This window comes from Simochromis diagramma, unplaced genomic scaffold (assembly GCF_900408965.1).
Source record: "Simochromis diagramma unplaced genomic scaffold, fSimDia1.1 OVJJ01000361.1, whole genome shotgun sequence".
In the NCBI taxonomy this organism is placed as follows: Eukaryota; Metazoa; Chordata; class Actinopteri; order Cichliformes; family Cichlidae; genus Simochromis; species Simochromis diagramma.
In genome coordinates, this window is record NW_024386860.1 from 15,092,339 (window position 1) to 15,236,517 (window position 144,179).

The window sequence follows — 144,179 nt, forward strand, 5'->3', positions numbered from 1 at the left end:
GTAATAAAGGAACATAGTACCCTGTCAGTATGAGATAAGCAGTTCATCGGTTAATGCACGTTTTTCCTTCCTGCTGGAGTAATGATCCAAGTCAATTCTAAATTTGTATGACTGAACGTGTTAATGAATCCCAGGTTTTCTACAGACACTTTAAGGATAGATTTGGGGGAATGTTTTAGGCCGATTATGAGTGTATGCCAACCTCTCCACACTGAACTAAAGAACTGAACTAACTGTGACCTCTGAAAACAGACTGAAGCTCAGTAATATTTCACAGTAATATTTCTGTGCTTGATCTGAATTAATTTGTCAAAGGTATTTATGTAATTTTTTTAAATATTGCTTCCATATACTAAACATAATGAACTTTTCAGTCAACTAGTACTCTGCAATACAAGTAGAGATGTACAATTATCCCCACAGTACTGATTATGCTTCGTCTATTACAGTTTTTTCTGATTGCTTACAGTTTTTTCTGAATGCTTAAACCCTAACTGTGATTCCTGTAGCACAATCTCTAAAACTATTCAGACTTATAGCAAAACCACTCACTGAGTTTGCAAAACTAAAAGCACAAAAACTGCTTTGCACTAAGTTTGCAATTTTGTAACACACACTTTGCAAAACTGTAGGCACAATTCAATGCACAACACTCAATTACCAAATTTCCAACACACTCCTAGCACAAAAAATGTGCTTACAGTTTTTTCTGATTGCTTAAGCACATTTTTTGTAACTATTGGCTAATTTTGCAAAACTCTTCACACAAATAAAAAAACCTGTCACCCAATAATCAAAACATTGTAGTTCTCTTGCAAAAGCAAACACAGCTAGATTAACTCTTCACACCTTCGTAAAAATGGTGTTTCCGTATCAAACAGTACACACAAGCCATCATCTACTAAGCACACAATGCGCCAACTGCACACTGATGGTATGAATACAAAACACATCTGGCTTTTGCTTTCTCTGTGCACAAGGTAGGCTATGTCAGTTTGAGCTCATACTTCTGTCATAGATCCATAAGCATAGAGGGATCCAAACTTCAAGTACTGGTGTTTATTCAAACACATCAAAACAAACACAAGTGTGTATTACCAAGTATAGGATTATTTGCAATCGCCATAATGACTATATGGGTTACTTGGTCTGCAGTGAACATGCTTCCTCTGCCCCAGCATCTGGTCATCTAGCAATTCTGTAAAGTAACAATTTCAGTATTTTTACATCAATGGTATTGGTGTGTTTCTCATTGGCATATGGCAGTGCTACAAATCTTTGTGCGAAGTGACTGTACTAACCGATTCTCATTTCAAGATGTCCTTATGGTACTTGCTACAGTGTAGCGGCTCGAGTTAGGCTGGACCCGTTGGCCAGCTACCCTCAGGGTCATTCCACGGTTGATTACATGGTCCACTATTGTAGCTCTGATGTCATCAGCAATTCTATTTCTTACTCTTCCTACCCTTCCTCTCCCCCCTCCTCATCTTCCTCTCCCCCCTCCTCGTCTTCCTCTTGCTCCTCCTTGTCCTTGTCGTCCTCTTCATCCTACTTCTTCACCTCCACGTCCTCTTCCTCGGCCTCCTCTACTTCTCACTCTTTCTGCTCCCTCCATTGTACTCCGCACACACAGCTTACCTGTATTATAGTGCTTAGGCTGATTGCAAAGTGAACTAATTATCTAAAAAAGTTTTCACATGTGAAAGTGTGCCAGACAGTTGGCAAATTAGTGTTAATGATAGCCATACATGTGTATAGTTTTGCTAGGAGTGTGTTGGAAATTTGGTAATTGAGTGTTGTGCAGTGAATTGTGCCTACAGTTTTGCAAAGTGTGTGTTACAAAATTGCAAACTGAGTGCAAAGCAGTTTTTGTGCTTTTAGTTTTGCAAACTCAGTGAGTGGTTTTGCTATAAGTCTGAATAGTTTTAGAGATTGTGCTACAGGAATCACAGTTAGGGTTTAAGCATTCAGAAAAAACTGTAAAGGAAAATTCTGCAGTGTTGTGGTCTTATTGGTCAGTTATCGTATCCCTTGAAAGTTCAAGGTGGGAAAGAGCACTGAATTATTACTTGATGAACTAGAATTTAACAAATACCTCACAGCAAGAAAAGTTATGAATGAACACAGAAAATCTTAGACTTGCAAAAGTGTGATGGAAATTTTTACTTTTGAATAAATGCATATCAATGAATGAGCCTGAGGACATAACATCATTAATAAAATGAGTAAAAATGAGTGTGGGGCTTGTTTGTTTTTTCTTAATTTGTTTTTTAAATGTTTGTTTGATTGGATGAGGTTTTTTCTCTGTGTGTGTTTACATTCAAAGCTCCTTTAAGGTATCATTCAAATCCAAAGGTTTGCACAAGGCCAGCTCAGATGTAAGAAAAAAGAAAGCTACAACATTCAAATTAGCTTCTACATAAAATCGCCATATATCTAAGCTCTCTTAAGCATATTTCTCTCTCAAGAATTTAGATGTTGTGCATTTACTGTAATATAAAGATTAAACCTGGAGTTTCCTTGTAAAAATATGTGCTTACATTGAGTTTTCCTCATTGTTAAAACATGGTAGGCATTAAATTGTTTGTGATTCAGGTCATTACGCAGGTACCTGAGCACTGGCAAAACATTCAAGCAACTCGAAAGCTTCAAACCTGCATTAATGATTCATTCAAATGTTTGGACCACGAAATATCAGTGGTTGAATGTAGCAATAAGAAAAATTCTGGTAGTTTAGGATAATCAGCTGCACGATCAAACTGTCTGGCCCTGACACACTGCGTTATCTCGTTACATATATTAAATTATTGTAAATGTCTACACAATACCTCATAATAAACAACATATTGATACAATAAAACAATTTAATCTTTAAATTATACCTAAAAACCCACTCAGTTACTTTGCTAAAGTACAGGTTGTTTGCACCTCATGTATATTTCTATCATGCTGCTTTCTATGTCCATTCAACTGTATTTTCAATGAAAATATTGTACTTTGTGTTCAAGCGTATTTATTTTTAAAACTTTAAGTTTCAGATTTGAAACTACTCAAGCTTAAAAATCCAAATTTGGCAGCCTGAACTCTCTTTACCAGCTTTCTTTAGTTTTCTTTAAGTAGTCTTTCGGAATAGTTCTCCAGGCTTCTTGAAGGACATTCAAAGTTTTTCTTTGAATGTTGGATGTCTTTTCTCCATTAAGATGACCCCCACACTGCTTTAAGAATGGATTCTTGGGTGCCAGTTTATCTCACTAGGTTGATCAGGCGATCACATGCCGCAATGCTAAATGTACCAGCCTGGATTTGAGTCTGACCCAAGGCCCTTTGCTGTGTGTTATCCCCGACTCCATGCTTTCCTGTCTAATCTTCACTGTGTGTTATCCCCGACTCCATGCTTTCCTGTCTAATCTTCACTGTGTGTTATCCAACAAAATCATGAAAAACTGCCTCTTAAAACATGGGTTCTTGACAGCCACACTTCCACAGACTCCATTTTTGATGAGGATTCACTGGACTGTAGATCAATTAAAGGGCATCTCTAAGGTCCTATGTCGTCTTGATGTAGTGGTTTGCCCCCTTGTGGCTCTAATGTGAAGTTTAAGTTATGAGTCGATGTGGGGTTTAATTAAAAAATTACAATCTTATTTTTTTCTTTGCAACATTCTCTGCTACTTTATGGACCCTTACCTTTATGAATCTAGTGCTTGAGTTCTGAAGCTGCCCTTCAGGCCAGACTTTTTCAGTCAGGGGTGAAGTCTACAATATTTCATTGCTTAATTACTGTCTCCGTTCCTACCTGAGGCACTTTGGCAGCAGTTCCTTTTAGGATAAATAACATTTTGTTTTTCAAGAGTGATGTTTCCATGTTTAAATAGAGACACCATGTGCACATTGCTCCATCTAGTGGTAGATAACAACCATTACACCCCCAAAATTTCTGGACATGTACAGTATAAAACCTTTTTTTTTTTTTTTAATTTAAAAAAAAAAAAAAAAAAAAAAAACAACACACACACACACACACAAATTATTCTTCCATTGTTTTTATTTATACTATATCATATTTATATTCTATATTCCTCAGATATTTATATTTATTTACAGGTGGCAGTGCTGCCAGTAGAAGAAACATTTTAACAAAATGGCTGACAAAAACAAATTCAAATTGAGTGCTGGGCTGAAAACAGTTTGCCTTTTTCCACCAAACAGGTGGAAAAAGGCAAAAACATTTGTGTGCTGAAAGCATACATATATTTAAAAAAAAAAAAAAAAAAAAAAAAAAAAAAAAAAAATTCCCCCTCTCCCAAAAGTGCAAATGTAGTGTTTTTGCTTCAAATAGCCTTATTGACTTTGCCCAGAAATCACTGGAAGGTGAACCAGCAGTTGGCATGGACATGAGTATGAAAACCAAATTTAAACACAAAGCATATAACTGTAGATTTAGCGAGTCAATTAACTGAACAGATGCTTTCGGGGGGATAATAGTAGTTTTGCATTAATACAGCCATGCATTAGCAGCAATCTTCACACAATTTTCAATATTTTTCTGATAGCTTGTTTTCTTCAACAAACATGTAGCAGTCAAAAAAATGTGTGTAAGGTACAGTATATGTCATATATATAATCTCTCACATTCACCCGCTCATTAGAGAATACACTTTGGAATTAAATGGCTTTTGGAGGAAACATGTTAAAAAATAATCAATATCATGGACTAATTCGTTTCTATTCTATATTCTCATTAAGCCAGTTAAATACTCTTCGTGCTTTTAAAAATAGAAAACTGCATCGAACTGCAAAACTATAAACCTCTGACACACGAGCACTTGCGTGTGTTTGTGTGCAACAAGCGTAAGCTACGTCGTCTATAAATACAGTACATTTTTAATTGTTCTCTTTTCAACAAAAATAGAATAAAAAAAAAACCAGTTTCATACATTCTAGAAACAAACACACAACTGGGTTGGTCAGTTTGCAGGGAAAGGGGGCCTGAGAGGGCACGGTAAGAGGCAGGTCCAGGTGAAGGTGTGTGTGGAGGAAGTGGAAGTTACACGAGTACCCGCTCAGGAAGCTTTTTAAGGGTGCACTTTGAACGAGAGTAGTTCCTCTGAGTGCATGTTGTTGAGCGAGCGCAGTTCAGGAAGTTTGAGCAGCAGCTTGGTGAATGTGGTGGCCGACTCGTCGCCGTGGTTCTGCATCACCAGGTTTCTCAGTGCTCGGATAAGTTTGTCCTGCAGAGCCTCCACTGATATTAGGTCCTGGATCCCTGAGCGGTCTGAGCCAGAACAAAGAGAGAGAGAGGGCATTATTACTGGAGAACTCCTTCCGTTGTGATAATACTGCTAGTTGTGCCGTTAAACTGTTGTCCATATATGTATGGTGTATGTTACTCACCAGCTGAGACGAGCACCACAGCGGTGAAGAGGCTCATTTCGTCTGCACTGAGCCGCAGCGCCGCCAACTTCTCGCTGAACTCGCACATGGAGTTGAGGAGCTCGCCGGCACCCAATGAGCGTAGTGTGTCAAGGCTGTAGCGTTTGCCACTCAGGAAGGTCACCGTCCGCTCGGCGATGTTGAACAGAGAGGCAAATCGAACCATCAGCACCTGGAAACAAAGACGGGAATTAATTATTTAGACCATGACAAAGACTTTGATCAAGCCAACGGAAATATACGAATAACTGCATTTCTCACTTTATAATGTAATAAATGCCTAATAGTCTCATCCCACTTTAAACCTTTGGCACCATACTTAAGAGCAGGGTCATTTCACTGCATACTGTAGTTGGTATATGACCAAGAATCTGCAACTTTGCACTGTATCAATTTTTTCTTTAAATTAATTGAGGTTCAGCTCCTCGAAGAATCTGACAAGAATTTACTGGTACACAGTTGAAACAGAAGATTCGATAAGCCTCTTTCATTTCTATCCCAACTGTTATCAGAACAAATATTTGCCTGTGCACACAGCAGGCAGATTGCTCACTGTGGCTCCTGTGTTCCTGGTATTAACGAGCCTGCAGTGTCTGACTTCAAAGCGAGGACAAAATAACACGAGTGTTTGTGTTCAGTCTGTTTGCCTTCTTACCTCAAAGGTTCCAGCCTTCAGCAGGCCGACTTGATCGTGCTCGGGTAGGTCGCGGAAGCCCGGGATCCCTTTGGCAAACTCGACCACTTCTCGCACGGCTGGTGTGAAGCTCATGGAGAACTCCTCCCAGACCTCCTGGCTGGGCTTGCTGGGGTCCACGTAAGGTGAGGTGTTCATCGGGCACAGCTGGAAAAACAAACAAGAAAGATGTCAGTGTGATGAAAATTAATCCAGCTTTTCTTTTCATTGGACTCTGAAGATTTTCAAAGAGGGAGAAATGAAATCACTCACCAAGTGTGCCCTGTTATTCACACAGCTGTTTGGTCCATTATAACCATGTGAGGCAGGTTGTGTGTGGAGCTCTGTCTGTTGTCTTTGGCTGTCTACTGACTGTTCACAGCTAGGGGTGCTGTTGAGCTGCTGCTGGCAACCTCCCCTCTCCTCCCTGTAGGCCGGGTTGGTGACGTGTTGGCCGCTGCTGTAAGGACAGTTCTGGTAATCTCTCACCGCCACGCTGTTGTTCCAGCAGTTCCACCTATCCTGCTGCTCCTCCAATCGTCTTTCACACCCCATCTCCACGGAGACTGTGGCTGGTGAGGTCTGACCTTGCATTGGTGATCTCTGCTGGGTGAACGCTAAGGCATCTTGGTGCTGCCTGTTCAGTGTGACAAGTGCCTCGTCCTCACCGCTGTCCGATGAGCAGGATGAGCTTGAGGTGGTGTCCATAGAAACCACTGACTCTGAGTCCTGAGGGCACTGCGGGGAGGACGGATTGGAACACGACGGCGAATCGGAAGCAGAGGAGGAAGAGGATGGAAAGGAGTTGGAGTCACTTGTCATGGCCTCCATTGGCAGCGGGGGGCTCTGGTGTCCTTGGAGCATGCTGTGCAACTGGCTATTGTTGCTCATCATGTTGTTCATGGCGTTCTGCATCTCAAGCAGCATCCTCTGTTTTTCTCTTTTTGGGATACGGCCAAATCTAACAGCTGAGAGAGAACCAGTCATTAAGTTTACTAAGCTTTTAGCGTAAACATAAATCACAGGGTGTTTTTTGCTTTCTGAATGTAAATAAATCTTAACTCTCACCATCTCTAGACATCCCAACAGCCAGGCACTTCTTAAAGCGACACTGTTGACAGCGGTTGCGGTTTATCCTCATGATGGTGCAGTTCTCCATCTTTAGACACTTCTTATATTGGATGTTCTGCTGGATGCTCCTCCTGAAGAAGCCCTAAAAACAATTTCCCAAGATCCCCCAGTGTTGAGCATGAGCCATGTGCACAAGAGGATGTGAATTTAATTTTAAATGAATGCTTCTAGGGATGCGTCTCACCTTGCATCCTTCGCAAGCGTGGACACCGTAGTGGAAGCCTGACGCCACATCCCCGCACACTTTGCACAGCAGCACCATGCCGTTGATTTCTTTAAAGAAAAAGATGAACAGGGGTTCACCACATGTGACACATAAATAAGTGTGCTGATCATAAAATGAAGGCTTTAGTGCTTACTTGTGATGCTGCTCTTTGAAGACGCAGATGAGCGGCCGGCCTTTTCACCGCCGTGTCCGCGCGGGCTGCCATTCTTGGCTGGTGGAGCAATATCCACTACCATGCCTACGGCCCTGCTAGGCAGCGAGGGGCGGGAAGGAGTTGGTGACATCGACAGGTAGCCGCTGCTGGAGCTGCTGCTCATGCAGGACTCTGGGCTGGGGGCAGACCCGGAGGAAATATAGGCAATTACACCTCCTGCAGACAGAAAGAAAGAGGACAAGAGGGTCACTTTAAAATCAGGGAAAGACTCTTTACTTATATACTTGCTCCATCCGAAAACCATGAATTTAGTCTTTCTCAACATAGAAATTCAGACGCAACTTACTGCTGTTGTTCTAATACACACATGGGCAAAATATGGCCTGGAAAAATCAACAAGAAGCAACATTATCCTTAGGATTCTCGAGGCAAAATGGCTTTAATGTACTGCTGTTTAAATTCATTCCAATACAATGGCTTTCTTCACTGGCCTGTGCAGAGATGCATATAAAAGAACTGGCTAATGTAAATGTTCATACGGCATTTGAGGTGGATTTTGCTTTCAGCATTATTTTCACTGTAACCTACAACTTTTGCTTACGTTGCCTGTCAGAATAGCCTTTGGGGGGGGGGTGGTGTTCCACCCTAATTCTAACACAGAAGTGAACCAGTGCAAACACACAAGGTAAACACTGCTATCTGTGGACCTGTGACAGCCCGTTTCCATGTAAACCTGATACCAAGAATTATGGTGCATTGCAGCCATATCAGCAGATCCAGATATTTGTCTTTCTGACATACAAAACATCAAGCGTGCCAACTCTTATTGTGAAACAGAAACGGTAACGGGAATAAAACAATAACACAAACATCTACAGTAGAAACAGGTGCCTCTGACACGCCCAGGCAGCACAGCAGTCCAGCATGTGCTGTTCCTGGTTGGCTTATTCAACACTGTGATGACCTGTTTTATCACCTCCAATGCTTGCTGGTTGGATAACACTGTTACATAACAAGCCTGGGTCTCTGTGCCATGGGAGCGTGCTCCAATGACTTAACGACTAGACGGGTCAGTGAAGCACCAGAGCAAGGCAACACGTGTAGGAGGCAAGTAACACAAAGGGGAAAACATCCACCTTGTGTTACGTAATGACATGTTCAGCAAGAAAATCTCAGCGGGCTGGCCCCGTGTTTTAGCCCCGCAGTTTTTATGCCAACAGATCCACAGACAGGTCTGCTTAAAGTGTTCATGAAAGTCCTTCAAATTTCAAATAACCTGTTAATTCCCTCAGGGCAAACGCCAATTTGTTGAAGTGAATGAATGGGAAGTAGGGTGGTGCAGATGTTAAATGCCAAACATGCTTTGTAAGATCAAGTTCAAAAACACGGTTTACTGAGAAAACTGCCTCTGCGGGTCTTCTGTAAAAGCTCTAGAGACCCTTCAGTTTGGAAGCCCATGGCCTTTTATGCCACTAACTTTAAAAGTTTTAAAGTATAAAACTAGTCGCTAGTTAAGAGCCAATATTGTATAATTCTGTGTAACTTCTACTTCTTACTTCATGTACCTTATAAATATACTTTGAAGCTGTGTGTTGTAGTACTGAGTATGACTGGTGGCAGATATTCAAAACGTTTACAAAAAAAAACAACAAAAAAAACAAAAAAAAACAACTTGTGTGTTGTGCTACTTCTCACACAGCACCGTCTGCGCTAAGTCATTCTGGGTCACACCAGTGCCATCCCGTCTATAAACTCCTCGAAACGCCCCTGCCAAACATACTTGGGAAATTTCCACGAATATAACGTGTACGTGTGAAGAGTCGGGGTTTACTGGAATACCTGCGTGAAAACTAAACTGTTTTTCTTCATTAACCCTTTCTTTAAAAAGCCCCTTGGTGCCAGAGGCCGCGACAGACGATTACCTAACCCGAGCCATGACTGCTCTCTTTCACGGCCCTCCCACACGTGGACCTGTCATGAATTTCTGTGAAAGCGAAACGCCAAGAAGACAGGAAAAAAAAAATCTGGGTCAGCTCGCTGCTGTTTCTCCCCGGCTCACGTGTACCCAGCAAGAGAGCCTCGCGCCAGGAGAGCCGCATTCGGAGTGGATTATGCAACACCCTACGTCATGGGCTTCGTCCCGACCAATCGGAGTAGAGCACCGCCGAAGCGTGCGCCCAAGAAGGGAACGCCCCTCGACCAATCAGAGCAGTGTTCCCTGCGAGCGTGTACACAGAGGCACATGGCCAGGATACGCTGTCCATGTGAGAGGGCTCGGGGAAGTGGAACACTGTTGTTGTGTCAAATGTAAACGACGCAGCGCCTCAGTGGCACTCCTAACCTCGTTTTAAAACACGGTAATACAGCGAAAATACGTCTATTAGCACACTTTAAAACCTGCGACAACTTAACGTAACACAAGTCTATAGAAAAAACACGATGGTGTTCAAACGTTAAGTCTGATTACTGCGTTAAAATACTGTCCACTCGCTAGGACGCCATTCATTCACGTCCTGCTGTTTAAAACACTTTAAATTCCTTATTATTCACTAAATAAGTGCATGACACACAGGTACACACAAGTACAAGTCAATGTCACGCATACCTTTAATGGGAAGCCCATCCACAACCGTCAAAAGCCCATATAAATAAACTTTTTTGTAATAAATATATTAAAAGCAGCTGACACCGTTAATCAAAAACACAGCAGCAGTAGTAGTAGCAGCAGTAGCGTCTCTGCACAGCGCATGCAATGGATGTGACAGGCTTAAATATCTATTACTTTAACTATTAAAGAAAAACAAACTTACCAGGCTTGGCTGTCCCAATGTCCTCAGGCATCTCTGATCAATGAATTAAGAAAATTACAAAAAAAAAAAGTCCAACAGATATCTGACTAAATTCGCACAGTCTATCAGGATTTATTCTGCCACTTCACAGATCAACGACTGGTACTGAACTCTGATAGTCAAAGACAGTGCACGAACTCACATCGACCTTCTATTTCGGAAAAATTCTGCAGGTCCAACTCGGTGAGTCATGAAGGCGCGTCTGAAAAAGAGCAGGTCGAGTATAGGCAGCTGAATAGGGAGGAACTCCCCCCTCTTTTTTTCGCCGTGTTTGTGACTGCTGGTTCGTGGAGAGAACTAAATGTTCTCAATAGTGGGCTCGCCCATGTGACCCATTTGTCAGCCACGCCCCTCCGCCAGGGCTGCTCGAGCCACTTTAACCCAGTGACACACTTTCAGGACACTGGTGGGGGCGGAGCCAAGCGCCTCGTCGACGTAACAGAGGACTGGATAACAGCGGTCACGTTGCAAAGCACAACGTGAAGTGGAGAAGCCCCAAAAAGCTCTGCAGTTCCCGCTGCGGCTGCAGGCGAACCGTTGAGTTATTCAAGTTTGATTGAATAACGCCTCTCCTTCCCCTCACAGCCCACCAGACATGCAGGGCCCCGTGTTTCTGTCCACGGACGCCAACTGCCGAGTTTTTCTAGTCAGTCACCACGACTTTGAAATTGCTTCCTGTCGCCAGCGTGTTTTCTAGACCATTCCGTGGACAGGCGTCACCATGAAAACCAACAAAACAAGCTTTGGAAAAAAGTGGCCACTGTTGCGTCCTAACCCTAATAATTAACGATGTATTTAAAATAAGACAACTATAAGTGTAAACATCTGTCCCTCACATGATTCCAGCTGTGATATCTGCAGTTTATAAATGTGGAATACTTTTTTTTTCTTTTATAACTGTTTCGCTAACTGTTTAAACATGGGCTGAGGTTTAAACTTTAAAGCTGTAGTTGTAAAGTGTAATTGATAGAAATAAACAAATGTTAGTTACAATTTAACTACAATTAGACAAAAAAAAAGGTTACAATAAAGTATGTACAGGAAGTTCTATAAGAGGAAAAAAAACTGTAAAAGGAAAGAAGTTTCCTTAACTGTCTCTAAATGTTAATATTTTTGCATAGTTCAGTTGTTTAACACTCAGAAAGAAGGTAATCTTTTTAGAAATGTATATTTTTGTAAAACATGGCTTAAGCAAGCACAGGTGCAGCGGTTTGTGTTGTCACCTCACAGTGAGAAGGTTCTTTATTTAAGCTTCCTTGTTGGAGTTTGCTCTTCTCCCTCTATCTGCATCGGTCAGGTTCTCAAATTTATCACTACTGCAGAACCTTGTGAAGTGAATGTATGACTGTCTCCATCTTGGACTGGTGTCTAGTGGATTGTACCTTCCGCTTGCCCTGAGAGGTGTGCTGCAACCTTATCAATGAGGAAAGCAAGGGACAAAATTAACCTGCCCTGGGTCCTGGGGTTCAGGGGTGAGCGTCTGCTGTTCAGGCCTAAGCCCACAGAGCTAAGCCAGCCCACCACCCTGAACAGGCCTGTAGAGGTTGGATTGATTGGTTGTCATTGAAGGAGGCCCTGGCAGCTCAATCCCTGTTTGCAAAAGATTGCTAAAAGAATATGGTGGTTAATTTGAGCTGCTTCCTTGTCACAAGGAGTCTCAGGCAGATAGCTCTTCATGTTTTGATTTTTTTTTTTAACTCTACATTTTCTTCCTGACACAACATGCAGCTGAACTAGCAAAATTTTTTGCAAAGTAACTGTGTAAACCACTAAAATATGGAGCTATGGTAGTAATGTGGAGTGTAAACACAGTATATCGATTAGCACAAGGATAATGCCCCCATGAGGCAGTGTGTTATGCTGTAATTGTATCTCATTTGTTCATTATGCTAATGCACTAGTAATGCATTAGCTGATACACTGTCAGTGTGTATATGTGCTGCTTTCATAGCTCTGACGGTGTGTATACACTCAGTTGTTCTGAAGACTTTTCTCTATCGAGTAAACCTTTCATGAGCTCCAAGTCCACCATATATTTAGCTCAGCATTTCTTATGATGAGGCCCACACAGAAGCATATATGCAAAAAGTGACATCGTCAACAGCAGTGGGGATTCAGAGCAGGGCTGACCACTTCTTGATCCTCCCTTTGCCACGTCCCCATGTAAAGCACCCTGGAAATACCTCTGATTATGGCGCTGGACTCATGCTCACTTTGTAAACGCCTGTAATTCAATCACTGTGTTCTTGCACCAATCTACTTGTCAGTGAACCCAGCTGGTCTCTGTGGTTTTTTTGCAGTAGTCTTGGAGTAGCTATTGCAAATTACCTGGGGAAAATGCTCGCTATGAACCAGGATTATTTTTCCTTTTAATTTTTAGTAAAGTGTGAAATAACTTTTTAGATGGAAATGGTTTTGAAATTATATGTAACTTTTTTAAATTGACATGCGTATTTGTGCAGAGAAAAAATAACTGCAGAGGAAATTAGACAAATGATGTTGAAGATGGACCTGATGGTGGGTGAAAAAAGAGATGATGGAGTGAAGGAGGACTTGGAGAGAGTTGTTGAGAGAGAGGGGGGCAGATGATAGTGGCAACCCCCTGAACAAGATTTATTATAATATTGTGAAGACAGGTGGTCAAATCAATGAGCAATGTTTACTTACATTCAAACTGAACTCAATCATATATGTGCTTCAGTAATTTACAAACTTCTAATAACACAAACTCAACATTGTAATCGAACTGATCAGTTTTTGCATATTTGGCAACTATTAACAAAACTCTTCGAGGACTGTGTCCTTGATATTCATTATTCATTTCAACGGCATGCAATAAAACCATGTTTAATATGCTTACCATATCATAAATGACTTGTAGCATTGAATGCTACACTGACACGATATCTACAATGAGATTGAGTGAGATGAATGATTAACATTTATACTATACAGTAACATTTATAGCTAGCTCAATGGATTTAGTGTTGCCTGAATTTGGAATTTGTTGTTTGAGCATGTACAAATCCAGCTGTTTTGGAAATTATAACTTTGATTCACTGGTTTCTTGACAAAAAGCCAGTTTATATGAAGTTGTCATGATTTAAATTTTTTTCGTGCAAACACATGCACAGTGACTGTGTGACTAAGTGCTCATTGACCAGATTTGTCTGTCTGCCCAGCGTTCAGGCATCCTTGGAATGATTCTCACTCTGCAGGTCGCCAATGCTCCACACCCCATCACCCCAGTATTTTAAAGAAGACTGACACACATTTTGTTAACAGCTGAGTGCATAACAAGAGCCTAAAACTACAAATGAATTAAATAAAATCATAATAAAATTAAATAATAAATGCTGAACACATATTGGATTTCCAGTTTCTTATAAGTTCCCTGCTTTGATTTAGTGCATTTACAACATTTAAACAATTGACAGCTCGCCCTCTTGTTACTCATGCATGTATTTAATCTTTTTTTTTCCTGCTCATACTGCAACCATGATGATCAGCACTGTTCTTTTTTTCCAAAGTGATGCTGACCCAGTGCAGAAAAATCTGGAACATGGCATCCCCGGTGGTGACCTGGGTTTGACCTGACCTCTGTGATCTACATACTTGACACTCACCTAAAACCCACATCAGAGACCTTCTATATTTGGTAAAAGCCAGCAGCAGTTTCATCTTTAGTTAACTGTCAAAGCTTCTGCACGTTGGCAGAACAAACCACTTTTACCTTTCAGTGCTGTGCAGAAGTCTTCAGCCACTCATTTTCTTTATATTTTACTAGGAAAATGGGAAATAGATTCAGTGATTTGTTGAAAAACATCCAAACATCCAATATATAAAGCAAAAGCAGAGTTTATTCAGTTCTAGTGAGCTTGAAAATCAATATTTCGTATGACTGCCTTTATTTTTAAAGATTGCCTGAACTCTCTGAGGAAGTGTTCTCATAATTTAAGTAGTCTTCAGGAATAGTTCTTGAAGGACCTCTCTGGATGTTTGGGATCACTGTCATGCTGGAAAAATTAAGGCATTAAAAATTAAGCTGTTGCCAATCAGATCCATGGCAGATCAAAATCTGATGGTACTTTTCTGTGTTCATTTGACAAAATCCCAACACCACAGGCTGAAATGCAGCCGAAAATGTGGGCTAGATGAATCATCTGAAGGGCTAAATGCATCTTTCAGTTCTGCATCAGGTAATTTTTGGATGTCTTCCTGTTATTTGAAGGACTTTAAATCATTGTTCATCTGGTATAGACTGTTTTAAGGTTTTTAGGACTTGTTCAGTTTCCAGTGACTTTTTTTAAAGACACACTGCTCATCATGCTGAAGTTTTCAGCTAATGGCTTTAATACCATTTTATGTCTGTCTTCTTTGGGATTTTTCATAGATTCAACTAAATAAATGGGGAAAATCGTGTTTTTGAGACAGGCTGCTAACAAAGGTTCTAAAGCTAATTCTTTGTTGTCTGACACAACATGGTTCATTTGAGTTAGGTGCTTTTTTTATGCTTGACATATGATTCATAGGTCAGTGGTAAGAGACTGGATATGCAAAACTCATTCAACTGAAAATAGTCAGGTTTAAAGACTGGTTTGAAAACGAGTGAAAAAGCAGCCAATGTCTAAAAGCAACAACTTTGAAAGACCTTCAGACAACCTGGAGAATTACTACTCCAGACCGCTTTAAAAACTACAACAAAATCTGGCACCTTGGAAGCAAAATATAAAGGATAAGTGGTAATCAAGACTTTTGCACTGTAGATTCTAATTTCAGTCTGCAGACTTCTGTGTTTAATCCAACACCAGCTCTAAGTGAGAGAGGTCACAAAGAGCAATTATCGTGTCCTGGGAGTTAAAACTACCCGATGCACTTGTTAAGCTAAATTGAATAACCACTTCAAAAATATCACAACTTTCTGAGTCTATTCAGGATTCATAGGCTGAATATAACCCTTTATGATAAGTTTCATTTAGTTAAACTTATGTGTCTGTTAAAAAATAAAATACTACTTCATAGAAATGTACTAAAGCAGCTAATGATATGATTTAATACAGGCCTGTAACAGCACATACAGGCTTCAACTGAATTACTCACTGAGTTAATGTAGTTTCGTATTTTCAGATCAGTTTTTCTATTCTGACTTTTTGTTTTGAATTCAGTTTCGGTATTTTCCCCAAGCATGTCTGCTCACTTCAGTTTAGTTTCCATCTGTTTTCGTGTTTGCTTCAAGAGCAAGATGTAAGAGTTTCAGAACAGGTGTTACAACACAAAGACAACAATTTGTGAAGGCTGCTGGCTCACAGTCATGTAAACGTCCATAGTGTCACACATGTCCATCAAAGCCTTGTTGGACAGGTTGGGTTGTCAACTGACAAACACTAAAATTAAGCATGTTCCCTCAGGTATGGAAGGCATGTTTTCTCTTAGGACACTACTTTTCTCTGACACATGGTTAATCCTGCATGTTAGCAGGTGCTCTTCTTACAGTTGTAAAGAAATACATGACAGGTATAAACAAAAAGAAAAATGTGCATTTTTATGGATAAGCTAAACACTTATTTAGCATATATAAACACTAAATGCATCTACTTTCAACTAAATGACTCCATAAAAGCTAAACAGGGGTGCCTGACTATCAGTCCCCTAATGTACGTTTTCAGTTTTTAAAGAGGGTCGGCACTGCAGTCGTGTATACAGCTTCTCTTTACTACAGTTTATGCTTTGTACTAGTGCTTTTGTTTACTGTATATCTCATTTATTTTGGCAGCTTTTCTTAGGCTATAAATGCCGATGGGTGTGTGGCATGCTTCACGGTGCATTCTTGTGTCTTCACAAATATTTTTACAATGCTTGCGGCGGAAGTTTCAACATGCACAGAGTTGTATGTGGAATTCAGTTTTCAATTAACAATGTTTTTTTTAAAAAAAAGAAAAAAAAAGAAAAGAGGCAGACTCATCACTTCCTTTCCATTGTGTTCCTTTATTACCACGTTTCTGGAGATAACTTAATCAGGAAGCAAAAAATATACCAGACAATAAAGTACTAAAAATCTGAGATAGAAATAACACCCCCTCCCCCCAAAACAAGCAACCCAGCGACCCTTCGACCCTCCTCCTCCTTTTCCTGCTGCTGCCGTCCTCTGTGGGTTTATGTGGCGTATCGCTTTGTCCACTGTTTGGCTGTTCGGTCATGTTCTGCTCTGTTAGTCGTGTATTGGGTGGCGATGCTTCCCACCAGGGGATCGGCTGGGTGAACAGAAGAAATGGGAATAATCAGAATAAATTGGAATAAATTATTTTAGAAACATTTCGTCTGGAATGCATGTGCAGTACATTCAAATCTGTTCTTCCGATTTGCCATCTAAAACCCCCAAATGACAGTTTAAGTTATAAATTAACATTCCACCATGTTTGGAATTAAAATTCAGAGCTCCCAGAAGCGTCTTCATGGCAGGGTGAAAAGGTTCGATAGTCTCTTTAATACAGATTAAAAACTTCAAATAAAAAAGCTCGTAGGCTGGTCGGCAACAACTTAAGACTTGGAAAACACTCATTTCGACACCACTTTTTCATGATCTCTGTGCATGAATGCTACAAAAACAAAAAACTGAAGCAAATTAAACAGTTTCAATTGTTTAAGAAGTTTTTTGTTTTTTTTTTAATTATTGAACATTTGGATCTGAGCACAGTTTCTCAGTGACACTGACTACTGTACAGTCCTCATGCTCTTATTTTGAAAGATTAGTCATTCTCATACAACTGCAATTTACTTTTTTGGAAAAAATAAAATGATAAAATTGATGGTTTACATAAACTTGAGTCACATGTTTCCATTTTATGAAATCATGTAAATGTTTAGGTGGACCGTCAGCTGGAATTCACATCACATTTCTAAAACTGCACCTCAATTTGAACTCTGCCTTCTTTCTTAATGCTTCATGCTGCATAAAAGCTAAATTACACCCTCTCTTTTACAACATGGCTGCTGTCTTGTCTTTCAGACAGGTTCTCCTCACTGGTGAATGAATCAGAGTAAAACTTTTATGCTAGCTGCCTGCAGCAGCATGCTGAGCACATAAAATCTGACCGCGTTTACAATGTGCAGCTTTGGGGTCATGAGATCAGAGTTCACAGCTGTGGAAGGTATGTGGTAAAAATACGGGGTCATCAATTCGAATGGTTGTCAAAGCAGCGGTGAGACGCGCACACCGGCAGTAAATGTGGAGCAGCAGGCTATTAAATTTGTATCAGTTTCCCACAGTGTGACAGTAACAGCGCATGTCAAAACACAGTGACTGAGCAGGGTGAGGAAAAGAGGAAAACTTTGCAGCGCCTCATTTTTAGAATCCCTGACCTGAGGCAGCCGACTGGCAACAGTGCTGCTATTCACCAAAGACTCTTCAGTCTCACACTAAGTAAGATACCAATAAAACCAGTGTGACATGCATTAGGGAAGGGCCATTCATCTGATTTTTTTTATTTTATTTTAATCACTCCTTTGGCTTCCAATGACTATGAACTTTTTTTTTTTTACTGCCTCAGGAGACCTACACATTGGTAACGGGACAAGTGACAGAGAGCTGACAGCGGCGATCCTGACAATCCCACGATTAACAGGCTCAATCTGAAAAACTTTCACGGCTTTTACTTGTGTCCAGTGAGTCTGCCCTTTTTGGAGGTACAAAAACCCACTGCTGTAAACAGAAATGATGCAGTTGATTTGATGATGCACTGGAAAGAGTGCGAGTTTCACAATTGTAAACCTGTAAAAAGATCATTAACGACTTGACATCTGAGGGTCTCTCACCTCTCTGCTTTTGGCAGCAATGAGGTTTGTCACATGACGTGATGCAGGCATTGCTCAAGAGTTGTCCGCCATATTGAATGTGACAGTTGGTGGCGAATTGCCATGGTTACCTTTAGTTTTTCAAGTTTGTCTGCAAATACTTGCTAATGATTAGCCGAGTGGTGGTAAAACCTGAAGTTTTACAAACTGGAAATGGAAAAAGTTCACCTTCAAAGTAAAAGCCTCAGCTCTTAGCCAACATGTTTTCAAAAAGGGGCAACATTTTATCTTCCCTCCTCCTGTTTGTCTTACACTTCTCATTTTCATTACAGTTCAGCGGGACAGTGTTTTGAGGACCAGTCTGTCTGTAACGCTGTTTCTTCCATTACTCTACACCAGCGGTCCCCAACCTTTTTTGCGCCATGGACCGGTTTAATGTCAGACAATATTTTCACGGACTGGCCTTTAAGGTGTCGCGGATAAATACAACAAAATAAAATGATAGGACCAAAATTACAAAAAAAAAAAAAAAAAGTAGTATTGTGTAAATGTATAACTTTATTAGCAGCGTCCTCCTGAAATGCACTAACCACATCGAGAGTAACATCCTCCTCTCTGCCCCTTAATGCTCTCTGGTCGCTATGGTAATGCATAATTATTTCTTTCAAAATAAGACAAACAACTACAACACAGGAAAAGACCCAGGGAAACAGAGTTAACGATAAAAACCCTGAAAATCATAAATTTCACGACCGAGCCTCAACTCTCACAGCCCGGTACCGGTCTGTGGCCCAGGGGTTGGGGACCACTGCTGTACCTTACATGAAGACGCTACATATAGGAGTTATACTTTTACATTAAAGCTACACCATAAACAATGAATAAAGTTTTTCAATAAAAAACACCAGCAGGCCCAAGCCTGGATGACCTTGGTTTCCCTTCACTGCGTTTGTTTTTCATGGGCATCAGATTACATTGAAATAAATCCATGTTTCTTAATGAGTAATTGTCAGATGTTACAGCTGTTACAAAAATACATCTTTGCTTTCAGAGTACTCAAATGATGCAGCTTTCGTCAGCGTGCATGTCTTACCTGGGTTACAGTCAGTGAGCAGGGAGCAGATGGACAGCAGCACCTTGGAGATGGTGAGCGCGGGGCTCCAGTTGTCCTTCAGGATGTCCAGACAGATCACCCCCTGACTGTTGATGTTGCAGTGATAGATCCTGGTACGGAAAGTTACCTGCAGACACAAAGATCCTGCATGAAAAACACTTAATAAAAATTAAAAAAAAAAAAAAAAAAAAAAAGCCTGAAGAGAAATGCAGAACACAGTACAAACACTCCTGTATTGATCACTTTCACATGTGTTATTAAAAACAAAATGAAGCACTCACACAGCTCAAAATATGACAAAATATTTGTTGTGTGTAGAGAATTTCAGTCAGTGTTGGACTGCAATGAAACCTCTTCAGTAGACAAAAGCCCCCTAGTGGCTGAAAAGAAGTACGTCATCTTAACTGTCTTGGAAGGAAACCTCACTTTTCCTTATCAGTACAACAATCAGCCATAAACAGTGAGTCATTTACAGTAAATGTTCCGTGTCAAAACTGAATGCAAAATTATTGTGGAACAAGTGAAGTGTGGAAAACATTTGGAGGAAATTTGAGTCCTTTTCATCTCAGCGTACAATGTCTAATACTCATTCCCCCCCCCAAAGAGACGAAAACACTCAGTTTATGCGCTACTGTAGCGTGACTCAAGATTTCCAAGAATGATAATCTGTTTTTGTCTCAGTTGGTCATCTCTGGTATTTATCATGCGGTATCATTTCTCACAGACATTAAATATAATCTACGACTAAAAAATAAATTACAGGAAACACACAGCGAACCCCACCAGGGTGATGGTGGGGTTCCCCCAAATCAATTTTACACCCACCTGAAGCGCCACAATCTAAACCCTTAATGTTGCTTTTTTTCATGATTACTTTTGTTCAGTAGCAAAACTGCAATAACTCAATGTGTGTAGCGTGGAGGAGTAGAAACCAGCACTGATACTGTTCTATTCTATTATAATTCACTGGAAAGCTTTCACAGGTCATGTCACCACGATGAACAGGTGACTGCTCAGAACAGAACTTCTGAGATGTCTCATTTTGATCTACATTTGACACCAGGCTCATCATCTAACCATAAATAAAGTAATTATTTGTGTACTTTGAGGGCCTGTAACTTCAGTTTTTTCATAGTATGAAAATAAAATATTGCATGACTTTGAAATTGTTGTTTAAAAAAAAAATAAATCTGGGAGTCTGAGGGTTCAGATAAAAGACTATGACCAATTTTTACTGAATGACTCGCATGGTCATAAAATTTTCTCCTCAAATAACTTACTTATGAAAACAGCCAGTATATGTGTTTTCTTTTTACATGAATTTATATTTCCATCATGAACTGAAGCAGCAAAGGCACGAAATTAAAATCTGATTGCGTCAAGTGTCCCTAACCACAAACTCCAAACAAAAACCACCTACACAGACGTGAATAGTAAAACGCTGTGATTATCAGAAATGTGCTTACATTTAATCTTCACTTTTACTTTTGTTTAACAGAGCAGATTTCCTGTTGATATTTACATAACAAAATAAATTTTACTCAAACATAGAGACCAGATGTTTATTTTATTAAAAATAAATGTAATAAATGGGCCAATTAAGTATAAAGGGCTATGCTTCGGGTTTAAATTAGTCCATTTTTAGCATCATTTAATATTTTGTGGTGGTTTATTACTTAATTTGTAATCCCATCAGAACAGGTTGTTTCCCACTGCTGTTTGGGCTTTTTACCATGTATTTGTTTTGTTTCATTCCACTGGGAAACGGTCTTGATGAAACTATACACATCCACTGGGATGAGAGTTTTCACTGTCACCGCTGTGACTCTGTATGTTTAAAAAAAAATGTTGCTTAAATCATTCAAATAATCCTCTGGGGAAAAACAAATGAAACACTCGTCCAGTCATTTGTAAACTCTGTAAATGTGTGATGCTGATCCAGAGTAAGCAGCTGAAGCAGTTATATGATGGAAAAAGAAAACGCTTCCATTTAGGAAACATGAAATTGCAAACATTAGCATTAGCACAAAATAAAAAGAATAATGCATAAATGCTTGAATTGGAAAGTAGAAGCACCGATTTCCCAGAAATCTGGACTGAATCCACTTTTTTTTTTTAAAACTGTGTTTAGGATAATTAGGGTGTAATTTTAGAGGTTAAATGTGACCATCATGAGCTGCTGTGTTGTTACAAAAGCAAGAGGAGCAGGGTCTCAGTAAAAGCAATCTGGCAAACAAAAGGTTGTACAATGTGTTTGTTTTGTGTGTGGGAGTGGAGCTGGAGGCTTTTTTGTGCTATTTGAACATGTATTCTATAGCATATTTAATACCGTGTGCCTAGAGAGGGCGTGTTTTCTCTTAAGAGATCCATGTTTATAGTCACCGTCGCTAATAAAGAATAAAGCTAAGTTTTACTGAAGCTTGGAGCATCATTTTGTTTTATTAAATAAAATGATCTGATGATTTTCACATTCACAGGACTGGTTGTCAGAAAATCGTGTGTACTACAGAGCTTCACAATGTTAAAACCTCTCAGCAACATGCAATGAAGCACAAAATCTACAGCTTAAAAAAAACAGACCAACAGATGATTAATACGGTACTCTTGTTTGAGTAATGACTGAAAACCACAGTGCTTATCTGTGTCAAGATTTTTTTTTTTTTTTTTTTTAAATGAGACAACATATTTCGTGTAAAGTCCTGTATCCTGGTATTATGAAACTGTACAGTGTCTCAGTGAGAGGTTAGCAAAGGTAACTAAAACTCGATGTGAAAAACATTTTAATTAGACAAAATAAAAATTTAAATTATACTATGTCCAATATATTTCTGAACATGCTCAGTTTTGCCTTGTAAAAACTAAAAACTAAAGTAAAACCACAGGAAAAAATAAAGTGAAAGAACCAAGCCCACACTGGAAGCAATCTAAAACTGAACTGAAAACATAAATAAACACCAACGTGTTTTTGGAACAGTGTGGGGATGGAGATTTAACTGGAAGTCAGTGTGAACAGTTTTTTCTTAATTGTTTGTTTCCCATTTTTCTGGAAATTATTTATGACAAAAAATCCCTTTGAGATATGTGTGTTTATTAAAAGAAGCAGACTGTATATTTCTACTTTTCCTGCTGTTTGAAATAAATATATTCTTGATAAGAAGCGAGCAAATGTGTAGCTAATAAAGCTCCATCTTGGTATCTGATAAAACTGATTCTTCATAAAGTAACACATCTGTTTTCTCAAGTTAACAGATGTACTGACTTGAGAAAACAGACGGGTTTTTTTTTTTTTTTCCAACCCTGTACTGTCAAACTTTACACCGTTATGCAGAGCTACTTTTATATCAGGTGACATCTGTTTGTTTTGCTTCATTTAATAACCCAACCTTCCAACTTTTGGGTTAAACATAGTACACCTTGTCTTTTAAACCAGATATAGTCCCTGAACTCGATTTGATGTTGTTATCTAAAACCCTGCAGCTGAAACAGTTTCAGTCCAAACACCTGCTGCCTGCTTCTGAGGTACAGTTAACAGACATGAGGTTCTAGTATTGTGTATCAGTACCTTGGGGGGTTTAAAGGGGTAGTCTGGTGTGAAGGCGATATCTAGGAAGAAGACGCCTCCCTCGTACACAGAGCCCGGCGGTCCCAGGATGGTCGACCTCCACTCATAGATATTGTCTCCTTTTGGACCAGCACTGCAATCAGAAGGATTAAATTCATTTAAACTGGATTTATGTTCTGGTGAAGCCACAAAAATATTCTAAAAACATCAAGGTGCACTTAATTTATTGCACCACCCACATAAGCCTAAAATACAATATTCATTTGCTGCTGTGCCATGAGTCACATTTTAAAGAATGAAAGTTCTAATCTTTGTCGGTCATCTCTGGTGTTTATCATACTACATCAATAATAACGAAGGAGGGGGAAAAAGCTTTGCCGATACAAATCTCATCTGCAAACAGACAACATCCACAGAGCAGACACACCGACGCAAATGAAGTCAGAAAGGGAGGAAAGAAACAAAGAAGAAGAAAAAAAAAAAAAAAGACACCCACACACAGACTGTAGATTACAAGCTGCACAGTGGATGTGCATCAGCGGCAGTGATCAAAGCAGTGTGTACTACAGTATGAAAGTCACATTCATTCACATACTGTGTGTATAAAACACAATGAATCACAATAAAATTCACGTTTACTGGCAGCACGCAGAAGAAGGCGTCAGAAAGGAGCTAAAGCTGATGATAAATGCCGCGTTTGTAATTCGACAGATGAATTCAGTGGGCTGTTAAAGGGAAATCCCACCCAAAGTAACCCTCCCCCTGAAAAAACGACATTTGACAACACCTCCTGTAACCTTAGCGATTAGTTCTAACATCTCAGTAAAGATCTGGTTTTAATAGCCATTAGAATAGTATCCGGATTTTTCTAAAGGTTGCTGCACAGGCAGCGACCTCCCTCGCTAATGTCTGATGCACAGCCAATCATTCTGTTCTATAAGCAGACCTGAAATATGACAGAAACCTCTCAGTTCAGAAAAGAGCTTCAAGAGTCACTCCTAACCATTTTAAAAGCAAATTTTTTGTCTTACTAATGGTCATCTTACTTACAACTCTCCATCTGCTGCCCAGACAGCAGGAGAGAAAAAAAACTACACGCATATGAACCTGGAAAATAAATATTTAATTCGTCATTGTTGACGCTAATTTACATTGTCCAATTTGAAAAATGTGTAGCTGAAACACTCTGTTAGAGAGAAGGAGAAAATGGGAAAGAGGAAAACAAAACTTGTGTGTGTGTGTGTGTGTGTGTGTGTGTGTATATATATATATATTTTTTTTTTTGTATTTTGGGGTGCAACGATACTCGTATCGATATTGAACCATTCGATACAGTGCTTTTGATTTGGTACGCATATGTATCGAACAATACAAAATTTTTAATTTATTTTATCAACTTTTCTTCTGACGATGCTGTCTGTGTTGAGAGCTCAGTGGATCTGCGTTCGACTTATCTGCCTAGGCTGCACTGTCGAGCGCAGATCCACTGAGCGCAGCGTAAGCTAGCAGACAGAAGCTAAGCTCATTGCAACATGGCAAATTGAACCTCCCCCACCCTCATTCAGGCTTTCATGTGAAGTATGACCCTGAAGGTAAGCGCGTCATGGACAAATGTAAAACACTATGTCGGATGTGCCACGCAATGCTCAATTACATTGGTGGAGAAACTAGTGCGTTAGTGCAGTTAGCTTGTTAACGCCGTCCAGCCGCACGCACGGGGCGATCCGCGGTAGCTCGTTAACGGAGATTTGCCGTGTTGTGGCGTTAACGTAATTTCAACGAGATTAACACTGACAGCACTAGTGGGAACACAACGAATATGACTGCACATTTACTCCGACATCATCCTAGTGCAAAGACAAGTGGAAGCAGACAAAAACAACAAGCACGCATGCTACAAACTTTACCCGAGTCATTTAGACAGCCGTTAGCACATGATTCTCATTATGGGGACCTGATATGTTTAATATGCTTAATTTGCTAATATTTTGGAAAGAGACATTTCTCTGTAATAAACTCTCTTTTCCAAAGATGAGTGATTTCTCAATCAGATTTTTTTTTATTACTTTGTTGTTTCAGCAACATTAAATTTAAAAACTGTACTTTTGAGTTCAAATATATATTTATAATTTTAATAAATGACAAATTAAAAAGGCATGAACATTTTTTTTGTATCGAAAAAATATCGAACCGTGACACCAAAGTATCGAACACACATTCAGCAAATGTATCCGTTTGGCTGTTCTGTCTTGAAAACTGCAACTTCACGACTTCCCTACATGTGACACGTGTGGGAAACATCTGTAAATTCGATTAACAAACACTGGACAAAAAAAAAAGAGAAGCACTGTACTTGTAGCGTATTTTCCTTCAAACATAGAGAGTCGAAGCTTTTTCCCTTGAGCATCATTCAGAAGATGCCAGAGTTGAAAGCAAATCCCCAGTGATGCATCTATGCCTCATGATCTGTAATCTGTATTGATTTTTCCTCAAAGCAGCCCAGCCTTTATCCCTCTGACATGTAGAACATGCGGCTGTGAACCCCTCAGGGTTCATTGCTATGAGCCATAATATCAGTATTGATTGAAAGCTCCTGTGGTGCAGCAGGGACGCTGGGTAGGGTTAGATATTGCGCTCTTCTGTTCGCTTTTAATCAAGGTTAGCAGAGAGCTTCACTGCCAACGACAACATGGAATATCGATCCAGGGAGAACCGTCTGGACTAATTATCTGGATGTTAAAAGATATAGCAGCAAATGTGATAGATGAAAGGCTCTGACTTTCAAGTGGATGAATTCTAATTATAAGACTCTTTCCACACTGCTAATCAGCTTAAAGTAGCACCCTTATGAGACATTAATGTTGCCGTCATATAGGATATGACTTACTTGAGCTATATTGGTCTAAGATAACTGGACTCCACCTACCTCTTTTATGGGTTAAAACAAGGTGGTGCATAGTTTGAAAACAGCAGGATGGCTATCATGTTTGCACTATAAAGTGTCTTAAAAAAGGACCTTTGAAACAGTCGCAGTACTGTTTAAACTAGAATGACCTCATAGGACAGGAAGTGACAGGGCCAGCTACTCTATCATGAGCTCTAAACTACATTAACTTTTTAAATGATTTTAAATATTCTGATTTTTTTAATGAGGTGGATTTGGCCTGAAAACATGATTTGTAGAATAAGATGTAAACCTGTCACCTGTAGCAGGCAGATAATACTGAATTATTGTTATTGACTCAGATTGTACAGGCCAAAAATCAATCAACCAACAATTCAGCAGGCTGTACCTTGCCTTAAGTCACCTGTTTCAAAAAAACCCAAAAAAACCCAAAAACCTTTTCTTCACTATGTAAAAGTCACGAGTTAAGACAACAGCTAGATTATCTTCATTTGATGATTCTGTGCCAGGATTGAAACAAACAAACAGCTCTTATAATGCTTCCTGCCTTCACAACATAGACAACATCTGCAGTGGCTTCTAAACTTGTTAAACTACTGAACAACAATTAAAAGAGGAAAAAAAAACAACACACCGTAGGGTGACTATTAGATAAACGTTGTGCTGTGTGCATCCCTGTAGCCAACAGTCCGATTTAGTAAACAGGCTGAAACTTTTCTAAACACATGGCACGTCGAGTAATGTGAACATGCCTGAAGGGGACCATTTTCTGCTGTTTGCCACATGTGAGAAAGGAGCATCTGTGGGAAATATCCTGACCTCATTCTCCTGTCTATAAAATGTCTGAAAACAGCTGGACATCTACAAAAGCGAGAATCAGGTAGAGGCAACAACATGAAAGTGGCCAGTTTCTGTCTGATGCCTGAAGGAGCCCGAGAAGCTGCTGTTTTCTGAAAAGTGGCAGCAGTAACAACTGAAGTCAAAGCAGAAACCGCCGTTTCTTTTAGGACTGTGGCTGTGAACTGACACCAATTCCTGTTTCTTGCATTTATCTGCAAACATCCAGACAGCGTTCATTTGTGTGATGGTCTGTAGCCTGAGGTTGTTTGTCTCATCTGCTGAGCCACAGTGGGACAGATTCCTCTCCCTCTCTCCCTCCTTTCAGAGAGAGGTCAAAGGTCAGACGCAGCTGCTGAACAGCCACCTGGAGTGTGGCGGGGCTCAGTGATTTGCCTGAGGACACTGCAGGCAAAGGCTAAACTCAAACATGTCAGTTTTAAGCAGTCTTTCTGATCACAGTGGTGCATTGCTACTTTTAACATTTAAGGACTAAGTTATTAAATAATCACTACTTTTCCCCGAGAATCTGAAGTGGTACATTTAGTATACTGACTGTTAATGTAAAATATCTCAGAATAAAAAGATTAAAACTGGATTGGTGTGTGTGCAGTTTGTAAAGTGTCTAAAGTGAAGATTTCTAGTTAAAAGTATAAGAAAAAAAAAAAAAAAGTCCTTATGTATCGTATATGTTAAGAAGTTTTTAGTTAGAAACCAGTATTTAGTAATTACAAACATTTAACATAATTACATTAATCATTACAAGCTCTCTGAAATGTTTGTGTTTAAATATGCAAATATAGAAATGCATGCAAGTATGCGTTAAATAGAGATATATGAACACTGGGTAATGTTCAGATATCGCATCGTAAAGTGTTTAAAAAAATAAAAATAAATAAAAATAACTCTGGATATCCCATCTCTCCATAAATCAGAAACGTCAGTCATCAGTCAGAAAAAAACCATTTCACTTTTTTCAGGAATAAAATGCTCAATAAATCAAGTTGAAGGTGTTAAAAGAACACACGTTTCAGCCAAAGCTCTGAGTGTATAGGCAGGAATACTACTGCTAAGCCTGGTGGACCTAAGAGCTGCTGAATAGAAGATTTCAGGATCAGAGCATGAGACAATTTGTGAAAACAGCCTTAAAATGTGCACATGATGGAATTCATTTTAACTGGACACTAGTATTCACTGCTTAAAAAAGTAATAAATATCAAACTTCACCAGTTGATTACTTACATAAAGACTTTTTTGCATTAGAGGCCCTAGTTCATTAAATATGCACTAATTTGTCTAACTTTGCATTTCCCCTATTGGTGCTCTAAGTCGGTGAATAAATACGTTTGGTTATGGAGACATACATGACATGCAGCAAAAACCCACATATCTACATTTCATAATATTCTAAGTAAATGATGAAAATGATGTTTCCCAACTAGCCCCAGCATCTTGACCTGACCTTACAAGCTGAGCTCTAAATAAACTCAGTGCAGCAACTTTGTGAATTCAGGAGAAATAACCCTGCAATGCTTTCTAAGAATGTACACAGGTGTTAAATATAAGGAATATCTTGGAAACAGCAGCCAATTATTAGTTTTAGATTTAAAAAAAACAAACATATTTTATCTCCACAGCGGACAAATTCTGAAAAAATGTTAACCATTGTAATTATGATCTGGATTTGACCACAGTATTGCTCTGTATTGTATATTACAGTGGCTGGTATCTGAGGAAAAATACAGTGATGGGTTTTATTACCAGTGCAGCTAGGTAGATAATTGACATGTGGTACAGGGTGAAACCCACCTGCAGTTTGGCGGAGGGTCCAGTGTAATGTCAGCCAGCTCTTTTTGAATCCTGCACATCAAAGAAATAGTCAGTTACAGTAATAATTACTCCAGAAATCACAGAATTTATGACTCAGACCCTCTTATTTAAATGTGAAATTTACATATTCACTTAGGGATTAATTAATGTAATTTCTGCTACAATTCCTTGTGTAAAAGAACAAGTGTTGGTGAAAGTGAGACTGAAAGTGCAGATATATAGATATAGACAGACACACAGAGACAGACAAACAGAGACAGACACACACACACACACACACATACACACACACACACACACACAGAAGAGAAAAGGGAAGTGCTAAAAGACAATCTTGTGGTGTGCTGAAACACATGTCTCTAATGGACTTCTTCTTATAAAGTATGTTAAAATTTACCCCTAAAAATAAACCCACAGAATTTTTGTTAACACAGAAACCCCCCAACAATCAAATTCTTGAGATTAAAGAGAATTACGGGGGATGTCCTTGAGATACTTCTGATTCATGGTTTAGGTTTTTTACCGTTTAGCGCTGGTGGAAAGCAGCTTGGAGTTCTTGCTCATGCTGGCTTTGCTCTCCCGTTTCTTCTTGCAGAAAGTGTCCTTCTGTCTGGTCTGGCTGGAGGAAGGCGGCGATGACGAAGAGCTGGTGCTGGCACGGGAGTCTTCATCCGACATACCGGTTTGGTTTGGAGAAGAGCCGGAACCTAAAAGGTGGAAAGCCGAAAAGATTCAGAGTCATTTCTAAATGGGGCTTTTGTTAATTTGACCTCCAAGCAGCCATTTAATAAGCCACTTCCATGTTGTGAATGTTTAGAAGCGCAGCGGAGGATTGAGGAAGAAAAATAGAGCTTTAAACCACCTTCATTTACAGCTGAAGGTTTTTTATGTGAATGTATGGCAGACTTAACAAGAACTGGCTGAATTCTCCAAATACTGAAGCAGAGGAGACGCCAGAACATCCTTTATGAAAGAAAGAAGCTCATAACCAAGTCTGAACCGAGACTATACATAAAAGTATTACTAGTTCTGGTAAATAGACTGGTTCTTATAGAGCACTTTTCTACTCTACTGAAGCATTCAAAGCACTTTATACAACATGCCTCGTTCACCTATTCACACCAGCACTTTTATCTATGCTTAAGTGCTTTCTATCTAACAGAAAGTAAACTTGTGTTAATATCTTCTGACCTCTTCTACCCCCTGAGCTACAGCCTCCAACATTTTCTGTTTGAGCTTTTCTTCCACCTCAAAATGATCCAAAGCATATTTGATGTTTGATATTGTACCACAAAATCTCATTGCGGTCCAAAGAATTTGTTCATATTTAATTGACCAATACAACTTATGGAAAATAAAATTAGAAAAAAAGATCACCTAGATGGTGATAAAATATATTTGTGTTTTATTTACTGAAGCATAAAAGTGTCTTAAACAGGGTTTTCCTGGCATTTTTTAAAGTCTGTTTCAATATACTCAAACTTAGACTTAATTTTTAAATGATCAGAATTAACAGAGTCACAGAGCTCTGTCAAGCAAGTTAACGCAGACCCTTTGTCTTTATAAAGGTCAGAGTTGTCCTGGATCACTGATGGGAATTGGTTTCACTTCAGGGGCTATTTATGCATTTTAAAGTCCATCTTCTGGACATTGCAGTTTCGCCACAGAAGGTCGACCTCAGCAACATCCTGGGGGGGTTGTAGGAAAGGTGATCAGCAAAACGAGGTGAAAGTGTTTGGACTATTTAACAGCAGCCCCGTGGAGTTTTTTTTTTCCCACCAAATCCGAAGCGAAAACAAACCGTTCAGCTCCAGCTGCCCTCAGAGGGCGTAATTAAGCTGGTCTTCCGTCTCTGATCGACGGTGGCCTCAGAAGAGCACCAGCTGATCGGTTTTCGAGACGCGGCGATGCGAACGTTTCGCTGCGGCTGAAATCTTTCGATTTAAGCGAACTCGGTTTCGCGAAAACGTCGCTTCGACTCGATTAACTGGATGCAGTTGAAGTAATTTAGGTTACGTAATAAGTCAACAAAGACAACACGTAAATGTGAGCAATATTTAGCGACTGTCTGTTCAGGTTGTGGGGGTACGCGTGTGGGAGAGGAGGTAGCGCAAACAAAGCCGTTTGCGAATGCTGATTTAACGTTAGCGTCACGGAAAACGTTAGCTAACGTTAGCAGACGAACAAGCTAGCTAGCTAGCGCTATGTACACTAAAACGAATAATTTCACAGCCAAGAAGCTCAGTGTGCCTGACGAGGGATCAATGCTAAAAAATTCAGATAATTTTAAGTTTATCCCTGTGGTGACACCCTCCACCAAAGCTAATGCTACCGGCTAACGCCCCCCTTGTCCCCTCAGATCTCCTCACTCTTACCCCAACTTCAACTAGCAAAGACTCTGGCCTTCTGCAGTAATATATATATAAATGTCGGGTTGTGTGGCACCACACATGGTTGCATCGTATTCTCGTATATCAAACTTGTCGTATGAAGGGTGTCAGTTTGAGAGTGAAACATTAAACGCGTTAGGTACTAGCCGGGAGCAACAGCTGCGCTCCAGCACATAGTCGGAGCCCGTTTTCCGTGCGACTAAGTGATAACCGCGACCTTCTCGTTCGTGTGCTCCTCTCTTTTTAAACCATCGACTTCGACTGAAAAAACACACACAGAGACGCAGACAGTTCACATGAGTCTGATAAATAAATGCCATTAAGCCATTTTTTATTCGCTAATAAAACTTACCCACTCTATTGTGTCTGGACCTCCGCCACAGTAGAGGCTAGCTGGCTGGTGCTTGTCGCCCTCTGCGGAACGGAAGTAGCCTACCGCGGCTGCAGTGGGCTGAACGGCACCGGTCCTACTCTGGAAACAGTACAGGCCTGCAGCGAGTGCTTCACGCAGGTTACATAATATTAATAATAATTTTAAAAAAAGTTTATTTCGGGCGCTGCAGTCCAATTCAGTACACAAGAAGAAAGAGTAATGATTAGAAAACAAACAGGCAGTTGATTCAGTGTTTCTAGAAACAGGAGGAATATCTTAAAGTTGGCTCAGTTGCAGCCATCATTACTGCACCTTTAATTAATCAGCACATTCATTAAAGCATTTTAAGCTTGAGCAAAATCCCGAACGCAGCATTACACAGTCAGGGCCGTGCATATTTGGACAATGACACTGCTTTTGTCTTTTCTCCTGCACACCAGTAACTGTGCAGTGAAGTGCAGGCTTCCAGGTTGATTTGAAGGGGTTTAACGAAAGTATTGAATTAAGTGTCTCATACATACTCCCGCTTTAGAGGCTTAAAAGCAGTTGACCAAGAAGCCGTTTCATACATGGGCCTTTCCCTTATTATTCCATGAAAGATCTCAAAGACGTCTCTTAGGATATTAAATATTAGACCCAACAGCTGAAGGAGGCTGAAGAAGAAAAAAAATCAATAAAGCAATAAGAGCAAAATAAATAAATAAAAAAAATAGCAGTAGCCAAATCAACAATCTAGCACATTATGTGACCTGGAGTACCACAGAAGGCAGCTAAAGTGCATGGGCTAGATTTACCAAACAGTATGTGAGGTGATTATTACACACTGGTCACATTTGCAATACCTAAAGCAGATAATCTGAAAAGTGTGATGTTCTGTCTGCTGTATTCAGGAGGTCTTATTTAACAGATCTTTAGCTATGACTAAGCTGCTGCCTCATCGGCCACAGAAACTGACAAAAAAAACCCACTTAAACTGACCACATGTCTATGGACTCATCCAATAATTACTCACAACGTGTTATTGCAGGACCACGAGTTGAAAGTATTGCAACCAAAATTGGCACGAAAGCACATTTTCACAGTTTTGAAAGGTTAATGGCGAATAGTTTGTATTTCTGTGTTAAAGGCGCATCAATTCTCTGCGCTTGTACCTGCCATTATGTGCAAAAAAACAAAACAAACAAACAAAAAATTCAGGCCCTTGTTATTTGGGCTGACCGTGGCTCAATTACTGATAAATTACATATTAATAGATTTGTAAGGGAAAGGTGCCTTGCAGCTGTTAAATGACCCACGAAGTACATCATGATGCAGTTACCTGTGGAGGGTGCACAGGTTTAAGAGGTTAATGGGGTAATTTAGTCAAACGGTGACTACTGCTGTGCTTTGACAGTGGAATACTATTTTCTTTAACCAATTTCAAGTGTTGTTTTAAAGGTTTTTGAATATCTGTTTAGGCACTTCAGTGAAGTTATAAAGTACATCGAGTGGAAAAATTTAGCCTAAAATGCTGTAATGGACTGAAATTGGAATACAATTCTCCTTTATTATCTTGGAAAAAAACATGTACTGTACGCGGGCAATAAGAACAGCATGGGAGCCAGCAAAGGTTAGATTGCTGTTTTAAAAGCAACACATCAACCTAATCCTGTAATCTAATGTGTGGTAAAAATGCAGTTGTTTTAAGCACCAATTTAGTCTGAGATGGAGACTTTATCTCGTTTGGCGAGCAGCCTTCTGGCCAGTCTTACAGTCTAATGGCCACATTATTACTTATGCAAAGCACCAGCCAATTGGAGCATTAATCAGGAGAGCAAGCGAAATACCAAAATCTGTAAGAAACAAGGGATCAGTCAGCTCTTGTTCTGTTGAAAAGACTTAAAAGCTTTTTGCTCTATGACTCATTTATGATTCAAACATGGCACACCGCCAAACATATTGTGTGAAGTACTACAAAGTTTAGTTTGTGTTTTTTTTAATCCCCCTTCAGGTCCATTCTTTCTGTTTTGAATATTTTAATAGTTCTGGACTCACTGTGGGCCCCAGTTCACATACTCTTAAAAAAAAAAAATCCTTTTTAAGGACATGATATTTATTTTCTTGGAAAACATCATCAATTCTACCAATAAGCAGAAGGGATGTACTGAGCGTTTAATGGAGAGAAAAAAAAGTACATGAACCTTTTTATTAGAACGGTATAAACCAGGGGTATCAAACATAAGGTCCCCAGGCCATAATGGCACACTGAAAGGTCCAACCGGGCCCACTGGAGGCCTTTTCAGAGTGCAGAAATTACAAAGGGCAACTTTTGGCTGTATTTCGCATCAGGAGAGCTTTTTTTTCCTGAATGGGTCATTGCAGCTTTATAACTTTTCTACTAAGGTGGTTACGCCAAAGAGCCACCGTGATGTGTTTCTGTGTTTTAAAACAGTAATCTTCCTTTGAAATGACAGTACACAGTACACATCACCATTTGCTGGTCCCCCCAGCGGCTCCCTGGCAAGACTGTCCTATGTTGGTAATATGTTAAATAAATGTGAGCACAAGAGAGAGGAGACACCCTACAATGAGCTGAAACATTAAGTCATTTATTTCTGCATATACAACTTCCCCTCACGATTTCCTGTCGCCACCCCTCCCCTTCCCTGCACTGTTCTGTTTTTAATGACCCCCCCCTACATGGCCACCTCTATTCTTAAAAAAAAAAAAATATCTGGGGAAAAAAAAAAAAAAAAAAAGACATTTTCAACTCGCACCATTTTCCAGAAATATTTTGTTATATTTTATGTTCTTTTTTTCCTGGCATGAAAGGAAGGAAACATAATGACATTTTGAACATTTCTGGTTCGTCTCTCCACCTTCATGCACTTTATTTTCTTTTGCTGAACAAGTGACAAACCTCATAATAAATCAAGTTAAAGATGAGCTCATGTTTATTATGGTTATTCAACCTTTGAATGGTCTCCATATGAATATGTCCATGTGAATTCCTATGGTTAAATGATGGTGTAATAGTTTTGGTCGTCATAAACAGGCTAAAAGCACAGGTAACTCAATAAAAGCAAACTTTATTTTTTAAAATAAATTCTAAAGTTGTTTTTACTTCAGTTGACTAAATTAATTAAGTCACGTCCTCTGGAGCTAAAAAAAAGAAAAAGGAAAAAGAAGAAGCCAGTGTGCCAGAAAAACTGCAGTTCCATTAGTGACCACTTGAGGCTGGTTCCAAAACAGCAGAAATAAATATTTTTACAGTCTGGACTAAAAGGGTTTGGGTCTCTATAGTTATCTTTCCCCGTGATCACACATCCAAGGGAGTGAGGGGGTAATTTATTTGTTTATGTTTTTATACTCATCCATCTGGATAACAGCAATATATTCAGAGTTATTGAACTAGTCTAATGGAAATATTTGATAAGTAACACAACCTGCTATGAGACAAAGACATTCTAAGATCTTTGTCTTTTTCAGTTTTGATGGGTCAAGAGCTCAGATTTTATTAGCCTATAACCCCCCCCCAAAACAAAATAAACAAAAAACAAACAAACAAACAAACAAACAAACAAACAAACAAACAAACAAAAACCAAAGTTAGCACAGCAGGAGCCAAAATTCTAATGGCTTCAATGACATAAAATGAAAACCAATCGGGGACTACATCCATCTTTTGTATACAGTCTCTGCAATATCTTCAAAAGGTTTGTCTTTCTGTCCACAAACTGAAGGCCCATTTTGAGCTTCTGAGGTGTAAGACTAGCCAACTTAAAAACTTCACATCTTCTTGATGTGGGTAATAAAATCTACCCCTCACCGAGTGTGTGCCAAGAAGTGCTGTAATGTTTATGACTGTAATGTTTCATAATCAGGCGTGTTTGCGTATGTGAAACATGCAACATCAGCAGTCAGGAGGTGCGCGACTGAATGAACAAGTGTAAATATTTAAGGGTGAAGAGGTTGCAGTTACACACAGAGAGCAGAGCGTTTTCTCACAAGCCAACCACAGTGTGTTTTATTGGGTGCTTCAGTAATACAAGTGCACAACAAACCACTCTGCAATTGCAGAGGTGGCGGGTAGCCAGTAAATATACAAGTCCTGCCTCTTTCACAGGCAGACCTATACTTTTGCGGTCTGCCTCAAAAGCCTTTGAAAAAATACATACAGTACAAACAAAATCAGAGAAAGTTAAAAAGCATGAAGGAGCCACTTTCCTGTTCCATGCAGATATCATACTGGTGACAACCAAAAAAATAAAAACGAGGAAAACAAAGTAAAAGCATACTCTGCATGTTTGTTCCAGGTGCCACTAAGAAAATGAGAATACATAATGTATAGCTGAAGGACAATGCTTATGATAATTATAATATTCTGTGTTTTTTTTTCTCCAATACAATACTTCCAACATTCAGATATTGGAAAATAAAAATCCCAATCTACTCTTTGTATAAAAAAGAAGCTTTCAAGTCAACAAGGAACAAAGGACTTTTTTTTGTTTTCTTTCGTTTGTTTTTTGTTTTTACACAGAAAAGGTAGATAAAAGAGGGAAGAAGAAGAAGAGGAGAAAGAGGAGGAAGATGGAAGAGGAAGGGTGACAGGAGGGCAGATTTACCGCTGCACTTAGTGAGTGTGCTTTGACAGACTACGGGGTGAGAGAGGTAGAGAGAGGTTCAGTGAGGGGTGAGGGAGGTGAAGGAGGGGGCGGGTCACGGCAGGGAGTCTATGTGGCGTATCTCTTCGTCCATTGTTTGGCTATTCTGTCATGCTCTGTTCTGTTGGTCAAGTACTGTGTGGCGATGCTTCCCACCAGAGGGTCGGCTGAAACACAGAGAGAGAGAGAGATCAATAAATCTTTATTACAGACTCAAAAGTCCAGATGTAAAACAAACAACACGTCAAATAAAATAAGCAATGGAAATGCAGCATAACAGAAGAATGTAGATCATTATGGTTGAGCGCTCTGGTTGCCAAACAATATCAAACAGAGGCTCATTCAAGCAGTCACTGAAGGAAAACCTGTGGATCTTTATTTTGATGTGACTGATTAATCTTTCTTCATCACTGAACTTTGCCTGCTTTCATTAATTTTAGTGCACGGTTAAAGTTGTTGGATGTATTTAATGCTGACTAGCTGTGCTTTGTGTTACGGCCATTGGGAGTCCTAATGAATAAAGAAATAAACGAACTGTCCTAAAGAAATGGTTTCCAAAGTAACCGTTTTCCCCTAACTGGGCAAGAAAACCAAAAACATCTCAAGAGCTGGAATAAATATTGCTGAGTACACTCTGCTCTCCGGTTTAGACACATCCCTGCATGCTGGAGGGCTGCTGTCAGATGGCAGCAACGTTTACAAGGAAACTGCCAAATTTAAAGATTGAGGCAAACTAAACAAGCTGTTTATCTGCACACACCGACAGACTTTCTTTCTTTTTAATCCTGTGAGTTCTTAATCCTAATCCTATGTTTCGGAGAAAAGCAAAAAGTACTTGTTGGTTAAAAATGTAAATGGGTTTTGACGTGTGTCTTTGGCTTCAGAGAACAAAAGCGACATTATCTGATAGCTCACAGTCAGGGTCCTCACTGATGATGGTTTAGACCTCAGAACCTTAAGTCGGATGCTTTGTAAAAGAAACCAGCTGTGGATGGGAGCAGCTGAAAAGATGTTTTTCCTTCAGCTTTTAAGCTTCTTGATAAGGTGGACTGATAAGATCTTCAGTGGCTTTTTGCCTGCAAAGTTTTGATTGCTTCACTGCTGCTGTTATAAATCTGTTTGTTGAGAAGACTTAAGGCTGCCTGGGCTGGACTTTAATAACTCTGATTCATGAACAAGTTCATGAACAGGTTTCCTGTTTTACACTTTGCACATGTCTATTTTTAGCCGCAAACGTCTTCCTGCTGTGCTTAGAATCATTGCCATCGTTGTTACGCTCTGCTACTGTGTGTAACATCACCACAGCCCTATAAACCATTTATCCTGGTGCTCTGTAGGTGTCACCATAAAGAACAAAAAGAACAGAACACAGCCCAACACTGGTACGGTCAAGAAAGCAGTCACACAGATTTTAAAGTTGTTTTTCCCAGAATGATTCGTCTTTTGAAGATGCTGAAGCAGAGACTCTCTGAGCTTCTGTACGAGAGCAGTGAAACTGCAGTAAAGACCAAGCTGCCCGTACAAAGCAAGGCGTGCACCTGCACTTTGGCTAGTGCTGCCATTCACCAGGGCAACAAAGGCAAGTATAAACTAGGAGTAAGAACAGTCTCTTATTTTGGTAACCGTAAACACTTCCTGTATTTGAAAACAGGATACACTTGAAAAAAATATTGATGTCTAAACTTCTGACTTTCGGTACTTTAATTACATTTAGACTTTCCTTGTAATTTTGTTACACAAGTAAAATGTTAAAGTTAATGGAATTGGGTCAAATAAAATTTACTAGACTCATGTAGATTGAGTTTATACCAAGCATATTTTCCTTAATGAATAATAAAAAGCTTTAAAAATTAAAAAAAAAATCAATTTGATTTTATTAAAAACTACTGCTGAAGAGGGCCAATAATTATTTTTCTGAGTGCATTAACAGCAAACTAAAATCTCTGTTGTTCACGTTCACTTTAGCCTGTGAACTCAAGCTGCTGCTGGAAAAAGAGTCACTGGACCAGCAGCTGGCCAAACCTCACCCGAATAACTTAATGCAGTATAGCTATGAGGAAGACTCTTTAATAGGGTCTCATCATACACTATACACCCAACAATGACTCAATTTCAAAGCATTAAGCTTAAAATTAGTGTAAATAACGTTAACATTTGATAACCTTACATTTTTCTACATAAAGTCCCGAGTTTCTGCTACTTCCTGTCTCACCTCTTCAAGTGTAGCTGCTTAATGGTTGCAGACACTGTGCAAACATAACATCTTGCTCTGAAGCCACAAAGCTAATAACAGCCCAGTGTTTTTTTGGTTTGTTTTTTTAACATGACATTGTGTTTTTTCTTATAAGACTGTGGGTCAGTTGTTCTTTCCTGGTGCGAAATGTGGTTTTGCTATTTACAACTTTAAGCTTCTAATTGTGCCAAATATCTGTCAGCATCTGACGGCCTTGGGGAAACAATGAGGGCTTGAATTGGCTGTGGTTTCTTTAATACACAGGAATAGTTAGCATTCTGGAAACATAAGACCACATTTCACATCAGAGTTAAGTAAAAACAAACACTGCATTCAAAGGACAGAAAGAAGGAAATGAAGACAGAACAGTTACCTACATTAAAAAGTCTTTGGCCATAACAAACAGCATTAAACAGATACCTGGGTTACAGTCTGTGAGCAGGGAGCAGATGGACAGCAACACCTTGGAGATGGTGAGGGCGGGGCTCCAGTTGTCCTTCAGGATGTCCAGGCAGATCACCCCCTGACTGTTGATGTTGCAGTGATAGATCCTGGTACGGAAAGTTACCTGCAGACACAAAGACAAATGCACTTTAGAGAAGAAGGGCTTTAAAAAAGAAAATAAGAGAAATATTTTTGAGATTTTCCCATCAGTGCTGTTTATGTTTTTATTTGGTGATCTCTGCATTAAACAAAACATGAGATCCCTTTTTGCCTTTGCCTTGTGGACATCATACCAGGTGAATCCAGAGCTGATTGTCAAGGCAGAGCTGTTGATTTACTGGCTGCTCTATGTAACCACCCTCAAATATCACCGTGAGCTCTGGGGAGAAAAGAATAAGACTCCGGGTACAAGGGGTGGAAATGAGCTACCTATGAAAGAGCTCCCCTTAGAGACAGGACGAGGAGCTCGGTCATGCAAGAGGGACTCTGAGTAGAGCCGCTACTCCTCCAAAAGGATCCAATTAAAATGGTTCCAGCTTCTGATCAGGATGCTTCCTGGATGCCAGCTTGGTGAGATGCTTTGTGCAACACCAACTGGGAGGAGACCCTGGGGCAGAACCAGGACCTTGGCTTCCCTGGGAACACCTCTGTCTCTTCTCCAGAGAAACTAAAAGCAGTGGCATTGGGAAGGCATCTCTGCCTACACAATTAAGATTAAGGAACTGACCTCCCAGCCCATTGTTCCTTCACTGGGCTGGTTTCAGTCATTATGCAAATGTACTGTTTATAAGATTGGGGAAACCTGCAGTCAGCTGGGACTGAAGAAGTCACTTGGATGAGTGACGAAACGTTTCTCCCACAAAACGCTACGTCCAGATGAGTAGAATCAACTTTTGGAGATTTACTTACCTGGATGATTGAGCATGCATCAAGACAACTCTGCCTACACTGTTAACCCCCCCCCGGATCCAGATAAGTGGAAGTCTGTTCAACCAACACTGAAAGCCACCACCCAGCAGAAGACGAGTAAAAAGGGCAACAAATGATTAAGCCTGTAAAACCAGCATGTTAGCTGTAAGTGGGATAAAATAAAAGATCTTAAAAAAAAGAATATGTTACCATGTAGTCTGATACTTTCAGTGATAATAACAGGTGAGACAGAGGAGGGCAGCTTAAAAGCTTTTCTCCGTTACTCACATTAACACTGATGTATCAGCATCAGGCCTAGTATAATGGGTCTGCCTGATCGCTTCACTGAGGGCCATTCTGCACCATTTGTCACAGTTTCTGGATCAATACTGAGCCATAAATACACAGTTAATCTAAAACAGCTGTTTTTTATTATTGTGAACACCATTATTTTTGGTTTTATCCTCTGGAATTTTTCACATTTTTATATTTTTGCTGAAACTGGCTGGCCAACAGAGGGCAGCATGGTGTAAAAACAACCGAGCACATCGAGAGTTGATCGGCTTACCTGTCTCAGCAAACAGGCTCCTGCAACCACAGACTGCATAACACGCCCTCTCAGCTAACAGCCTCCAAACACACAGCTGTTTATGTCTGCCGTCTCGCTTAGATTCGAGCTTGACATCTGTATGGTCCTGACACTTGACACCTCTGCTTCTCCAATCATGAACATCTGGCCCTCCTGACCCTGACCCTCCAGAGGAAACCTCTAATGAGCGCTGGCACCCCCCCCCCAACCTATCCCCTCCTTTGGGGCCAGCGCTGAAAATCACACACAAGGCAGGACGTTATAAATAACCAACCCCTCCCACCCCCACCGCCTCTGCGGACACAGCGCTCCTCTTTCCTGGCTCAGAAACACAAACACATCCACCTGGTGAACTTGTTAGGTTGACTTTTTTTATTTTCTTGTAAAGCCTCAGATGTTAAAGTGTTTCTGCAGTGAGGAGTGTACGGTGGCTAAAGGACGAAGACGTGTGTGTATGTGGGGGGGGGGGGCTGGCTGTAGATCACAGTGTGTTGGAGGGGTTGGCGGTATTGAAGGGGGCGGAAACACTCGAGCTCCCTCTGGCTACAGAAAGCTGGGCCGGAGCCTGTGGATTTGTTTGAGTCTGCTGTCAAACACAGAGTTGGTGGTTACATGGCACAAAGAGCGAGGAAGAGGGAGAGAAGAGGGTGAGGGAGCACGGGGAGGGGTGCACGTAACTAACATGGAGAGTGTGTGTGGGGGTGGGGGGGAAATGAAGGCCAAGTGAAAGTACAATCGGGAGCACTACAGACTAAAGGAGATCGTCCCCAACAGTCTGCATGTTCAGTAAATGCCGTCAACTCGACATCACTAAAAGTACTCTGCAGACAACGCCACATATTACAAGAATGGGAGTCCTTCACACAGTGAAAACAGGACGGGTCAAATATTCAACTCAACTGCAGCACTTATTCCTCAAACAACATGTTTGATGTTGAACACCAAAAGAAGTCAAATAGAGCAGAAGTTAAGCTCTTACTGTAGAATCAACCAGCGAAAACAAAACAAAGGAAACATACTTTTCAGATTTGAAAATGGGACGTGGGTGTCTACATTTGGGAATTGCAGGTTCAGATGTTGGTCTTTACCTTACTGCTGTGAAAATATCACACGAATGCGCTTTTATTATGAAAGGAAATATGTGGTCATGCTTTGTGCACTGCTGCAGGCTAATCATTGGTTTCCAGATTAAGAAATAAGCCAGATATATCCTCCACACCCCCACAGTCCTTCCAGAGTCTGTGCAGTGTGTAGTTAATATTTGGCCCGCTGCTAAAAAATCCAAACGACTAAACAATTGCGTCTTCTGACTGCTGACCTTGGGGGGTTTGAAAGGGTAGTCTGGTGTGAAGGCGATGTCCAGGAAGAAGACCCCTCCCTCGTACACTGAGCCCGGTGGCCCCAGGATGGTCGACCTCCACTCGTAGATGTTGTCTCCTTTGGGGCCGGCGCTGGAAAATTGAAACAAAAGATTGGTTAATATGTTAATCAGCACGGAGCATTGAAATCGACATCCTGGTGTTCATACCGCCAGCGGGCTGATAGAGATTTGGGGCGGCAGCTGAGGCGGTAAAATGCCTGCTTCTGACAAGTTAATGATGGAGATCTGGGGAATGCTGAAGCCATGGAGGGTTGAGGGTTTTTTAGTTCAAGGCTATTTTTGAAGGATTTACACCATATTTCAAAATTTTGATCAGAAGATTGGATTTCTTGCCACTGGGGGGTCGAGGAAGTGAAGCATTTCTGAAAAACTGACACACACTAATGATACTGCATGAGCATGAGACCTCAATAAATGAAAGACACACAAAAAGCTAACAGAAGAAGACCAGCAACGCACGTGTACATGGAAATAATTCATCTGCAAAAAGGCTTTAATGCTCCAAAAAAAAAAACAAAAAAAAAAAAAAAAAACCCCCAAAAAACAGTAATGGCCAGTGTTGGAGAGAGTGTGCTTTGGTTTTGTCCTGTGGTTTCTTCTCACTGGTTGATTTGGTAACAGAGATAAGCTCAATAATCAGCCCACAGATTCATTTTGGTGACACTTTTTTGGAAAATGTGCCAACTGGGCTCTAAAAATAAGACAGATAAAGCAATAACTAAGAAACAGTTGCATAAAGACTCTGCAGCTCTCCCTGAATGGATAAAAATACTTCAGGAAACGTGTGAAATGGAAGAATTGATATTCTCTCAGACTACACAACTACACAATTTGGGGAAAGCTGGGAAAAACACTGGATATCGTATCCGACTGTGAAATGAAATGCAATGATTTTTTTCTGCAGGTTTAGTTTTATTGTTTAGTTTTTGTTTTTTTTTTGGAAGAACTAATGGAGCAGATCTCTGGATATGAGTGAGTGTTACGCACACGGGCCCAGAATATGATTGTTTAGTTCTCCTAAAAGGAAAACTAAACCACCGCTATAATCATCAATAAAACATGAAGCTTGGGCAGGGAGCGTGTGTGTGTGTGTGTGTGTGTGTGTGTGTGTGTGTGTGTGTGTGTGTGTGTGTGTGTGTGTGTGTGTGTGTGTGTGAGCATGAAAGGAGGTGCACCCACGCTTAAATACATTAATAAATCATAATATATACACTCTGACAATAAAAGAGCGGGTTATCGCCTCTCTTCATTTTGTTTCTCTTCCTGTGGGCAGACTTGTACTCCACATCTTGAACAGCAGTTTGTGATGGTAGTCCTCGTTCTGCTCTGCAGCCTTGTGGTCACTTCAGCCAGCTCTCCACCTGCTGTAAGCTCTGGTTAGAGCGGACCACCAGCTCACAGCAAATCTCCATAACAGAACAAGTAGTGCCGTCACCACAAGTAGCCCAAGACGGTGGAGCTGGAAATGAGCCCACCCGTAGGGAAACATGAAGAGAGAGAAGGGCCGGGGCTGACCGGTTAGCAGACTGAATTTTGAAAATGAGAGTGTGGAGATTTTCTTGATAGTGGGGCCACCCACTCGAGTGGGTCATAAAACATATTCTCATAAATAAATGAATATTAGCAAAGTTTGTTTTCTACCATTCATTCAATTTAAACTTTGAGCAAGTGAAAACTGCCTCACTGAGGTACACAGAACAAAAATATTTGCGTTTGATTCTGCATCTGTAAATCTTATATTTAGGTGTATATTCTAATATATAAAGCATTTAATTCCACTACAATCTGGTGTACTTTGTGTCCAGATTTTTTACACATTCCAGCACTTTTTCTGTCACGTTTTCTTTTCCGTTGTTGAATGTGTGCCCTTCACTTTTATTCCCGACACCATACGCATTGCATTTTACCACTGACAGCCATGATTGTGGGATTTATTTGTTCTATTTTTTGTTGAAAAATGACAAAAAAAAAAAAAAAAAAAAAAAAGACAAATATAACCTTAAAGACTTTTACATGAGATATTTAAAAAGCCCAACTGGTGCAAAATGATTAAATATTCATGGTGTTTTTGTCTTCATTAGAGGAGTATTTATGTCGCGCAGAGATTGAAGGTCACATCTGTTGTATAGGCGCCGTAATTAATACCATTTCCATATTAAGGGCTTCCTTCCCCCCAACCACCATTGTCTACAATAAGACCCTGATCTGGCACAGAGCCATTTAGAGACCGGGACAATGTCCAGATAACAAAGCCCGGGACAATGAACAATCCCTCCTATTTCATGTAATTACCAGGGATGGTGTTTAATGCCAAACCTTAGCGTCTGGCAGATGTGCTAACAAATGTGTGCATATGAAGCGCAGGCACACAGGGCTGTGAGAGCACTTTTATTTAAACCAAGAGCTTGAGAGATATTTCCTGGAAGAGATTCTGCAACAGCCTCCAACATTAAACTGTTAAAAGCAGCATCTGGCTCTAAGCATGCCCCTGACAATAGATCACTCTCCGTAAATAGAAATCAGACATCAGACTTGAGACATTTCCTTCTTCCTTCCAGTGTCAACACACACAAATTTCCACTAATCTACTTTTACACTGCCCGTCTCTTAAGCCTTCTTTAATTAGCTCATTATGACTACTTATTCTCTGGGGAATTACAGCAGAATACACTTGATATAATAATAAAACAATCTGACTTTGAAAAGAATCGTGGTTTTAGTCATTTGTATCTGTAAACTTTAAAGTGTGATATTTAAAAACAGTGCACGGTGACTGCTGGATGAGTGATTGCCGCATAAAGGACACAGGTGGTGTTAAACAGCACACGGGTGGTAAGAGGGTCCATTTAAACCGTGGAGTGTTACAAAACTGGTTTAGTTTGTTTTGGCAGGCACAAACAGTGCTGTCTAAATATGCTGAAAAGACACCAAATAACCCCAAAATTTCAGGCTTCGTTTCGCCTCCAAACAAACGTTCGGACTGAGCACAACAGCTAAAGCCACTGTAGGCAGTGAGCACAAAGAAGGATTTACAGGCACACAGAGACAGATGTTGACATCTGATAGCCAGCAGTTTGCTCCTGTCATAACAATATAAAGTGAGGAAAAACACACATTATGAACTGCTCCTCTCATCCAACTATCCCTTCTAAAGAGAAGTTAAATCAGAGCAGAGAACTAGTGGACTAGAGCTTTCAGGACAGCAGATCTGTTTAGTGTAACGTGTCAATCATAAGAGTCAGAAATGTCAAACATGGGCAACACTAGAACAAGTGGGTCAACTGAATCCACTGGCATTTTGAAGGAAAAAGTTAAAATCCTACACTGAAACCTGATGAGCACCTCTCAAAATCAATGTAGGAAAGAACAGCCGTGATTGGCTGGTTTGGTACCATCATTTCCTCCTGTGCATTTCCAGTTCCTGCTACTTAAATGCTGTCATTTACATTTTGATATGCATGTTATATGATGACCAAATGCTAGCTTGATTTTTTTAACAGATAAATATAAAGAGGGAGGAGTTGTGGTCGGGGTCGGGGATAGCATGTTGAGCCAGAGCAGATAAGTGAAAAAAAACAGCAGTGCAGCCTGTACAGAACAGGGAGAATCACAGCTGACTGAGCAGAGTGTCCAGACTGTGAGAATCTAATTCAATTGAGTCATGAGTGAAATCCACCGGCGAGTAGCTGAATTGGACGGGTTTCAGGCCTGAGGAGCAGAAGGCTATGGTTCTCTGGGTTGGGGGAAGAAAGGCTGCCCCAAGCGAGGGAGTTCAAGTATCCTGGGAAGTCCTGCAGTAATGTAGGCGTTGCACCAGACTGTTGTTGTGAAGAGAGAGCCGAGCCAAAAGGCTTTACCATCCCTATTCCAACCCTCCCGTGGTCATGAGATCTAAAAGAGCAAGTTTGCAAATACAAGCAGCTGAAATGAGTTTCCAGTGTAGGGTAGAGATAGGGAGAACAGCTGAACTGCTACTGCTGGTCTGGCCATCAGGTTAGGATGCATCCTGTGCGCCTGCCTGCCTTTGGAGGTTTCTCAGGCACGCTCATCTAGAGGGGGGGAACTCAAAAGTTCTGCTGGGAGAAGGATGTCTGAAATACTCCACGTAGCCTGAGACTTGGTGGAAGGCTAACATACTACGATGGACTGGAGGTTGGATCTTTTTTGAAAACACGGAAAATGATTTGAAAGTGTTATTTACAAGTGGATTTGAAAATATATTTGATCTGTAATCAAATGATTTGATTAACTTAATAATAATCAAAGTGTTTTTATTGAATTTTCAGAAAGAATATCATTCATACAGAAAAGCTCGAACTCAAGTCCTACCACACAGTGTAAGACAAAACTATACCCAGACAGAGGAAGAAAAGAAAGGGAAAAAAAAAAAAAAAAAAAAAAAAAAGGGGGGGGGGGGGGGGGGGAGTTGCCAGTTATGGAGTGGACGGAAACTCATCTTCAAAATAGGAAATGAAAGGCTGCCAGACCTTAAAGAATTTCTTGGTGTTGCCCTGTATAGTAAATCTGAGATGTTCTAATTTGAGGTGTGCCATCACCTCCTCCACCCAGCGTTTATGGGATAGCGGTGTTGCCTTTATCCAGTTAAATAGAATCAATCTCCTAGCCAGCAATGAGGCGAATGCTATTGCCGTCCTCTGAGAGGCTGTTAGTTGAGTTTCCCTCGGTGCCACACCAAAGATGGCTGTCAGAGGCATTGGTTCCATATCCTTATTAGAAATGAATGAGAATGTTCTAAAGATGTTAGCCCAAAAGTCTTTCAGCCTGGAACAAGACCAGAACATGTGGCATAAGTTGGCTGGTACCTGTTTACATCTGGGGCAGGTCGGATCGGCCCCCTGGTACATTCTTGCCAGTTTCTCCCATGACAAATGGAGTCTGTGCAACACCTTGAACTGTATCAATCCGTGTCTCACACATATAGAAGCAGAGTGTACTAGATCTACAGCCCCCCCCCAGTCAACCTCTGAAATGTCCAGCCCCAATTCTTCCTCCCATTTCCGTCTTACATTGTCCAGGGAGGGGGAAGCCACATTCTGAATACGTGCATATAGCGCGGAGATTGTCCCCTTAGCAGTCGGATCTGTGTCCATCAACTCGTCTATCCATCCGCTTTGTGGAAGGTCGAGGGAGGGGCTGAATGACTTTTTCACAAAGTCCCGAACCTGGAAATATCTAAAGTAATTAGTCTTGGAGGAGATTCCATAGTCCTTTTCCAGTTGAGCAGCAGACATAAAAGTACCATTTTTAAAAAGATGTTTGACACATTCCACCCCAGCTCTATGCCATTTGATTAACTTAAAAACAAAAAAGAATGATAAAATTTAGTTAAAAAAATGAAAAATTTACATCTTCAAATAATGAGATCTTTGCGTGGCTGCTGATGTTGGAGCAACAAAAACAACTGCAATCTTTATACATCACACACCACTTAGTTTGTCCGCTGAATGTGAACACAAGCTGAGCCACCCTGGAAAAGACTCGGTCCAAATTGGTCCGGACATGTTGTCATAACTGGCACCGCAGTCGTTATGTCAGCGCCTGCCTTTATGTGAACTCAATTTGTGCCTCATTCGCTGTTAACAGCAGGTTTTTACCTCATCCTTTAGTCTGAACAACTGTTCAAAACAACCTTCAGATGTTGTCAAATGATGCTTTATAACATCTAGCTTATTCCAAGCATACACCCACCTTTATCTGTGAGTGGGTATGGCTTTCAAACGCAGGCCTTTTAGTGTAAATCTGACTGATAAATAAATGATTTAGTTCTTTTCAAATGTGGACGAGTGAGCTGAGCCACTCACTGGCTCAACATTACTCTGCATTTCCTGCTGGGAAAGAACCACAAAGACAGCTTATTTTTCTTGCTTGAGGATATCTTCCTTCTGTGACTCTTTAGCTTACATTTCTGTGCTACATACACACAGACACACTCACATATCAAGGTAACACTTTTATCACATCTATTCAAAAGCTTCTGTGACACCGCGGTGAATAAAAGAGGTGACTATTTCATTCTCTGGCATCCCCAATAGAAGGAGATGCTCACTTCTTTTGAGGGTGATGAGATTGTAGTGGCGATAATAACTCCGACATGAAGGAAAGATAGTGATGATAGGGCACGGCAGAGGTGCGCGCTCAGCAGCGAGATTGCTGTAGGGGAGCTGACAACCGCACAAGGGCTGTGGATAAAGGCTAAGTCAATAGCTGAATGTGCATGCCACCACTGGCTGTTGCTTGGAGACCTCCTCCCCCCACCGGCTCCGGCGCTCCCATGGTGCTTTGTTGCAGCTGGTTGAAGGCCAGCTCATTCAGGATCTGACAGTCTCTCTCTCAGAGGCTATTAGTTTTGGGGAGATTTGAGCGCTGCGGCCGTCATAAAGTTCGAGTTGGTTCAGTTCATCTGCAGATGCACGATTTTAAGTGTTTGTAAGAGATTTCCTTCACCAGGCTGTTGTGGTGATCAGTTAAATGCCTGACTTTCTGTGTTCCACACATTATAGAGTAGTTAGCAGATAACCAAGGCAGTATTTGAGTTACAACACAGCAAATACACCTTTAAAACCTCAAGTGACCAAGATATTTCTATTTTGACTGAATGACTGAATGTAGCATAAAGGAACTAAGTAAAGCACTATACAAATGCAGGCCATTTACCATTTTTATTTTATCAGAGTTCAACACTGGCTTCAGATGTAGCAACTGTCAGTTAAATAAAACCCCAACAATGACTTAGAGACATTATACATTTTTTAAAAAGTGCTCCATAACAACAGCAGCAACACCACTAAGGATCAAAATACCACTAAGTCACCTGGATTTGTTCATCAGAGAATTATTAGGAAGTATAAACAATACCTAACTCCTAATGACCACAGAGAGGGTGCGACACACTGAGGAAGGCTCGCCCTCTGCCCACTACATCAGACTGTGGCAGCAACACCACAATATGACCATGTAGTAATTTTAATAGTCCATTTTAAATTAATAGTCAAAAAATGTGTTTGCATAATAATAAGCTCTGCAATTAATCTAGCTGGGTATACCCCCCTTTAGTCAAACCCCGCAACACAGAGGGTGTCGCTGCTGCCAGCTTGGAGCAAAATTTACAGGAAAAATTTTAAGTAAAGTAAGCTAGCAGTTTATGTACAACCAGGCAGCCTTTATTCAGACTTCTTCTATAGCTTTGTCACTGTGAAAACTAACCCACAGTGCATGCGGGTTTGTTCAAAACAATCACTTTTTCCTTCAAATTCTATTGTGATAGCGATTACAGCAGCAAGAGCTGTCACTGTCGCCTCCAAAGCAACTCCATTTTCTTTCACTCCATCCAATCACGAAGCTTCCGCTTTGCTTCTCGCTGTGTGCATGTCAGAGAGGCTCCAGCTTCACCATAATTTACCGCAGTGTCATCTTCACTGCTGCTGGGAAAAACAGAAGCTGCCTGGGCTCAGTCTTTTCAATATGCACATGCTCGTAGATGTGTTTTATGGTCCCCATGCATCCTTGCTTTCTATGTATAAAAGAATTAAAGAAAAGAAAAAACATTTTGATAGCTCAAAGAATTCTTTTGTTTCAAAAAAATATATATATTAAAAAAATTAAGATATGTTTCATTGAATTATGAGTTACCAGTCTAAAGACCTGGGACTCCATAATAATTTGATCACAAACAAATTTCAGTGCAATCGTTGTAGTCGGGTGTTTTTTTTTTCCCCTCCTTGCATTCATCCATGCATGTTCCTCTTATCCTAATGGAGAGGGGTGGGGGCTGGAGCCTATCCCAGCTGCCACTGGGTGAGAGGTGGGGTATACCGTGGACAGGTTTGCAGCATGTCGCAGGACTAACAAAGAGACAGACAACCATTGGCATTCACAGTCACACATGCGGGCAATTTAGAATTACCAATTAACATAACTGCACTAACTGCATGTCTTTGGACTGTGGGAGGAAGCCAGAGCGCCCAGAGAGAGCCCACACATGCACAGGGAGAGCATGCGAACTCCACAACGAAAGGCCCCGGACAGATGGTGGTTCAAACCCAGGAGCTTCTTGCTGTGAGGCTTTTGTTTTAAAGTAAATGTAATTAAAATCTTTTTCGAAAAAACATAATATTTTACATATTTACTCAAGATTTTGGATTCTGTGTGATCATGCTTGGCAGGTGCCTTGGCAAAAAAAAAAAAAAAAAATTAAATAAATAATCAAGTGAAATTGTGAAACTGAAAAAGAGCTAACCTGCAATAATCTTACAACCAACCCTGAAATAGGGAGTGACAGTCATAAATATTCTCCGTCTCTTCTGTCTTTCTCTGCCTCTGTGGGAAAACAATCCTCTCTTCAGGCAGACAGAAGCAGCTCTGCACACTTACATGACGTTCACCACCTTAACAGTGCTGTTTAAAGGCTTTGTTACAGGCTGAAATAACAATAATCTGTGGTCAATAACACGCTACATCTGCAGTGCACTGTCAGCCAAACGCCTCGATGTAGTATTTGGGTCATTTGTTTGAGGGGTCTGGGATGCATTAGTGTGCGGGTGTCCGTGAGAAACTTGCCACTGCCTTGTCCTCGGAGATTATGATCACGGAGGAACCCACTTTGACAGCTGTGCTGCTTCCTACACAGCAGAGCCCCAATATGATGTTTCACCACAGATTCATCCTGCTTCTGCTTTTTGGTTCATTCTTTCTCCGGACATTTATTTTAGGGATGAATGAGGGACTTTCCTGGTGACTAATTTAGTAGTTGATTAAAACAGAACAGAAAAATCAGCACCAAAATCTAATGGATGTGGTTAAATATACATACATGAGTGTTGTGTTATTAAAAACATTTTATTTTACATCAAATTTCTGTCTTCCAGTGACGTGAATTGAAAATGAGGTGTTATATAGGCCGCTTCCACTTTTGGGACACAGCTCTCTTGTTTTGCTTTGGTTACAAAACAAACGCACCTCTTTCCTTTACAGAGGTGCATCTTAGCCCCTCCCTAAAACCTAAACTCACTTACTGCTTAGTTCAGCTCCAGACAAAATGAGTAAAACAGAGCCCTTATTCAGTGAGATTCGTATACCAAAAAGGTTTCTGTCTTTGTCCTAATTACTCAGGGCCTTTCACCTCTTTTGGTGACATATGACGGATACCACTACCCCACAGTTATTCTGAGGCATCTTTTCTGTGAATCCACCATCTGGCCAAGGCCCATGTCCTCTGACATGGACCTCATGATCAAAACCACAGCCTACCCTGGCCCTAACCCCTTAATAAACAACCCTCTTCACGCCATCATTTTTGCTTCTCTTTGCTCCATTTTTATATATTTGTTTGTTGAAATAAGAAATATATTTAACCTTCACATAAATCTCCTGTAAAAGGCATACAGGATGATTTGTTGAGCATGGCTAACATTAGCAGCAGAAGGCTGTGTAGTTGACACGATTCAGTCATGTTTTTATGCTGGCGGTGTCTGTGAGAAGGAGCGAGTAATCAAATCTCACACTGACCTCAACAATGAACACAATACCAAAGCCGTTTTCACACACACACACAAACCTCTGGTCATTTTCTCAGGTCAGGATATTTTCCACAGTTGTCTATTTTCAGATGTAGCACAGCAGGAAATAGTCTGCTTCAACACTCAATGAGGTTTCCATGGACCTTGTAAGAAAACTCAGTGTTCTCACATTCGCCTCAGCTGGGTGATCTTTAGACGAGCTTACGACTTCTGCGTGTATGAAACCGGCAATGAATTCATGACTGCGTTGCCTGTGAGGATGTTCAACTTAATGACTCCTCACACCGTCCTTCAGTATTTTGCCTCAACGAAAATCCTCAAGTGAACTGAAAGCTGGGAGAAAATAAAAATGGACAGTTTCCTTTTCCTCTGCAAACCGTCTTGAGGTTTCAGTTTCTTTGTGGCGTATAAAGAGTACACTGTACAACAGGCCTGCCTCGTCATTTTTACCTTTCACTCTCAGTTCCTAAAAACTATCCAAGCTGCGCCACATAATCACAGCCAGCCGTAACATTTCCATATATATTAAATGACCTTTCCTTCCCATGGTACGGCTCGGCCTGCGCGACCAGAGAGTCCTTCACACATTTAATCACCCACACTACCACACCTCATAGACGGAGTAATCCACAGATAGGTGCCAATGGCAAAAGATAACCTTTATCTTAAAGCATGAGAGCAGGACTAATCTTTGCAACATCGCTGACCTATCTCATGGTTATTGTCACCTAGAGCCAACAGGGATCAGGTTAAGTTGATGAAAGACTGTTGGTCATGAGACATGCTTCTGAATTTCTAAGCAGATGTAAAATTATCTGCTCTGATCATGTTTACAGGAAAAAGCTTCTCTCAGACTCTTAAAGAGGGAATTGATAAACATCAGATATCACTTGAGGATGCTCTGGAACAAACTGAAATGTCAGACCAGAATAAACTTAAGTTTTTCTACATCAAAGAAAACACTGCAAGCAACCACTATTAAAGAATGCACGAGTGAAAAGCGCAGCTGCAGGGAAACAGCAGGAACATCCGCCATGTGTGCCAAAAGGACTGCGTGGTGGTGATGGAGTCTTTCTGAAACAGACTTTAAGACAAACAATACACAAATTCCCTCTTCACCATCACTGAAACACATCCAACAAATACAGCGCTAAGGCTTCAAAGACTGCTTCTTTACTGGTCTCACCATGTTAAAGCCAGACTGTCCAGTGCATAGGCTGCAGTCAACAGAACATAATCAAATAAATCTGCATGTGAACAGCCATCAGATTAAAGGGGAACTATTATGCTTTAATTTGATCCTGTCATATATACTGTTCATGCTAAACATCCATCATCTGCCACTTATCTGGGTTGTGGGGGTAGCAGTTTAAGCTGAGACTCCTCCTGCAGCTCTTCTGGAGAACAACGAGGCGTTCCCAAGCCGCTGAGACACAGGGCCAGATTTACAAATGGTATGCGCCGGTGCAAACGCCTCTTCTGTTAAAAACCCACCATTGGTATTCTTGTGGCACAAAATTTAACAACAACAACAGAAAGCCTATTTTCTGCCTGCTGTGGTGATGACAGTTGCCACTAGGAGTCTATATTATGTGGAATGAGAAGGGGAGATGTTATCTAAGCAAGTGCATAACTGCTGCAGGTGAGTGGCTCAAAGCTTTGACTCTATTCTTTTTACCGAGTCCTCACCTGCATGTTTAGGGCCAAGCCCCACACGAATACTGGTATTTTGATAAAACAGAGTGCAGCTGAAGTAAACTGAGCGTCAGAAGGAGGAGAATCCCAACACAAGATGCATCCAAGAAGGCGTCTGGCAACGGAAAGCCATCTTACTTTGTAGTGTCCACGTTTGTTTCTATACACTAACACTACTCTTAATGTAAACATTATTTACTACAAATTTTAAAGGACAGTGGTGACGGGAGCTGTTTAAATTTACACACAAAAACACACACAGAACAAAACTTCAAAGCTCACTACAAAATAAACCATGTGACAATCTGGGATGATTTTTGCCTGAATTATGCAAAACTACAACAATAAAAATATGGAGCTGGAGATGGATATAATAATAGAACCCCTTTAACCAACTATGTGAAAAGTTAAGCAATCTGTGAAATTTCTGGCCTCAGTGCTGGTCTCCAGCTTTTTTCCCCTCATGAAAGGATGTTTCAACATATTTCGAGAATTTCTTCCCAGCATTTGCAGCTGATTTTTATATTAAAAACACATGGATGAATTTAGCTCCCCAGTCACTAACATCTTCAACAACTCTGGAAATGTTTTTCTGAAAATATGACTGTTTATATACAGAACATATAGACGTACAGCTGTGAGCTGCAGGAATTTTATTAAAGGTTTCTATGGATTTTATTTCCCTCTAACCACTGTATAAACTGGTCTCTACAGGAAGCCGATGACTTCAAGCTAACCACAGCTGGCACTCTCACCGAAACGAGAAACTATACCACCACCTTTAAAGCGTAAAAAGGGTGAGGGAGTGTGACACTGAAAAGATGCTGTTGGATCCAATATTGCTTGCACATAATCTAAAAGGTCACCGACAGAAACATGCAAACATAATCAAACGTGATGCTGTGTGTGTGTGGGTGAGCAAAACAAAGAGCAAAAACAGAGAGCTCCAGAAGCAGACTGTCACACACAGAGCTGTTTACAGTGGCAGGTAAATAGCTGTCTGAGCCACAAACTGCACCAAGGGGCTGATAAATAAAACAGGGAGGTAAACTCGTAATTGAATGTGAATCAGTATGTTTTGGAGCTTGTGAATACCGCTAAGCACAAATAAAGCTATTATCTGTATTATTCGCCATTCCAGTTCATTCCCCACAGGCACTTTTTTTCCCCCCCTAACAGCACCGCCATTCAGTTAAGATCTTCTTTTCTATCAGCGGCTGTGGCGGTTATCAGAAGAGGAACTATAATGAAGCAATCTTCTTTCCCCCCAACCGTGAAAGAGCCCCAAGACCAATTACTGTGCAGCTCGACAGCCGGGGTGACACCTCCTTCCTCTGTTCTCTCGTCTTTATTGTCTCAAATGACATGGTTTGTTTTTTTTAATCGAGCCTTTTTTTGTTAGTCTGTACAATGAATACTGCAATTACTGACCGGAAGGTTTATACAGCAACAAGGGAAATGGTTGAGTAGGTGGATGCATGCGTTTCCAAGTCAAAGGGAATAATACAGTTTGATTCCCACAGGGAGATGACTGTGTGTGCGCTGGGTTCAATCAATCCACACGGTTGTGAGTATTGAACTGAGGAAGTATACTTTATGAGAGAGGCCTTTTACTTTAAAAGTCTGTCATGTTCATGCAGCTGTATTTCAATTACTGTGAAGAAAAAGGCTATTTAGAATATATCACAAACCGCACTCTCATAGAAATCAAACCTTTAACTTATTGTTTTATTTTGTGTTTTCAAGAGCAAATTTTTTTTTTTTTTAAATATTTTTTCCTAAAAGTACAGCTCTGATTGCTAGCAGAGAAACCTCACCCACTGGAAATAAAGCCCTCCATTTGTGAGCGGCAGCCAATCATAAGCAAGGGTGCTTAAGGGAAATGAGCCAGATCTGGACTAGAAAGCCTGTTTGTTCTACACATGTGCAGCTAGAGCTTCTTCCTGTCTTTTCCTTTACAGTAAAAGCCTTGGGGATATATACTTTGGAAGTAATAGAATAAACACTTAGTAATGATAGGAATTGGTAAAAACACCCAAAAAAGGCAATTTACAGCAGATTGCAGGACTTACATAAAATCTTATCTTTGGTTTTACTAGTCATGAAAACAGATTTATTTTGTTCTTAATAAATGTGCATTTTTCTTCCCATGTTCACAAAGCTGTAAATAAACAGAGGATCTGATGTCTTCACAATGCTTCTGAGGTACGACACAGAATTCAGTGTGGTAAGCATTTTCCCCTCTCCATGTTCCTGCTGCTTGCTGCCAGCATCTGGTGCAGTGCAAATGTTTGCCTCAAGCTAAAAATGTATAAAGCAGAGCATATATCATTAGCATAACGCACACATGCTTTGCATAAACGACAGCATTGAGCCATACGAGTCATAAAAATACCACTTAGTCGACAAAGAACATGCTGTGTACCTAAAGCGAAGGGTGACAGATCTATTAAGGAGAAACTTCGGTTCCCTAAAATGAGGCCCGACAAACCAAATGTGCACAATTTGGCAAAAATAAATAAAAATCAAAGAACATGCCGAGATCTAAATCATAACTGGTGTGTACAGAAGCTTTTTATAATTGCTTTATGAGCATGGAACTCTATCATGGGGTAATTATAAACGTTTGCTCTGCTTGAATAAAATAAGCTAGAATTTGTGCTGACACGCAAACTGGTTGCCTGGGCAGGGACTTGCAGGAACACTGCTTCAGGAAAGAAAACTGCCTAAAAAACAGATTTGCCTCCGAGACAAAACTGCACCCTCTTGCAATTTATGAACTAAATTAGTCAAGTGTGCAATGTTAATACTCTTCATTTTACAGCCATCCACTAAAGTCTATTCAGCTGTAATTGGAGCCGTCTCTTCAGCCTCTCTGCACCCTCCACAAAGCTACTCTGGGCAGCCATTTGGTCTCCTGGCTGAGGGAGTGGACTTATTACCAAAAAGGTCAGTGATCAGAACAAGCTGAGCTGCCACATCTGCTACACAGCCCGATATTTCTCTGGTCTATTCCCCCGACACCGTGTTAGCCCCAAGGTTTGCAGGTAGAGAAACGTATCAAGATTTTTTTTTTTTTTTAAAGCTGCACGTTTTTATTCCCTGGTTATTCATTTCATTTCACCACTTACAACAGAACGTTAAGAGTGTTAACATTTCATCCCAGAGACCACAAATATGTCATTAAGACACTTTAAAGCTTCTTGGCAGGAGCTGTGATTTGTGACTTCAGGGGGAAATCTATTACTTTTTAAGATCCCAGTCAGAAGGGTAATGGGATCTAAGAGCAACTGTTTACTTGTGAGTTACAGTATTTGTTCGCTTGCCAAAAGATTCCTTCTGTTTGCTTACTTGCCAGCCTCAGATTACCATTCAGTCATTCTCAATGACCTAAACTGCTTGTGTGAAAGCGGCGCTGTAATGGCAACAATCCACCACAAAATGTCCACACACCATGCTTCATGCTCGACTTCCCCGCAAACCCATTAATAACACTGTGGACAAATGTTTGCCAGAAAACTACCTCACAAATGAGGACATTGAGAATTCAATGACACACATGAATCAAGGCGGACCGTGTTCACTGTCAAACAAGTGCCGTAGTGGAAAACATTAAGGATAAATTAAACTGTGGCTTGTGTCAGAGGGAGAGCATATGTTAGCTGCAATCTATAGGAAACAACTTATTACCTTTGCACATTAAGCTTTTTGTGAGGAGAAAAAACAGTCAGGACAGATTTGTTTGGCTGGAAAAACTATTCGTTTCAGGAGCTTTTACGTAGGGACACGAAAATGGATGCACACTTAAGATATCTTTCATTTTTTTGATAGTCTTTGAGAGCACTTGGTTCATTTGTGCATATGAGCAACAGATTATACAGTCTGGACCACATGATGTTCAGTTTATGTCAACATGAAGTACATGTAGGTGCATACACACTCCCTTAAATAAATAATCAAACCACACAGATTATGAGGCAAGTGGTTCTCATCCTGTAGACAGCCTACAACTGAACTGCCATGCAGGCATCACCAGCTGTACTCCAAGACCACTGACCCGGAGTCTGCCCAAGCTGGTACGAGATGAAAAACGCTTGTGCTCGATGGTTAACGGTGAATGAACTTTTCCACCAGGAAACTGATAACAGAAGATATTACTCTCTCAGACAGAAAACAATAAAAAGATGAAACATCTACCAAGACTGCCACTAACCAGTGTTTTTTTTTTTAAAAACATAAATTGTGACTGTCAGTGGCTGTTATTGGAAAAGAAACTGAATAAAAAAACAAAACAGAAGTGGAGAATCTACAGCTGTGTTCACACAGAAAACACGATGACCAGAGGACATAAAGTCGATAACATTTGGTGACATATAAAAATAAACCTTTTCAGTTTGCTGTGCATTAAATAGCCTTTTATTCAAGACTGCTGGTTAGACAGAAAGGAAAAACACCCGAAGACAGAACTGTGGAAAACTGTGGTCTATATTTTTCTTCTAAACAATAAATTCCATCAATCGCGATACTTTTAACTGACACTTGAGCTCGAGATGTCTCCCATTTCACAGACAAGCCTATTTTCAGTGTACCTATTTTCACGTGCATCACACCAGTGTAAATGGCAGATGAAGGTGAGAAATTCAGCACGTGCATCAGTTTCCACAGTGAAGTGAACATCAAAGAAAACCCGCAAAAAGGATGTATTTTTTTTGACCGGAGGATGCAAATAACGCAAGTGTATCTACATAAAAAAAAACACTCTGCATGCAAAATTAGCACAGAAATACAACAAATCCATCACAGAGTGAATGATCGACCCCAGTGACAGATGGTGTGTGTGTGTGTGTGTGTGTGTATATGTCTTTTTTCCTCGGTCATCCAGCCTGTCTCTGTATTTGGGCGGCTGACACAGTGGAGAAACACTTCATAAAGGTAAGCAGTTGAAACACCTTGAAGCACAGAAAAGGTGCTTGTTTATCTGCTGCACATCATAGCACTAAAATCCCACCAATAATAATTCACTGATGCTTCCAGACACAATACGTTTATCAGTTCTAACACCCGGGAGGTATTTCTGGAGCCCACCCCGGTCTCTTTTCCTCTGGTCCCTCCGCCCCTTCATGAATATTGATAAGCCCTCCCTGCTGTGCTTAATGTTAACGCCGTGAAAAATTATGCTGGCTGTGTCACTCACACATAATCCCCCGAGGGGCACGGCACAAAACCAATGCACAGCCACCTCAGACACCAAGACGAGAAGAGAATTAGAGGTCAGAACCTACAAGAACAGCAGCCTCATTTCTGTGAGAGTCTTGATGATGATGGAGGTGCGTACTCGTGTTAAGGCTGTGAGCCAGCAAGCATGTGATGCAGTGCGAAAGGGACATTTTTCTAACAGCTTGCCCGATATCGTCAAGCAGTGACAGCTTAGTTCTGGAATCATGTCAACACAAAAGGAAATGCATAGACCAAAGAAGACCATTTGCTCCAAAGGTCAGCCATGTAATACATCTGTAATTCAAACCCAAACAAAGGGAAGAAAGACGTGAGGCAGCTAGCTGACGCTCCAAGCAAGCAGCAAACAATAACAAGGCCTGCAAGACGGGATTTTTTTTTTTTTACTAACCTACTGATAACCTTTTCGTTAATCTAGTCTTGAATGTGTCAGAAAACAGTGTAAAACCTGCATAACAAGAAAGTAGCTGAAGTTTTCACATTTAAGAATAGCAGATGTTCTGTTATAATTATCAGTTATACTTGTTGGTATAATTGGAAACAAAGCTGCAGCAAGAATATTAATCCGAATATAAAAAGGAGTGTATTTTAACATTCCACCTTTCACAGAAGGAAAATTATCAGGATTTATTCATTTTTAACATTTTGTTTATAACAAAAAAAAAAAAAAAAAAAAAAAAAGTGAAGAAACATGAGGGACATAAATAAACTTTTAAGTAAGCAAGCACAGATTTTTGCCCCAACTATAAATGGACCAATCATGCTTAGCCAGGAAAACTTTGCTTTAGTGTCTTTGTTTGCTTAACATAACAAACTGTGTAAACCATATATTTTTATTATCTTTATAGACAGTCCTACCTCCTATGTTGCACAGCTGGCTCTACAGAAAGATTCTGTTGAGACTGAAGGACGACTGTTTTTGATGGAAACTTGCCAAAACATTAATTTTAATCGTTCATTTGAGTGTATTTTAAAGTCTTCCTCTAATAGTAAAGACATCTGATGTAGTGAATCAACAACAGCTGTTAAGGTAGCGAGCATATAACTGATGTGTTTGCCGGTGTAGAACGAACACACACACACACACACACACACACACACACACACACACACACACACACACACACACTTTGAATCAGGGTGTGCATTGCCAGGTTGCGCTGACAGATTAGTTGTAATTATGTGTAGTGCGGTGACTTTCACATGCACCTGTTTTTGTAAGTTAAGTTACTCATAAAAATACTCCTAATAAGGTTTTATGGCCAAACAAATTTTGAGAGTTTACCATGACAAAGAGCAAAGTGCCGGGAGATGATCTGAAAATATAGGAGGGACCTGGTCATAGCAGGTATGGTTCTTTATGCCCAGGCCTACATTGGGGTCAGTTGTGTGCGACTAGTCTACTCCATCAGCATTTTAAATACATAATGAAACTGTAAATCACAATAGGGGTGGCAAGGAGCTCTAGGAATAGGTTAGCAATCTCTAGCTGTTGGACTGGCAGTGGCTCTCAGTCTCTAACCTAGCCCGCCGTTTAGTTAACAAATGGTTTCCTAGATTTTGCTTTTATGGCGTCTTTTATGATGTACTGCATAAACACAGACATACTGTTAAACTGATACTTAAGCAGCAAGAAAATTTTAAGAAATCTGGTTAAAAGAATAATTACTAAACAGTACTAATGTGTACTAACTGTGGGTGTTTTTACACTGTTTAAGTGCTCTTAGTTTATAATCGGCAAAATCGGCACAGAAGCTGTTCTGTTTTAAACTACTTTTTAATTAAGCTTCCCTCAACCTTATCTACTTCAGTTAGTGGTTTCCTACATTTCCCTGAATGCGTCCTGACAGAAAAGAGAGCTGAACTTGTTACTCAAAGTGCACCGTAGGTTGTGGCTGCCCTGCTTTTAATCTATTCGATTTGCTTCAGGAGGAGAAATTGGTATGTCTAGCTCTTCAGCAACGGATTATTCAGCCGTGATTGCTGAACAATAGCAGCTGTTTCTGAGTGTGGATGAGCTAACACAAAAAGCTGGCTTTTAATATTAACGTTTCAAGCAGCTGAGCATTATTTGGCTATCACTCCTCCGAGGGTGTAATGGAAGTTTTTGTTTGACTGACTGTGAGATGAAATGGCACAGTGTCCAGACCAGCAGGTTTTGGACCCCGGTTGGATTTTTCTTTGAAATGTTGCTGTGCTGAGTAGTAACAACTCATGATTTGATAGAAATGAAGAAGGGATCGGTCAGGGAATAAGCTGAGAAGCAGAACAGAGTGTTTTTGGCCAGAGTATTTTAAAGAAACAGAGCAGAAGAGGAAGATAGGGGATGATGATGAAAAGGGATTTAGCAGATAAAGCTGATAAAAATGATTCCACTTTGTTCCTGCAGCCTTGGACGGGCATTATGTTTTAACTTCTTTAGCTGTAGCTCAAACTTGTAATATTCAGGCAGAGGTGGAAAACAATTCACGCTTTTTAGTTCTTAGTCACACAGTCCATTGAAAATGACAGGTATTCATTGGTTTTCACTTCTTAAGATTGTGGGGATTCCTATATTTTCTGTGTTTTGTGCCAAAAGCCATTTTCGCACATGAATTTCGGACAGTTTATGGAGAATTAAGTCAGGATATTTTCCACATTTGCCATTTTTTCACAAAGCAGGAAATAGCCTGCCTCAGATGAGTTTGCACTGCTGAAAATACTCTCTGTGGTTTGGATGAGGTAATTACCTGGACTGAGCGTGCAGGAGGCAGGACACGTGACACCCACTCACTAGTAAAGCTGCTGATCATAAGCAAAATAATGATCACCTTCTCATTAGCTTAAAAGACATGCAGTTATTTCATGTTAAAAACACATGTTTTTACTGTATGTTTCCTTGAACGTTAAAATATAATTCAAATGAAAAAAAAAAAAAAAAGGAGGCAGGCGTGGAGGACACAGGTTTGTCCTAAAAGGGAGTTGACTAGTGGGTGTTTTTCACAGAAAATCCCCTATTGCAAGGGCAAATGCTGATCCCTGCCAGCCTGTCTCCACTGTGGGAGCAGATGAGGGCGAACACAGCCTAAGGCAGCAATGGGCTTGAGTGCCTTGGGGGGAAAGAGTGACAACAAGCTGAAGCCAAGCTAAGTATCGTGTACTACCAAAAGTGGACTGGGTAAGAGACGCCGAAAGATCCGGAAACAAAGACAGCTGCAGGCAGACGACAGTCCTTCCAAGGGTTCAACTGCAAAAACTTTACTACTTGGATCTTGTTGACAAATGCTTCACTTGGCTATAATTTCCATGTTCATGAGTATGCTAGTGTGTGCTTGGGTTCACGTGATGTAAATTTTGTCAGATGGCAAGCGCAGTGATTTCTGCAGATGTCTGCACGCCTGCCCATTTTTTATGACTCGTCGTAGTGTAGACTCCCCGGGACTACACTACGACGACGATTGACCAACTCCACATGCGTCCTTACAGCCTTAGAAGGAGCGCAACACAAATGACTACTCGTCCGTGGTGGGTGCAGCTGTCCACGCTAGCGCCGCAGTATAATCCCCGCCTCGAGCCTAATGCAGAGCCTACGATGTAACCATCACAACGCCTGTGTTGTTCTGGATTTTCTGTGCCAAAACACTAGCTGGGGGTGGAATATCTTTCCTTGAGTTTATAAATTCTCTTAGCGGATTTAAAAAAAGAAAAAAAAATGGCAGCAGCAGAAGAAGTGTGCTGGAGGACACTACGGTACCGAACAGGCCAATCACAGTCGGACGGATGTTATTTGGCTACGATGGAGGATTTCAGCAAATGAATCTGGGCTTTCAGGGAGCGGCAAAAACACACCGCTGTAAGGGAGAGGTGTGCGCTTGATTCATGACACACCTTTTCACTCAATTAAAGTGAAATCAAGTCAGTAATCACTTTATACCAATTATTTTGCTTGCATAATCGTTGGAAGCCAGAATCACAATTGAGATTAAAATCTGATTAAGCACTAAATGCACCAGAATATTAGTGGTACCTTTTGCACATCACACGAAATGTGTTGCTACAGGGGGATTTAGGAAATGATGAGACCTTTTCTTGCCGTTTTAAAGAATCAAATAATGGGGAAAATAATCTGTATTGTTACTGGAGAGTAAAGGGCTTATGAAAAATAAAATGCCTTCAGTGGGTCAGCAGCCTTTGTAAACCTGATTAACTGTCTGAAGATGTGCAACACTTTCAGATGATGGCAGCATACATTTGAATCTCTGTGGCTTTGAAAATCTGGTATTAGTGATAAGCCTTTCATGCTTCGCTTTAAGCCTATCTAATCAAAACTTCATCCTAGTAAGATCAATGCAATATTTGCACATGTTGATGGAAAGAGAGGGACCCCCCCCCCAAAAAAAACAACAATTCGTCGCAAAAGCTGCTTTATACGCTTCAATAGGTGTAAAAGCACAAGCTGCCTGTACAATATACTTGAAGTGTATGACAGTGAGAATAATTGCCATGTCAAATCCTCTTGGGCTTTCAACATGTTCCTGTTCATTTGATGCATGACAACTGCCAAGGTGACAAGCAGACTGTCACAAAGCCGAGGGTGAGATAAAGCTTGGAGACACATTTAAATACCGGCTTGCGATTTCCAAGTGGTGACATTGCACTGAAGGTATGACAGTTTTGTTCACACTGCATAGGAATTGATTTTTTGGTTTTAAAACAACTTAAGCATTAATATTGCAGCCTCTCTACAGCCAGAGAAAGACAGGAAACATTAGTAAGAGAGATTTATCAAGACAGGCAGCTCATTTAAACAACACATTTTGAGGGTTATCACAGGAACGTGGAATGAAGAAAATGTGTGGGTGTTTTATTATATTTATCTAGTGGGAACCTCCTGCCATAGATGCTTCACTAAATTAGATGTTCAACACCTCCCAAGATGTGAAAGGTAAATTTGGACTCTTAGCACACATCTTCACTGATGAGCCATTTTTACACATGAACTCGATAATTTCAGGAGAATCAGGTGGGAATATTTTTCACAGTTTTCTGCACACACAGCACCAGAAACATGGAAAGCAAAAAAACTCTTCATCCATCTGTCGATTTTCTACTCCAACTAAACATGGTATTCCAAATTCCATGGCATTCGCCCTCCCTAGCACTGCTTTCCAATTCCTCATGGGGGAATCCTGAAGTGGTTCCAGTGCAGGCAAAAGATATAATGTGTCCAGTGAGTTCTAGGTTTACCCCGAAGTGTCCTCTCACTTAGACATGCCTGGAAAACCCTTTAAGGGAGGCCATCCTGATCAGATGCCCAGACCACCTCAAATACACTACAGCATAGGCCCCACTCAATGAGGTACTATTAATTAATCTTAAGTCCTAAAAAGTTCAAAGCTGCTGTGCATGTTTAAAAAAAGGAAGGCTAAATATGCAAAGACGGGCTCTCCATTCTGCAGGCACACAAAGCTGCGGGATCCCTTCCACTGCCCTGAAGGTGAAAAGACTGTCGGTGAAACAAAGGAGACTGCAGATTTTTAGCTGTACGATAGAAAAAGAGAAATTCTCTCTGACCGTTGACACAAATGGAGGAATAATCTGGATGGTTCCTGAGCTGAGACAACGTACGTCAGCTGGCCACCAACGCTGCATTTACTGAAAGTACAAAAGTGAATCTCTTTGACACAAGTCTATCTGCCTCATGAAAGGGGGGGGCAACAGTCTGTGCCTCCATTTGTCGCGGGGGGAATGAATTGAATAACCTCTCAGGCTAACCTGGCCAGGAGGAGCGAGGAGTGTGTGGCATACAAATGATGACGACACAAGCGCAGCGGCTGGGTGCTCAGTCGTGCGAGAATATAAACTGTGCTGTGATCGTCTGCTTTTCTGATGCACCTGACCCCCTGTCATTGTTAACACAGGGCTAATCTAGTTCACTACATCAGACGAGAAAAAAACCCCCAAAAAACACATTATTAGGTTTTTGGTGTCATCTTAAATACAGAAAGGCAACACACACACACACACAAAAAGGATTATCTTGAAGAAGCTTAATTGTTTCCCAGGCAACTAGTTCCCCCACTAAGACGATGACTGTGAAATTTCCGCTAGCGATTATTTTACTTTCAAATGACTTAGCTGTGTCCTCAAGCTAAATCCTTCATGTGAGCCAACCTAGTTTTAAGACGGAGGGGGGTGGGGGTGAAATAGATTAGAGACCTCGAGGAAAAAAAAAAAAACAACATCTCTTTTAGCCCCCGGTACAATAACAAAACAGAGCCGTGAGCTGAAATGAAAAGGTTAGCTCAATGTTTATCGTTAATGATGGTGGGCTTCTGATGAGACCCAGCAGGGGTGATTAATTCATGCAATAAACAAGGCCGTCTAGGGTGTAGTAATTTCAAATTGCCAGATGAGTCACACAAAGCGGTTTTCCTTAATCATTTTAAGCAGGTGCCTGAACGGATATAGCCAATCACAGTGGTCAGAAAACATCAGCATCTCCCACAAGTGTCAACAAACACTGGCGTCCATTTTCTTTCTTAATTTGCAGTCGAGTGCTGATTCAGAGAGTAATTATTGTGCAGTAATAAACACAGGCACAATCAATGACAGTGTCACTTTGTGTGGTTTGGGTTAATAAAAGCTGGCTTCCTCCCAAAGGTATGCCTTTTGTCATGTCCGCAGAGACCGATGCACATGTGGCCTGCCGCTCGCTCGCGACCGTATCTCTTCCTCAAAGGGCTCAGAGCCGCGACAGTGGCACATAATAACCATTGTCTGTGGTAAATCCCCAGCGCAGCGAGCTGGGGGGGGGGGGGGGATCCACACGAGAATCGAAACAGGTTTTAAAGTCACACCGCACACTTGTTTTCCACCATTTCAGAGGACCAGAGTACTGTCATCTAAAGAAAAAAAAAAAAAAAGGCAGCATGCATTATGCAGCAGCAGCAACAACAACTCCACAGTGGCCTTAAGTCACTCGAATACACCAAACAAAAAATACAAACAAACAGCAGCAGTATGCGGTGAGTTACAAAAACACAACTGCATTACATCTCCTTTTTTTCCAGAGAAAAGCCATGAAAACAGTACATTGCTGCTGCCCATATCAGCTTTACCATCTACACTCAGGGTTATGAGTCATTACAGCAATGCTCCGAATGTGTAACATCTCCTTACCTGCAGTTGGGAGGTGGGTCTAGTGTTATTTCCGCAAGCTCTTTTTGAATCCTGCAAAAGAAAGATTTGCAAATTAAAATTCATCTGAAAGAGTGGAGATTTCCTTGATGCATTTATTGGTGCATACAAAAGCTTTCAAAGAGGTGTGGTTGCCTTTAACCCAAATCTCTAACGGAAAAAGAGATGCAGACGACCTCCAAAGAGGTTCTGGCCTTTCCCCTAAAAGAAAGTTTTTCCTTGTAATTAGGATTCCGTTTACTCAACTAGAAAACACCTTTTTTTCCTATTAAATGGCTTATAAATGAGATTCTAAAAACTCAATATGATACTACAGTACTGATGTCGAGTCTGCTTAAATCATAATCAAGTGTCCACGCCTGTGGTCGACTACGCAATTAGACATTGCTGCCCTCGATAGTCTGCACCTAAAATACTAACTGTTTATATTAATTGTCTTTATTTTATTAAATGCCAACACCAGGGAACAGTTTTCTGTGATTTTACAATCGTGCCCACCACTAATCGGGGCTGCGGTGCTCCTCATCCTCTCTGTCAGGGGAAGATGTGAACTTCCCCTCAAGTTAGGTGGAAAGTTCTGCAGTAGGTTCATATAGACAATGACTGGCTGTATGTCAGCCCTGACATTTAACCTGCTGACATGTAATATGTGTAATAACAGTGTGGCTTTGCAATACAGTTCTCCACACTGATGATGATATAATTATTGATGCTTTAATATGATCATTTTCATGAGATTCATACTAAACTGAACATGCTTCACTATAGTTTCATTCAGAAGCTCCACAAACAACCAACATTGACATGACAAGCTCATGCTTGTGTGTGTGTGGGAAGCGGTTACACTGATTTATCAGCATCATGGGAGAAAACAGAAGGATATTTCTGACAGTTTGATTGATTTTTGAGTTGCAGAGTAATAAGATTGCACTTGGAGAGATGCTTGCTTTGTCAGTGGAAAGCTGCTGTGTGTTGTTTGGCATGATGAAGAGTGGAGGACAGGCAGGTGCAACATTTTAAACATCTAAAAACAGGCTGAAGGAGTTAGTAGAACTGTGAAGAAGGTAAGGAAGCAAAGAGCCAAAATATGTCATGATGTAATTCCACCTTTTCACTTTCACCTAATATCCACCCACTTTTCTTTTCAGCCATAATTGTATGTCGGCATGTAAAAGTCTCTTCATGCTGGAAGTTAGAAATAGTCTAACTTCCAGCATCCACCCACTTGGGCCACACGTGCATTATGGAGGGTGGACAGTGCTACAACAGTAGGTGCACATTAACCTCCTCTCCTTCCGCTCCTGCAGTGATACTACTGGTTATTGCCAAGTGCAGCCTTATTCGGCACATCCGCGCGAGGAAAGAAGTAATTACTAATTTGTGCCACACATTTTAGTGATATTAAAAATATGATTTGGTTTCTTAAGAATACAATTAACTGTTTCAAATAGCTCATAATAAAAATGCAATATGTCTATGGAGAGCATGTAATTTTGTCCATTAGCTTGTGCTCAGCTTTGATTGCCAAATGTTTTCTTACTTTTAGACTAGTCCGTTGGTGTGATTTTTTTCCACCCTCCTGTTTAAAACAAGTCAATTATTGGCCAAGCAGCTTCCACATCAGCCACACCACCAAGAAAAAAAGAAACTGAGAAGTGAACAGAAGTTGTGGTTTTGGACAATTGTTGATAGTTGCCTTAAATATATGCAAATCAGTCATGCTTGTGTGGGTAAAACTACTAACAGTTTATAACAGTGCAGATTTCAAGTGTTAGATCGCAAATATAACCAGATTAAGTACTCCTATTATCTGTTTATTAAGCACAAGGATAAATTAGACAGCTTTGATCATTTGCTACAGATAACCAGAAAATTGGGATTCAGGCACTGCTGCACAAAAACAACGCTGAAGTCCGCCCATGTTTTGGCTTTTTCTGCTTACAAAACCCCCCCAGAGATGTTCATAATGTCAGTCTCTGTTATAAAAAGACTCAGTGGCCTAAGCCAAGTGGTTGCATAATTCTCTCATCGGCTGTCTTTTTTGGGAATAAGTGCGAAGACTGGTTGGAGGTAAGTGTTGGTGGTGGTGTAGGCTGCGGAGCACGAGGCGCATCCAGTCGAACAAACAGGCTGGAACGGGAATCTCTCTTTATAAATGACAGCAGTGACACCTCAGCGCAGAGCTGTGTGAGTTTCTTCCTTTCTGTGGGTTAAGCGGCACACTGAATCGCGTGGATGTTTGAAATGACAATGCCTGTGGGACTGCAGTCTTTTTATATTACTTCACACCCCTGGGGCACAAGAAGGGGGAGAGGCCTTCAGTTTAACAAACAACTCCTGTGTAAACGCTCGGCTCTCAAAGCCAGATTCAAGCCCTCTCTTCTTTTCTTACCTCTTGGCACTAGTTGAAAGTTTAGCAGCGGTTTTACTCGAGATCTTAGTCTCCTTCTTTTTGGGCTGTGCTTGCTCTCGCTCCTGTTCAGCAGGTACCGATTCCCGTTGCTCAATATCCGAGCTTCCCCCGCTTGTGCTGGGGCTGTCGTCTGGTCTCTGCACTTCGCTGGACATCGTGGGCCCTAAAGCAATAAATGAACATGCAAATATTAATAGGTTGCAAGTTTCCACAATGCCTGATAGTTGGGTAGACTTGGGGACAGCAAAATGTATTTAATCTAAATCAAAAGCTGGGTGTGGGCGAGGGTTAAAATTGTGCAGAGTGAAAGCTGATGAAAAGACATTTGTCAAAGCTTACAGTGCAGCAGATTACACATGTATAAGGCCCCTGTTAAGAATATAATGAGACATTCACCCAATCATCTGCTAGGGGTTACAGACAGAGCAGTCATTAGGTAGACTCCACTGGCCTAGATTTCTAAAACAAACTAGAGGTCCTGTCACTGCTCTGTGTCATACTCTCTCCTCTTCTTTACTGGATAATGTGGTAGTATGAGACACAGAAAGCTCTTTGTGGATGAAAAATATAAATATCAATACACTACCCTGGTTCTGTTGCTCATTTGTTTACAAACGACAAAGACAACGCTGGAACAGGGGTGTGTCCAGAGTGGGGGCCGTGGGGTGGCTTCAGCCCCGACTGAAAACTATTTACATATTCTTTTGCAGATTATAAACAAATAAATCTACTTCTCCTATGCTATGTTACGTTTTGTAAGTTATCTAAAACCTTACCACCAGGGGGCATCATTTTACCTGTGGGCAACTTAAAATGTTTTGTTCTTTTTACTTTTGGCAATTCTTTGTACCTCTAGTCTCCATTTCCTCAAGAAACTTGCCTGTGCTTTTGCCAGGAAATCTTTATAATTAAGAATTTCCTACAATGCTTCATCTAGTGGTAACAGCTGGTATTTCATGAAAGTGCTGCCCAGTGCTTGCTGAACTTCAGATGATTCAGCTGATAACTTGAGCTCACCTTGGGAGGTTTTAAACCATTTAAAAAAAAACCAAACTGATAATAATAATAATGACCTTTTAGATTAAATTCATGTTAAAAGTTACACGCAGTAAAGCTAGTGATGTAAGTTTTGCATTACTTGCATGAATACATTTGCGTTAAAAACCCATGAGTGTTCACCCCAAGGAGTCAAAAGGATAAGGAGTAAGGCCGATAGCGAGAGTCAAATTACAGTAACATGAAGTCCTGCAGAGGCCCTATGCTTCTTTTCTTTTCTTCATCTAAAAAGCATCAAAGAAAGAGTCCGAGCTAGCTGCCTTCGAATGATCTCAGTAAACTTTCCCTCCATTTCTGATCATCAGTGATGTCAGGAGAATACCAGCTGATGGGTTTTCACAGTGCAGAGTGAAGCTAATTTTCTATTCTATATCCACCTCTATTCAAGCCCTTACTTTTTCATGTATTTTTATGTTGCATTAAAAGTTATGAAATTGGCAGGCATGCACCAGGGGGTGCCCAAAAAAGAAAGGGGAAAAAAAAAAAAAAGAACATAACTGGCAGCAACATGGCAAATGAAAACCATATCCAGTGGTTTAGACGGGGTGGTGCGAAGTGGACATTCTAAGGTAGAGGTGACTGACCAGAGATGGGAATGTCCAATAGCAACAAACCATCAGTGACAAAGCAACGGACAACGAGCAAATACTGCAATTTGGCAAAATGCTTTGTAGCAAGGTAATCCTCTAATGCATTTACCACATTCAAATGTCAATCTCAAGCCTCACAGTTGCATCTGTCCTCTTGAAGTTACTGAATGCAGCTGATTGTCAGCAGTGTCTGGTTGCTGTTAGTTGCTACCCTTTGACTATGTTGCCACTTTACAAAAAAATTAAAAATAAATCCCAAGCTGTGGTTAAGCACCATTTTTCATGTCACACCATGAGCCTGAAATTGGTACCCAACATGTTTTTGTCAACATTTTTCCACACTGTATTCGTTTCTGATTCAGATTTTTTCTGCCCCCCCCCCCAAATATACCACCTATTTTTTGTTTTGTTTTTCTAAATCCTGGAAACGCCCCTGGGCTTGAATAAATACCATGAACTTATTTTTTAAAAGCAAAACTGATCGATTTAAGCTCTCTGATAGGCACGAAATGAATCAAAGCGATCAACTGAAGCGGGGGATAGGTCGTCTTTCTATGAGGGGGGGGGGGGGCGTTTCACGGTGACGGTAAGGACACCAACGGCTGAAACGTACCCGGTTTCGAGATGCCAGGGTCCGTATATCCCCTCAAAAATAACAACGGACACAAGTTAAGAGGTGTGTGTGGCATAAGACATCACTTCATTGCTTTGTCAGAGCAAGGAGGTCAACATTTGTGGGGGTGAAGCACACAAAAGGGGCCGGCTAAAACAAAAGCGACCATAAACATAATTGGGAGCTAGCTAACGTTAAAAGGCCGGGGGGAGGAGGAGAAGGGTGCGTTATATTACCGCTGAGGGGGGTATTTAAAGGAAAAAAAAGAAGCAGAAGCAGGCCTCGGTGTTTTAAACTCAATGAAAATGCGCATAGGAGAAGGCGTTAATGCCGGACTCGTCCGACACAACCGACGGCGAGGCTGATGGAGGACGGTGAGCGGCGGCAGTGCCAGCGGAGCGGTGTGCGGTGGCGGTGCGGGGGGTAAACGTGTGGCTCCTCGCCGTTTCTGGAGTGTCCACATTGTGCGGTGAAGAGCAGTGACCCTGCCTCGGCACAAAGGGAGGCTCGTCCCACACATCCACCACCACCACCTCCCCCTTCTTTTCCTCCTCCTCCTCCCTTCTTCTTCACTGGAAAACGACACTTTTTACGGGACATTTAGTTACTTTTCGCGGATCTACGGCGGCTGAACGCGTGTGTCGACCTTACCTGACAGCTGGCCGTCGATGCTGCAATTCCGCGTCGTAATCCCAAGGTACCGAAAAAAGTATATCCTCTCACGGCCGCCTGCTCGCTCCCGTGTCCTTGCTATTTAACTGGAGGTAGCAGCAGCAGAAAAGCGATTACAGAAAACTGAGGAAGCCCCGGACCGCCTCCGCGCGCGCTCCCGGTCTGCGCACACCGCTCGTGCACGTGCGCCGCATTGGTGAGAGAAGTAGCCTACGCGAGGCCAAAGCAATAAAGGGCCTAATGAGTAAGTTTTTTCTGTTTTTTTAATACGAGGAATAAAAGACGTTAGTCGTGTAACAATAAGTCACCATAGAAAATGTCTTTATCAGCCTGTGCAGGAGCGTAGCCAGAAATTATGAGCCCCATGTGTGCAAGAAATACCCCCCAGCCCCACTACCTCCCCTCCCAACTCCACCCTATTGCAATGTACACAGCTCACGGGTATTTAAGCCCAATTGCAGCATATGTACACACATTGTAGCGCATGATGTGTTTGCTTATTCTGGTAGACACTTGTAAGACTGCAAAGTTGGTTTGAAATCGTGTGTATCACAATAAAGCTGGATTTAAAGCTGCAGTAGGGAACATGTTTTGGTGTCTCTGGGGGGAAAATCTGAATAAGGTTTCAGTATGTTGTAAAGGAACATATAAAATGTCTTTATCAGATTTTACTGAGTGTGTTCAGGAGCGGAGCCACAAATTACGAGCCCCGTGTGTGCAAGAAATGTTTTTCCTTTATATTTTTCCTACTCTACCCTATTGAATTGCACGCAGCTTAAAGCCCCAACTCCTGCAACCCTGTGCACACACAGAGTATTTATTATACATTTGTTTGGTATAATCAACACTTTTATGAGTGTAAAGTAGTTCAGAAATGGTGGACATTGATAACTTGGTTTAAAGCTACAGGGGTTTTGGCTCCTCAGGACAAAACCCCCCAAACAAACTAAAAAAAAAAAACAACCCTACAGTTTGTCAGGATGTTGTAACTTAAGCTAGGATTCGTGGCATTGACCATAATTAATAGTTCAGACCTTTTTTCCACAGTATGTATTTCCCCCACCTCCCATCTGTGGAAAATCACCAGTTATTGACATTCACATGGATACTTTTCCCTTTTTTTGCTGGAGATTTACAAATAAGTAAATAAATAGCTAAAAACAAGTCTATTTATTTATTATTGAGCATCTCACCCGTCCAACTTACAGTCCTGTCGTCCTGCAGCCTCCACTGTAGGATGTTTGCAGCTGCTTACAGTCACAGCCTGTGTGCACATGGGGTCTTTACCTTACAAATGACTCCTGTTGTTGTGAACTGGCACTATATAAATACATTTAAATGTAATTAGTTGCATAAATATACACTTGCCTGTTTAGTGGAGCTTAGGACAGAAAGGGGACGGTTTGTTTTTAATCCATACACATTTAAATGTCTTGAACAATAGGCTTTGGCTGATGTGAATTTCTTTATCATTATTCATAATTATCAGATATATTCATCTTTAGGAAGATGTGATAGTTTTGCCTCTGCTGAAAGCAGTCATTCCTCTGAAATACATACCTATTTTTAAATCATGCAGTGGAAGAAAATCCAATTGCACCTCACATTTTAATATGTTGTGGAAATGAAAGCCACAGTTGACAGGTGTTCATTATTACGCAACATTTTATGGAAACTCTTTGTTTGACGTTTCGATCTTTCGCATTGTTAACTCTGTGTAAACATGTTTCAGTCAGAATGAGGGATTGCTGTAACGGTGGCTGAGAGGCCTGTTTCCAGTGCTCTCCCTTTACGCGCTCACAGGCTTTGATACATGCACGTGTGAGAGGACGGCGCCGTCCCACTGTGAAACCAGTATGTAGTCGAGGTCTTTCTGATTGAATTTTTTGTCCCTTTATATACGCTTTCCATTTAGTCTGCTTGAGAGAACGCGTAGCCCACAGCACTCTAGTGCTGTACAGTGATGACTGTGTGAGTCCACACAGAGGAAGTTTTGATGTTAAATAAAAACACGTGTTACTAATCTTATGATATTGCTGTTTTTAGAACTGAGAGGTGTTTCATAATGGTGGTTTGAATGAGCCTCGCACCGAACGGGATTATCTGGTTCAGTAAAACAGCCCGCAGCAAGCATGCGTGTGGTTTTATTTACGTGAACCGAGTCATCAACCAGTGACCACACAAATTTACACTGAAGAAATCTGACGTGTTTAGACACAACTATAAGATTCTCAGTCACACAGCAGCTTACACGAGTCAGACTTGTTCTGGGAGAAACCGCTACTGCTGCCCTCGGTTACCGATTCTGTTCATTGCTTTTATGAAAGGAATTTCTAGGTGAATCCAAGAAATGGGGGGTGGCATTTCTGTGGTCTCAGGATCATCGTCTCTGCTTTTTGCAGATCCTGTTGGCCTCGTTGAGTGAAAACCTCCAGCTTTCATGGTGGTGGTTTGCAGCTAAGTGTTAAATGGCTGGGATGAAAAGTTTGAGGTTATGGTTCTTGAAACTGTAGAGGGCCCACTCTTGGTTTGGGAATCATTTGGGGTCTCAAGTGGAGAAGTTCAAGTTTCTCGGTTCTTATTCATGAGTGGGGGGAGAGTGGAGCCACAGATTGATGGATGAATTGGAGTGATGGGGATGCTGCACCAGTCTGTGGTAAAGAGAGAAGTAAGCATGAAGGCAGGCAGATTTACTGGTCGATCTACATTCCTGTGTTATGGCCATGAGCTGTGGGAAGTGACAGCTCATTTCTGTTGATCGCTGATACGATCAACAGAAATGAGGTTCCTCAAAAGGGTGTCTGGGTTAGGAGCTTGTCATCCACCTGTTGAGGTGGTTCAGGGTTCTGACCAGGATGCCTCCTTGATGCCTCGTAGGCGAGGTGGTTAGAGCATGCCCCTGCAACCTCGACCTGGGTAAGAGCCAGAAAACGGAGGAATATGGGAAGTAAACAATAAAGTAAAGTAAAGTAAACCTTTTGAGTGCATGGTGTAGTCCTGTTAGTCTGATCCAGTGCTCTTATGCATCAAGTTTGCCTGTTATGTTTCTTTTAATCACAGTCTAAAAGCATGAGTACTGATTGGAATACTTTGCAGAAACCTTCAAGTGAAAAAGATCTGCTTTCGAATGTCAAATTCCTAATAAATTAACGTGACGAATTGAATCTCAAGCCTGGCAAACTGGTGTTTCATCACCGATCGTGGCACGACAGCAGCGGTGACGTCAGTTGAAGTCTGTGAACATTCAGCGCTTAGAGCTTAGAGGGGACATTGGGCTCCAGCTTGAACACAGAGCCGTGACTGTGCTTTCACATCCAACTAGGAGTGGAAATCTGTGGCTTTGAAGATGCATGCAAGCAAACAATAACAGATTCGCCCTGCTCTGTGCCAATTGATGCGAAAATCATGATTTTACATAAGCAGCAGGGGCACATGCAAAAGACAGTGAGGAGGAAAAAAAGAAGAGAATTGAAGCGTAACAACAAAATCTGAGCTCATACATTCACCTACCAGCATTTTTAATGGAGCTTTCAACTACACGATTCAATGGTGATTTCCACAATGAAATTGCATATCCAAATAGATAGTAAGTGGGTATTTGAGATTAAAGAGTTACAAATGCTGTACCCAAAGATCTAACACACATACCCCCCCTCCGTGAGAAGAGAAGAGAGCCACTTACATCAGTAAATGTCACATCTTTTGTCTAAAGCTGCTTTCAAATGTGCACTCCTCTCCATTAATCCAGAAACATCTCTGTTCCTCTGTTCTATGTTTGCTGCATGTCTGATTGAGTACCCTGGTCAATTTCTGTAAAAAAAGCAGAAACAGAAATCTTTAAATGTTGGACCTAACAAGACTGACGTGTCACTTGCAAGCCAGCACACGTTTAAACGTGTGCAGTTGCGATAACAGATAGCTATGCACATGTTTATGACTATGCATTACTTTGGTAGTCCTTGTGAATTGTTTAGCTTACTAGAAAACTAAGCAAAAACGAAGAAATCTAAGCAAAAATAACACGTTTAAGAAGTCCTGGGTCTGAATCCCAGATGAGTGTTCATTTGTTACGCTCTCCAGAGAGTCCACGCTTCAGATGTGGAGAAGGAACAATAAACGTATACGAGGAAAAGGAGGCAGGGAGTTTAAAAAAGGGTTTAATTGATAATTTAGCTTAAAGGGACAGCCGAGCACCTGTTTTCAACAAAAAAAAAAAAAAAAAAGAGCAAAAATGCTGAAATAAAACTGGGAAACGATGATGAGAATTAACGCACACTCTCCCTCAAGCAAGAATAAACACATAGATTAAGCACTCTCAGGGTTAATTACTAAGACATTTCCTGGTTATACAGGAAAATGGGTGGCACCTAAGGCTGGGAAGACAGCAACACAACACGCCCACACAGCAAAGTCAAAGTAGGCCTCGTTGGCCTGCAACATACATAATAACTGTCTAATTTCCAAAGAGATTAAGACCTTTGTCCAAGATGCTTTTTCCCTGTTCGCATTTCAACTGAGAGGTCTGTCTCGCTCTTTCTTAGTCTGTGTACAAGCATCCATCAGTCACCGCAGCACAGTGAAGGAATCACACAAACAGAGTCTGCACAAAAGGCAGATTACGCTTCACTGGAGTCAGAGAGGACAATGTAAGAGCAACAAGTTTGTTTCATGTTTAACAAATATTGCTGTGGGTCTCTCATTGTTGTGAGTCTGTCTACAAGAAACTGTGAGAAGCGTTAATTTAAAAGAGCCCCACTGACCGAATGATTGTCAGTGCAGCCTGAAATGTTGTGTGTCTTATAAACACAAACTGAAGGGGAAAAAAGAGGGAATTCAAATTGAATTTGTACAAAAAGCTGGGCTGTGAATGGTCAGTGTGAACTTCCAAAATTACAGCGTGACCGTGCTCATTAGACTCCAGCTGGTACAGTATAGCCTTAAGATAAGTAACTGAAACAGAGAGGTGATTTTTCATTCTTTTTATAGGCTGTGGAGAAATTAATTTCCTCACAGTGCCCGTGTAACGCTGGAATTATCGCCCTCACAGCTGTTGCAAGAAGTTGGAAAATCAACCAAAAAAAGCATCATTTTGAGGCAGCGTGTGAATCACGACGTAGCCACGGGGAATCGCTCACATGAAGCTTTCACCCACCTAAATTTAACCACGCACTGACTCCGAGTTTGGTGGCGGATGACATTTAGTGGCATCTTTTTGGATAGAGTTCTTTGTGACACTCTCATTGCACTCCATTAACCCGTGATATCCATCAATATCTGGAGCTGTGACATCACCGTTTTTGGTGAAACAAATGCGGACAGGACCCGAGGCTCTGCATCAGGCAGCACGATAATATCGACTAAACCCAACGCTGCTGAGCTGAACAACCACACCCCAAAGAAATAGCTCTGTGATGTTTTAACTGTAGTGGAAAAGTCAATGCATGAATTAAATACTTTGTTCAGTGATTCACTCCGTTCAAACAACACTGTGCTAGTGCAGCACTTTCATGAAATATTGAAAGTAAGTGTGGTGCACTCGCTGTGAAACCGTGCAAACTCTCCCATCCACACAGCTGAGCATCCGTGAAGCACTAAAGCACTTCTTCAGTCTCAAACAGCAGTTCCAATCCCCATTTCACTTCAGGTTAAATAACTGCCAACTGGTCAGATAAAATAAGAATGAATTCATTTTGCAGACACTACTCTTGCTATTTGCCATCTTTAAATAGCCTTAATTCCATATAGATGGTAGATAATTGCAGTCTTCACAAGGTCTGCGTCTCATAGTGTAAATATGAACACACCTCCACACAATAATTGACTACTGAATTACCGGGCATATTTATCATTATTAAAATCACAGCTTTGGTGCTACTAGATAGTGTTAACTGCTTGTTATAGCCACACATGGTAAAACCCTCAGCTTAGCAGCTGAAGCATGATTAAAGAATTTTATGGCTGCATTAAGGCACTTACACACTGCTTGTGGTGAAGGCTGGGGTAAAATAGTAGTTTCATTGGAACATTAAGTTATTAAAAGGGACCTCGTATGAATATTTCCACATTTTTATTCATGCACTCTCATCCCTGCTCATCTTCTGTTTTACACAAGCAGTTCTCCCTCACCTTTTAAACCAATTTTCTCTTAATTGTCTGTCCCACATAAGCAGAGGGTTTGAGCAGCATTCGGGCCACACAGGTCTACAGACCTCTTGGCAACCACCTGGTAACCACTGCTCATGGGGAAAAAGTTAGTATTCCCTGACAGGTTAAAAGGGGATTTCTAGAGGTTATTGGCAGTTGCTGTGAAATGTATTGCTAAAGCCAGGCTAAATGCCTGATTTAGGCTTCTGTGGGAGATCTTTGTGGAGTCTAGGATGTAACCTATGTAGGTGGCTGATGTTGTGGCCAGCACTTATGCCTGTGCTGGCACATTATGTGTTAATTACCATGTGGTCGTGTCCCAGTGTTTTATACACCGGCCAAACAACAGAAACAAATAAAATACTGGCACTTTTTTCCCTCCTCAGTCTTTGTTGTGGTCGTGTTTTTTTCAGGTGTAAACATATTTTTCCACATCCCCTCAAATCCGTTACGATAGTTTCAGAAATCTCCAAGAGTTTGCTGACATTTGTGAATCCTTACACTGCTGGTATGATTGTTATTTCTTATACTGAGGTAATTATTATTTTTTCTCATCCCCTTTGTGATTGATTTTATTTACATACAGCCAGCAGCCTCCAGGAACTGCTCGGCACTTGGTTGGGGAATACAGATTTTTTTCCCCCAAGTGGCTGAATGTTGCCAGGGTGTGGTGGACTGGTCTCTATCACTGAGGCTTTTAGTGGGAAGATGACCCAGTTAGAAATATCTATAAAGAGTCAAATGCAGAAAAAAACTGTCTGAAACTGAGCTTTTTAAAGCCGTCTCATGGGGATTACTTGTACATACTCTGACCTCATTATTTAAAACTGTATCCGTGTTTAATATGAGTACCAACCATTGTAATAAACAGAGGGTTTGAAAGAGTCCACTCTCTGTGAACGGCCATCTTTGAACAGAGGCGGTGGTTTACGACACCAACTGTCTGCCATCTATAATCCAGTTTTGAGATCCCTTCTCAGACGCCTTAACGCCCACTCACATCCTGGGCCATCTGACCTCACAAAATCACATGATAGGGTGGGGCCAGGTTTCACAATGAGCTCACCCGAAACCCTGGCTGATTGTGACCTACACCTGTTTTTACACCTTGGCTCATGTGATTTTGTAGAGGATCATTAGGGGGTCCATTGTCCCTCTTAGGGGGACCCTCCCACAGGGCTTAAATCTGAGACTCTGCGCCATTTGACCCTAGAACTGAAGAAGCTTCTCGGATGAGAGGTGAAACGTCTTTAAGCAACTTAAAGAAGTTCAAACGCTTTTCTCTCGAGGCTCTTTAGACTACGATGACCTGGATGACTGAGAACCTTCACAGACAGCCATTGTAATAGTATCTGTACGCAAATGACAGAAAATAACTAAAAGGACATTAAATCACCTTTTAAAAACTGGATTAAAGCTTGATATGAAGTAGGAACAGAAAATCATAAGAAAAATATTTGCCTTACTTCATCAGGTTTAGTTATTTATCTGATTTAACATCTTTTCTTCCTTCCGGCTCAAATGCTGCTAAAATAACCAAACTCCTTCCCAACATCCATTAAAGTTTCATCTGCTCTCATCCATCTCTTTTGTTTCAACTTTTTAAAATTCCAGCCTGCTGGTCTGATTTACATGTAATTGTTACCGTGTCACATTTGAAAAGTCCTCAGCGGAGGGTCTTTGAGGAGTGTCTCGCATTTACCGGAGTTTGATGGCTCTCATTATGCTTAACACAAAACAGCTTAAGCAAGGTAACTGCAACCATATGACTGCCAAGTCAGATTAAGTCGTCCATGTGTTGGGGTGAGTGAACATAAACGTTGTCTGTAGTAAAGTACTATTATATAGTTTCATAGAGGATAAAAGGTAAACCCGGAGAATGCGGTGCCTTATGTAAGAAAAGTGATCGCTAGAAATGAAAGTCAAACTTACATTTCTAAAGAGTCTTTAATGCCTGAACTTGCACTAGTATTTTCATGTAATACCAGTTTATATGCAACAATTTAGAGAGAAATATTCTGCTCTAAAAGCCATTATATTTATATTACAGCGTTCTACTATTTTTCAAATTGAAATCTTTTATTATAAAATCTGGAAGACAGATGTCGTTTTAAACCAGCTTTAGAAAGTAAGTGCTTATTAACGATTAATTCATCAGTAGCGATAGCCTTATTAGAGGACATAATAAGAAAACAAAAGGTGACAATTTTCTTTCCTTTTTGAATTGAGTGACATTTTATATGCAGGTGTTTTATGAGATTTAATTGACGGCAGTAACGACACAGTGCATATAAATGCAAACTTACTATACAATTATAGCACACACTGTGTAGAATGACCTATTTCAGCATGGTGTATTTTATATTACTTATTGATTTAATAATATGTGCAACTTCGAGTTAGTTAGTTAGTTAGTTATTCAAAATTATTGAATTTGTTTAATAAAAAAAAGGAAGTTTATTAATGTAGCTCAGTGTAAGATCTTTACATATGCAATGGCAGAAAATTCAAGAGAATAGATTTTGTTGTTGAAACTTAATAAATATGAACAAAGGTCTTAATCTCTTTAAGGAATATTTAGCACATAGCAGGCAGTACTTAAACTCAGCCTCATTCTCACTGCTGTAAAGTTGTTTGGTTTGGCAAAGATGCTGCATGACTATAGAGTCATGTAGACTGTATCGTAGACTGTATATAAAAGATGGATGCCTCCACCCATTGTTTTTGGACTTTGTAGTTTGAAACCAGATATGAATGAATCTGGATGAAAGGGTGGAGTGCCAGAAAAGACTGGCAAGCCTTGTTAGACAACTACACTGACAGTGAGACATGCTTCTTTTTTTTTAGTTCTAATAATACAGTAATTTAAAATACAAGAACTTTTCTCAGTAAAACTGAGGCGCAAAGCCTTGCAGATAACAATATTATAATTTTATTATGAAGGGGATAATATTATATTATATATAATATATATTATATTATAATACTTATTATAAACAAGTGGTTTGGTGACTGAAATTAGTTAAAGTGATGCATAGCAGACAGCTACAGCTCCTTGTTGGGACAGAAAGAGACCATACTAGTATCAGTGGATAGAGTTATGAAATTCCTTTGTTGTTATGAAGGGACATTTGTCTGGGAGGCATTTGTCTAAAATACATATTTAAAGTGAGGTAAATCCCTTAATAGTTAAGAACCGCAGCTTAAAGTCATAAAAATGAGCAGTCAGATATTTAAGGCCCAATATAAAGAAAAGCAGACAAGGAGTATTCTATGTACTTAGCTACTTTTTACCACTGGTAACAGATGTGAATATGCCCCCAACCACTGATTAATAAGATATAGTGTTACCCCTCACTGTTACTCAAACTGTCGCAGAGTAAAACATCAAACCATTTCCCCCCACAATCACTGTAACTCTCTCTCTGGGTTGCTGAGAGCTAAAACCTTTATTGTGTGGATTAATAACCCCATAGGCAGAGGTAATGGCTTACTTGGAAGCACTGTTCTTTTCTTCTGCCTCCCCAAGAGTCAATCCACAGTGATCTGTGGGCACGCCTGAGGGCAAGCTCGGTCGTAAACTACGAGAAATAAATTGTTTGATAACCAGTGCCTGATGGGAACTCACTCCTCCTGAGTGAAATGTCAGTTAATTACATTTATGCATATTTTGGCAGCATTTCTTCACATGCAGAAAAATAATAAATCATGATTTATCCAATATGCTTCGCAGACTCATATCCCCGTGGGATGACTGTTCAAGAATCAATAAAACACGTAAAGGCTCAGTCTGTGATTGCAGCAGGCTTTTCATGTTTTGTTTACACAGAGATTTATCAGACTCAGATTGTTTACTTTCACTGGAAAATTTATAGCCTGAGAATTTGCCACGTGCACTGAAGGTGTGTGTTGGCATAATAGCTTTTATATTATTCGGTTGTAAAAGGTGTGCAATAATTAAACAAACTAGAATATGAACTTTTACAAGGAAGGAACGATCGTGGCTCAAGAGTTGGCAGTTCGTCTTGTAATCGGAAGGTTGCCGGTTCGAGCCTCGGCTCCGACAGTCTCGGTCGTTGTGTCCTTGGGCAAGACACTTCACCTACCGCCTACTGGTGTTGGCCAGAGGGGCCGATGGCGCAATATGGCAGCCTCGCCTCTGTCAGTCTGCCCCAGGGCAGCTGTGGCTACAACTGTAGCTTGCCTTCACCAGTGTATGAATGTGAGAGGGAATGAATAGTGGTATTGTAAGGTGCTTTGAGGGGTCCCGCAAAGCGCTATATAAATGCAATCCATTATTATTATCATTAAAATATTAGGTTTTCTATGTAATTCAACAACTTGGGAAGCTGTATGAAATATAAATAAATTAAATGGTTTACTAAACATGGAAGCCTGCATTTAACCATAACTGTACTGAGATGATGGACAAAACAAAGAAAAGTGATTATTTTGAATTTACTGCCAGCACCAAACATTCTGCCTGTGTTTGCAACTTTCTCTGGAGTGTTTTTATGCTTTGAAGGATCTTAAAGAGGACGTTTAAATCGACTTCTTACACCAGTTTGTCTCCAGTCCTCATAAAAATCACACTGTGTAGATGCTTTACATTCTTTGCTTGTATTAGGGAAGGACAAAAAAGCAGCGTTTTATTTGCTTAAGCTCTGATTTTTTTTTTAAACCAGAGAATGACTCATTTGTTTGACCCATAAACATGAACCCTGAAAAGGGGCCCCGGGGCAAACAGTTTCTTTGCAGTCCCTGATTACCCGCTATTTATGGTAATTTGTTGAAACATAAATTCATTTGGGACTATGCAACGTGCACATCAGAGCAAAGGTAGAATGGCTGTGTGGAAATGAAGATGCCTTATCAGAGAGCTTTATCATTTGAGCTGACACTATAATTTAATGGTCAGTTGGTTTATGGAATATAATGGTGCATTTTTCATAAAGAGACTGACACAGAGTGAATATGGGGCCCGGGGGAGCTGGAGCCCTGAGGCTGTAACCTTGTTGGTAAGGCAACACATTAGGCTTTATTGCATCTTTTATTCCCATGTCTCTTTGACTTGAAAAAAGAAAAACACTCTTCACAGTTAGAAAACAGCACATACATATATATATACTTAGATTTTGCATCATTTAATGAAGCTGTATTAAACTTCTGTGTAATTTGAGGGAATATTTTTGACTGCAGCATTTCATTACGTGGATTCTTTTTAGGCTTCTGCTGCACTGTTTTCACTGCATTACCCTGTAATTCACTTTAACATATTTGGTGTCCTGGGAAACTCTGGGATCTAGGCTAGAATTAAAAATTGTGCTCTGGGTTTGAATAATCTCACACGAGTTTGCAGGCAGGGACACACCAAATCGTCTGCTGGGCTGAAGAGGGTTGGCTCCAAGTCTGAGAAAATACTTATTTATGAAGTTCACTGTGCTGAGCATTAATTAAAGAAGACTGGGAGTCTGCATCTCTCTCAGCAGCTCTCTGAGTTATAAATTCTCATGAGTGAAAAATATGAATCTGAAATAAAAACAGTTTTGTTTTTACTTAATGAGTAAATCGGATCAACACCATCACTTAGACCAGGGACCTTGTGGTACAGCAGCACTGATGATCATTTAAAAACTGAAAGATGTTCATAACTTGTAAAAACTTGTACATTTTTTTTTATACTTTTTGTGCATTGTGGTTAATCTTCACCAGAATTCCAAATACTTTAATTTTCCCTGCACTTCAAGAGCCAAAAATGAGCACACAATGAATAAAGTTAGCGATGTATTTGACTGAATACTAAAAGGTAAACAGGTTGTACGTCACAAATTTAAATCTCATCAATTTATTTTGACCATGTCAGCAATCATGGTAGTGGCAAACATCGCATCCAGTACCGTCTTTTCCCCTCTCCAAAACACCAGAGTGGTTAATAGTAGTTTCGTCTTTAGCACTTTGTCTATTTGTTGAACATGTATCATGCTTAAACTGTGAAACAAATATTGTACTCCCTTAAAGCAGGAAATAAAAGGTCTACACTGTGACTCAGTTATGGAAAAAATTATTGTTTCTTTTTATTTTTTGGCATCATTTCTGGTTGTTTGGCACCTTCCCAGTAAAATGAGTTATAAGTAATAAAACTCAAAACCACAGTTTAAAGAAGTGTGCAAATGTAAAAAAAAACTGCAGTTCCTTGAATGGCCACTTGGGGTTGGCTATATACTCCCATATTAAAGTACCCAACTTTACAGAAGAAATAAAGACGTTTTAATTCCTGTGGCCGATACCTCATTCATGGCTGTTCTACTTTGCGTATTCTTTTAATGTGTATAACTCGTCTAATTTGTATTAAGGGTTAAAGTTTTGCATTATTAGAGGTGTGATCAATTCGAGTGACAGGCAGGTTCTGTCTGGTCTTCTTCAGTGTATTAAAAGGCAAAAAACATTTAAAGGTTTACACATAGGTGGCAGTTGTTCCATCTGTCTGATAGTTTTAAGTTTGTTCTGTTTAGCCTGTTTTCTTGCTCGCCCAGCTTAGCAATATGTTTAATGTCTTGTCTTGCTCCACTAATACAACTATGGTCCAAAAAAGGAAAAAAAAAAACCCCCACAATGATGACAGTGAAGTTCAAGACTTCAGAATTGTTGTTCTACGTAAATTAAATATATGCACTCTATGATCGTACTGGATTATTCTCCAAAATTAGTTCTTGTGATTTTGGTCACAATACGGAGTATTACAACTACGCATTCCTGCTATAGCTATGACAATAATATCATTATTAGAGATTCTTTTGCCCATGATAATTGTGTATTAAAAATTCGATAACCCCAATCTTGAGTTCCAGGAATCCTCGACCACGAGGAAGGGGAAGGGCAGAAACTTTCCAGAGCAAAAGTGCGAAGTGTAGCTAAAAGTGTAACCATACAGTCGCCCATTTATCATGATAAGAAAGTTATAGGGATCACACAGGTGAGCTGGTGAAGTCGATATTCTTGAAACTAAATCATTAGGGTCAGTATCAAGACTAATATTTCTATAAATAATTTGTATTTTGTTGTCAAACTGGACTCACTGAGATATTTTCTATTACTGTCCACACATGACAGATCCTTCCAGCAATATCATATCTCTGCAGCACATGTTCTACCACTGCTTTCTTTGTGTGCAGGTATTTGGTTTTTTTTTTTGCATCAAGAGATACTATGAGATCAGAATAAACGAATGCACAAATTGTAGAAGGATAAATTTGTTTTGGTACTGCAACGGCTGACTTTAACGCTCACCCAAGTTGGCAGGTATGGGGCCCAGTGTCAGTTCAAATCTGGCTGAGTGCGTAACACGTCACCCTGATTCAAATGAAGGTCCTTGGGATTACCCTCCACAGTCATTAGATCAGCATAATAAAGGGACTCTGACCAGTGTAAGAGGAGGAGGAGGTGTGCGTAGGGTCGGGTACTTGGTGTGATAGACAGCGACCTATTAGGCCTACACGTGAATGGAGGACGCTTCATTGAATTCACTTCCTCAGTTTGTCCCTGGCAGGCCCCAAGGTCACGTCTGCTCACTGCTGAGGAGGCTTTTGTGATGGAAATCCAGTGGATAAAGTTTAACCCCTAGAACAATCCAAAACCTGGTCCTGCATGTTCACTAGCTCCCCTCGTTCACCCCTCGTGCTCCAATCCAGAAGCAATAGGCTGCAAGTCCTGTGGCAGATCCTTGTTATCGGACCCGCCTGCAGATTGGATGCATGAGTGTTAAGTGAGCTTAAGTGGGTTTTCATTGTATTCATTATATTTGTCACAGATGTTGCTGTGAGCGAAAAAGGCACGGGGGTGGAGGAACAGAGGGGGAACGAAATCCATCTGTAATAATCTGCATTCATCTGCAGAAATAAGTCGACAATCAAAAAACAAGTCTGTAAAACTGATAAGATTCAGTGGTTTTGATGGCAAGAGGCCACTGTCAACATTTTGGAATCACACCGTCCCCCTTAGGCCAAGCTGCTTTTCTTCTCGTTCCCCTTTTCTGAGAGCTGTGCTAAGACTGAATATTAAATAATGAGATTAATGCTCAGCTAGTAGCCACGTCTTTTATAGTGCAGAGAGAGAGAGAGAAATCATACCATCAATGCTGAATATGCCCATCTACCAGCTCCGTACGTTCTCATTATTCATCTAAACGCTAATCTGCTCCATGTCAGTTGACTGCCTTTAATATTTTTCATGCCAACAAGCAGGATTCATCTGTTGTGTCGTTCTGCTGCTTCATCGTGATCTTCTTCTCTGTTCTGCAATCAGCATTCAATCAGAGATTCAGGCTGCGTGTCTGTAAAAGTGACAGTTTACTGTTTAATGACACGTTTGAAAACTGGGATATGATCTGCTTCAGAAACGGGCAGCAGAAAACAAGAGACTATCAGCTCTGTGAGGCTTCACTTAGCCACAGCGGTGCTTTTAACTGAATGCTAATGTCGCTAATAAGCATGCAAAATGGGAACTGCACATATTTTACATGCAGGCTCTGAGGCGTAACACAACATATATTTAATGTATGCTGCTTTTAAAAAGACAGATTTAAAAAAAACAACAACCCTGGGGTGTTTCTGAATTACTGGTAACAGGCTGATTTGCACTATTGATTTCTGTTACTTCATATTAGGCTATTATTGATTGATTGTACTGATCACATGCACATTATTCTTATAGTGGATCCAATTTAAAAGTCTGTTTTCTCTATTGCCAGTATTTTGTGAGTCTGTGTGAAAGTTCTTGTGGGAAAGCGCCGACTTTCTGCAAGAGGAACAACCATGAAGGTAGTTTTTGATTACCCATTTTTGAGATGAAAGATACTGTTGCAAATCTTTACGGATGAAGTCTCGATCCATTAAGTAACTGGTCTTTATGGCACTGTTAGTCTTGGATTTTCAGACATGAACATTAGATCAAGCAGACAACCAGTTAGTTTCTGTCCACAATCCCAGAATTGTTTTATTGTGGTCAAATAAAATTAAGCTTATGCCACTGGAAATATTTTTCTGATGAATAAATAATAAAATATATCTTGAAAAGCACTTTACATATAGGTTGATTAACAGTGAAATAAAATATGTACTTTCAAGTAATTGCAAATCAGCTTGTGAGAAACAGAACTGGATGGTCATCCCTCGATTAGTTACTAGTTACTAGTTAGTTTCATTCAGACCTCATGATTCAGCAGAGGTAAAATCAAAGGGATTCTTTATTTTCAGATTGTTTGCAATGTTTATTTCAGTTTTTACGTGCACTGTAAGAATGATGAGTCCATTTCTTGAGCCAAAAATGAGAATTATTGTACAAAACAGGTTGCAGCAGCATAACAGGTGCACCAGTGCATCAGTGACAACAGTGTAGCAATTCCAGCACAGCCTAACCTGATTCCAGTTCAGGTTTAACTGAACTCTACAGCAAACTGTAGCCCCACTGTCTTTATGTCCATCTACTTATGAGGACTCTGTTTTAATGTGTTCAGCAACTGAATAATCTTTATTTCATCCCTATTATGTGTGTGTGTGTGTGTGTGTGTGTCACTTCCTGCCTTTGAACACAAGGTGGGGCTGTGAGACCTGCGCTAATCACCCGACCTCCCACTCTCATGTTTCTCATTTCCTCTTGGTGCTGCTGTCATCTTAATGTCACGGTGGTGAAGTGAAGAAGGTGTGACCGGGTTGGGAGATTGTGTGTGTGCATGTGCGTGTGTGTATTCCTGAGGGTCTTGTTTTCTCTCTCTTGCTCAGGCATGGCAGTGCTTGATTTGCTTGGAATTGCAGCTCAGTGATGAGACTAAGCAAAGCATGTCAAGGTCATTCAAAGCTATCATCTCTCTTTTTCAGAAGTGAGAGCCGCTCGGCAGCGGAGCATGGGAAGGATAGGTTCTTTAAAAGCTTTCCTTATAGTCCCATAAGCATGGAAAAATGAACTCCTGGACCAGAATCGTTTGATGCTCAATGATCCTTTGAGGCTTTAAATTGTTTTACCAGGTGTAATCATCCCCCTGAAATGTCACAGAAAGGCATTTGGTCCTAATGGACTTTTATAGCGTTTCTTTGATAGGATTGAGTCCTTAAAACCAGCTATAAGTTGGTATGAAAGTGGATTTTAGCTGGAAGAGAAGAAAAGGTACACCTCTCAGGTAATAACTGAAGCAAGAAGCATGTCTTTACTGTGAAATGAAAACCTTGTGTCAGCAGAAAAAAAGAAATCTCACTGAGCTGGAGGTTGGAATATTGAGTCTAGTCTGCCTGCGTGACTTCCATTCTGATATTTGTGAGTTCAAAACAGAGATGATGATGTTGATTTCTCTCTTCAGAATAAAGCACTCACATAATGCTATGAAGCTGACTTTTCCCCACAACAGCACCAAAACAAATCAAATTCAAGGCTGCAGGGGAGGTCTTTATTGCTGTCTTGTTCTGTTTGAGGATCAGTCCCGTGCAAGTCTATTTTCAAGCAGAGCTGGATGCATTCCAGTCTGAGTCAGAGCTGAAGACTTTGCTGCAAAAAATGAGCAAATGCTTCCTGAATTTGAATTAAGGGGTTTGTTTTAACATCATTGAACAAGACATTGTTTACCTATATGTATTTAGTGAGCAGGTTTATGTTGCACACAATAGAAAATGATTTTCATTTATGTGCTCAGCATATAAGCACACCTGGGTGTTCCCCAGCAATGGAAGCCAGTCTGTGTCTTTCCTGAGAGCAGCTGGGCTTTGGATGCAAACCAGTGACCCTCCCTTTGATGTCCCACATCTGTTGTGTCACATCACAGCAATTTAACACACACACGCACACATACGCATGTACACTGACACATACTTGCACTCACCCCCCCAACCCCTCCAAACGCCTTCGAAGCTTATGTCTTCTATGTTGTGAGATGTGATGATTCATGTGCTGAGGTGTTTTTTTTCTGTTCTCAAACTGATCTCCCTGCTGAAGCTCAGTCTGGGGGGAGTTCTTTTTTTTCTCCTCGTCTTTCCTCATGCTGTGCATTTTCTATGGTTTCCGTTCGGGGTCGCTGCTCGTGTGGTCGACCGGCCAGTCGAGGCTAGCCTGACCTGTCTCCCCAATGTGATGTTTTTGTATTGTATCTATGGTCGGCAAGGTGTCATCTATCTGAATTGCCCCTTGGGGATAAATAAAGTCTCTTTGACTTTAGCCTCAAGAATATGAAAATATTTCAAAAGCCCAGGAAAACTTAATCTAGAAAGAACTACCACAACCCTCAGAGCTGCCTGACTGAACCCTTTATACCGTCCTTCACTTATTTTAAACCAGCTCTTCACTGCTTTCAGGGGCGATCGTGGCTCAAGAGTTGGGCGTTCGTCTTGTAATCGGAAGGTTGCCGGTTTGAGCCCCGGCTCCGACAGTCTCGGTCGTTGTGTCCTTGGGCAAGACACTTCACCTGTTGCCTACTAGTGGTGGTCAGAGGGCCCGGTGGCGCCAGTGTCCGGCAGCCTCGCCTCTGTCAGTGCGCCCCAGGGCGGCTGTGGCTACAATGTAGCTGCCATCACCAATGTGTGTGTGGATGATTGTGTATAGTGTAAAGTGCTTTGGGGTCCTTAGGACCAAGTAAAGCGCTATACAAATACAGACCATTCAGTGGTCTTTTTGTCAGTTACTGGACTACCTCCTCTTTGGTGTCATGCTGAAGAGGCAGACCCCAAATATGACTCAGATGAGAGCCCTCCTGAAGATTCCTGCTCCAATCAAAACTACTTATCTTTCAGTTATTTCAAAGAAAAGTCCACAGATGTCTAGACAGTCACCTCCCCAAAGTGGTCGATGACATCGGTTTTCTTGTAAACCAAGTGGCAATCTTCTTGGCTGAAAAATGAAGTCAAACAACTGCAGCTTCTCTAGTTAGAGGGTGGCTTGAAAAGTATTTTAAGTATTTCCTCAGAGTCCCACATTAAAGCGTCCAATTCTTGGCATGAAATTAAGATTTTTTTTAATAGCCTGATCCGTCTCTGTAGCTGATTCATAACAACTGACAAATTACAAAACCATTTGGTTTGGTTGAAGCCTGAGGCTAGGGATGTGCCTGCTTTAGTTAGGAATGTTACAGGTACAGGCTGTGCAAATAAATCTGTTGTTTTTGCCACGTGTTGCACAATGCAGGTTGCTAACCAGGCTTGCTAACGCTAAAAGATAAGTTACTGCTCCATCCTGCCAAATATGGAAACATCAGCAACAACAGCTGAGTCTAAAACACAATCACTGATGTTTCAAAATAAGGAGCATAGCAACTAACGGGTGCTGTCACCGTTGCCATTTCTGTTAACGTTACAGGGCTGGAGTGGCGAACTGAAGCAGAGAAGTATAGAAACATGAAATGACTAAAGGAGAGAGATAGTGAGGACAGGGAGCAGGCAGAGGGAATGGAGGCAGGGTGGCTGGTGGCATACATGAGAAGGTCAGAGTAAAGGGAGAAAACCCACAGTTATGTCCAGAGGGAAAAGCTCTGGTCTTAGTTAAACTCTCCAGAAAGATTACAGTGCAAATACTAGCGACCCTGCATGGTAACTCTACTTAGCCAGCAGAGCAATCTGGCAAAATTGGATGGATGGGTGAAGGATTAAATGCAGAGGGAGACTGATTAAAGATTGAGTGCAGGTGTGCAAACCAGCGAGCCAGGTGAGACCAGTCACAGTCATGGCTCCATGGAGGAACACAGACAATAGCAGAAACGGGGAGAGGAGAAAAAAGATAGAGGGCAGATCATCACTGAAAGGGAAAGGAGACCACAGCGATGCCCTGCTGTGCTGTAAACACAGACCTTTGTCTTGCTGGGTACAGTTACAACCATAGAAGGTGATATTTGTAACAGTCTATGAAAAATAAACATAAATTGTTTTTGGGATACTGAAAATAGACTTCAGTGGATTTAATTTCAGAAAAAAAGTTATTTCAAATTGAACATATGATTTTATTATGATGCATAATTTTTTAGTTATGTTTCTTTACTGAGGTAAATGAACCGTCTCCGCTCGATTTATCTTACATTTTACCAAAACCAACCAAACAGCAACTGGTGAGGTTACAACTGAACGAGCTGTTTGAAACTGATGTCAGAAACAACGGAAGGATCTCTTTCAACGAAAGGAAACATTTGCCATTTTGATCTCCTCTACAAAATGCTTTGTACAATTTCCAGCCATTGAACAAAATGTCTGTTTTATTTTGCAACCAGAATTGCTGCCACCTGCTGGCTGTTATTAGGAATGCATGTTTAAGACAACATTGATTGCACTTTTAAGACCTTTGCCCATACTATGAAATAAGTTCAACATACCCAGGATGTCTTCCTGTTATCTGGATTCACTTACTCCAACATTGATCAGAATAAGAGGACGCACAAAGCTGGTTACGAGTTAACAGTATTACAACTGTATCATTTAATGAAATGAATGGATGGGTTATCATTGAGTATTCCATTAAATTAATATTTAACAGCCTCAGTGATGTTTCACATGTAACAACAGAATTCAAACCTAAGGTTAGTCTATGTGCAAATTTGATATAAGGTCAGCAGCATAGATGTCATGTTTGCTTATAGAAAAATAGTTTTAGTAAAAGTGTTTGTATCAGCAGGGGAAAATTCAAGGAACTCAGAATCTCTTTATTACTGATAAACCTCCCGCTACCTGCACACAGAGGTCTGAGGGCTCTTCCAGGAATGGTGATGATTTTTTCTGAAGAGCAGATTTCATACATGCTGATATCTTAGATATCTTAGCTTTGCAGCATAGGTTTGTAGCCTAACCATGAAGTTATCTGGATAAGACTCAATCGTGCTTCATAGCGCAGGCCTCTGGAAGCTCTGCCCATCTTTTATATACAGTATGTGAGGGCTCTCCTTTTTTATTGAGACAGCTTGAGTTCACCAGAGGTTTCTGCTGGACTTGAAGGCAGATCTACAATTCCTCCACTTTTTTTCCCACTTTATTTATTCTTTCTCGATGTGATGATGATGCAGATGTAGGATGAAGTGTTGTGAGTCACACAAAATTTCTGGTACAACATAATTTTGTCCCAGGCTTTCATTGGTTACAATATTATTATAACACCCACTTTGTGTCTCTGTAACTGTGACCGAAGATTTTACTGTGATTCTTCCATCGTGGTCGTCTTTAATCTGAGATTTCACAGTGTTTACCTGCTTTTACACTCCTCTTTTGTGTAGTTGTCTTCAGACATACCCAGTCTAAACTCTTTTAATCTGACTGCTAAGCTGTGGAGCTACAATTTGATTGAGATTATGTGATATTATTGCATGTGAGATTATTTATTGTTCAGGAAACTTCCAGAAATGTGGCATGTACAATCCCAAAAATGACTCGTATTTCTAAGAATATTATTTTTATGAAAGACAATAATTACCTCTCCACAAGAGTAGCACTTTTGAATACTTCTGTGTTATTTCCCACACAGCACGGTGCTTTGCCTCACCCAGCTTGTTCATTTTTCATTACAAAACCCATCCTTGCACATTTCTTTCCAGTGGCGACTCTTCACCAGAGTTATTTCAGTCCAGCAGTCAGGCTGAATTTGTGACCTAAGGAGCAATATGATTGCACGGGGAATAAATGGTTAACTCCTTAGTTTACGAAGCAATTTTCAAGTTCCTTTTTTTTAAAAAGAAAAAGAAAACTATTGGACACATAGTGTGCACAGCTTGGCTGCAGCAGAGCTACAGTCAATCAGCAACTATTCAAACACAATCAACCATGTTCTGCTACGGAGCCACACAGAACTCCTCTCCAATTACCAACACAATCACATCTGATTGCTTTTCATGTCTGCATTGGTCACTTTCCAAAAAACAAATGCTCGCTCTGTGTGTGGGAGACAGATTTCAGCGTCATAACTCGGAGAGAAATATCCAATGCATTTTAACAAAGGAAAACACATGCGTTTATTGTAAGGTGTATTTTCCCTGAGTATAATCATAATTTTTCATGTGTTTTTTTTTTTAACTGTTCCCACCAGATGTTCTCTTTTCGCATTTCTATTTATTATTTCCTCTTGTGTACTTTGGCAGCAGGTATTCAGAGAGAGCGAGGGAGACAAAGTGCCGCAGCTATTTCCAGTTATTTACTCATACGCCGCACAAACACACACAGGGCCGTTTAAAAACTATCAAAAGCTGACTCCAGACGTCCTCTTTGTCGCTCTCCGCTCTCCACAGTAAAATATTCATAAACAGTTTTGCCTCCAGTTCCTTTTTAAAGCAAACACACCGCTGTCTCATTGTTTGCATCATCCTCGCAGCCTTAATAGTGCAGTGTAAATAAGCAGGAGTTGGTTATTTAGGAAATGTTTGCGGTGTGGGTTGTTTTTCTGTTGGCAGAAGGAGATTAATGGTTTGTTTGCATTCCCTGCATGCTGTTTATCACAGTGATGTGATGGTGATACATGCAGGACATATTTTGAAAGATAAAGTGGCAGGGAGGAGGAAGCTGTGTAAATGTGATTTACCGTTTACATGGGTCATAAAATTAGAGTTTATGTTCACATTACAGTTATTTTTCTTTCATTTGTGTGTTTAGCTTCTGACCTCTGGACATCTGGGTGACGAACTGAGCAGACTGCGATAATCAGCCGGTGATGAAGAGCACAGAAGCTAGTGAAGCGGTCCCTCAGGGGAGGAACTGAAAATGTGAACTCTGACTGAATTTCTCTTCTCACATTTTCAGAGCTGTTCAGCCCCTGACTCTGCTGCTGGGAGCTGGGAAGACTTGACGAGGACGCGATAAAGAGATTTTAAATATAAAAAAACCCTGGCATTTCTTTATTCAGAGCTGAAGCTGAATAAAGAAAGTTGGAAACCACTGTTTGTGTATTTAGCCTGTCTGCAGCCGGATCCATTGGGATCATAAAATATTCTTGAGTTTCCTTGTTAAATCTTGTAAAACCGATCGTGGTAAGTTCTGAGTTTGAGTCCTCTCAGTGTGCCGTGACAAAATCGTGCTTGATGCCAACCCAAATTTGAATGTTGGGCCTCAGTCGTGCAGGCCTAGAAAGGGGTGGGGTACTGAATACTCCTGGACTGGTTGGTGAGCCATTGCTGGATGTTGTTCATCATATGAAAACACCCCAAAAATATTGCAACACTAAAAACGTCCTTACGATTACTTTGATCTCTAGCAGGTTGCAGTGGATGCCGTTAGACGATGCATAGACGATGGTATCTTTTCTGCAAACACTTGAGACAAAACCTGCAAAAACCCTGAAACCTTCAGATTAAATGGCCTGCTTTACTGCTGCAATCAACATATTTCAAGAAGCATAATGTTTACTTTAAATATAAATGGTCTTTGTTTCTCAGCACCTTTCAGTTTCACTACCTTTTGAACTGTTAGAGAGTGTTTGCAGACAAGTCGGCGCCTTCCATGCAAACTACTGGCGACTGCAGCAACCTGCTTACAACTAAACAGTCACAGGGAGACTTTTGGTGCAGCACTATACCCGACTACCCGACCTTCCAACCGTCATCATTTTTCCAAATTTTTTTTTTTTTGCTTGTCAATTTTCATTTTCTCTAGCACAAAAACTGCATATAGTTATCATGTGGTTTTATATTATGCATTATATTACAGTATGCAGTACAGTGTGTTTCACAGAGATGATGCTGCACTTTGTAGGCTACAGCATCTGGCTTTGGGACTTTTAGGGAGACAGGGATGATAATCTGAGTCTGACACTGAGGTCATCAAAACAACTGCAGCTGTGGTGAATATGGACCCCACGGCAAGCAAGAGAAAACTGTCTCTATGACCTGTTTCAGCTATGCTATCATAAGGAAAGACACAGAAACAGTTTACTACCTCATATTATTGCTTTCGTTCCCTGATGAAGGCTTCTGTGCTTGTTTTTAGGCTAAATTTAAAGAGATAAAAATAAAGGAATTCAAGTGGTTATTTGGAAAAAGACAGCATTTGAAGTTTTTTTTATATTTTAACTGCATACAGATGATTGAATGAATGATCTTTATTATCAATAAACATAGTAAAAAGGCTTTATTATAAAAACAATAAGTAAATAGAATGAATAAAAACAACCAAAAGAGGAGGGAAACAGCAGCATTATGCACATATTATATGTGTTTGTATTGAAGTGTGTATTTCAGTGCCATGTTTACAGTAAAGTGTGTAGTGTGGTGGAAGTTGTCACTTTAGAGTAAAAACTGTTCCTGTTTCTGTTTTGATTGTTCAGAACTGTTCGAGACTGATCGGGGTGTACTGTCCTTGCTGATACTGTCTGCCTTCGTCAAACTGATGGCAGAGATGGAGTCCAGATGTGCGAGCTCCGTCCCAACAATGCTCTTTGATGCTCTCACCACTCGGTGCAGCTCTTTCCTCTCTGCAGCAGCACAGCTGGCATACCACACTGTTGCTATTTGTCAGGATGGATTTCACTGCACTCCTGCACACTTTCTGTAAAGGTTGGCTTGTTTTAACTTTCTGAGGATAAAGAGTCTTTGTTGTGCCTTCTTGACCAGCTGGGAGATGTTAGTGGACCATGTCAGCTGCACTGTGAGGGTGACTCCCAGGTACTTAAGGCTCTCTACAGTCTCCACTATTTCACCATGAATGTGGAGTGGGAGATTTTGTTTCCTGACCCCAGATCCCTTGAAGTCAATAATCATCTCTTTTGTTTTTGAGGTGTTTAGGGCCAGATCATTGTCTCTACAGCACTCAGTCAGATGGTCCACTGCCAGACTGTAGCTATTTTCATCCTAAAAAGAAATTAAGCCAATGATTAATTATGGAATCAGAGGTGCAGATGGTGCGTTGGGCTCAACATACATCCACTGGGAATACCAGTGTTTTTGATTGATGATATTTATTGTGTTTTTTTATTGTATTATATCTATATTGTATTTATTTTTTATTGAGCTTATTTAATGTGTCTAAGCTTTATTTGTTATAGGGTGTATTCAATGTTTTAACTGTTGTGCGCTGTGTGAATAATTTCTGGTCTTTTGGGATAAATAAACTGTATTTTATCTTATCCTCATTTATGTCTCTGTCCTCTCGTCCAACTGTTGTCTCGTCTGGATAGAAAAAAAACTCGAGGTGACAACAGGAAATACCCCCAAAAGTACCCACGTGAGGTCTTAATGATGCCTACATCCATCTTTTATATGCAATCTATGTTTAAAGAGAAACAAATAGTTGAGTGATAAATAAAACAGAGCCAGTAGAGCCATCACTAGATGGCCGGTCACCATCTGAGGTGGATATAAATGTTAGAGCGGTAGTTTCAGAAATGGAGCACCGTCATGGGGAAGGTGGTTCTGGGAAGCAGTTTTCACAGAGATTTCTGTTCCATTATTATATTTTTGGATTATAGCAAAAAGTATTTGGTTGGCAATAAAACAAACTGAGCCACATAAAGTAAATACTTTCAAAACATGTGGTTTGGCAGGATAATAAATCATATTCAGCTGTGCTATTTTTGGGATATGGCACTGAAATAAAGTTTCATGACTGTGGGGCTGTCTTGAGCCCCCCCCCTTCCAAATCCTGCTCCAGACTCTGCTCCGCTGGTCTCTTTGGGAGAGCCTGGTAGGTGAGCAGAAGCTGTTCAGTATCATTTCAAATGATGTTATTTTTGAAACCAAGCAAAATGTCTGGCAGGAGAAGATGTGGAAATGTTTGTTTATTCATTGCTGAAAGCTGGTTAGTTTGCACATTAGCCCCGGAGGACCGAGTGACATCAACCTTTGAAGCCCAACAACATGATCATAATCCCCTTTTGAACTCGAACATAATTGGCATCAGTTGTTGAAAGAGGCGATGAATGAAAAAAAGATGACTGAGAGAACGGTCTTGATGTAGCTTTACATGCTAATTATTTGGCTTATCTGCGTAATGAAAGAACAGATCAGTGAATAAATGTGTTTGGAAAAGGGAAAGGTTTAATTTCTACAATCTAAAATTCATCAGTCCGTATTTCAAAAGGAAACTATTTTTTCATCATCAAAACATCGTTTAATTGGAAGCAAAGACCCAGAAGAAGATGATAAGTTATAATCGCAATCTGCTTTATATTCACGGAGAAGAAACACCGCAACTTGTTTGGATAAAAGTTTGAAATAAAACAGGGCGATACAATCAGGTGCATGCGAGTTTCTCAGCCGCGCTGCCTGACAGATCGTCTTATCGAGTAATGGCAGCGATATCTGCACACTAAACAATCTGGTGTTTGCGTTCACTGTCAAGCAAACGTGTTTCTGTCAGAAGGTGGATTCAGATGTGTTTCATCATCATCAGCAGCCTCAGCAGCAGCTGTCTAATCCAGTCAGTTACAGATATTTAAATGTTAAAGCTGCTTAACAAAACAAACAAACTCAAAGACTGTAACACAAGTGGAGCAGCCCAAAGTCAAAATGCCACAATCCACCTGGATCTAAATTTCTTTTACCTTCGTCCCGATTAACTGGGATCAGTGAGGATATTCGTGCGTCTTAATTTTCCTGATTAACATCTAAAGTCTGCCTTCTGCTGCATTTTGCATTACTGAAGCCGTACATCCTGTTCTTTGCAGTAAATTTGTTTTCTGGAAACCCATCAGGGAAAATTGAATTTTTTGCTGACTTGTCATTAACAAGCCGCTGGATGTTATTTGCGGAGAGAAATCTGTGCAAACATAATTCGTGACAGAGGAGAAGATGTTTGCTCTTTTCCAGCCCCATCTATTTTTAATGAATTTGACTTTTTTTCTGGTACAGGAAAACAAATCGACACTCAGAGAGGATGACATGCAGTGCTATGTTTGCCCTGCAGGTGACAGCAGTAGCATATTTATAATGCAAACACGTGCACCGTGAAGAATAAGGAGAACCGAATCATCCTTATTGTAACGTGATGAAAATTCGACAGGCCAGTTTTTAGCTCATTTCCAGACTTCCACAAATAAAACTTTGATTAGCTCTGGTGCAAGCTGTTTCCAGAAACCAGCAGTGTTTCAGCCAGCTTAGTGCTCTGTGCTTTCTTCTGTGCCCTTTTTGTTGAACCTGCAGCACCGAGGTTTTTGTCAGAATGAACGCCACCATGAAAAACAAATTTACAGCAGATCTGGGAAAAGTACAAAGGGGGGAAAAATCCATCTCAATCAAAATAGACGACATTTCGTTCACTGCTCTGCGTAACCCCATTGATGTCTTTTGAGATTTGAAATGCTGAGGGGAGCAACTAACCCCCCTGACTGTTGCTGTTCTCACCAGACTCCAGCTGCAGGAAAGCAGTGAAATTGCTGACTTCCCCCTTGGGTTTAAAACAGCGACATGTAAAATTAGGTCCTCTCTGTTCTCTGTGTACAAGCTCATGGAGATGTTTTCTGACAGGTTCATTGGCTCAAAAGGGGGAGAAACAAAGGGAAAAACAGAGGTTTGCATCAAGTAACTGGGATACTGGGGAGTTTTCTGCGATTTTGCTCACAGAGCGATGCATTCAAGTGCAGATAATCTGATATAATTGGTAGAAACCTCCGGCACAGAACAAGGTTCCTTCGTGACTTTGCTCTAGGAAGCTGTGAGGTTTTATTAACCTTACCTCACTCGGCCAGGACTTATGCTGAGCATGCATGTTGTTTTCCAGTGACAGCCTGCCTTACATTCATGCGTACCGGCTCCACCTCTGGAGCAGCTGGCTGTTATTTTCCTCTCTCCACGGCAACAGCAGCAGCCATGTAAGGTAACTCAGCAGACAAAAAGATTACTTACAGCAGTTCAATTTACAGCTACACTCTTAGAAGTAGGGGTAAAGGCCATTCCTCTCCTTAAGGGTACAATCTACAGAAATGTATGTTTTTACAACTGGAAGTTTAATTGATTAGCCCAATTTGACCTTTTTGAGGCCCAAAATGGTACATAAGTGTTCCCAAGCATTAAAAAGTGAACATTTGTGCATGTTTCTTCTTCTTCTTCTTCTTCTTTTTAAGTGCTTGACAAGGTAGACTGTGTTTAAACAAACAGGAAATTAAATAAGATAAAAGTACAGTTTTACTGTCTTGTTATTCTGTGAACTGTCCAAGGTGCACCAGCGACAGCTGGGGTACCTTTGAATTTCATAAGAACTGAAGAAAACTAATAAATGGATGTTCCTTTATTTTATTAAATTGAATGAATAACTATGAATCTGTCACATCAACTAGGCTGTGGATTTAAATGTGCTCCTGTGCCTGGTGAGCTCTCTCTGGTTGCTCTGTTTTCTTCCCAGATGTGCAAATTTTCAATTCACTTCAAATTTTAATTCAGTTTCCTTTCTATAGTGCTGAATCACAACAACAGTTGCCTCAGCTAAAGCCCCGACAGTCAGATGGCCCCAAATGAGCAATATAAATATAACTGGTGTTTCTAAGGTAGCTGTAGGTGCAGATGTGAGACAGATGAGGCTTTGAGCGGTCAGTAAGGCTAGAAATGTGTTATTTCTGAGCAGCTGAATGATAACAAATATGCATAATAACAATACAATATTTTATATTTATTCTAGTGTGTTAATCTCGTTAAAATGACATTAACGCCATAACCGCATTAACGCCGCAAATCTCCGTTAGCGAGTTAGCGCAGATCACCCAGTGCGTGGGGCTGCATGGCGTGGATGCATTAGCACAGTTAGCTCGTTAAGGCTTTAGTGCCGTCTGCGTTAATGCAGTTAAGGCGTTAACGTCATTTTAACGAGATTAACGCTGACAGAACTAAACCAGGTCAGTTTCAAACTAATACACATAAGTGCACCCTGTCAAAGGGATAACAGCTATACCACAAAGGATAGTACCACAGTGACAAGCTGTTATACCTCTAAGGGTACAACAAGGTACTTTATTTTCTGAGTGTAAGAGGTTTTTAAGGGGGCCTTTTAAAAGCCAGAGATCACACACACATCACCCACTTTAGTTTACTTTTATTAGGCTGGCTGAAGTGGAAGCCATCTGATGAAGCCATGTTTTATTACTTGAAAGTATTCAGGAAAGAGAGACAAGTTCTCTGATTTTTTCTGTTGAAAACCTCAGCTGCCTTTAAAACACCTCCCACAGAGAGAATCGTGCGCCCTCGGCTGTGCGAGAATGCTAATCATAACCTAAGTAGACGCCCATGTGTTAGATTTAACATTGTGTAAAATCCTGTGTGGATAAGCCTCCTGCTGCTAAAGATCACAGTGTAAGTTTGTCTCCTTCTGTAATAACCTTTACTGAGGGCATTCTCCAGTGTTGTGGCCAGAGGCGGAGCCGTGGCCAGGCAGCGACGGGCGGAGGGAGAAAATGATGAGGTGATGGTGGGGAAATTAAGTGGAAGAGATGTGAGTTAATTGTATTATATGTAGAGAGGGGCATCTGGCAGAGAAACCCGTTTGCTTTATTTGTCAGGAAAAATAATGAGTAGGTCCAGTGACACTTGTGCTCTTCGTCTCTGGCTTCTGGTGAGTCGGCTGTGAGAGGAACATTAATCATCACATCAAAACTATTTCGTACTGCAAAGATTCTCGTTTCTCTGTGTGTGTGTGTTCCACTTTTAAATAGCTGCAGAAAGGCCACACAGAGAGCCCCGCAGTGCACAGTGGGCCTTATCGCCAGGCATGCTGCAATAATGTGACTTTTGTCAGTTACGCCGCTCGGCATTTATTTGCAATGCTTTGTAATCCCCAGAGGAAGATAAGTAGTAGAGGCATTTAGGTGGAGCACTTTGTGACAGAGCATGCAGAGATGCTGAGATCTTACTGCCCACGCAACAACTGAAGCAGCTCGCAGATGCAGCGTTAATCAGAAAGCGTATAAACATTTAGACACTCTTCCGTGCATATTCAGACAACGGCATAATCTACACATGACTGCTGTCAGAGGGGGAAAGGCTTAAAAGAGGTAGGCATACAGTTGTTCTGATTCTTGGGCATTAAATAATGAATTCATTCACAGCCTAACTCTGATTGTGGAATTGTGGTATTTATAAGGGAGACCTCCATCAATTTTCCATGTCAAAGCCAGTTAACCAGTAATAGGAAGAGCTATTTTTAGAGTAAATCGTCTCCTGTGGCTTGAGTCTGAATTCATCAGGATTTGTAAAGAAAGGCTGTTACATGGCAGGCATGCTGTCTGAAGGGTTATATGTATGCTGGCGTATGATTGAGGGTGATGTTGGAAAAATGCACCCCAAAATAATTCCTAAAATAATTATTCACCCCTTTAAGTTTAAGATGTTCTAGATTTCCAAGTACTGAGTGTTTATGTTTAAAATATGTAGGTTCAGCTGATGGAGGTTTGCATTGGTATATATTAGGCTGTTTTTTTAAACAGTGAGGATATTGGAACATTATTTCACACCAGCTGTTTAATGGCAATATTTAACAATGTTTAGTTTGTACTAATGTCTACAACACACCACAGCTGTATCACAGAACTAAACAATAAATAAATATAATACAGCCTACAGACAGCAGTCTCTTTTTTTATTCAGTCACATTATTGAGAGCCCTCATTGGCCTCCATATCAACGTATGCACAAGTAATTTAGTGCTGTTTACACATCTGGATCCTTTTACTGCAAGTTGGCTGGTTTTATAGATATCAGCTGTACAAACGCAAGAATCCAAAAATACTTTAAAAACACTCAGCAGCAATGTCTCTTTACAGAAATCATGGACAGGTTGCCCCCAAAACCATCACAAATCTTGTCAAGGTCATTTAAGTGTTCTTGCCAACCCTACTGGTTGCGGGCTGTTGCCTGAGGTTCATGGCGGTCCCTGTGAAATTGATTGCCAAAGCCCCATTCAAGCAGGTCTAGAGACTGGTTGGCAAGTAGTTGGCAAATGCTTGCAGACAAATTGCATTGTGTTGATTGTAGCAGTAAGGCAAAACTTTTACTTTGAAGGGCAACACTTTTGTGATGTGATGTGATGTAAACCACTTTCTGGTTTACAAGCAGGTCTAGAGACTGGTTGGCAACCACAGATTGCTGGAAAAAAGTGTAAACTGGTTGCTGGAGGTTGCCAGCAGTTGCTAGTGTGGGACTGGTTGCAAAGAGGTATACAGTGCTTCACTGAACAACTCCTTGCAGTTTTCCTGGTTGCTAGCAGGTTGCCGCAGTCACCTTAGTCTGCATGGCAGATGGGCATTTGTCTGCAAACACTTGCCAACTTCACTAGCTGGGCCCACGTCCTCATTTTAGGTTTGACAGCATTTTAGTAGGTAAAAGTGAATGCTTTGACATGAATTGAGCTGCGGTTTGGGGACTGGTGATGGCTCCTGGGCCTGGCAGATCCCCATGTACTAAATAGAAATGAATAAGTTAAAGAATTGAGAACAAGGAGGGAGGGAGGGTGGAGCACGTAAACGAGAATGAGCAGCTTGCAGAACTGGGGGAACCTATATAGATGACAACCGGAAGGAGCGTGGGTGGTGGAGGTGTGGTCCTGCTCCTGAAATTCCGATACATAATCTCCAATACTTGCTAAGTGGTAGTGAAACTGTGAAAACTAGTAACAGAGAATGTTCACTTTCAAAGTAAAAGCTGCACCTAGTGAAATGTGTTGATTGTAGCAGGCAGGCAAAACCTTTACTTTGAAGGGCATTACTTTCTGTTTCTCTTTTACACCACAGCTTTCACTCCTGAAAAGTAGCGTTTACACGCAAGTCAGCATCTTCCAAACAAGCTGAGAGTGACCATAGCAACCCAAAGGAGATTTTTGTTGTAACATCCACTTTACAAGTGATTTTACCAAGCACCAGCCATCAACCTCCAGCAACCACTGACCAACCGTTTGGGGAATACACTTTTTCCCCATCAACATTTTCCCCTTACAGAGCTTTCCCAATGTCCTCTAGGCCTGAATGACTTTGGCGTTAGGGAGTGATGTTATCGGTATTTACTTCCTGGCATGTTGTCACAAGCATCTGCAGAGTGATAGGATTAATGAGTGCAGTTCAGTAAAATAGAAAATAGTTCTTACGTGAAACTACTCACATCAAAGCCTGCGGATGGTTTTTTTTTTGTCACTATGAAGCAAAATAATCGAGATGCATATCGTCATAGAAGCAAGAAAAAGCATGACGATTTCTTTTGGGTTGAACTGCAGCTTTAAACTCAGCAGCTCGAGCTCAAACAGAAGGCACAAAGACTGAAACGACACCTCAGCATGCAGAGTGGCTGTGGTTTAAACCTCTAACCCTGGGATTAGTACACAGCCTGCTCTCAATACCGCTGAGTTTTACTATGCAAAGTGATCTTAGTTTTGGGCTAAAATTTATAAGAACTTATAAAAGTGGAGAAAAGATTACTCAAACCCTTCTTTTAATACTGCCAGGCAGCTGGATTACGATACAGTGAGAACCCATAAGTGGTCGCATGAAAATGACAGAAAATAAAGGACCTGGCACAGCTTGGAGGATAATCCTTGTCTACTTCCTGGTGTATTGCTCATTAATCAGGCTATTGTGGCTGTGTGGGTCAAGGCCAGGGTCGCTTAGCACTGTCTGATTCTGTTCTAGAGATTGTAGGAAATGAGGAGTCACACAAAACAGCAAATATCAGGGTAACAAGAGCAGGCTAAAGTACTCAAAAGCAGAGGCATAATTAACATTACACTAAAGTGGCTTTTAACAACTTCAAAGCCTCATGCTTCACGTGTTTTCAGGAAAGTGCAAAAACACTCAAGTGCTAAATGTCAGTACACCTTTCAGATACTTGAGCTTTTCTAGAGTAATTACATCTTTCAGTACTTCCATGTTAGACAGCCAGCGGTATACAGAGAAAATTACCTCCACCTCTATGACCTGCAACATCAAAGGGGGCCTGTGCTCATTTAAAGCTCCGTATCTTTATGATTGGTCTGCACTAGAGTAGCTTTGCAAGTTCATTATAATTTTTGCCTTATACTGGGGCTTTCTGCACACCACCCGTTCATCTGCTCGCTGCAACAAGCCTGCTCCTTTGTCTTTCAGGTCACATCCCTTGTAAACCAACTTTCTTGTGATTGGCTGCCCCTCCCAATTAGAAGATCAGCACGTGGATGGGCCTTCTGAGCTGATAGCCAGAGAATATGAATGATATCCCCTCTCTTTGGCATCAGTTTTCTCTCATTCATTTGTGGAGACTATTCAAACTTTATGCTTAATTGACTGGTAGTTTTCTTTGACTGCAGGTAGAAAGAGAAACCTCAAAGACTGTAAACATATTTTCTCATATTCCAGGTCAGTAGCAACAACACAGTATGATGTGAATCTCAAGTGGTGGGGAAAGGGCGAGGGTGCTTCAGTGTGGGGAACATGAGTTTCGCCCATAATAATGGTATAGGGTTGTGCCTTTGCAGGAATTTTCTGCCTTTTGAGATTTTTTGGTTTTACAAATTCAAGTCTTAACAAATCTACATGTAGATCTGCTCTGTCTACACGAACATCCACCCAAAAAACAACATTGTGCAGCTTTCAAGTACATATAAAAGCAATGAGTTTGATATGACCCTCTCTCAAGAAATGTAGGCCAATCAGAAGCCTACAAATAAAATCACATTACACATTATTGACAGTCGGAAGCAAATTTGTTTTCCTTGTCCACGTTTAAATGCAGAAATAACAGAGCCTTTTTTGAATATCTTTACTCTGGAAGGACCTTTTTGAAATATCAGGTTTTGCTCAGAAAAACCTACGTTTACCAAAATTCTCACATCAACATGCATGAGTAAAAGTTTCAAGGTGTTTTCTCCTGATCATGAAATGTTCCCATGTGCATGCTAACTTTCCCAAGCCCTCCCATCTCATGGCTGTCTGGATTTGCTGCCATTCAATTTAATGAATTGCATTTGTTTTGAAGGGTTTGTTCATTTCAGGAGATAAAGTGCATGATAATGGACAACTACAGCCCCGCTTTTCCCCTCCCTCCAGCTTAAATTGCAGTGAAAAGCAAGAGTGGAATTGTAAAACACATTTATCTGCCTCCGACAACCGTCTCCTTTCTGAATAATTAATGCTCCGGGCTTTATGTGTCTTGCGTGGTTTGTCCTTGAGGGCCTGTTGAATCGGGACATTGAGAGACCGGGCTGCTGGTGACACACACGGCCGTACATCAGACTTCCCGAGCGCCTTTACATTCAGAGGACTGACGCCACCAAACTTTTCTTTAGTAACAGAAACAAATGATTGCATTAAAAGCCATTGCAGCGTCTGTCAAGAACTGTTAATGGAGGTGAAGTCATGCAGAAAGGGAAGCAATGAGTGTTTAAATGTAACAGTAAATAAACTCTCATATAACAGCAATAACATAGAGTTTATTCACAATAATGCAGAATAAAATAAGGATAAAACTGAATAGCAAGCTAGAACTCGTCGTAGTGTGATCTTCAGCTTGGAAATGGCAAAAGTGGGCCGACAGTAATAGTTCAAGCTTATTTTCGAGTTTGTTCTCCCAGCATGTGGTTAATATGATTTGAAACAGTAAATTATTTATTCCATGTTTTGTGCCATTATGAGAAACAGATTTTGTCTTTTTTAATAGCTGCTGTGTTTTGTGTTTTGAATCCAATTTTGAGTTATAATGTTTGTCGGACGTGCAGTGATTCCACTGGAGTATTACTCAGCCTGTGTTATCTACATTGTCTGTATAAAGATTTTTATTCAATTGGTAGGTTACAATTTAAATAACTGGCCAGGAGCTGCAGATAAAACCAAACCCCAAGAGCTAACCTGGACTCACTCAGGGTTAATTTTTCTGTTATCAGTGAGCACTGTAATAAAGGTTTTGCTGTATTACTGAAATGAAATGAAGGTGACTCTGGGACAAGCTATGACTTTAAGACATCATCAGTGTCTTTGAACAATATAGCCTTGACAGACCTCTCAAGTGTGAGAGGACTGTTGCTGCTGTTGCTTTGCTTGAGCAAAATCAAAGGAAGGAGCAGCAGCTCTTAGTCATGATGCAGCGCAATGCTTGAATGAACTGCTGGATGGTCTTTGAAAGGTTCCAACAATTTACTGTTACAAATTACTGTACAAATATGGTACTTTTTGTACTGCAATGTGCCGTTCTTTGTGAATACAGCTGGATATCGTAAACATTGATGCCTTCGAGGAAAAGCAAGCTACTGTATAGCAATCTTGCTATAAAGCAGCATTTGTTTTCAATTAAACCAGACTTGAGTCTTGCTCTGTCCCTTAAATCCAACCAAAATTAAGCATCTGACCAAAATCATTTTATATAAAGCTCCATCATTTGGTGTAGAGTAAATGTAAAGAAACGCAACATATCGTAGCAACCTGGGGGCGGGCAGTCGCTCTGATCATTAAACATTTTCCTGCTGTCGAAAACAAAGACTCAAACGGAATGTTTGCAGTTAAAAATATTAATTTAGCAGTGAGAGATGCTGTGTTTACACTTTGATTGTTGTTAATATACAGCATGCGGAGTTTCTAGTGTTTTTGGTACTGAGAACAAGTGTTCATCTCTATGGTATTAAAATATGCACTCCTTGCAATTGGAGGGAGCAAGTCAGTTCAGTTCAGCTAAATTGAATAGAATTTTACGGGGCTCAAATTGTGGTCATAAATGTTTTGTACTTGTAAATCAAATGCGTAGCTGAGAACTGAGTTTTGTAACCTTGTAAACCAAAATGTCTGAAAATTTTACGTTTGTGCATCTATAGATGAGAATTTGTGTGTTTGATAAAAAAATGTTTTTACACAAGTTACAATTTTTTTTTGTTATGTGCAAAACTCTGCGCTCAAGTTCCCTGACTGTGTGTGAGTTTCAACTTACAAGTACGAATTTTAACCAAATTTTTCTTCCTTCAGCTGATTGGTCAATGTAATGTCAATCACAAATTTCACAATCCAGTCAGAGAACAGATGGGTTTGGCTGTCGGTGGGGCGCTTTACTGAGCTTCAGGTCCTGAAAACTCAGTTCACAACTATGCATTTGATTTACAAGTACAAAATATTTATGACCACAATTTGAGCCCATAGAATTTCATTTATGTGACAACAATTCACAAAAACAGTCATCCTAGGGTGCTTTATACTGCAAAGTAATACAATACCTACAACATTAGAGTGAAACCCCGAACAATCAGACAATCCCTTGTGGGCAACACTTGTCAAAGGTGGGAAGGAAGAACTCACTTTTAACAGGAAGAGACCTTATGCAGAACTAGGCTCCGGGAGGGGCAGCCATCTGACATGAGACACAGGGGGGAGGGTGGGGGGAAGCAAAGGGAGACAGGGACCTAATCTTAACTATAGCAGAGATAAGACAAAGATAATGGCATTTGTTAGTTGAGTGAAAAAAAGGAGGCGAGCAGATAAGAAATGCTCAGTGCATCATCGGAGGTCCCCCAGCACTATGAGGCTATAGCAGTATAATTAAGGGATGCTATAGTTAGGAATGTTCCAGCTCTAAATATAAGATTTATTGAAAGGAAAGTTTAAAATCTAATCTTAAAGTTAGGGAGGGTGTCTGAGACCTGAAAGCTTTGCCTTTAATTTGGAGACTCTTGGACTCACAAATCTAAAAGTGAAGCTCTCTAGTGGCAGAATATGGCATGATAAGGTACCACAGAGAAGCTGCATCAATAGATAAATTATTTTTATTGCAATCTTTAACATAATGAGGTCTATGACAGGCGTTCAGTTAGCAAACACTTTCATTAAGGGGCAACAAAGCATGATCTATAAACCAGGTAAAATGTCATACACAAGAGGAACTACAGGGAAATGATCGCAGTTAAGGAAAAAAAAAAATTTGTAGAAATCGCTTGACTGTTTGATTGCAGAAAGTAACAAGACAATCTGGTAACCGGTGTGTGCCACACAGGGAAGACTGATTTGACCCTGCAATAGACTGAGACCTCTCCAGGGTGTACCCTCCTCATGCCTGGTGAAAACTGCTCCAGCTTCCTCCAAGACACTAAATTGAATAAATGGTCAAAGAAAAATAAATAGCTGGTCTCTGATTGGCAAACAGAATGCATATGGCAATAAAACAAAAACAGAAATGTCCTATTCTGCACAGCTGACGGAGATAATAGTTTTTAGTTTGACAGATTTTGTAGATTACAGAAACTAAACTGGGAAATAACAGCTACATGCTGCTTACTGTAATTTAAATGAGAAACTATATATTACAAAATATAACACAGATATATGAATTATTCTGAAACATGTGTTGTTACTATGCACCGGAGTTTAAGTCCACCTTTATAGCCAGACATCTCTCAAATGCCTTTAACTAACTTAGAAGGTTTTAAGGTAACATTTTGCATTCCTGACAATTTTAATTAATTTTCATTCTTTTATCCTTCTTTCATACTACAGATTTAGTTTTTCTGTTTTCTTTTCTCTGTACCTTGAACCTACCTCTGTGTAGGAAACACGCTTTGGAAATAAAATTGCCTCGTCTCATTCCCCTCTTATCTTGCAAGAGGAAAATCTGAACATCGGAAATGACTGCAGGCTAATGCTGGTTGGAGTTCAGTCTGAGATCGTGGCTGCTGAAAGGAAAGGCACAGATGCTGATTTTGGCTGCAGAATCATGCTGGAAATTTTGTACTTAGACATCTCATGCTTTGAGTGTTTTTCTTAACAATACATGTGAGCAAGCCTGTCTACTTTTACAGTTTATTTAAGAATAAAATTGCATTGTATAAACATTAAAATGTTATCTTGAGGACTGATCTTACTGCTGAGGTAATTTCTTTCCACTGGCAAGTGAAGCCTAAGAGCGATTATTATTATTATTGCGTAACACAGATGATATTCTTATTTACATGAGACTTTTACGTAATGATGCAAATGCAAGGCTCATAAATATTGTGCGGTACAATAATGTAGAACGCAAGTCTGATTTGTGAAAACAACATGCAGTGAACTTGAATTCATGCAGTGATTATCTCTGCCCTGATAAACGTGACGTGTATAACTTGGTCCAACACGGATAAAAGTTTTAATTTATTTCAAATTGTTTTTCTGCTCCTCTTGGAATAAAATGTTATTATAACACATAATCACGGCAGCAAATATTAAAAACAGGTCATGAAAGGTGAAGTTTTCAATGACTGCTGGCAAATTGTGTGATTAAAAATGAAAAAAATCTAGTTATGATGGCTGCATTTATTTAAGGTAAACTGTACCTTAAATTGAGTGAGGCATTGGTGCTCTGCTGAGAAAAGACTTATTATATTTACATCCCACAGGTACTAATTACAGTGATTTGCTCACAAACTGGCAATCCTCACTGGAGCCAGAATTCATGAGACAGAGATTTGTCATATATACGGAGCTGCTTTAATTCCTTTCAGATTGGTAGTGTGACAGACAAAGACATGGATTTTGAGGTGTCAAGTGTGTCTTTTCCCCTAAGGTCAAGTGTCTGCAGGAAGAACGAGGAACACCACGTCTGAGTGCCTCATACAACACGGCCGGCTGAGATAATCCTGCAGACGAGGAAACGCCGCTCCGCTGATTCTCATTTCTCACATTTTTCTCTATACAGCGAGTGGAATACAATGAACCTTAATCCTCTGCTCAGTCGCCTGCAGCTACAGCTCTCAATTTCCCTCCTTCACATTTTGCCATTTTGATACTCGGACAAAAAAAAAAAATCAGCAGCATTGATTACTGGCAAGTAAGAAAGTGGAGAAATTTTAGTAGAATTAAATTCACAGATACCCTGTCTCTATATCAGCAAACATACATTAAATAATGATGCCCTTCCACATTACAGAGGTCAAATGAACCAAGCGCTATAATAAATTTACCAGCGGTATTTTGGGAATGTTTTTTTTTTTTTTGAAACATCTGTTGAACATTTAGTTGTGCAATGATTTTGCATCAGATGTTTGTGGGATTAAAGCTACACATTTCAAAAGCACGCAAATTCAAATGTTTTTGAATCACATGTAAGAGGACAGCTTTGGAGGGCGAAAATGTTCCAACAAGCTGGAAACTTCTGGCTCCTTACTGCTGATTGGTCAAAACTTCCACATTACACTGCTGCCACTTTGGGCGTTTTTCCCTTTCTGACATTTTCAGCCCAAGTGTCCTGGGAATCATTTCCATATTGGCCAACACAGGAAGTGGTGTGCCCTTTACGTAGTTACTTCAACCTTCAGCCGAATAGCTGCTGTCTTGTCACAGACATCAAATTAGCATTTGACTTTTTATCGTTTTAGTTGTAATCATTATCTTCCTCTAACCTTAACTTTAACCATAGTTTATTTGCTTTTAAAATATGTTTTAGAATAACAGCAACATCATATGAGTTAATCCATGCACTGATTAATTATTATGAGAATTTGAAAATCTTTGAGCTGCGTCCAGGATTTATTCAACTTTATTGCAAGATTTAACCCACTATACTGTGAGTTTACTGTACTGGTCACTGCACTAAGAAAAGTAGCTCCTTTCAGCAAAAAAAAAAAAAAAAAAGATAAATGAAATGATAAATCAAGTCTACGCTGCCAGCTCAGCACCAAATAGCAGAAAGACAGCAAAAGCAACTCCATGGTGAACGTAATGGGGCTTTTAGCTGCTATAGAATCAGATGTTCTGCAGAAACAGAGCTAAAAGAAGAGTCAATATTCAGCCTGTCCTCCTCCCTGAGGTGTAAAATTATGCATTTTTTTCTTCAAAGTTGGTGGAGTGTCACACCGACACACAAGGTGTCCTTTGGCAGCGATGTGTGACGCACTACACAGCATGTAGCTGCGTATCTCCCAACTTGTCATTTTTCAGCTGGTAGGGTTACTGCTGTAAGGTGGCATTTTGTAGCATGAACATAACCCAGCCAGAGAAAGTACAAGCAAAACAAAATGACTAAAAAGAAAAAGCAAAACACAAAGAAGACAAAGAAGACTGAAAGCATGGTCGGATCACCTGATTCGTAAACCTGTAGGTTATTCCACCGTCACCCCTCTGACCTCCTAACACAGGTCCTGTTCTTTAGATCTCTAAAACAGCAAATATTGGTGGGACCAATATGTGTTAGAATGCTGGTATTTACACTATCGCTACACAACAACTGCTGGATGTGCAAACGAGAAATTGCTTTATAACAACATTATTCATTTAAAAATTGATAATATGCTAGCTTTGTCTTCATAACTTGTTTACAGCCACAAAGTGGTTTAATAAATAAATAAAAAAAATCTCCAATTGTTAAAAGTTAATGAAGACCTACTTGAAACTTGATGACTTTACAGCATTTAAAAGCATCTTTGTTTATTTTTTAAATAACTCAGCTATTTAGATACTGTTAAGGCTTAAGGGGATATGACTACTGTGACTGACAGACCAAATCATCTGACACATATTATGGTTCATTGTGAGACGCTAATTGCTTCAGTTTTAGTAAATGAAATTCTATTATTTTACTAGTATGTAAATCGGCAGTTATGTCTTTGTGTTACATCCATACATTATACGTGCAGCTAACCAAGACAGAAAGACGTATCTCGTAACTAAGCACCTTACTATTGGCTCAACCCCCACTCCACCCACCCACCACCCCCAAGTATGGTGTAGCAGCCAAAATACTAACAATTAGGGTTCAAAATGATGTAAAAACAGCTACCTATGGGGACACAAATGGTAAACATTTAATAACAAACGTCATTTTATTTTATGTAAAAGTTTACAGTGCAGTTTGTCAGATTACATCGCTTTGAACATAGACTTTTATATACGTTACATTTGCTTGTAAACATCTTACAGTGTTGTGTTGTTCTCTATTCTGTTTCACGTACAGGAGTCAGCTGAGTTAAATCATACTATTTGGACCTTTAAATGGTTTGCACAGGTCAGCGTGTTTCTGCAAGAACACTGCATGAATTTGTCTGTGCAAAGAAAAAGATGGCAGACATCTCTTGCACACAAGATATTAAATTAGTTTTCCTCTGGCTGAGCCTCCCTGAAAGATCTAAAGACCAGTGAACACAGGAGAGAGAATAATTTGGTGTGAAAGCATAATAAGGAGTGTCTGAACAAAGAAACAAATTAAAAGAATTTTCTTAAAAAAATAAGTACTCCTCAACTTGTTCTGGTCTTGTTAATAATTTTGAAGTAACTCCTGCTGACAGCCAACAACGCTGATTATCACTCACAAGTTGTTCGTGAAAGAATCTCATTGGCTTACTGAAGCCATACTTTAAAATCTGCAGGAAAGGAAGGCAACAAAAATGTGACAACTAGATCTGATTCACATGGTGCTGCTGGCTTTCTCTACTCACACACTTTTTGGCAGAAGTTGTTGGGGTTCTCTCTGCATTATTGTAGGGTCTGGTCTTTGCCTTACAATATACAGTAATGCACCTTGAGACGATTGTTGTTGCGCATTGATTTGGCGCTGTATAAATAAATACAGTTCAACTAACTTGAATTAGCAGACAAATGATGTGGAAGATTTTTTATTTTATTAAACTGAAAACTGTGGAAATGGATGTCCTCCTCTCTAGATTTCAATGCTAAAGAGCTGAAGAAGTTGAATGAATGCAAAGCCAAAAGCAGCTTGTATTGTATGCTGGTCTTCTGTCAGTCTCATGTATGAGAGGTTTACCTGCACTGCACATGTCCAACGAACCAGGAAAAGGTGCTGGTCTCTCAGCTTGTGCAAATCCAGACTTTGTTAACAAATTCGAAACTGAAGATCCCAATTGAACAGCAGAGTTAAACCTGCTTCCAGAGACAAGATCCAACTGCAGCCACAAGATGGCAGTAATTTACCAGCAGGCAACAGGAGAAGCTTCAGAGGACAAGAGTGCTGTTTTAGATGCAAAATGCCCAATACGGTCGTTGAATTGGTCGTGTAACGAGTCATCTGTGATGCCACCAAAACTGAATCATAATTTATATTAGTGCTGAGGACAATGCATCTTTTTAGGCTTTGCCAACACGAATTCTGCATAATCTTAAAAGCTCTGAGTTCCTGCCCTGACATATCCATAAAAATGGTGATCAAAAACCAACACGATCATACATTCATATAAAAGCACAACTACCTAAAATTGCAGATCCACAGATTTTAAAGGGTAAGCATCGATTGCCTCGTTTCCCCCGATGCAAGGTCACTGATATAAAGGATAGACACAGCCACCTTGACGCATTCAGTAATTTGTCGCCTTTTTAAGCCTTGGGTTTGGCATCTTGGCTGTCTAGTATTTTTTTAAAAATAAATATATAAAAAGAAATTCACTAATCTTTAAGTCAGATAGCTGAACTAAAAATGCGTCAAAGGAAATCAAGCCCACAAAATTATTCACTTAACGAAGGCACTAGTGTCAACTTAGTCTGCTGTTGTTCAAAACATTTAAAGAGGTGAAATATATAAAAAAATGACTGTTGTACAGTCGTCATAAAGGAGAAAATTATCTATAGAGGCCCTATTCATGCTTTTTAAAAAAATATTTAGATTAAATGCATTAATAATAATAATAATAATAATAATAAAAAAACCAACAGAAAATGAGAAACTTTGCATTGTCTTAGGCTGACCCTACTACTGCTGTATTTTCCAACCTGTTGTCAGCATGTCATGTTGTGAAGACCATATTCTTTTGATAAGATTAACATAGTTTCGCCGGCTAGTTTAATTTGACTCTATACCATAACACCATATTGTGAGAATCTGGTGTTTGTTTGGACTAACAGTTAACTGAGCGGCACCCTGCAAGTTTTTATTTATTCATGCTTATTTTATTCAGACAATCTCTGGTGGAAATTATGAGGTTTAACCACGTTTGCTCACTCATAAAATCTGGATTTAAATATATTGCACATTATTAAATCCTGCTCTCGTTCTTTAACCCGACTCTCGTGTATAGCACAACAGCAGGGCCGTCCATCTGTAGTCTTTTCCCTTGTTTGAATGCTCAGTAGCCGAGTGCTTATTGAAGCAATAGCATTTAAGTGCTTTACTCAAGGACAGCTGCACTGTCCTCTTGAGGAAAACACATTAATGAAACAATGATCTAACTGCCAAAATAACTGGCCTGCTCTGTGCTACGTAGCTCAGTTAATGCACTGTGTCTCTGCCCACTGCACGCTGATTAAAACCTTAATGGTGTTTTTGTTGCAGGTCCAAACTTTCATCTGGCAGTACCTTTCTTCTCAGCTCTTTTTATTGATGTAATATACAAAGAATTGTATTTCTGAGAAATTATACATCATATAAACATCTATTTTGATAAAAATAAATAGCTAAGGTTTATCACTGCTATAACTCCTCAAGACTTTATGACACCATTTGTGAGAGGGGGTTTCATTTTCTTTCCAAATTTCCAGATCTTAAATCGTTACCTTTCGCATCCTAAATTCCACCCCCTCAAAAAATCTATAGGAATATTTTCAGTTTGTTATTTAACAATAATACAGTGGGGCAAAAAAGTATTTAGTCAGCCACCGATTGTGCAAGTTCCCCCACTTAAAATGATGACAGAGGTCAGTAATTTGCACCAGAGGTACACTTCAACTGTGAGAGACAGAATGTGAAAAAAAAATCCATGAATCCACATTGTAGGATTTGTAAAGAATTTATTCGTAAATCAGGGTGGAAAATAAGTATTTGGTCACCTCAAACAAGGAAAATCTCTGGCTCTCACAGACCTGTAACGTCTTCTGTAAGAAGCTTTTCTGTCCCCCACTCGTTACCTGTATGAATGGCACCTGTTTGAACTCATCATCTGTATAAAAGACACCTGTCCACAGCCTCAAACAGTCAGACTCCAAACTCCGCCATGGCCAAGACCAAAGAGCTTTCGAAGGACACCAGGAAAAGTATTGTAGACCTGCACCAGACTGGGAAGAGTGAATCTACAATAGGCAAGCAGCTTGGTGTGAAAAAATCAACTGTGGGAGCAATCATCAGAAAATGGAAGACATACAAGACCACTGATAATCTCCCTCGATCTGGGGCTCCACGCAAGATCTCATCCCGTGGGGTCAAAATGATCATGAGAACGGTGAGCAAAGATCCCAGAACCACACGGGGGGACCTGGTGAATGACCTGCAGAGAGCTGGGACCAAAGTAACAAAGGTCACCATCAGTAACACACTACAACGGCAGGGAATCAAATCCCGCAGTGCCAGACGTGTTCCGCTGCTGAAGCCAGTGCATGTCCAGGCCCGTCTGAAGTTTGCCAGAGAGCACATGGATGATACGGCAGAGGATTGGGAGAATGTCATGTGGTCAGATGAAACCAAAGTAGAACTTTTTGGTATAAACTCAACTCGTCATGTTTGGAGGAAGAAGAATACTGAGTTGCATCCCAAGAACACCATACCTACTGTGAAGCATGGGGGTGGAAGCATCATGCTATGGGGCTGTTTTTCTGCCAAGAGGGACAGGACGACTGATCCGTGTTAAGGACAGAATGAATGGGGCCATGTATCGTGAGATTTTGAGCCAAAACCTCCTTCCATCAGTGAGAACTTTGAAGATGAAACGAGGCTAGGTCTTCCAACATGACAATGATCCAAAACACACCGCCCGGGCAACAAAGGAGTGGCTCCGTAAGAAGCATTTGAAAGTCCTGGAGTGGCCTAGCCAGTCTCCAGACCTCAACCCCATAGAAAATCTGTGGCGGGAGTTGAAAGTCCGTGTTGCTCGGCGACAGCCCCAAAACATCACTGCTCTCGAGAAGATCTGCATGGAGGAATGGGCCAAAATACCAGCTACTGTGTGTGCAAACCTGGTAAAGACCTATAGTAAACGTTTGACCTCTGTTATTGCCAACAAAGGTTATGTTACAAAGTATTGAGTTGTATTTTTGTTATTGACCAAATACTTATTTTCCACCCTAATTTACGAATAAATTCTTTACAAATCCTACCATGTGGATTCATGGATTTTTTTTTTTTTTTTTCACATTCTGTCTCTCACAGTTGAAGTGTACCTCTGGTGCAAATTACTGACCTCTGTCATCATTTTAAGTGGGGGAACTTGCACAATCGGTGGCTGACTAAATACTTTTTTGCCCCACTGTATATAGTTTAAAAAGTCTAGGGATCTAGATTTATTAGGTCTTGATGCATTCTCAATCATCCAGGTAAGTAAATCTCCAAAAGTTGATTCTGTTCATCTGGACGTAGCGTTTTGTGGGAGAAACGTTTCGTCACTCATCCAAGTGACTTTTACAGTCTCAGCTGACTGCAGGTTTCCCCAATCTTATAAACAGTGCATTTGCATAATGACTGAAACCAGCCCACTGTTTATAAGACTGGGGAAACCTGGAGTCAGCTGAGACTGAAAAAGTCACTTGGATGAGTGACGAAATGTTTCTCCCACTGAAAACGCTGCATCCAGATGAACAGAATCAACTTTTGGAGATTTATTAGGCTCCTCTGTGAAAAACAATACAGCGCAGTGTCATCTGAGGGTGTGAAATACAGTTCTGTGCGATGCTGCTGGCATTGCAGAGATATGCACAAGGTGTCCTTTGTTGTCTGTGCAGCTGCAGTATTGTACGAGGAGAGATAAAGAGTGTCAAAGTTTGCCTTTGGATGGTGGATCGGCGGCTGTGGAGCAACTCAGACGTTTGTCAGCATGTTCTGTTTCTAAGCTGTTTTGAACTTAGATATTTTACTTGCAGTATCTGGTTAGGTTTAGAAAGTCAACAGACTGTAAACATGGATATAGCCCCTGTAACATTACTCTTTGGTTTTAGTTTGAGTCCTCAATGTCAGCATTTTGATTAAAGCCGTGTCGCCTGATTGCCTATTAGAACTAAGACTAATAAAAAAAACTAGAACTTCTGAAAACTAAAGTCTTCATTGTCAGCCTACACCACTCACCACATCATATTATTCTTCAGGTTCTTCTGTAAAAAAAGTCTCCAAAATGCACCAAAACCACAAACATGGTTGGAGGGTTCCAGTTTAATGACTCCAGTTGGTGGAGGTAAGACTTAGCAGACAGCTATCAATCAGCTACAGCTGCCTGTGCGGGCACACCCACCAATTAAAGTCTCCAAGCCCCTAACCTTACAGGTGTCCAAATGGATGAAAATGAACAATAATAAACCAGCTGTCACAGCTGTTATGAAGGGGCAAACTATCACTGACATGTGGCTTCATTTTTAGTTCCAGAAGTTGCTATTTGAAAGAGACTCTCAGTGATATAGCTACAAGAGACCATGCAATCTCAGTGAAACGCAGCTCCATGTACTGATGACAGGCAAACAACAGTGATATGAAGAGAGAAGTACTGAGTTGAAAAAATTCTCAACTTCAGGGCAGCTGAAGCAGAGAACATCAGTGATTGATATGGCGGTGTGGAAAATATCTATAAATATATAAAAGAGGGTTACTTATGCATCTTGTGTCCACTGGCAACCAAAAAAAAATGGTTTTATATTTTTTTTTGTGCATTTTTGTGGTTAAATCCCCAACATAATGTACACAGTTTGGTTACTTACTAGTCAAAAGATATTCTTAGGTTTCCTCTGAAGGGAACTGTGACCTAAATATTCATAAAATCCAGTCTATGGGCCTCTTTCAGCAGGAATCTTTGCTTTATTTTCTGACTTGGATGATCTTCTAAGCAGTATATTAAAAGAGCATCTTGTTTTTATTAAACTCTGGCTGCTATCTTTTGCAGCGTATGGCAGGATAGCATCCGTGTGAAAATCTTTTTTCCCAGTTCAAACTTGTCATGCTGTTACAAATATAAGGTGAAAATGAACAGGAACCAACCCAATACACACACACACACAGGAGCTGTGAGCGAAAGGGCGTGTTTTAAAGCGGCATTTCTCAATCCATCACCGCTGCTTTTTTTTATCTGTCCTGCAAGGTGGTTAATGGAAATTAATTGCATTCACTTGGCATCCCAAGAGTAAAATAGTCTGTGATTAAACAGCTAAAATGAAATCCGGCAGAGCTCTGGGCAGTGATGACCTGGCTGGGTAACAGCTGCTTTCAGACAGACAGTATCACAGATTGCTGGCTATATTGCCAATACAGACTTCCAGTATGAGGTTCATCTTCCTTACTGCACAGCCAGACAGCCAGTATAATTAGATATTGATAGAAGGGCAGTAATTAATGATTAGTCTGCCAGCAACATTATCTGCCCTGCAATTTCATCCACATGTGCTGCGCTGATTGGCCTGGAGGGTCACCAAAACACAGCCAATCATTTGTCATGTTCCTTGACCTGAATCTGTTGTAATGGGTTGGAGCAGAGCAGTGATGGAAACCAACAAAATTCCCAGTCCCTTCCACAGTCAATAGATTCAAGAAGGCAGCGAGCTCCAGGCGTGTACGAGATAGATTATCTTAATGATCACAGCAGTCTGGTTTGACCAGCTTTCAAATAAAAAGATCTTTGTTTAAAATGTTGAAGTCCCCTTAAGGACTTTAATAATACTGAGCTGATGAGTATGCACCATGGTCGCATCACAAAAATGATACAAACCACCAGAAAATCCTTAATAAATGGCCCACTTAGATTCCCATAGCACAATCTGAATTGTTTAAAATGTATAAAACATCAAACAATTAGCTGTTTATCTTTAGTAAAGGACACATTGTTGCTTTTCTTTACATTGCATAGAGTACATTTTTCTTGAAAAACTGCAGTTTTATTAATATTAGTTAGCGACATTGGGAATAAGGCAATACTGGAATGGGCCAGATGCTCTATTTAAACATGCTGGAAAGCTTTGTTTTTTCCACTGTGCAGGGTTAATGTGTAGCAGCATACTATAATTCAAACCAAACACTTTCCCACAACTAAACAGGCTTTTAGTGAGTCAAAAGCTCATGTCACAAGCAAAGAGCGGACACGTTAACAAAACCCATTTTATAAATAGTTTTATATTAAAAAAGTGTTTGCTGATTTTTCTAAAATAAACTCAGATTAAACTAAGAAATTTATCTGCAGCTGGGTGGAAAAACTGGGGGGAGATGTTTCTCCTTTCGACCACATATCATTAGTTACAATAAACTCCATCCTATCATCCAGCCCTCCCTTGGTCCGCTGTCAGTTAATGTTAAATCAATTGTCAGGAAGCTGCGTGGGCTATTTGATATGAGCTTCACTTTTCAGAAAAACACATAAACAAGGTTGTCCAGCGCTGCTACTATCATCTGAGGAATATTGCCAGGACACGATCAATACTGAGTTTTACCAAGACTCAAATGGTCATTCATGCTTTTATGTCCTCTCTGTTAGATGGCTGCAGTGGTCTTTTAGCAGGCATTAAGAAATCAATCAACAGACTTTAAATTGTTCAAAATGCATCAGTTTGTATGAGAACCAGGAAGAGTGAGCACATTCAGCACTGGCTGGTCATTTGTTTTAAAATTGATTTGATGTTTCTGGAGTTACGTAAAGAGGTGAAGTACAAAAGGTGTCTCCTCTATCTGGCTGAACCTGCACAGTGAACACAGTCCAACATAAAACTGAATCCAGCTCAGACACAAGGAAGGTCAACACAGCACGAGGAGTAAAAAGTAACACAAACGGAGAAGCAGAACAGACAGCAGAGAGATTTATGCACACAGACGACAAAACACACCTGAGGGTCAGCAGGTGGAAACAGTTAACTCAGGTGAAGACAATTATCTCAAAGTAAGAGGTAAAACCAAAAGATGAAAAAGAAAACTCCAAAAATAAAACAAAAAACAACCAAAAGGCAACTAACACTCAGACGACTGAACAAGTTCTCAGGCACCTACTCATAAATGGGACAGAGGGAGCAAAGACGAGAGACTAGAATAGTAAAATCAACACAGAAAGCAAAACACAAAAACAGTGAAATCCAAACAGGAAGCTGAGATGAAGGATATCAGAAGAACTGAAGCTTAATGTGATTATAAAAGAATGAAATCAAAACAGGAACTCAACAGTGATTCACCAGAATCTAAAACTCAAAAACACACATCCTGAGACCGTGGCAGTTTCGTTTCTCACACCCGCCTCACCCTTTCTTTTTTTCTTCTCCAGTATATATATTAGAGCCTTTCTTTCTTTTCTTTCTTAACTTTTGAGACATGTTTTTCTTTTATTGTTGGCGCTGCAATCCAGTTTTTTTATTTCATTTTTTTAACTTAACAGCTGTTTTTGAGATCTATTCTTGGTGTTTTGATATTATAATATTCTGTCAATGGTATGGAAATCCCAAAATTGCTGTTTATCTGGACGTAGAGTTTTCAGATAAAGACCCTGAAGTCACTGTAGCTGAGTCCATTAATTGCATTACTTTTATTTGTTTTTGGAGCATTTTATGTCTAAGAGAATCCCAACGGGCCCACTCGCTCTGTAAAACCAAAGAAGGAGTCATACAGGCCTGGTGTGCTTTTCACAAAACTTTTGTTTTTACAAGCTGCTCACAGCAAATTAAATAACTGCACTCACAGCATTTTTTTTGTTTTGGGGGGGTCCAAGAGAAATCATTAATTTTGACTGATGTTTTACCTCAGGACTCATGTGACTGTTTCTGAAGAAGGAGAAGGTCAGAGAAGAAAAGGAATGGATGAAGCTGCACATTTGCAGTTCCATGAAAGAAAGAAGGTAAGGCAGGGTTGAATTCCTGTTTGTCTCTGTGAGGTGAGTGTGACAGGAAGTTTGTCGTGTCTGCCTGCAGGAATATCTGTAATGTGTGTGTGTGTGTGTGTGTGTGGCCAGTTTGTATTCGTGTGTGTGTGTGTGTGTGTGTGTGTGTGTGTGTGTGTGTGTGTGTGTGTGTGTGTGTGTGGCCAGTTTGTATTCGTGTGTGTGTGTGTGTGTGTGTGTGTGTGAATGATGGCTGTGTGTCTCAGCCAGGGTTATGCGTGTGCACCAGTGCGTGTAATGAACGTCACCATCAGCCCAACTCCCCTCCTCCGTTCCCCCAGCCACACTGCATCCTGTTTATGACCACACCATGAGCAGCACCCCCACCCCTTCTCCACCTAACACACACACACACACACACGCACAGATGACAGCTATATACAGTATTTCCTTTTAATCGCAGTTACATTTGGAAACAATCACTTTTTAAGAGGATCAGATTCGGTTTCTCCACTGACTCCATCAGAGTGAGTCTGAACCCACACGAGGAGTCTGTTCTTCGCCGTCCTCATTTGAATAATTGCTGGAGGCTGTTCGCAGAAATGCATAACAATGATAAATTGGACTTTAAGAACCTATCAGGCTATCCAAGGACAGTGTGCTGTAAAACAGGAAGGGACAGGAACAGATGTGGGACAGAGTGGCGATGTGGCGGCGTGCGACTGCTGCTCAAAGAGAAATGTGAGCAGAAATCTGGGACTCATATCAGCCTTTGAAATCTGAGATACTTTTAGGTGCCGAAAATGCTTCTGAGAGGCACGGAGGGCTCCACCATCCAGGTCATCTTGCAGATTTATGCAGTGGAGTCAGTGGTTGAAAAAAAAGAATTTTCTTTAATCTTTGTTGCCGTGTTTACATGATATCTAACAAGCTATAAATATGAGCATCGGGTGCAAAAACGCACATCTGCAGCAGCATCATTATCACCTTGTTGGTGGAAAGAACTGTAGCAGTGTTTACAAACAGTGTTGACAGTTCAGTAAGTAAAATATATAAAATATAAAAGCTAAATAGCTACATCTAAGAGAACTTAGAACTATGCAAATACACATTTGGAAAAAAAAACAAAACCCAAAACAAATAATAATGCCACTGCTGTCTCAAGACAAAGCTGTGATGCAGCTGTGAAACTTTACAGTTTTCAATTAGCAAATGAACCTTGTCAAAAGTTGATGATGAATGAATTTTTGCCCATCTGGTGTGCACAAGTAGTGCTGTTACACTTCCAAAAGGCCCATTAGACTACTGCAGTAACACATCTTGCGGCCAAAAATAAACTAAAGAGAACCAGAATCAGTATTTTAAGACATGAAGGCCAGGGACCAGTAGGTTTAGCCTGGGATGCTAACTCTTACCTCCATACTAGGGTCCTTTGCACCATCTAGGCTTAAAGGTCCGTTCGTCCATCCATCCATCCATCCATCCATCCACTTCTTGTCCTGCTGTACTCCCTGTATACCTAGTCCATCTCAGGGCTAATACACAGACAGAGACACACACAACAACTCACACTCACGTTGACTTACACTTAAGAATCACCAGCTAACCTAATGTGCAAAGGGGAATTCCAAAAAAGCTCCTTTCTGGACCCACCCTGCATCCACTGGCTCTATACGGAGCTTTACAGATGGACATCTACATGTTTTAGCTGTGAACTGTCACCAGAGGGCAGTGTCAAAAATATGCGGAAGACCTGGTAATGTGGGCTGTTCATGTTTATGTTTGTGCTGCTGCTGATCCTTTAGCTTTATTACTTTGATGGAAAGGATAGAAGTCAGAGCTAATAAAGAATTTATCTGGTTAAAAACAATTTCAAAACAAAAATCAACACCTTACCTACAGCAAGTGTCGTGGCCATCGGGCTATGTGCTGCTGGCTTTTTGTAGGACTCCATAGCCTCTGAACAGGCTGCGTTTCCACAGTCCCCCTCTCTGCAAATTGTTAAGCTGACAGACACCAGTGCAGGACCAGGACTAAAAAAATACTAAACAAGCTTCCTCATTCAGGCGAAGTGTGAATCCCACTCAGAAGCACGGGGAAAGTTGAAATCTTGGCCAGTCATGTTTTAGATCGTGCTTACAAGAAGAAGCCTTTTAGACAGGGGAGTTAAAAAGGACAGACATGCAGTATTTAACTGAAAAGACAACGAGGAGCTGAAGAGCTTTTAAAAGAGTTGCATTTTGTTCCTGTGTGAGCATCCTTTCAGCGTACACAGACCTCAATCACTCTCTGGCACAAATGTGCACAGTCAGTTTTGCTTGGGCCTCATTTGGCTGCGACTGACGCTGAAGGTCCGTATTATACAGGCTGAATGTCAGGTGTGTTGTGGAATTTGGGCCAAACCCATGTCAAGTCCAGTTAATGATTTCTGGGCCACATCTGGCTCATACCACATTTGGCATTGCTACAACCAACCTTGTTCTGCTCGTTGATATTGATAGTTTTAAAACCCTTTCTCTTGATCCCCACAATAGGACTGATATGTACCGTCTGCGCCAAAGTCTTTTACATTGTAATGATTAATAGCATTATGTTAAATCTGTGAGCTAGGCTACAGTGTAGCTTTATGCTGTATGCCTCAGACTACAGGCTTCCTGCCACAAATGTAAACACCCGTTGCCTTTTTGCTGATCTTTATTACTACTTTTTTGGCAGTAAAAACCAGTGTATATTGATCAGTAATACTGCAGATAAGTAAGATATAATTGATTTAATCATTATGCTATGCATTAGCTCGTGTTTTAGCAGTGCTGACATGCTCCATTTTTGCAAAACATTCAAAAGATCAATTTTCAAAGCTCTGACAGTCTGTGTATGGATCAGTGTTGATTCTTAAGTCTGTTTTCCTTCTTATATTGCAGTGAAAGTAACTCTTGTTCAACATTTATTAGCTAAAAGTGCAGCATAAAATCAATTTCCCTCATGATGGCAAGGCATTCCAGATATTCAAGCACACATGCTTGTGGTTGCACGTATACCTGCAAACAACAATGTTACCTATTAGAGCTGGAATACAACACAGCACTATAAAGCTTAACAGCCAGCATGCATGTCCTTCCTAGACTGTGTGATGGCCTTGTGGCTCCATCGTCTTTCTGCTTTGAGTTTGGCAAACAGGAAGTTTGAGGAGTAGTTACACATATTTCTTTTGTACTCGAGACCCTGATAAGCTTTTCCTGTATTTACCTGTTACTCCAATTGGACGTCCTCTATTAATTACATTTTGTAAACAACTATACCCCCACCTACAGATGCACATGTGCCATGGTAATACAAAGATATTTTTAGCCTTAGTCTCAACTGTACTGCGAAGCTAACGTGACAAGTATGTCAACATAAAGAGATCAGGATTAACAGTGAACTACAGGCAGCAGGCCAGATGGAAAGAGAGCAGTTACTGAGTTTAAACTCTATGTTCCAGGTGAGAGAGTTTTCATGCAGCATACCAGGCTGGTGCAGCAGACGTTCTCTAAATGAACCATTAGTTTTTGAAGCGGGGGGCCAGTGGATGTCCAGCAGAGCCCGGGTGCATACTTGTCTTCTTCATGCTTAGATCATCTGAATAATTGATTGGATACATCTCATACTGCCGTAGGACTGGAGAGACGTGTTGGTGAAATGTCAACACATTTCCACCCAATTAGCCCATTCTGCTGCGCATGAACTCTTTTGAAGAGTTATAAGGGCAACGAGACTGCGGTGTGGAAAGCAGAGTGGTTTTTCCATGCAAAACTAATGGCCACGGAGGAGCACCACACCAACATAAACGCTATTTGTAAGGCCCCAAATGTACAATATAGCAAAGTGCAATACACACACTGCACTTTGCATTACAGTCAGATTGAGGAAACAAACACAGGACTGTGGAGCAAAATGAACCAAAAAGCGAGCTTTAGTTTTAAGCTGGTGATTACTTAAAGGGAAGCAGGAAGCATGCGCAACAAATATATAAATGATATTTATGAGGTGTCCAAAATGTTAAATTTCGTTTTGTTTGCAGATGATACAATTTTTTATTGTGCTGGGGACAAAATGAAAGAATTGGCTGAATTAATGGTTTCTGAAATGGAAAATAATTTTCCCCTATCTCAGTTATTGTGTTGAAGTGTGGGGGAATACATATGCGACTAATATAAATCCTCTATACTTGTTACAGAAGAAAGTGGTACGAATGGTTCATAATGTTAAATATAGAGAACATACAAATGATCTGTTTATAAAATCGAAATTGTTGAAATTTGAGGACTTAGTGAAATTACAGACATTATTATTCATGTTCAAGGCAAGAAATAATACATTACCTCTTAAGTTACAGAGTTTGTTTGTATTGTGTTCAGGAAGTGGGGACAGTAGAAGGAAGTTTTTTTTTTTTTTTTTTTTTTTTTTTTGTGTCCCGTTTGGATCTTTAGCCATCAGAATTGTTGTCTTAAGGCCAAGAAAGATGCCAAGCGGATTTATTTTACCAAGTGGATCATCATGGCCTTGCCATATTGGTCCATTTGATTGACCTTTATTATAATTATGAATTTATTTTATTTTCAGTTGCTACAAACGGGACAGACATGACTGGGGGATAGGACAGGGAGAGAGAGTAGAAGGAAGTTTGACTTTAAGCATCAGTTTGCTAAGACCACAAAGGCCAATGTGTCTGACAGTTAAAGGTATAAGAATATGGAATTCTCTTCAAGATAATCTCAAGAGTTGTACAAATATGCACCGTTTTAAAATACAGCTTCTTCCCCACAGCTGTCAGACTCCTGAACTCTGCCTCCTGACATCTGACCCACGTTAACACATGGACTGAACACACACACACACCCACAATGGACAACCGTACCCTCAAACACACAATAATAACATGGACTGAACCACCACTCACAACCACTAGCACTTTATATAGCCTCTGTAGGAATTATATCTCACTTATCTTAACTGCACTACTGTATAGCTCTGTGTAAATAATCATTCTGTACATTTGATAATTTTTAACCCTACAACTGTTTACAACTTGCATAGTTCCCATTTCTGTATAGCTGTATATCTCAGATTTCTGTAAAGTTATTTATTTCATATTCTGTATAGTTTTTCATATTTATATCCTGTTCATATCCTGTACATAGCTTGTACTCACTACAGCCTGTACATACTTATAGTTATAGAATATTCACAACATACTTCATACCGTGTACATTATAACATACCATAACAGACCCATTTCTGTAATATACTCACATATCTATATTATTGCTAATATATATTGTAATATATCTATATCACTAAAGCACCTCTGGATAGATGCAAACTGCATTTCGTTGCCCTGTACCTGTGCATGTGCAATGACAATAAAGTTGAATTCTAATTCTAATTCTAAAATGTGTTACATACTTAAAAGGATAAATCAATATGAAGAACATGAAAGTAATTTGGGCTAAATGTGGAAGGAATAATTTTCATTGCCATGTAGTAGTGCTGTATATTGTTGATTATACTGATTTGTTGTTTAGTTTTGCATTGTTACATATTGATACATGTCAGAGGGTTTTTTGGGTTGTTGGCGCCCTCTTGTAAGAATAATTAGATTGCAGATAGGGGGCAGGTGCTAATAAGAATTTATTCTTCACCCATGGGTGCAGTGTTATATTAATGAGAAAGAGGATTTGTATGTAGGAAATGAAACACTGTTGAACCATGTGTGTGAAATAAAGAAAGAAAGAGAAAGAAAGAAAGTCCAGTGGGGGACTAACAATAGAAAAACAAAAAATGCTGTGAAGAAAGAAAAAAAGAGCTCCTATTTCTTTTTCTTGACACTTCTATTTTTCCTAAATGGAAGAAATGTAAAACAAAACAAAACAAACAAACAAACAAACAAACAAACAAACAAACAAACAAACAAACAAACAAACAAATATATATGTATATAAGAGAATAAGGAAAAGAGCTGTTCAAGGAATCATGAGGCTACTTAATGATGTCATCTTAGATATTTCACCCCAAGTGCTTTCCCTGGCTTGTTTTATGCAGGTGGTATAAATGTGAAAAACCCAAAGAATAACGCGACTTCTTTCCCAGGAACAAAGCGAGTGTTGTCCGCTCGTAGTTTTGTTCCCGCTGAAAAAATTACGTTTAAGAAACGACTTCACTTTAACTCCTGGATTTATGAAGGACTTCGGAATTAAATAATTTTATGATAATCCCAAAAGCTGGCAATACATCAATGCCCCGAATCAGAACATAGTCAGTGCAAAGTGAGCTACACTACAGCCTTCGGTTTACTTGAATTTTTTTTATTTAATTATAGCCAATTATCTTTATTTACAGAGCATAAAAACTGTCACAGAGTGCTTCAACAGGGGAACAACTCTATTAAAAAAGATCTTTAATAAAGCTGTGTAATGTTAATGTGGAGATTGCTGAGAATAAGATAGTTATGAGATGAAAAAAGCAGCAGTAATTTACAAGATGATCTGTGTCGCTTGTCAGTTGTGTTGAGTGTTTTTTTTTGGTTCTTTGAATTGTGGGATGTCATTAACTAATTTACTTGTAAAGGGTGTTCCAGTTTTCTTAACTGGAAGAACGAAAGGAAATAGCGAAGCACCTTTCCAAAGTATTTAGAGGATTTGATTTGTCCTTTATTTTGTCCACAAAGAAAGTTCTGGGTGACGTCACTCAGTTAGGAACTGTCCTAAGCAAAATTGACTATTCAACCACAGTCAGTCTCAGTGTAGGTGAACAGATAAAAACATCTGAAATGTGAAAGTAAAGTGACTAAAACAGAGACATGAAAAAACAGAAAAAGCCATACAGAGACAAAGAGAAAAACTACAAGAATGGGAAAAAACTACAAAAATGCTTGTAAGATCAAAACTTAAAGACCAAAACATCTCAAAAACCTCCAAAATAAAAAAAAACTTTAGGCAGTTATCTTTGGCCTTTAGTGTGCGGGGAGATTTCCTCTCAAAGCCAAGAACATAAAAGAAACACAATGCCTCCAAGATCACAGCTTGAAGCTCTGAACATACCTCAGATGTTCCAGGAAAGGGTTTGTCTGACGGATTCCCGGCGGCTGTGCTGTTAAGCCAAAAGCTGCTCCATCAAAGCCTCTTTGCCTCTGAAGTATGACAACCTGGCCATGACCAGCATAAACCCATTGAGAGTAACGCCGGCCATGCATATGGATTCCATATGGGTGATTCTGTGTGCTGTAACAAGCTGAGGTGATGGAAAGCCGGGCAGTACCAGCACTCTCTCGTTTTTACCCGCTGTGCCAAAGCCAGGCTGAAGCATGGGGCCAAACCACCAGTATAATGCTCTGCTACGACTGACTACGGGTCAGCTCTAATTGTTCAGGTTGAGTGAATCTGGCAAAGTGTTCCTAGCTTGGAACAATGCAAAGAGAAAACAAGCCCAGATTGAGTTTTATAGCCTCGGGGCAAAAACTGGCAACGTGAGGCGAGCAACTGTATTTATTTTTATTTTGTCATGTTTGTGTTTTTTTTTAATTATTAAGTGGTGAACACTGACAATGCAGATAATTTTGTTTGAATTTTGATAATTAACACATTTATTATTTTTTTGTAAGGCAACAATTTTTTACCCTCTTTTGTTCCAGGGGGGGTGTATTTGATGTCAGCGGTGAATGATTGCATACCAGTTATAGCCTGCAGCTTCACTCGACTTTCATTGCTTCCACTTGTATTCAAACACTGCTGCAGGGGCCAAAGGTCTTCCCCCCCATTCATCAGGCGATGCATGCCATCCAACAAAGTGCTGCATATGGAGGAAAAATCTGCAAGCGAGGCAAATCAAGAGTCGAGGCAGCGGAGGAGGTAGTGAGGCTGCAAACATGGTATGTGATCTACAATCAGTAGTGCTGTCAGAAATCTGATGATCAAAACAGATAGCATGGTTTGTTCCAACCAGCAGCCTTGGAAACATTCATCTGTGCATGGTGAGGGATGATGGGAAGACGGGAGGCATTTTCCTCGGGGAAAGTTACATCTGCCCCGATTAGTTTTTACCTCCATCATTCAAATTTCCCCTTCACTTTTTAATGCTGCATCCTCAGATCTTGGTTCTGAGATATGCTCCCAGACAATGTTGATGTTTATTTTCCTACACGGGTAAAAACACGCTGTTTTGATATTTAGTGCTAATCACAAAGCCCCTCTGGTAGACTTTCACAGGAAAAGTTCAGAGTGTTCTGTCTCTTTTTTTCTGTAAATAAAATCCTTGTGAGATTGAAACTGTTGACATTAAACAGATTATAAATAAACTAAAAGTTGTGTTGTGTTTAATCACATAGAAAAACAGCACCAGCTTGCAACAGCTGTTGTTGTCAAGGAGTTTCATGATTTAATATAAAGACCCTGCAATATTAGAAACCTCCAGCAGAACCATCCTCAGGCAAGGGCAGCAATCTCCATCAGCTGGTTTTGGACAGAAGAGAGAAAACAGGAAGAGCACAGAAAGCAAACAGGAAATCACTGGCTCTGATATGAGGTACCTCCCAAACACATTCAAAAACAGTCTTGCATTAAAACCTCCTCGTTAGGCATTTTTGATGATACAAAAATTAAACATTTACTATGTCTTACTATGTCACCAAGAACCACATGGACATTAACCACTACTGATTTAGTAGGAAAGAAAGTCACACACCTGCTTATTTGTAGGAAAGTAGTTTCCCATAGTTAACTTGAAAGAAAGAAACTTAAAAGAAGTCTTTGAAAAAGTCAAAGATTTCCTAAAATAAACAGGAAAAACGTAGGTTGGATCTATAAGTTACCTAGAAAGCTAGCACTTAACCTAAGTTGAACTGGCTCGGCTTGGGGGTGATTCTGGCGTATGAGGCCTTTTGTGCGTGTCCAACTCGGAGGAAGCCTTGGAGTAAACCCAGGACACACTGGACATATATTACATCTCTTGGCCTGGCATTCCTGTGAAGACCTACAGGAGTTAGCTGGCATGAGTGATCCCTGGTGCCCCTGAACTCCAGAGTAGGAAAAGATGGATGGATGGATTCAGTTTAATTTCAGGATAAATGCTGTGGCTACAGCGCTGTGTTTTGTTTTGAAAATTCTAAGCTATTTAATCTGCTGTCTTTGATTAATGCCCCAGGCTCGTTTCTTCCCCACAGTAACCAAAAACACAGTTTTATGAAATAATGATTATGGGAAATTCTGGTGTTTCTATGTTAATAAACAATGAAGATGATGTTTAAAGGGTGGCTTTTATGCTCATTGTCAATGCCACATTTTTTATTTTTCGACTGAAAATGAGGAAAAGTAGAATATGTCCACTCTAAAGAACAAATAGAGACTAGTTGAAATATTTCCGGCTCCAGCTCGCCCTCCGGATTTGCACTTTTATGTGAGACAAACGAGCAGTGGAATCAAAAAGTTCAACAGCTTATAAAAAAGCAAACACTGTGTCTGATTAAAAATTGGCAAATCACTCCTCAAGGTTGTCTCTTGGGGCACCGCTGCAACACTTCCAGCACTGCTACTCTGTGAAAGTCCCGCTCTGAACGCTTGCACTCACATCTGTTTGAATTAGATCAGAAAATGGAGATCGCTGAACTTGAAGCAGACAAAGTTGCAGACAAATGTGGCATGTAGGGTTGGTTGTGAGCGAAAGTCGTGTTTGTGTCTTTTCAAAGTGTTGTGAGGGGCACAGTTCAAGTCGTTTGCGGCCACAACGCTTTCTCTTAGGACGCTACAGTAGAGCTTGGCATTGACAGTCTGACCCTGGGGGATAAAATCACAGCCAGGGCAGTGTTTAAAAAAGCTCACTGAGTATCCTCGTGGCCATGGCCATGGCCCTGACCCGATCCACAGCCATCAGGCTTAGACACTGTGGACTCCTCTAGTCTACTATTGGCTCTCAGGATAAAAGCCAGAGACCCTGCTCTCATCGCTAGTAATCCTTGTCATAAAGTCAGGTCAGTTTGACACTGATGTTGATGTTTTCTCCAGGGAGTGATCCAAATGTAGCAGCAGACTGGAACGCTGACAAAGCTTCGTAAGAAAGATGATTTTTACAGGGGCAGCGGCCAAAACCGCCTTTTGCTTTTTATAGGTGGAGTCACAAGGCTTTGTGATCAGCTCCTCGTATGTAAGGGAAAATTCTGAATCTTTTGCAAAGCCTTCAACGTCGCATTTCTTATACTCTACATGTGAGTCTTTTTAGATTAATGTCAAATATCCTGAATGAGCATGGAATTCAAGTTTCAAGTCAAAAACTAAAGGTTTGATCATTTTTAAAGGAGGAAAAGATACAAACTGCAGATGCACTGCAACATCTGTTCTAGTCAGAGTGATACCCTCCACAGCTTCTCCAGTTCATTCTGATTGTTGCCATTATTGTCAGCGAGCTAAACATATGGCTCATGCAACATGACTAATGACGGCACATTGTGTAGTCTTTATAGAGAACAGATCGTTGTCAGATATTAGTCACGAGGCTCACTGCTTCCCTCTCTGTCTCAGGGCAATGCCACTATCAAAGAGCAGAATCTGCTAATGGAGGCCAGCTCCAGCTTCTGGGAAGTCTTTCAGTCTTCGATTGTTTTTGTCCTCATAAATGCCCGTTCAAAATTAAATTATTGTGCGATGAGTCATGTCACCCATTTGGGCGAGTCACTGTTGCCTGATTGCCATCCCCTCCCTTACTCAAAGATTATTTATTATAGCTGTAGCTTAATTAAATGTGTTTACATTTTAATTTTATCTGTGATTTAATCTTCTCGGGATGAGAGAAGAAAACTGCTTTCCATGACGGACTTGTTTGAAAATATGCATGCAGACAATGGAAGTTTTGTAGGGATAATATATTCGATTTTGCTCTCGATTGTGTGCGCTCATGCATCCGTCCCCGCAGCATAATGATTTGTTTATGTTTGTCTGTGCTTGTGGTGTGATGACAGCTCGGGAATGTGCTGTCTTTTATGAGACACGGGCATTGCACTTTTTTGTCAACGTTCCTTTGGAATAGGGCGAAAGGTAGAACGAGTACTTTCTTGTCTTGTCATATTGAAGAATGACTCTCATTTGTAGTTGATAATGTGCCTTCAAAATCTTTATAAATCACTGAATTTTCACATCCCTCTGGAGTCACGTAGGTCTCCTTTATGTGAAAGTGAGACCTACACTTTCACTGACACACTTATAAAAATGACTTTCAGACCTTCGTTGAGCACCTGCACTGATGTAAACAATAATATTGTGATTTTATCAATGATCTGCCACCTAAAATAATTACAAAAATGTATTTCTTGATCACTTTTGCACTTTTCAAAATGCACATGTAAATTTAGATGCAACTAACCACAGTTTTAAAGGAAAGCTACTTTGTACATAGCATATATGTATATTTTCTTGGATCTGAAAACTCATTTAAAACATTCTTGTGGCCTTCATATGTCAAAATAATTATAATAAATAATATATAAAAAGAGCAGTCTGCGATTATTTTCCCCAGGGCTGAAAAGTTTCTCCATGCAAAGCATTTACTGAGTCCCTGGATGCAGAAGGATATCTGGATCCGACTGAGATATTTTCAGAGCAGGTTTAGATCTCCCAATATTTATTTTTTTCAATCTGATTTGATTTGATTATGTTTTGGAAACTGTGCTACTGTTGACTGAAGACAGTAGGAGAGGGTGAAGACATATTTGGAGGCAATACGAGAGAAGGAAAGGCAAGCGTGAAGAGGGGGGAGAATGGAATTTAAAGCCCTTTGGTTGGTTGCCTCAACGTCCACCTTTGCTTTAGCGTTAATTAATTATGTCGCAGGAGGTGCAGACATGTTGCTATGACGACAAGTACGGGGTTCTAATGGAAACCCAGTCGATCTGAGTTAAGTCGTGGCGTTAAGTTGATCTGAGTAGGTACTGATAGAAAAGGGACTTAAATGTAGTGAGTATGACTGGTAAGGGTTACAGAGGAAGGATAGTGGATATACTGGACAAAGGATGTTGAAGACAGAGGTGCCGGGGAAAAGAAAATGAGGAAGACAACAGAGAATATGAATGGATGAAGTGATGGTGTGACAGAGGAAGGTGCTTGGGATAAGGTGAGATGGAGGTAGATGACCTGCAGTGGTGATGTCTAAAGGGAGAAGCCAAAAGCAAAATTTGCAGGGGTAAATAATCCATCAAAACATGGGTCGAGATATTAACCCAATACCAAAAGTCACACAGGCCCAGCAAGCAACCATTAGGCAACTACAGGTTGCTAGAGAAAAATGTTTTTGCCCAACTGGTCGGTGAGTGGTTGCTGGAGATTGGTGCCAATCATTATCTGATATTAGTTGCACAGAGGTATTCACTGCTGTATTTACAAACTTGTAGTTGCTTTGGTTACTAGCAGATTACCACTGTCACCTGTAGCTTGCACGGAAGATCATTAAAAGACATTGAAACTGTGAAAAATGTGACACAAACCGGAAACAATGTTTAAGGTACAAAGGCTCAGGCAGAGAGGTAGTCAGTGTTACATTTGTGTCTACAACTGAAACAGCTCTACGATGAGAGGTCTCTACAGATGAGAAGCCACGCCCCTTTGGAGGTGGTCCATTGTTAATCATGTGAGTTGTCACATGAGCCAAGGTATGAAAAAAGGTGTCGTCATTATCATCACTCGGTCATCAACCAATCTTCATGTGAGCTACTGAGGTCATCGAGGGCGGGTAAGCTGACGGTTGGGGTCGAAGTGGTTAAGATAGGATCACTGCAAACAGTGATGATTTCAGCCATTTATGGGACTTGAGCTGCCTCGCACACACATGTTTAGATGTGTGGAAGTCTCAATGTCACCCTGCCTGTTTAGCTCATTACATGATAGCACATTATCCAGCGTCTCATCTCTACTCTTGCCCTAAATTGTAGTGTTATTCAGCTTAAACATCCAAGAACAACGACAAAGACTTCCTATTGAAATCCTGCCACCTCCCATTGACTTTGCCATTACTCAACCTTCAGATAAGGATCACTAGTCAGGATAAGCTCAGATAAAGACGGAGACCGACATTATTCAACAGTGTGAATAATTGAAAAGCCTGCAGTCAATTTCCGGAAGAGAAAAGAGGAGGAATACAGTGCCAGTGACGGTCCTTATTGGCGGTGGTGTAGGTCTCCACACCGCGACAGAGACACTTGCCTCAGTGCTGTTGTGGTGGGTGAAAGAGGACAGGTGGGGTGTCCATCACCCATGCAGAGAGGACAGAGAAACCTTTAAGTCAGCAGGATTCATTGTTCAAGGAAGGTCAGTGACAAGGTAGAAATGAAATAGGGTGAGTGGCGAGAGTGATAATAGCTCATCACAGTGGAGGTCTCCGATTCGTTTCCATGCACTTCATCATGATCTCCCAACAATGACTTCAATTCTACTTAAGACAAGGTCGCACTGTTCAAACGTGGCAGCTCACAGTCTCTGAAAAATAATGTAAAGGTTACGGCGGGTGGACGAGAGTGACTTTGACGAGTCATGCCGTAGTTATCAGACCTAACGGCAGATGTGGGCAGACATTCTTCCACCTCCACCGAAAACTTTCCACACAGTCATTTTCCACCAACCTGTTTCCAACATCATTCTTCTGTGTTTCCAGTCAAATCTTTTAGCAAAACTAACTATGATAAGATCAAACAGGAGGTGGAGGTCAGATGTTACTCCTACAGTGTGTATTGGGGCACATGTAGGCATTTCTGTTTGTTGAAATATTCTCTTGTGATTCCAGTTTTGTGTTTCATCCTTTTAAACAAGCTTAAAATGAGTCAGAAACAGTTCTGGGAGCAGTTCAGAAACTACGTCCTTGGTAAAACCAGGGACTTCCCAACACTTACTGTAAAGGGAAAATGCTCTCGTGTTTTCTGAAATGCTGTTTTTCTTTTCGCTATTGTGTTTATCTCCCCAGGCCCACTGTAATTTACTGCACATTTTTCACTCTTTAATCACAGTAAAGTACTCACGCCTGGATTTACTGGCACAGAGGTTATAGTGTGCCTACTGTGAACTTTAAACTGTAATACTATCAGCTTAATAATTGCCATTATGTTGTTATTTGCACTCACCAACCACTTTATTAGGTGTTCTACTGTTAGATAATGCAAATCAGCCAATAATACAGCAGCAACTCCAAGCATTTAGGCATGTAGACATAGCCAAGATAACCTGCTGAAGTTCAAACTGATCTTTAGAATGGAGAGGAAAGGTATGTTTAAGTGACTGTTGCTGGTCTGGTGAGTTTTGATTTCTGCTGTGAATTCAGATGATAGGGTGAGAATTTGGGACAAAGAAGAAAGCATGGCATCCTGATTTTATCAGTGGTTCAGGCTCATTGTGGTGGTAAAATAGTGTGGGGCATAATTTCCTGGCATACTTTGGGCACTTCCTGACAGTTTTCATCACTTTATGACCACAACGTATCCATCTTCTAAGGCCTGCTTCCAGCAGGATATGCACCATATCACAAAGTTCGGATCATCCCAAGATGCTTTCTTGAACATGGCAGCGAGTTCACTGTATTCAAATGAACTCCACAGTCATCATATCCCAGTCTAACAGAGCACCTTTGAGATGTGATGCAATGGGAGAGTCACATCATGGATATGCAGCTGACAAATCTGCAGTCTGATGCTATCATATCAGTTTGGACCAAAATCTCTGAGGACTGTTTCCAGCACCTTATAAATCTGTTGCTTTGAGGAGTTAAAGCAGTTCTGAATGCAAAAAGGAGTCTAATTCACTACGAGTAAAGTATACCTAATAGAGTATTTGGTGAGAGTAGAATAGTAATACTAACAACAATGAATACTGATATACTAATGGTTTGAACATGTTTGTCCATAGTTCAAGCTATTATCTGCTTGAGTTACTATAATACTTTAAAACTACCTTTCAGTCATTATGTTTTTCTTTTTATATTCAAACTATTTTAATGTATGCTTTTCATCTTTGTTCTTTTGGAAAAAAATAACTTTTTATATATTCTTCTTTTGTCATATTTTACTATTTATCTTTATACCACTCTGCTTATTTAATCTAACAGTTATTCTTGACCCGCAACTAAGTAAAAATTTCAATAACATATTTAAAAGAGATATTATGATATGAGACAGGATAATACAGGGAACACGAAGAGTCTTTACTGGCAGGCAATAAATAACCGGGGGTTGGGGGGGCCTCAAACTCTGGCCTCTGAAAGAGTTCAGTGTTCAGTACACAGGGTGCATGCTCTCTCACATTGTAAAAACACAATTTTATACTGTAAGTATATACCATAGCTTATATTTTTTTTTATATTTTTGTCTACATACATAAGTATGTGCAGCATTCAAAAGTATTCAAAAAGAATGTGTTTTTATTACAGTGGAAATATATTCTAAGAGATAAAATCTCTTAACAACTCCGGAAACATTTTATATTTTTACTAATGCATTGCCAGAGGCTTGATCTGAGAAATATATATATATATATATATATATATATATATATATATATATATATATATATATAAATATATATTAGGGGTGCAACGATACACAAAATTCACGGTTCGGTTCGGTTCAATACTTTGGTGTCACGGTTCGATATTTTTTCGATACAAAAAAATGTTCATGCATTTTTAATTTGTCATTTATTAAAATTATAAATATATATTTTAACTCAAAAGTACAGTTTTTAAATTTAACCCTAACCCTTGTGCGTGTTTTTTATTTTGACAGCGAATGCGCACCTGCGGACCACTTATGTGCAGCCCTGGTTATTTAGCTCATCATATTGCAGCCACAGAAATTCTTTTGTCCATGAAACCATAAAGCTGCACTTTCTTTTTGCCTTATAGTCTGATTTGTCATAACTTCTCCGTTTTGTGGTAAGCTTTTCTTTGGCTGTCACTTCTTCACCCTGACCTGTCTTATTTGGCTCAGCAGAACTGAAATGCTTTTACACGCTCACTCACATAAGCTCAGCGATTCTCTGCGCGATCAACCTCTCACATGTTTAAGCTTGCTGCGGGAGATTTCACTTGTCATGTTTGCATAGTAAGCTAACGATTAATAAGACGATGTCAGAGGAATTGGTGCACAAATTATCATCACTCACAGATCAGTGCTGTCGCTCTCTATACACAGTTCGCACGATTGCAAAGTGAAAGCAAAAAAACAAGCGCAAATTCAAACGCGACTTCAATATGTCACATATTGACAGTGGCTCACCGATGCCAATGACATAATTACCCAGCTACATTTCTGAAAGAATGCAAAAGCATTGACATATATTTTTCCTACAATAGCCCGACGGGCAGGGAAGAGATAGATTTTGGTAGCCCGACTGAAAAAATCGCTAGCTCCGGGACGTCGGGCTAGCGATATTGCAAGCCCTGTATCTGATTGAGGAATCACTCATCTTTGGAAAAGAGAGTTTATTACAGAGAAATGGCTCTTTCCAAAATAAAAGCTATACTATCCGCTTCTTCTGGGCTATATTCTCAGCAGCATAAGGAGAATCATGTGCTAACAGCTGTCTAAATGACTCGGCTAAAGTTAGTAGCATGCTTGTTGTTTTTGTCTTTGCACTAGGATGATGTCTGCGTAAATGTGCAGTCATATTCGTTGTGTTCCCACTAGTGCTTTCAGGTTAATCTCGTTGAAATGACCTTAACGCCACAACACGGCAAATCTCCGTTAACGAGCTACCGCCGATCGCTCCGTGCATGGGGCTAGACGGCAAACACGTTAACGAGCTAACTGCGCTAACACACTAGTTCACACCAATGTAATTGAGCATTGCATGGCACATCCAACATACTGTTTTACTTTAGTCCATGACTCGCTTACCTTCAGGGTCATACGTCACATGAAAACCAAAATAATTCCAAACGCCAGATCTGAATGTTGCAAGTAGAGCTTAACTTCTGTCTCGCTAGCTTGCCCTGCGCTCTTCCTTCTGACTATGCTGTCTGTGTTGAGCGATCAGTGGATCTGCGCTCGACAGTGCAGCCTAGGCGGAGTAGTCGAACACAGATTCACTGAGCGCTCAACACAGACAGCATCGTCAGAAGGAAAATTGATAAAATAAATTACAAATGTTGTATTGTTCGATACATATGCGTACCGAACCGAAAGCACTGTATCGAACGGTTCAATATCGATACGAATATCGTTGCACCCCTAATATATTATATATATATATATATATATATATATATATATATATGGAGATTCAGTTACTGCAGTCTGTAAATAAAGATCAGTGTTTGCTGAGAAACAGTTGGATAAGCCAGACTGAGCATTTGCCACATCACATTTGTCTTATTTTTGCATCTAATTCCCCTCTTTCAGTGCTTCTAATCATCTGGGCTGTGGAAAGAAATGTTCACTGTTTCCCCCTCTTTGTTGCTTCTGCATCTTTTATAATGATGTTGAAGAACCCTACCCTTGCTTTCTTTGGTTATCTCATTTGAAAAGTCTGCTGCGGGCTGCTCTGTGATTGTTTAGCTGCTGACATTTGTTTTTGTGCTCCGGTGCGTTCAATGCTCTGCAAACCTCCAGTCTCTTGACACCGATCATCAGCAGCCTTTCTATTTGCAGAGGGGGCCCCAACTCATGCGATCCCTTTTTTTAGTTATAGCTTTACTTCTGGGCTTGATTTTATATCAAATCTTGTAAATGCAATGATGTTCAGGAGCCAAGATATATCTTTTGAATACAAATCATGAATCCCCTGCAGGTTTGAAAGGCAGTAAAAAGCAAAAAATTTCACGTTTTATTTGCTGTGGAGAACAGTACTTGTTTTGAGCATGGGTTTGTTGCCGTTTTATTGGATTTAAACTGTGACCAATATGCTTCAGTGCATCTATACACTCAATAAGTTCCAAGTGTGTGTTCTTGCACTCCACAGACAATGTTAAAAGACTCCAAAGCTGACGTCCGCTGACAAACACTCTTCACAGAATGATCAGCCTTTTCTCTAAACGGTCATTTTAACCTGTCACAGCTAGGGCAAGCACACGTGTAATTGATACCTTTAGAACCATTAAAAATGACAGCCGTGCATTTCGCTGAAGTAGTTCCAGATTCTCGATACAGATCTTTTTCAAAGCAGACATTTAGACATGTTTCTCAGTTGTAATTACAGTAACAGTGGCTGTACTCCACTCAGGGGAGCAGGTTTTTGGGTTGTGGGTTGTACATGCTGGCTTAGTGGAATGACTTAATAGGGTACTTAAAGGAACTGAGCCATCATTTGCAAAATTTCCATCACCTGTGCATTTCTTCTCAGCTTTCACACACACATCTGAGTGCAAGATCAACAACGTGTTTAAGGATAGACTGCTTGCAGAGTATGGTGTTAGTGTCAGTGATGACAAACAGTCATACGGTTTTCACACAGCCTTTGGAGTTTGGCCATGTGGAGAAACATGCTTTTAACCTCCACCAAGGAGGTCATGGGATTTTATTTATTTTAGAGGGATTACTCAAAACGTTTAAAGAAAAAACCAGCAGAGAACCAATGAGTAGTGGATTCAGAAATTTTTAGAAATATTCTTTGCTGGGATATAGAGTATGTTTGGGGAGTGTGACTATCTGTGCAGTGTCTATTTGTGTCTGTCTACACGTTAGGTGAGTGCCGAGTATTTGGTTGTGTATATGGGGTGGGAATGCATGTCTGTGTCCGCGTGTGCCTGTTCGTCTGTGTCTATATGTCAGGTTGGGTCTTAGACTCAACCTCTCTGGGTACATCTCAGGCCCTCTAAAGTACGGAGGCCTATCTCCCCTCACCACACTCCCTGCCGGTGGCTGATGCCCTCAGACGTTGGTGTGTTGGTGGTCCTTGTCGTCTGGGGCTGGGCGCTCATGTATGTACAGGCTCACTCCTGGTGGCCGATTGGCGGGGCCGGGCGCCTGTGGCCCGGCTGGGCTCCTTCCGGGGGGTGGGATGCCCTCAGGCCTCCTGGCCTCTGGGCCTGAAGCTCGGTCCTCTCTGGCACAGCTGGCTGCCGGCAGAGCCCGCGGGCACGCCACTGCAACCCCCTTTGGCCTCTGCTCCGTAGCTGCGGGGTGACCTCTCCTTTGGGGCTCTACTCAGCTCTTCCCAGGAGGGTGGCACGGTTCCCCCCCTTTGGTGGTCCTCCTCGGGTCCTTGTACTCTGGGGCCTCTGGATATCTGGGGCCTGGATCTCCTCCATACCTGCTTCATACCCTGGTGGACGGGGCTATGGCTCCCCACACTCCCTAGCAGATCGTTACATGGAGAAACCTTTGGAATACAAGCATGCTGACCCACACAGGTGTGCACACAGGTGTACACACGGGTGTTCACAGATGCGGACTACACCTTTCTTGGCTGCTGCCTCAAAGCACATTGTGCGCTGTCTATCTTGCGTGCTGCACAATATCGTTTATTATTTAGTATCTACTGATATCTACTACTAGCTAGTTTATTGTGATGGTGCTGTTTTTTATTATGTTGCTCTTTGTTGTTTGCTTTCTCTTCTGTTTTTTTTCTCCATACAGGTGATCCAGGTGTTTTTTTTTTTTTTTTTTTTCTTTCTTCCCCCCCTTCTCACCGTCTCTTCTCCCCTTTGGTTTTCTTTCTCTCCCTCTCTTTCTTTCATTCTTTCTCCCTGTCCTATCCCCCAGTCATGTCTGTCCCGTTTGTAGCAACTGAAAATAAAATAAATTCATAATTATAATAAAGGTCAATCAAATGGACCAATATGGCAAGGCCATGATGATCCACTTGGTAAAATAAATCCGCTTGGCATCTTTCTTGGCCTTAAGACAACAATTCTGATGGCTATAGATCCAAACGGGACACAAAAAAAGGAAAAAAAAAAAAAAAAAAGAAATATTCTTTGCTCTTGTAAGACTGTATTTTTGAAGATATGTGTCATATCTTCAAAAATACATCTGTCCATCCATCTTTTTTCTTGTGCAGTTCAAGGTTGCTGGGGCTGGAGCTGATCCTAGCTATTATAGGTGAGAAAGTCTGAGTACAGCCTGAGAAAGATCACCAGTCTATATCAGGGCTTCACAAAAACATGTAAAATTGAAATAAAGACAAATTTGGCGAATAAAATATTGCAAACTAATGCGGGAATTTTCTGCCTTGGTGGAGGTATGCAGTCTTCGACTACTTTTGCTGCTTCTGCACTGGGTCATAAAACACTTTGTACGAATTAGCTTTACCTGACTTTTAACCTTTAACACATGTTTCGTATTTTGTAACAAATAATAAAAAGAATTTGAGTGGTCTTTTAATTTGTAGCCTGCTTAAAAATACATTCAAATAAAATTCAGTTTCCTGCTACTTAATCAGATTTACAGTTAATATTAGATTTCACTGACTGCAACGCCAAATGGTTCTACTGAACAAGATCAGAGGATATCCCACTGTTGCAACCTGGCTTGCTAGTGAAAGAGAAGAACTATTAGCAACCAGATGGACAGGATGTTGAATCTCAGTTACAAGTTTTAACAAGGAAAATTACTAAAAACTAAAGTAAAAGTAAAGTTTTGACCCTTCAGGTTTAAATTTACAAATTCAAAATAGATCTTTTGTTCAAAAACGACATTTTTATGAGAGAACTCTTAGCCCGGGTAAAAGTGGACCCAAACCATACTGTGAAGAAATATTAACAGCATATAAGGGTTAAGTGGATTAGGACCTATAGACCTATAGAGAGGTTCAGAATAAGATAAAAATAGATATATATAACCGTGAATCATACAAAGCTACGTTATTAGAGTCAAAGAATGAAAATGTGGATATAGAAATGAGTATAACAGGTCTGGTTTAGATCACAAGTATATTTTCTTCTATTATCAAACAGGTTTCTGTTCTCATGTATGTGCTAACATGTCAAAGCTCCTAAGCAGGCCAGTGAAACCAGACTCAGGAGATAAAACCTGTTCCAAACAGCTGTGCTCCTGTTTGTTTGCTCTGTTCGCATCCAGATTCAGGTCCAAATCTGAGCGCTGTGGGTGCTTCGTGGTCTTTTAACCCATTTCCACTGAAGGATCCGTGTCACATGGTACGGGCTCCAGTTCAGATGAAGAAATTGTTTACAAATCATTCCCTGTGATCTTATCTTCATCATCTAATATACTTTAGCACTTCACTTGAGTAGAAATACTAACAAAATTATTCTTCCATTTTTCCTCACGTCACTCCAAAGCCAGAGTCTTGGAAACAGCTAAACACCACATGCTATGTACAAAACTAAAGCCCTGGTTTACATAAGCTGGTGTGCTTCCCACAAAACAACCATAACACTTGCAGCTAATTTTTTCTGGCCCCTGGTATTCTTTGAGCTTTATTTCTTTTCAGATTAATACCTCCATCCTGATTAAAACCTTGTTTCTGATTAATAGGCAGAAGAGATAAGTGAACAATAACAGAGTATTTATCCCTGCAGGAAGCAATATCCTTTTGAATTTTCCAACTAAGCAACTACTTGATTCCAAATAATAATTAGTTTCATATTTTTGAATGAAGAGAATATAAAAGCCCTCCTGTTTCTGATCAAGAGCAATTATTTGAATAGAAAATGACTTCATCTGAGGTACGAGGTGGACCCGTAAAGAAACAGAACAATTCTTCCCTGCCCATTGGCACAAAAATGTAACAGCCACCCAACCCCCCTCGTTCCCTCTCAAGCTGAATTCAAGCTTGTTTTCCCGCTGGTCTGCACCGGCAACAGCCAAAAAACGATTATTGTGGTTCTTGTGCAGACACAGCTGGATAGTTATGGGGAAAAAGAAAACAAATGAGTAGAATTCCCCTGAAGGAAGCCTGTTATTAATTACAAAAGGGTGACGGCGATGGCTTGAATTGCCTGAGCCTCGGAAAGCCCTGGGATCAAAGGAGAAATGAGGGATGACAAATAACCTGTGGCCAGAGTCTGCTGGAATTCCACTGGAGAGATGATATGAGCCGAATGAGAGAGGGAGAAAAACATACATGCTGGAGTGAAAAATGGACAGAGAGATTTTTACAGGGGGATTTTAAACACCATTATATTGATTTTATTCCCTCTGTGTCTTTCTTGTTGAAATCACTGCACCCCAGCATTATGAAGTATATAGGAAATGACAATAACTGAACTGAGCTGTTGATCTGTACAGATCTAGACCAGGTTAGCACTTTCACTTTCCTTACAGTTCATCCACAGAAGTAATTGCTCACAAGGCTTTCAGCAAGCTATTTTCCTCAGAATTTTAATGGTGTCACTGACAAAGGACAACTGCGGCAGCCTATTTTTCAGTTTGAGTCTCTGTTATTATTCACTCCGGTTCAATGTGTCACTAGTGGCCTGTCAATGGAGCTGTCACTTTGACAAGCTCAGGGCTTTGGTGCTGGTTAGAAACACAGGAAATGGTGTCTCTCATACCCCCGCCCTTCCCCGCCAACTCCACCGCAACTCCCGTCGCCTTCATTTCTGCACATGAGCTCTCCGCTGGGCTTGGAAAATCTCCCAGCTCTAAGCACAGCGTGATGCTCGACCACCATTTACACACGTCTTTCAACCACAGGCACATTTAGTGAAATGTGTTTTATTACTGGTCTTTCAAGGAGTTTGATTTGAAATGCTATTTCATGGGGGGAAAAAATTACCCGTAATATTCATCCATCACTGAGTGGCACAGTTTTGAAAAAGAGAGACTTAAAATGGTTTTTACGATACCTTTTGGTTACAGAAAATAGTTACTGAAAATTTCTCATCCCATGCACACCCTTGTCTACCGTCCAGCATATACTAGTCATAAACAGGGAGGAACACAGTTTATGCAGATATCTTGGTGCTGTGCCAAGAACTGCACATTATATTTTTGGTGCTGATATCATTTTAGGCGAGCAAACATAACTTTGTAGGATGTTCTTTGTGTTATCATCATAAAGCATCTAACCAGGTATTTTGAATGAAGTAGTTTTGGTGCCTAAACCCAAATTGGCCCCAGAAAATAAAAGAAACCTTTTATGTGACAGATGTAAAGGTCATGTGTCTCAAACTCATTTCACACTAGGGGAATTAAACCTTTACTGTGTCTTCAACTACCAGAATTTTTAACTGTTTTAACCGGGAAACACAAAGACCACTAGTACGTTCTCATCCCAGGTTGTCACAGAAAGCCTACATCTCATCACTGTGCTCATGGTGTCCTTTGGTGACTGTTAAGATACTGGCCCAGTTTAAAAACTCTACAAACCCTAAATTTGGAGGCTTTAGTATTGTTCCCTCACTGTTTATGCATAGGCACTTAAAGGTACTTGGTTAGGTGTAGAAATTGGGTTTAAAATCTACCTTTACACCAGTCAATAAGGTGTCAGGAGTGATAGACCTGTTTCACTACTGGAAAAACCCAGTGCGTCACACTCCGTTACCAAAGGACGCCATGTGCAGAAGCTGTGACAAAACACTGTCTGACACCGTGGGAATGAGAATGAGCTTGTTCAGCAGGACAAAATTGTATGGTAACAACCTGCTGTTATATTTGAACTGCAAAAGTAAGATTCTGGTTCATCACACTTGATTCAGGTTGGGAGGTTATTTATAGAAATGTATTTATTATTATCCAAAGGAAGGAAGTTGTTGGAGAATTGGAGGACTTGAAATGGAGACGATAGGTGGCACATGATAAGGTCTAGTGCACAGGAGACCCAGGATTAGCTACTGTCACCTCCTCACCAGTAGGTGAGAGTATAGTTTCAAAGAGATCTAGCATGCTCCAATGAAACACACCTTGTAATTGCTCGGTGCTAGCTGATTGCTATGTTAGCCCACTAATCTGCAAACATCACCAACTTCTCACCAACCAGAAGTGACACTGTGAAAAGTGACAAAAGCACACAGGAAATGGAGACTATTTACCTTTAAAGTAAAAATGTAAACCTTTTAAACACATTGGTTTTACTTTGAAGGCAAACAGTCTTCATTTCTGGTTTGTGTCACACTTCACTGCTGCTTGGTGAGTAGATGTTGAGTGCTTGAGATGAGTCGGTGTCTTCCATAAAAACTATGGGCGACCACGTCTGCTAATGACCAAAGCAATCATAAGCAGGTTTTTGGTGCACCAGCAGCCAAACAACCAGCAACCACTGGTCAACCAGTTTTGGAGGTCTAATTTTTCCCAGGGTAAATCACCAATCACACACACACTGGCGGGAAAGATAGACAATAATGCATTTATATAGGGCTTTTCTAGACACTCAAAGCACATTACAGTTCCACTATTCATTCACTCTCACGTTCACACACTGGTGGAGGCAAACCCCAGTTGTAGCCACAGCTGCCCCGGGGCAGACTGACAGAAGCGAGGCGCCATCCTTGCAGGCAAAGAAGGTGCAGATGTGTATCGAACTTATAACAACTGATAATAGCCTTTTAATATTGTGATAACATTTAAAAAAAGAGTGAATAGGATATGCACTGGAAATCCACCATCCTGATAACACTGAAAAGTCACAGTGTCTTCTGAATCACTCAAGATTTAATTTTATCCTCATTTACCTGCTTGTGCCAGTGCTGAATACTTTTTGAGCACATACAATAATTGAATCACTCTGATTTAAACGGTGGATTTGTCTTCCTGAGTGAGTTCATGTGTCTGGGTTAAGTAGCTGGACTCCAATTTCAGAGGAATGCTAAATTGACAGGAAATCACATTCATGTATCACTTTTTTTCTCCTTTAAGATGTCATGAGATTCAAACGGGCGATGCACAATAGAGTAAGCGACCTGTACCATTCGTATGAAGACGTCCAACCATAGTATGTTTATGGTTGGGCATGCGTTGTAAATAAATCTGCCACACCTTCTAATAAAATGAATGTAGAGTTAGTATGAAGTTTCCTCACAGATGGAATAAGACAAACATCACATTTCTCTGTGAACTTGTTGGTAATTGCATGAATTCAGCTAACCTTTCTTCTGTTTATTATGTGTTTATTAGCTAACAGCTAATTTTAGGCTATGAAAACAACAGTTAGCAAAGACTTCAGGCT

General features: G+C 40.5%; 3 protein-coding genes across 4 annotated transcripts; all 3 read right to left on the minus strand.

Moving 5' to 3' along the window:
• Positions 1–4,027: 4,027 nt before the first annotated feature.
• nr1d2a (nuclear receptor subfamily 1, group D, member 2a) lies at positions 4,028–10,767 on the minus strand. The gene is made up of 8 exons (XM_040030742.1): positions 10,428–10,767; positions 7,597–7,833; positions 7,422–7,510; positions 7,175–7,319; positions 6,380–7,074; positions 6,089–6,274; positions 5,395–5,605; positions 4,028–5,275 (listed from the first exon to the last, which is right to left on the minus strand). The coding sequence occupies exons 1-8, from the start codon at positions 10,456–10,458 to the stop codon at positions 5,076–5,078; spliced, it is 1,794 nt and encodes a 597-aa protein (XP_039886676.1). The 5' UTR covers positions 10,459–10,767; the 3' UTR covers positions 4,028–5,075.
• A 5,664-nt stretch (positions 10,768–16,431) lies between these two features.
• LOC120732871 (ubiquitin-conjugating enzyme E2 E1-like) lies at positions 16,432–31,378 on the minus strand. 2 transcript variants are annotated; one of them, XM_040030744.1, is made up of 6 exons: positions 31,248–31,378; positions 29,029–29,212; positions 28,485–28,535; positions 22,934–23,066; positions 19,351–19,498; positions 16,432–16,717 (listed from the first exon to the last, which is right to left on the minus strand). In XM_040030744.1, exons 2-6 carry the CDS (start codon positions 29,181–29,183, stop codon positions 16,620–16,622), a joined length of 585 nt encoding a protein of 194 aa, XP_039886678.1. In that variant the 5' UTR covers positions 29,184–29,212; positions 31,248–31,378; the 3' UTR covers positions 16,432–16,619. The 2 variants fall into 2 exon arrangements, with proteins under 2 accessions (XP_039886678.1, XP_039886680.1); XM_040030746.1 differs by having other exon boundaries at positions 31,252–31,362.
• A 3,868-nt stretch (positions 31,379–35,246) lies between these two features.
• On the minus strand, positions 35,247–70,562 carry ube2e2 (ubiquitin-conjugating enzyme E2E 2). Its single transcript, XM_040030743.1, has 6 exons — positions 70,436–70,562; positions 67,505–67,688; positions 65,095–65,145; positions 41,405–41,537; positions 38,565–38,712; positions 35,247–36,078 (listed from the first exon to the last, which is right to left on the minus strand). The coding sequence occupies exons 2-6, from the start codon at positions 67,678–67,680 to the stop codon at positions 35,981–35,983; spliced, it is 606 nt and encodes a 201-aa protein (XP_039886677.1). The 5' UTR covers positions 67,681–67,688; positions 70,436–70,562; the 3' UTR covers positions 35,247–35,980.
• Positions 70,563–144,179: the final 73,617 nt, after the last annotated feature.

Bases quoted from the DNA above. Each gene is read 5' to 3' on its own strand.
- nr1d2a (XM_040030742.1), bottom strand. From the start codon at position 10,458: ATGCCTGAGGACATTGGGACAGCCAAGCCTG. The intron at 7,511-7,596 runs GTAAGCACTAAA...TTTTCTTTAAAG, and splicing joins TTCAAAGAGCAGCATCACAA to AAATCAACGGCATGGTGCTG. The intron at 6,275-6,379 runs GTGAGTGATTTC...TTGTTTTTCCAG, and splicing joins TGAATAACAGGGCACACTTG to CTGTGCCCGATGAACACCTC.
- ube2e2 (XM_040030743.1), bottom strand. From the start codon at position 67,680: ATGTCCAGCGAAGTGCAGAGACCAGACGACAGCCCCAGCACAAGCGGG. The intron at 65,146-67,504 runs GTAAGAAAAGAA...TTTCTTTTGCAG, and splicing joins CTTTCAACTAGTGCCAAGAG to GATTCAAAAAGAGCTTGCGG. The intron at 38,713-41,404 runs GTCAGCAGTCAG...TTGTGTCTGCAG, and splicing joins ACCCTTTCAAACCCCCCAAG to GTAACTTTCCGTACCAGGAT.
- LOC120732871 (XM_040030744.1), bottom strand. From the start codon at position 29,183: ATGTCGGATGAAGACTCCCGTGCCAGCACCAGCTCTTCGTCATCGCCG. The intron at 19,499-22,933 runs GTACTGATACAC...TTGTGTCTGCAG, and splicing joins ACCCCTTTAAACCCCCCAAG to GTAACTTTCCGTACCAGGAT. The intron at 16,718-19,350 runs GTAAGACATGCA...CTGTTCACCCAG, and splicing joins GCTCACTGACTGTAACCCAG to CCGATCCCCTGGTGGGAAGC.